Source organism: Canis lupus, chromosome 37 (genome assembly GCF_011100685.1).
Source record: "Canis lupus familiaris isolate Mischka breed German Shepherd chromosome 37, alternate assembly UU_Cfam_GSD_1.0, whole genome shotgun sequence".
NCBI lineage: Eukaryota > Metazoa > Chordata > Mammalia > Carnivora > Canidae > Canis > Canis lupus.
This window is the reverse complement of record NC_049258.1, coordinates 14526552-14670248: the sequence shown is the minus strand read 5'-3', so window position 1 is coordinate 14670248 and position 143697 is coordinate 14526552. Positions and strand designations below refer to the sequence as shown.

Sequence of the window (143697 nt, the reverse complement as noted above, 5' to 3'; positions counted from 1 at the left end):
CAGTATGGATGTGATTGAACTCAACAACATCATCAATCAGCTGGATATAATCAACATCTATAGACGACTTCATCCAACAACAGCAGCAACATTCTCCTCCAGCTCACAGAAAGCATTGACCAAGAGAAACCACATTCTGAGCTATAAAACTACCCTAAACACTTCAAAGAATAGGAATTATGTAGTGTCTACTCTCAGACCACAATGGAATTAAACTGGAAATCAATTACAAAGATAACTGGAAAATTACACACCATGGGGAGATTAAAAAATACACTCCTAGCCTTTCTGTGCTATTCAGAGTGAGGGCTCCACACAGCATTGCTCTGGATTTCCATTATAACATAGAGGGAAACATTCACAAAGTCTGGAGCTTTGCTGTCCTGCAGATACAGGAGGAGGGTGTCCTCAAATTCCTTGCAGAGCAAACCCACTTGAGGCACCTACCACAACTTCCAATTGGAACAGTATCTCTACAACAGGGAAAGTGAGCATCTTCATCAAAAATCTGAAGAGAACTTGAGAGAAGCTTCTGCTGGCAGCTTGTGCCATTGAAAACTCAGCTGATGTCAGAATCCTATCACCCAGGAATACTGGTCAGTGGGCTGTGCTGAAGTTTGCTGCTATCCTGGAGCCGCTCCTATTGCTGGCTGTTTCACTTCTGGAACCTTCACTCACCAGATCCAGGAAGCCTTCTGGGAGCCAGAACTTATGGAGGTTACCGATTCCAGGGCTGAACACCAGCCTCTCACAGAGGTGTCTTTTTTTTTTTTTTTTTTAATATTTATTTATTTATTTTAGAGAAAGTGGAGAGAGAGGGAGGGGCAGAGGGAGAGAGAGAATCCTAAAGCAGATCCCCCACTGAGCACGGAGCTGGCTGAGGGGCCCACTCTCACCACCCTGAGATCACTACCTGAGCAGAAACCAAGAGCCTGACGCTCAACCAACTGCGCCACCCAGGCGCCCAGTCACCGAGGTGTCTTATGTACACCTGTCTACCACTGCTCTGTGGAACTCCTCTGAGCTAAGTAGTGTTGCCACCTCTTACAAACTACAGAGCTCACTCCACAGGTCTGATGTGGTAAATGCTGACCCAGGAAATTCCATGCACATGTGGCGCCACCTCCTGTGAATGCCCATGGGACATCTTGCCTGATCTCTAGTTCTACAGAGATCCTGAAGAGATTGGAAAGGAAGAGCAGGCCTCTGCTGAAAAGGCTGGGACCTAGGAGAAATTTCTGAGTGGAAAGATTGCTCCAGGTCCCGAATTTACTGCTCTTCAACCTAAGGTCACAGATGAGTCTTGAGGTGCCCTCCGTGGCTGGTTAGCAGTTCCCTGCCGAAGACTGGAGGGCTCAGCCTGCCACTGAAGCCTCGTCTGCAGCTCCCACTGCTCTGCCTGGGTCAGAACAGCCACTGAGTGCACTTCATCTGTTCTTCCACAGACTCTTAAACAGAAAATGGAAATAAGGTGGACAGAAAATCAACTTTTTAAATGTAAAACCAAAACCAAAACCCAAACCAAAAACCCCTCATTTCTAAATAGCACATGGGTCAAAGAAGAAATCTCAAGAGAAATTTCAAAATATCTTGAACTAAAGAAAATGAAAACCACAACATACCAAAATTTGTGAGATGTAGTGAGAGCAGAGCTTAGAGAGAAATGTGTATAATTGAATGCATAAATTAGAAAGAAAGATCTAAAATCAGTGATCAAAGTTTCCACCTTAGAAAACTAGAAAAAGTAGAGCAAATTAAATCCAAAGTAAGCTAGAGAAGATAATCATAAGAATTAGATCAGAAATCAATGAATATGGGATCAGGAAATCAGTATAGTTGGAGTCCAAATCCAGGTATAAATGACTTCAAAACTGCCCTACTCTATGTGCAGTATGTTTTTTTTTTTTTTGTTTTTTTTTTTTTGTTTTTTTATGTGCAGTATGTTAAAGATGATTTGAGTCAAGCTCAGGACTAGTGCTCTTTACCAATTTTGAAGGCTGGATGCTTTACTTATACAGCAAAATCCACCACTTGAGCCTCATTAGTGGCATTTCTGCTCTAATGTCTACGTGCCTGTGCACATCTAGAAAATCATGGGGTGCTTCTTGCCAGAAATATGTACGCAGAAGGCAATGAAGAGACTTCTGGGAGAAAATTGATCCTAATGAGGAAAGGAGCGGAGATGATGAGGTTTGTCAAATTACAGAGACTTAGTCCTTCACAAGAGAAGGAACCTGAGGAGGCTGGAAGTACTAGGAGACAGGGCTTTGATAAAAGCCCAAGATTTGGCACATGAGTAGCCCTGGTTTCCTACCATACCCCTAACAGACATAGAGAGGCAGCATTCTCTCCATTCTCTCCACTTGCTGCCTCACACAGACCAGACCTTTCTGCTCCTTGGAGACTGCCTGTTTGTGGGTTACAGAAAGGCTCACATCCTGGCCCAGAATGGCAGTTGTACCTGGAGGAGAGCCTATGCCTAGGGTATGGAGGCAGAGGAGAAACTAGTTGCTGGAGAAAGGTCAGCAGTTCTGAGCCAAAGTGGTAGTTTTCAGAAAAGATAGCCCGGAGTAGGAGAGGGAGACCATGGCTAAAGCCATGTTTAAAGAGGATGTGGAGAAAAGGGAACACTCATACACTGTTGGTGGGAATGTGAACTGGTGCAGCCACTCTGGAAAACTGTGTGGAGGTTCCTCAAACAGTTAAAAATATACCTGCCCTACGACCCAGCAATTGCACTGTTGGGGATTTACCCCAAAGATACAGATGCAGTGAAACGCCGGGACACCTGCACCCCGATGTTTCTAGCAGCAATGGCCACGATAGCCAAACTGTGGAAGGAGCCTCGGTGTCCAACGAAAGATGAATGGATAAAGAAGATGTGGTTTATGTATACATGGAATATTCCTCAGCTGTTAGAAATGACAAATACCCACCATTTGCTTCAACGTGGATGGAACTGGAGGGTATTATGCTGAGTGAAGTAAGTCAGTCGGAGAAGGACAAACATTATATGTTCTCATTCAATTGGGGAATATAAATAATAGTGAAAGGGAATATAAGGGAAGGGGGAAGAAATGTGTGGGAAATATCAGAAAGGGAGACAGAACGTAAAGACTGCTAACTCTGGGAAACGAACTAGGGGTGTTGGAAGGGGAGGAGGGCGGGGGGTGGGAGTGAATGGGTGACGGGCACTGGGGGTTATTCTGTATGTTAGTAAATTGAACACCAATAAAAAAAAAATAAATTAATTAATTAATTAATTAGTTTGGTTGTTAAGCAAATGTCGACACCCTTGGCCACGCCATGAAGTGGAGCTGGGCTTCTGCTCCATTGAGAAAGGGGGCCAGTAAAACCCACAAAAAATACATCCATTACATCACTTATTATTCACAATAATCCCACTCCACTTTGTAGATTTATAAAACGAAATGAGGCTCAAAGAAGATCAAGAACTTGTCAAATTCATACAAAATTTTTAAAATTACATGAAGTCTGTCAGGCTCCCTGCAAGGAGCCTGCTTCTCCCTCTGCCTGTGTCTCTGCTTCTCTCTTTCTCTCTCTCTCTCTCTTTGTCTCTCATGAATAAATAAATAAAATCTTTAAAAAAAAATTACATGAAGTCACATCAGCAACACGGAGAAGTAAGAAGCCCTGGAACCTCCTTTCCCCCAAAACACACTGGTTCATCAATAATTCCCTTCGTGAGAAATCAGAAACAAGTGGAAAGGCTCCCACCCCTTGAGACAATAGAGCCACACTCCTCAAAGCTGGGGGGGAGATTCAGGACACCCTCTTGCCAGGACATTGCCCCCTGTACAGTGCCATATGATCAGAAAGAAACCCCATAACTCCCCGATTTGGCCAACTCTCAAGCCTCCCAAAGACTAGCTTCTGTCTGCCAATCTTGAGGCTCTGACCAGTCCAGCACAATCTAGAGTCCCAGGAGAGAGTAGAGGTGGCATCCTGGGCTGGAAAACATGGTAACTCCTGTCTCAGTCCAATCAGGCTGCTGTCACAGAATGCCATATACTGGCTGGCTTATAAACAACAAAAATGTATTTCTCACAGTTCTGGAAGCTGGGCAGTCCAGATCAAGGTGCTAGCCAATTAGGTGTCTGATGAAGCGCATTTCCTGGTTCTTGGATGGTCATCTTTTCTCCATGTTATCACATCTCAGAGATGGGGCAGAGGAAGTCTCTGGTGCAACTTTTATAAGGGCACTAACGCCATTAATGAGGGTTCAGGCTTTATGATCTAATCACCTCCCAAAGTTCCACCTCCAAGTACCATCTCATTGGGAGTTAGGTTTCAACATATGAATCTGGGGAGGCCACAAGCATTCTGCCTCTGGACCCCAAAGATCCATATCTTTACCAAATGTCAGCCTAAAAATCTAAGTCCGAAGTTTTCTCTAAATACCATCTAAGTCAGCCTGAAGCAAATTCCTCTCCAACTGTGAACCTGTGAGATCAAACATGTTGAATGCTTCCAAAATACAATGGTGAGACTAGCATAGATAGGGTAGACATTCTCATTCAAAAAGGGAGTAATAGGAAAGAAGTAAGGAGTGATGGTTTCCAAGGAAGTTCAAAATCCAAGAGGGCAAACAACATTAAAACTCAAGGCTCAGGGATCCCTGGGTGGCTCAGCGGTTTAGTGCCTGCCTTCAAACAGGGCGTGATCCTGGAGACCCGGGATTAAGTCCCATATCCAGCTTCCTGCATGGAGCCTGCTTCTCCCTCTGCCTGTATCTCTGCCTCTTTCTGTGTGTCTCCCATAAATAAATTAATAAAATCTTAAAAAAAAAAAAAAAACTCAAGGCTCATTGGACACCTGAGCAGCTCAGTGGTTGAGCATCTGCCTTTAGCTCAGGTCATGACCCTGAGATGGAGTCCCACATCAGGCTCCCTGCAGGGAGCCTACTTCTCCTCCCTCCCTCTGTGTCTCTGTCTCTGTCTCTCTCTCTCTTTCTCTCAATGTGTCTCTCATGAATTAATAAATAAAATCTTGACAAAACAAACAAACAAAACACAGGTCTCATGAACAATCTTTGGCTCCATGCTCTACTCACCAGGCCAACTGGGAAGGTGGTCCCACCTTCTGGATCTACTGGAGTGATAGTCATGCCTTATCAGGAAATAAATAAAATAGACACTGGAAAGACAATAAAAAATTAGAATGAAACTAAGGTTGGGGCTTAAAAAAAATTGACCAGCCTTTAGCTAGATTAACCAAGAAAAAGAGAGGACTCAAAGATATAGATGAAACAAGAGACATTGCAACTAATACCACAGAAATACAAAGGATCTTAAGAAGTGACTAGAACAATTATATGTCAACAAAGTGGATAATCTAGGAGAAATGGATAAATTCCTATAAAAATGCAATCAAGATTGAATCACGATAAAATCAAAACCCTGAACAACTAATAACAACTAAGGTGATTGAAGCAATAATCCCTACCCTTCCAATGAAGACAAGCACAAACCAAATAGTTTCACTGCTGAATTCTACCAAATATCTAAAGAAGAATTAAAACCAATCCTTCTTAAACTCCCCCAAAAATTTGAAGAAAAAACACTCCCAAACTCATTTAATGAGGCCAGCATTTAATGGTACCAGCATATGATACCAAAGCAGCCAGTTCTCACTGTGAGAAAAAAAACTAGAGGCCAATATCCTGATGAATATAGATGTAAAAATTCTCAACAAAATGCTACTAAACCAAATTTAACTGCACATTAAAGGAATCCTACACTAGGATCAAGTGGATTTTATCTTTAGGATAAAAGGGCATTTCAACATATGCAAATCAGTTAACATGATACACCATATTAATAAAATGAAGGATAAAAATCATATTACCCTCTCAATAGAGAAAAAAATTCACAAATATTCTACACATTTTCATGATAAAAACTCTTAAAAATTGGGTATGGAATGAACATATTTCAACATAATAAAGGCCATGTATGACAAACCCACAGCTAACATCATACTCAACAGTGAGAGGTTTTCTCAAATATCAGGAACAAGACAAGAGTGCCTACTCTTGCCACTCCTATTCAGCGTAGTACTAGAAGTCCTGTCCAGAGAAATGAGACAAAATAAAAAGATAGATGACAGATAGATAGATAAATCAATGGCATCCAGATCAGAAAGAAAGAAGTAAGATTGTCTCTTTTTGCAGAGGTCTTATATATAAAACCATAAAGATGCCACTGAAAAAAACCATCAGAACTAATCAACAAATTCAGTAAAGTTGCATGATACAAAATCAATGTGCAAAAATTTGATTCTATTTCTATACATTAACGATGAAATACCTGAAAGAAAAATAAACAGCTCCATTTACAATAGAATCAAAAAGAAAAAAATTTTTTAAAAAGAATAAAATAGTTATGAATAAATTTAACCAAAGAGGTGAAAAAGCTATACAATGGAAGCAAGATAGATGGTAGAAGAATTGAGAAAAAAAGCCCAAATCAATGGGAAACATCCCATGTTCATAGATAGAAAGAAATAATATTATTAAAATGTCCATACTACCTAAAATCATTTACAATTTTAATTTATTTTTTAAGATTTTATTTTGTTTTAGGGGCAACTGGGTGGCTTAGTCAGTTAAGCATCCGACTCTTGGTTTCCACACAGGTCATGATCTCAGAGTCATGATATCAAGCCCCAAGTCAGGCTCTGGGCTCAGGGTGGAGTCTCCTTGGGGTTCTCTCTCTCTCCCTCTGCCCTTCCCCCTAGTCACACTCTAAATAAATAGGTTTTTTTTTTTTCTTTTTAAATAGGCTCCACATCAAGCATGGAGCCTAATGTGGGACTTGAACTCATGACCCGGAGATCCAGACCTGAGCTGAAATCAAGAGTCAGATGTTTAACCAGCTGAGCCACCCAAATGCCTCTTTTAGATTTTGTTTTTAAGTAATCTCTGCACCCAACGTAGGGCTTTAACTTACAATCCCAAGATCAAGAATCACATGTTCTACCAAGTGAGCCAGCTAGGCACCCCCAAAATCATCTAAAAATTCAATTAAATCCCTATCAAAATTCCAATGTTGTTTCTTACAGGGTAAGCAATCCTAAAATTCATATGGAACAAAAGACCTTGAAGAGCCAAGGCAATCTTGAGAAAGAACAAACCTGGAGGCATCACGCTGCCTGATTTCAAACTATGCCACAAAGCTGTGATAATCATATGGTACTGGCATAAAAACTGATACATAGACCAATAGAATAAATTCAAGAGCCCTGGAATCAATCCAGGCATATATGGTCAAGTTATAATATTTAACAATGGAGTCAAGAACTGAATGGGGAAAAGACAATCCCTTTCAAGCTTTTTTTTGAAAGATTTTATTATTCATGAAAGATACACAGAAAGAGGCAGAGACATACGCAGAGGGGAGAAGCAGGCTCCATGCAGGAAGCGCAATGTGGGACTCAATCCCAGAACTCTGGGATCATGCCCTGAGCCAAAGGCAGATAGATGCTCAACTGCTGAGCCCAGAAAAAAAAAAAGCTCCTTGACTTTGGTCTTGGATATGACACCAAAAGCACAACCAAGAGAAGCAGAAATAAACAAATGGGACTAACATCAAACTAAAAAGATTCTGCACAGCAAAAGAAACAATCAATAGAATTAAAAGGTAACCTATGGGATGGGAGAAAGTATTTGCAAACCATCACTCTGATAAAGGGTTAATATCCAAAATATATTAGGAACTCCCACAGTTCAATAGCAAAAGAAACAAATAACCTGATTTTAAAATGAGCAAAGGACTTGAATAGACACTTCTCCAAAGAAAGGCATACAAATGGACAACAAGTATATGAAAAGATACCCAACATCAACAAGTATATAAAAAGATGCTCAATCATCACAAATCAAAGCCACATTAAAATATCACCTCACATCTCTCTCAGACTGGCTATTATCAAAATAAAAGAAGATAACAAGTGTTGGCAAGAATTTGGAGAAATTGGAAACCTTGGCTACTGTCAAATGATGTGATCACTATGGTAAAGAGTATGGATGCTCCTCAAAAAATTAAAAATAGAACTACCATATGATCCAGTAATCCCACTTCGTGTTTATATCCAAGAACTGAAATCAAGATCTTTTTTTTTTAAGATTTTATTTCTTTATTCATGAAAGACATACACAGAGAGGCAGAGACATAGGCAGAGGGAGAAGCAGGCTCCTCACAGGGAGCCCAATTTAGGACTCAATCCTGGGACTCCCGGATCATAACCCGAGCTGAAGGCAGATGCTCAACCACTGAGCCACCCAGGCATCCCTGAAGTCAAGATCTTGAAGAGCTACGTGCACCCCCATGTTCACTGCAGCATTATTCACAATAGTCAGATATGGAAACAAGTTAAATGTTCATTGACAGATGAATAGGTAAAGAAATGTGGTATATACATACAAAGAAATTTTTTTTTTAAGATTTTATTTACTTATTCATGAGAGACACAGAGAGGCAGAGACACAGGCAGAGGGTGCCCGATGTGGGACTTGATCCTGGGACCCCCGGGTCACCACCAGAACCAAAGGCAGATGCTCAACTGCTGAACCACCCAGGCGTCATCCCCAAATTTTTTTTTCAGTATTAAAAAAAGAAGGAAAAAAAAAAAAAGAAGACTCATAATATGTAACAGCATGAATGAGCCTGGAGAACATTGTGCCATGTGAAATAATTCTTTTACAGAAGGACAAATACTATAATTCCAATTATATGAGGTATCTAAAACCGTTAAATTTATAGAATCAGAGGGTAGAATGGTAGTTGCTAGGGCTGGGGACAGGCAGGGATGTGAGTTGTTGTTCAATAGAAAAAGTTTAATTTATATAAGGTAAGTTCTGAGATCTGCTGTACAACATAGTGCCTATAGTTAACAATACCGTATTGTGCACTTAAAAGTGGGGTAAATGTCATATCAAATGTTTTGATCACACAAAAAAGGCCTGGGGCATGAGGAAACTTAGAGGTAATGGGTATGTTTGTTACCTTTATTATGGTGCATAGATGTATTCGTATGTCCAAACTCATCAAATTATATATATTAAATATATGCAGTTTTTTGTATATCAATTACACCTCAATAAATCTGTCTCTAAAAAAAATTCAGAGTGGAGCATCTGGGTGGTCAGTGGTTGAGCATCTGCCTTCAGCCCAGGGCGTGATCCTGGAGACCCGGGATCAAGTCCCAAGTCGGGCTCCCTCCGCCTGTGTCTCTCTGCTGCTCTCTTTCTGTGTCTCTCATGAATAAATAACTAAAATCTTTTTTATGTACTACTGAGAAAAAGAATTCTACTTTCTGTGTGCTTTATTTTGCATCAAATTAATGAAAACTTAACATGAATAATACTGAAGACTGGGAAGAATGATAGAAAGAGAAGCATTCTCATATAATGCTAGTGTCAAGCCTTCCTGAAGGGGAATTTCATGGTGTATATAAAACTTAAGGTTGAAGATACCTTTCGATCAAGAAATTCCACTTCTGAGACCTAGGTAAAAGCATTTACACACGCATGCGCTGAGAAATTTATGCTGGTGTTTTTTTTTTTCTAAAACATTGCAATAGGAAAAACTGTAGGGGCTCCTGGTGGCACAGCCAGTTAAGCATCTGACTCTTAGTTTTGGCTCAGGTCCTGATCTCAGGGTCACGATCTCAGGCTCATGAGATGGAGCTCCGCGACAGGCTCCCTGCTCAGTGGAGAGTAGGCTTGCCATTCTCTCTCCCTCTGCTCTCCCTCCTACTTGCTCTCTCCCTCTCAGATAAATAAAAAGTTATTTTTCTTTTTTTAAGATTTTATTTATTTATTTGAGAGAGAGAGAGAAAGCATCGGGGGAGGAGCAGAGGGAGAAGGAGAAGCCGACTCCACTCTGAGCACAGAGCCAGACAAGGGACTTGATCCCACAACCCTAAGACGATGACCTGAGCTGAAATTAAGAGTTGGACACTCAACCTACTGAGCCACCCAGGCGCCCAATAAAAAAAAAAAAAAAAAATCTTAAAAAAAAAACCTGTAAAGTCTCTAAATTATTTCAGTAAGAAAATTGACAACCCCCTCCACCTAAAATTGTGATGTACTCATACCATAGGACACTATCCAACCATTGAAGAGAACCAGGTAAACTCAAGGGTCAGCAAATTTGTTATGTGGCCTGTTTTGTGTAGCCTCTAAGCTAAGAAGGTTTTTCATAGTTTCTAATGATTGTTAAAACAAACAATAATAACAACAAAAAAGAAGTGACAGAGAATACATGTGGCCCATAAAGGCCTAAAATTATTACTATCTGGCCCTTAGATCTTTATGTTCTGACATGGAAAGATTTCCAAGCAAAGTTATAAGCTGCTGTTACCATACACATGTTTTTTTGCTGTTGTTGTTGTTTTTTACCTCAGATATGTGTGTACCTACATGGAGCGATACATGTCCAGGCAAAAGATTAGGCGGACACAAGGTAAACTGGTGTCAGTGGTTTCCTCTGAGAAATAAGGTGGGAACTGAGGTGAACATTCACATTTTATTCTACAAATTTCTGTGTTGTTTTATCTTCTACAAGGTGAATATATTCATGTATTACTTTTATAATTTAAAATAATAAAAAGAGGGGCACTGGATGGCTCCGTCAGTTGAGCGTCTGCCTTCCGCTCGGGTCAAGATCCCAGGGGCCTGGGATCCCAGGGTCCCACGCTCCTGCTGAGCAGGGAGCCTGTCTGCTTCTCCCTCTGCCTCTCCTCTCGCTTGTGTTCTCTTTCTCTCTCTCTCAAATAAGCAAATAAAATCTTTAAAAATAAATAAAATAATAAAAAGATAACAATATCTTGACAAAACATACTAGAGTGCATATAGCAGAGTAGTGCTCAGTATACATTCCAATGTCTTTCTAGTGTGCCCTCCTATATGAGACAATAAAAAGATTAAAGAAAAAAAAATCCCACATTTTCCAAACCCCCTTGCAGCTAAAGCCCTGGATATGATTTAGATGAGTCAAATCAGGTCATGAGGTAAAAGCCCTGCTTTTATTCTTTCTATGTTTCTGTCTTAAAAATGATCACAGGGATCCCTGGGTGGCGCAGCGGTTTGGCGCCTGCCTTTGGCCCAGGGCGCGATCCTGGAGACCCCGGATCGAATCCCACGTCGGGCTCTCGGTGCACGGAGCCTGCTTCTCCCTCTGCCTGTGTCTCTGCCTCTCTCTCTCTGTGTGTGACTATCATTAAAAAAAAAAAAAAAATCACAAAGGGGGCATTTGGGTGGCTCAATCAGTTAAGTGTCCACCTCCTGGTTTTGGTTCAGGTCATGATCTCATCAGGCTCTGTACTCAGGAGGGAGCCTGCTTAAGATTCTCACTCTCCTTCTCTCTCTCCCCCTGCTTGTGTGCCCCTCTCTCTAATAAATGAATAATAAAATCTTAAAAATAAATAAAATAAAATAATAAAATGGTTGCAAACGTATGTGGTTTTTCTCCAGACACATTAACAAAGGTCCCAGCATCCAGGCTCTGCTGTCAAAAAGCAGGATTTAGGGGCACCTGGGTGGCTCAGTGGTTGAGCATCTGCCTTTGGCTTAGGTCATGATCCTGGGGTCCTGGGATCGAGTCCAGTATCAGGTTCCCCACAGGGAGTCTGCTTCTCTCTCTGCCTTGTCTCTGCCTCTCTCTGTGTCTCTCAAGAATAAATAAAATATTTAAAAGAAACCAAAGCCAAACAGGTTTTACTATCACAGGTACGGTGTGGCTCTGAAGCTGGTAGTTGTGGAGACAGGTGTGTATTCAGGATGCCTTCCTGTCTGAAGTAATGATGGTACGACTTCATGGCAATCATTGTGGCAGCTTCCCAGTTTAGTAAATGGCTTCCTGACTAGAACCTGCAGCCACTTCCTCGGTGTCCTGGTTCTACAGTGTGGCTTTGAGATTCCTTTCTAAACATTCAACGTAGAACCTGTTTCTTCAGTCCTCCAAATTGTGACTACTTTTCTACTCAAATCAGCTGGAGTAGATTCTGTGCTCTATCGGTGAACCCCAATCATTACAGCAGCTTTTCTATATCCCATAAAAAAGGGTTCTGAGAGTAAAGAAGGAATTCCAGGGAGGTCACATATGTTCATAACGTCCTCACAGCAACGTATGAGGTAGGATTTCCATTTTAGAGAAAAGAAAACACGCAAAAAGGAAGAAGTTATCGGGTTAAGGTCATATGATTATTAAGTAGCACAATTGGAATTTGATCCCATTACCATCTGAGTACAAAACCCATGCTTTCCATACATACAATAGCATGTAAGTCTCCTTGGCAGTCATGATTCTCAGGCTCACTAGGAGGTGGTGGTGATGCTTGTTGCTGTTATCATGATTGTTTTAAGTACAAATCCGTGCAAGAATAGTAACGGGACAGAGGTTGCATGTAGGTAGCTATATATGATTCATGGTATTTCTCTTCTTAAAGCACACCAATAGTTTTTAGTCTTCTAGGGGTCAGATGCCCAAATGAAACCACAAATTCTTTCTTATTTTATTTATATTTCCTTTTTATTATTTATTTTTTTAAAGATTTTATTTATTCATAAGAGACACAGAGAGAGAGAGAGAGACAGGCAGAGACATAGGTAGAGGGAGAAGCAGGCTCCAGGCTCCATGCAGGGAGCCCAATGCGGGACTCGACCCTGGGATTCCAGGATCACACCCTGAGCCAAGACGCTCAACTGCTGAGCCACCCAGGCATCCCTATATTTCTTTTTTTTATTGTTTAATAATCTCTATGTCCAACGTGGGGCTTGAAGCTCACGACCCCAAGATCAAGAGTTGCATGCTCCATTGACTGAGCCAAGTGCCCCTTAATACAAATCCTTTTTTTGAGAAAAAGTTTGCATCCAGTTTTAGGGAGGTTATGTTCCCACATTAAGAACACAGTCAATAAATGTGATTTCTTTGAGTTTCAGTGAGTTCTAAGATTCTCAGAGCTTGCATGGTCTTAGAGTAGCTCTGCATGAATTTGATTCCTTTAAAGAATTAAGTCCCACTATCTCTTTCTTCTGTGGCACTTGGACTTCCAAGGTTCTACCTAAGTTCAAGTATGATGGAGCTCTAGTCTCCTGTTAATACCTCTCATCCTGCTTTGCTTGGTGGGGAAATATCTCTTCGTGTCGGGTTCATCCTGGATGTATCTTTGTGTATCCACTCAGCCAAATGGGGTAATTTAGAGTACATGGGGGGAAAAATCACAGCTGTCTTAGTATCACGCATCATTCTCCAGGCCACACAAGCCAAAGCAGACCTGATCTAAAAGGATAGTCTCGATTCTACTCTCTCCAATGCTGTGAAAATTCCAGCCCTCCCTCGAATTTCTCCCAAAGGGTACTGCTCAGCTCTGGTGGGTGCCCTCAATGTGTATCCTTGAAGCAAGCCTCCCTATGCCTCCCTCAGCAGTTACATGGGGTGCCAGGGCCTCGGAAGCTACCGTGATGTTGCAGCACCTGATGTCCTCTCTGCTCTCACCTCGTGAGTCACTGTGTCCACCACCTGTTCCAGTGGCACCCGATGAGGAGAAACATCCTTTCGGGTGGGAAGTAACCATAGTTAAAGCCAGTTTAAAGCAGTGACTTCTGCCTTTCAAGGGGCCTTGTCTGTGCCCAGCGCCTATCTAGAGACAAAGGAATGTCTTCTCTGCCTCTTTCTACGCACACAGACACTGGTGGGGGAGAGAGGAAAAGCAAGACTGAGATTTCAACGCACAGCATCTCTAGGTTGCTAAGCTGCGTGTTACCAAGTAGGTGGTGCATTGCTTTAGCGGAGGTATGAATGCGACATCCGCTGCAATAAGAAAGCCTTGAAGAATAAAGAGAGGTTAGGAAATTTAAATTGGTGGCAAGGCAGGAAAATACAGAGAGTGGGTGTCTTGGCTTACATTTTCCCCAAAAGCAGCCCCTGGGGAGGGGCGTAGGTGCAGGCAGATTATTTGGGAGGTGTTGCTAGGAAGCAGGAGAGAAGGCGGGAGTGAAGCGGGAGCCAGTGAAAGACATGCTAATGAGGGCATTGGCGGTGGGCAAGTTTGGCTCAGGCCTGCCAGGGACCCCTGAGGAGCTGTGCAGAGCTGCCCAGAACTGCCCCACTGCAGGACTGGAAAGCTGGGGCACTCAGCTACCTGTGTCTGCCCCTCATCAGTTGGGGGTTGGCACCAGTGCATTAACCCCCCAGCCCTGGGCCTGAGAAGGCCTTGCAGGCGGCGAGGCATTCAGGGCCTGGAGGTGGAGCACGGGGCCTGCTTGGGAACTGGCCACCAGAGTGGACGGTGCCCGGGGAGGGCGAGGGGAGCAAGAGTCAGAGGCAGCCCTGGGTGGGTGGGGGGGACCAGCCCGTGTGACGTCAAAAGAGCAGGCTGCTGGGCCACCTAGGGGCTCAGGGGTTGAGCACCTGCCTTTGACTCAGGGCGTGACCCCGGGGTCCTAGGATGGAGTCCCACATCAGGTTCCCCGCAGGAAGCCTGCCTCTCCCTCTGCCTGTGTCTCTGCCTCTCTGTCTCTCATGAATAAATAAATAAAATCTGGAAGAAAAAAAAAGGGGGGGCAGGTGGCCTCAGATGAGGCTTCAGAGCAGTTTTTTCTCCTGACCCTCCGCGAGTCTTACAGAGGTTAGGAATGGGACAGCTCTTTCCATTTTTCACTTGAAGTCTATATTGCAGCTCCTTCTCCTCCCGGGACTTGGGGGTGCAGCCCAGGGAGGACAACCTGGGGGGCAGACACCCACCACCATCCTCAGAAGCCCCTGTCCTCCAACACTTGCCCGCTCCCTGTCGAACCAAATCAGTGAATGCATTTCTTTCCATGAGGCTCCTAATGCAGAAAGACCAGCCTCCTGGCACAGGTCAGCCCCCTCTCACCCCCAGATGAGGCCACAGCCAGTGGGCATCCAGGATGAACTGCTGAGGAGGGATCCCTGCCACCTGCCTGCACACCTGCCTGCGGCCAGGGCTCAGCCCCCAGCCCGGGGGGGGGGGGGGGGGGGGGGGGGGGGGGAGGTGATGTGGCGGGGGAGGCTACGGCCCCATCCACTGTCAGGGCTCAGAGAGCCCTGCAGCGAGCCAGCAGAGCTGCTTTTCTATCCACTGGAAAATATTTCTAAGACAAAGCCTGGTCCTCCGCAGCATTAGCTAGGATTTTGTGCCACGGGCGACTTAATCACATTCCTGCACAGTGGGCTCCACGGGGGAAAGCTGGCAAGGGTTGCTAAGCTACGGCTGCAGCGCCTGAATGACGGCAGCAAGCATAGGGCAGGTCACAAATTCCAGATCCCGCCTGAAGATGGGGAAGGAGGTCCTAATATTCCATCCCGCTTGGTTCTCAGAGTTTCCAGGCCTGGACTGGGTCAGATTTTCCAATCTTTCCTTTCGTTAATCGTGTTCTCTGAAGGCTTACCAAGTCCTCTCTGGGCTTCCTAAAATTTGGAGCCCCTCGTCCTGCAATTGCTTTCATTGTTGTGAAACGACATGTAAAAACCTTCTGTGAAAGCAGAACAGCGGTGCAGGTACTCAAGGAACAGATACAGCAGTTCCCGGAGTCCCCAAACAAAAGTCAACAATGACCTGTCACCGCTCCTGCCGCAGGAGACACAGGGATTGAGAATGCACCGTGGCCGACTTGCACTCCTCCCTGGTGGAGTTGTCTCCAAGTCTCCCTGAGAAAAACTGCTCTCAGGATCCATTAAGCATCCTTCATATTTCATATATATGAAATATATATTTTTTATATATGAAAAAGTGTCCTGTGGGATACCTGGCTGGCTCAATCCATGCAGCATGCAACTCTTGATCTCAGGGTCATGAGTTCAAATCCCACCTTGGAGACATAGAATTTACTTTAAAAAAGTGTATTCCTAAGTCAGATGGGCTGAGTTCTGCTACAACAACAAATAACCCCAAAATGTCAGTGGCTTGAAACAGGAAAGGTTCAGGGGTACCTGGGTGGGTCAGTGTTTGAGCGTCTGCCTTCTGCTCAAGTTGTGATCCCAGGGTCCTGGGAGTGAATCCCACATTGGGCTCCCTGCAGGGAGCCTGCTGCTCCCTCTGCCTGTGTCTCTGCCTCTCTCTGTGTGTGTCTCTCATGAATAAATAAATAAATAAATAATTTAAATGAATAAATAAATAATCATTAAAAAAAGAAAGATTCAGGGTCGCCTGGGTAGCTCAGTCAGCCCCGCCCCCCAATCTGCCTTTGACTCAAGTCATGATTCCAGGGTCCTGGGATCCAAGCCCACACCCACCTTGGGCTCCCTGCTCAGTGAGGAGCCTGCTTCTCTTTCTCCCTCTGCCCCTCCCCCTCTCATTCATGCGCATGTGCGTGCATGTTTGTGTGTGTGTGTGCATGTCTCCTCTCTTTCTCTCTCTCTTTCTCAAATAAATTCTTTTTAAAAAAAGAGTAAAAGTTCATTCCTCTCTCTCACTACACGTCCACCCTACCTTGGCTGGAAGCTATGCTCCAAGTTTACTTCCTCTGGGACCCAGGGGGCAAGAGCACACACCTTTCTGATTATTACCTGTTTCTGGAAGAAGAAAAGAGAGAGCATGGTATTGTGGACCGAATTATGAAAGAAAGAAATAAAAGAGAGATCCTCTGTTCCTGCTTTTTTTTATTTTAAAGGTTTATTTATTTATTTATGATAGACATAGAGAGAGAGAGAGGCAGAGACACAGGAGGGAGAAGCAGGCTCCATGCAGGAAGCCCGACGTGGGACTCGATCCTGGGACTCCAGGATCGCGCCCTGGGCCAAAGACAGGCGCCAAACCGCTGAGCCACCCAGGGATCCCCTCCTCTGTTCCTTCTTACAGCACTGATTTAAATTAAAAAAAAAAAAAAGGCAGAAAAAAAAAAGGCCGCAAACCAACCTTTCTGAAACCCCACTAGTTACTATTACTCTTACAACCACTATTATCATTTCTATCAGTATCTTTCTAGCTCTTTAAAAATAAATCTCACTACCTCAGCTTTCAAAGCCCTGCCTCATTAATTAAATCCCAAATTATCTGGTCTGGATCTTCTTCTTTTTTTTTTTTTTCTTTTAAAGATTTTATTTATTTATTCATGAGAGACAGAGAGAGAGAGAGACAGGCAGAGAAACAGGCAGAGGGAAAAGCAGGCTCCATGCAGGGAGTCCAATGCAGGACTGGATCCCAGGACCCCAGGATCACAAGCCAAAGGTAGGCATTAAACCGCTGAGCCACCCAGGGATCCCCTGGTCTGGATCTTCTTAAGGTTGCCAATGACTTCCTTATTGCTTAAACCAAAGAACACTTTTCCTATTGTGCCCTACTAGCCACCTCTGAGGCATTCCGCTTGACCTCCCCCTCCTCTTTAAATCTCTTAGTTTAGCATTGGGATGCTGAAGTCTTTTAAATACTCAGGTATCATGAGATTGAAACTGTAAGGACTTCACCATGCACCGAAAACTAGCATAACAATACTTTTCTATTATTGTCCTTTTACTCACTACTAACGTGACATTTTTGATATAACCACCTTTGTCATACCTGATAAAATTAGTAAGGATTCTTTTTACTTATCTAATATCCAGGGCATATTAAAATGTATCTGATTGTCAAAAAAGCAGTCAGGATTCAAATAAGGTCCACACATTTTTTGAGGTTATGATGTCCCTTAAATCTCTTTTATTTTGTAATAGCTTTCCTTACGCCTTTCTTCCTCACACTTACAGATTTGTTGGCAAATCATTTATCCTTTAGAATGTTCCACATTTTGAAAGTGGCTGATTGCTCTCTCATAATATCATTTAAATTTTTCTCCATCCTTTGCATTTCCTGGAAAGCGCTGGTTAGACCTAGAGGTCTATATCTTAGACAAGATTATTCCATAGGTGATGCTGGGCCAACATCTCTACTAACTAACTCTAGACTGCAGCTTATTTTTTAAAAAAAGATTTTATTTATTTATTCATGAGAGAGAGACACACACACAGGCAGAGGTAGAAGCAGGCTCCATGCAGGGAGCCCAATGCAGGACTCGATCCCGGGTCTCCAGGATCACGCCCTGAGCTGAAGGCAGACGCTCAACCACTGAGCCACCCAGGCACCCTCTAGACTGCAATTTAAAGCTTCCTGAAGTTCTTAAATTATATTCCATAAGGATGTGCAGGCAAAATACTGTATTTTAAAGTCTCTTAAAGTACTGTACCTTTTTTTCTCTGTGTGGCTGTGTTACCAATTTGATATATAGTTAAGTTCATTAGTTTTAATTTTCTTTCAATTTTCTTTTAGTCAACTCTATGCCCAATGTGAACTCACCACCCCAAGATCAAGAGTCGCATGCCCTGTCAACTGAGTCAGCAGGCACCCCAATTTGTTTTAAATTTTTAAGGATTGTCCTTAAAGGAAACCAGAATATGTCACCCCAATATACGCCATGTGGACATATTGAGTAATTTGGATTAAAGGCATTTAAGAGGGGCAGCCTGGGTGGCTCAGTGGTTTAGCGCTGCCTTCAGCCGGTGGCCTGATCCTGGAGACCTGGGGTCGAGTCCCGCGTTGGGCTCCCTGCATGGAGCCTGCTTCTCCCTCTGCCTGTATCTCTGCCTCTCTCTCTGTGTCTCTCATGAATACATAAATAAAATCTTAAAAAAAAAAAAGGCATTTAAGAAAGAGCCCGTACAAGAAAACATTCTGACCCTCCTAATGTTCTCCTGAAAGCAGATCTATCTCTCATGTGAAAGATGCCCTTCCTGTGCCAGGAGAAGGGAAGACTTTTTTTTTTTTTTTTAAGATTTTATTTATGTATTCATGAGAGACACAGAGAGAGAGCCAGAGACACAGGCAGAGGGAGAAGCAGGCTCCATGCAGGGAGCCCGTCGTGGGGCTCCATCCCAGGTCTCCAGGATCGTGCTGAAGGCAGGCGCTAAACCACTGAGACACCCAGGCTGCCCAAGGGAAGACATTCTTACCAGAAACAGGGAATTTGGGGCCAAGTGATCTGTACAAACAAATCTTGTTAAACTAACTCTTATCTTCCTTGTTTATTCTTCACCATTTCCCACCCTTAGCCCAAACCCTTTGTCTTGCCAGTTTCTCACAAACGTCTACTCTTGTGGTCTAAAAGATATAAAAATCTCTTGCTCTGGCCACATCCAGTCTTCATTCCCTTGTGAAGGCTTCCATGTAAGTGTAAAAACTTATTAAATTTTATACTTTGTCTTGCTAATCTTTCAGGATTATGTCCGTTTAATTCTTGGACCCAGCTAGAGAGCCAAAGAGGATAGAGAATTTTTCCTCCTTTAATATTCTTTTCATTTGATTCAATTCCATTCATTATCAAAAACAAATATAGTCATTAACAGAGATTCTTTGCTCAAACTTTAGTCAAACTCCAAAACTTCTCTTAGGCCCATCTGTGTGCTTCCTTATAAAATCTGGTATTAGCAAGAACCCTGCTAAGTCAGCCTAGTGAGAGTCCCTCATTCTTCATGGGAAGGATCCAAACCACTATTTGTCTAATATATCCCATAATTTACCCTTTGGATGGTGAGTCAGGCTGGGTAGACCATATTAAGGAATTGAGAGGTAGACTTAGGAATGACCAAGCAGCAGCTATCTTGGTGTTTCCAAAGTCCATCTAAGTGAATTAAACATCGCCTTTTTCCTATCCAATTCTTTCTTTCTTTCTTTCTTTCTTTCTTTCTTTCTTTCTTTCTTTCTTTCTTTCTTTCTTTCTTTCTTTCATTTTTAAGATTTTGTTTTTTGGGGGGATACCTGGGCGACTCAGCAGTTGAGTGTCTGCTTTCAATTCAGGGCGTGATCCTGGAGTCCTGGGATCAAGTCCTGCATCTGGCTCCCTGCATGGAGCCTGCTTCTCCCTCTGCCCGTGTCTCTGCCTCTCTCTCTTTCTGTGTCTTTCATGAATAAACATTTTATTTTATTTATTTTATTTTATATTTTAATTTTTTTAAATTTAATTTAATTTTATTTATTCATGAGAGACACAGAGAGAGAGGCAGAGACACAGGCAGAGGGAGAAGCAGGCTCCAAGCAGGGAGCCTGATGTGGGACTCGATCTCAGGACCCCAGGATCACAACCTAAGCCAAAGGCAGATGTTCAACTGCTGAGCCACCCAGGTGCCTTATCGAATTCTTTCTGAGACTAAAGTTGTTCTTTGGGCCTTGCAAATCTCTTTATAACTTCCCTAGGAGTCATCCCAAAGAAGTTCTCTCCTTTAAGGAGGGTGAATAATCCCAGCAAGGGTCTAGAGCCTTGAAATGGGACCTAGGGCCGTAGTCTCAAGGCTTGGAAACTGCACGGGTTTCTCAAATGGTTGGAGAAGAGTTTGTTAGTTTCACATATATATTAGCTATTTATCATGGTGGAGAATTCTCCTAAGTTGCCTGACCAGGATTCTTGCTAAAACTGGCTTCTACAAAGAAGAATTCTTATTGAGGAGAAGGTTCAGGGAAGCCTGAGTAAAGTTTGGTCAAGCAAAGAACCTTTGTCAATATACACACATATACATACTTATACACATACCTTGTCTTACTCAAAACTTAACACACCCTGATGCATTTCTGGGCCCTTTTTTTTAAATTTTTTATTTATTTATTTACGATAGACACACACGCACAGAGAGAGAGAGAGAGAGAGAGAGAGAGGGGCAGACAGAGACACAGGCAGAGAGAGAAGCAGGCTCCATGCACCGGCAGCCCGATGTGAGATTCGATCCCGGGTCTCCAGGATCGTGCCCTGAGCCAAAGGCAGGTGCCAAACTGCTGCGCCACCCAGGGATCCCCCTGGGCCCATTTTTTTTAAGATTTTATTTATTCATGAAAGACGCAGAGAGAGAGGCAGAAATAATCAGAGGGGGAATCATGCTCTTTCTAGGGGGAAAGCCTGATGCAGGATTTGAACCCAGGACCCCGGGATCATGCCCTGAGCCAAAGGCAGATGCTCAACCACAGAGCCACCCAGGCATCCCTGGACCCATCTTTTTGTAGTCGAATCTATCTTGCTGAACACTCTGTCAGTATATAGAAATACCCTTTTCACCTGCAGAAGACTCCATTGTGCAGAAGTAGCATCATCTCTTTGCTTTAGGTGTGTCCCGTTATTTAGATATACCTATATGCATAGCATTGAGTTAGCTTCTAAAATGTCACCAAATGATTTATAGTTTTAGAATGTGGTTACCAATTCTACGCTATGTATGTATGACCTTTCTATGAATGACTGCCATAGAAAATGTTTCCTTCCACTTCAATTAGGTCATAGTTTGGATAAGCAAGGCAGAGTGCTGGGAAAGCAGTCATCTTATCCTCTATGTGTTTTGCACATCATCTTGGACACTGTGGCTGCGCAATAAGATGCCTTAGGACCCTGCCAAGAATTCTCGGAGCAACCTCTCTCCAAAGTCCAGCGAGACTAAACTTAAGATGAGATAAATATACATTGTCTGGGAGTTGTCTCTGACGTTTTATTGCTCTTTGACAGCTTAACTAAAAACAAGTTAATGTTAAAATAGCTTGGGCCGATACAAAAATGCTCCCCAGCACATGAATTATGAGCTCACTCAGAGCTCTTGGTAGTGATACCCACCTGAAGGCCTCAAAGTCACCCATTTAGCCACATTGACTGCCACAGGTTCAGGTGTAGGTCCCTGTGTGTGTTTCCACCCCTCAAAACTCCACACAGAGCTGCTGAGTTTATTCCGATTCTGTGTTGTGAGTTATAGTTGTAAAACCAGCAACTAGGAGTAGAGAATCAGGAAATGATGAGCTGAGCCATCAAGACTGGGCACAGCTGCACTCTTCCAAATATACATCCTACCTGACATAATCAGTTTAGAACTTAGAGATAGGGTATAATTATATGATTTCCCTCATATCCCACAAAAAACATCAGGAGATTACGAGTTTTTGCCTGGCCCTCTCCGTAAATAGAGATTATTTCTTTTGTGCTTCCAGTCTTTTTTTTTTTTTTTTTTTTTTTTTTTTTTTTTTTAATTTTTATTTATTTATGATAGTCACACAGAGAGAGAGAGACAGAGACATAGGCAGAGGGAGAAGCAGGCTCCATGCACCGGGAGCCTGATGTGGGATTCGATCCCGGGTCTCCAGGATCGCGCCCTGGGCCAAAGGCAGGCGCCAAACCGCTGCGCCACCCAGGGATCCCTGTGCTTCCAGTCTTATGAGGAAAATCCACTGACTCTCCTTAAAGTCTTGACTTCTCAATCACTTTTGAGCTGAGATCCTCCTGAATAATGAATTCATCAGTCAACGAGTTTAGGAAAATAATAATAATATAGAATGTCAACTGATGAGCTATAAAATTGATCATCCTTGGTTTCTATTCCAAGGACAAAGCACAATTTTTGTCTAGTTTTCTTTCATGATAGCCCTGTAGTGTCAGCTCCTATAAGCCAAATAATCACTACATGCCAGGGACTATATTAGATAAGTCAGTTTATGTGCTTTTTTACAACAACACTGTGAGGTAGAATCTCAGTGAGTTAGGTGTTTTGTTTGTTTCACAAACAAACTTACCCCGGTTACCTTATTTAATGAGACTTTGTTATAATTACCTTGAATGACGAAGGTGTCATCATTTTTCAAGGAGTCTAATACGGTGTGGTATATGTGAGTCACAATTTGGTTTCATAACATATAACAACAAACTCAAAGTAATAGTGGCCTAAAATTCATTAAAGGCTTAGATCTCTTAAGAAACAGTGAGTTTGGGGGTAGAATGTTTTCGGCTTCACTTTAGCGCCTCAAGAATTTCAAGGCTGAGATCTCCAGGATTTTAGAGTTTTTCTAGCTTCTCCCCTGCACTTCTCATTCCTTTATAGTTCCAAAAAGCTGCAGAAGCTTCAGTCATCTTTTGACCTTCCAAGGCATACCTCCAAAGCAGAGCCAGCTTTCCTTGAAACCCCAGCCAACGTTTTTCCACATAAATCGTAGTGGCCATTCTCAGTTTCAGTGGAAGCTGTGAAACGTAGTGTTTTATCTGGATACGTTGCTGTCCTAAATAAAACTGTGGTTCTGATGATGAGAAAAAAGGAAGGAATGGATTTTGAGGAGGCAGTCATCGTCACTGCTACAAAGAGAATAGGTGGTAATAGCACCTCATCAACAGATAATAGAACTGGAAAGTACCTTGAGCAATTCAGGACAAGTAATACTGACACAAAGATTTATGGAGACCTCACTCTTTTTTTTTTTTTTTTTTTTTTGGAGACCTCACTCTTTATGTGCTTTACATTTACTGTCTTATGGAAACCTCACAACAACACTATGATGTAGGTAATGCCATTATCATTCTCCAGATAAGAAAACCAGGACTTGGAGAATTTCAGAAACTTGCCTAAAGCCAATCAGTCAGTGGGAAAGCAGCCAGAGCTAGAATCCAGGTTCCCCTAAAGCCCAGCTACTGCAGTCAGTATGTGGTGGTTTCCCCTCTTGACCTGAACCAAGTGACTAATCACAAAATCCAGAATCTCTGTTCTAGGAGCAGAGACCACTCTCAGAAAACATGTGGCCAACACCCCTCTCAGGACACTTTATCTCAAAGTGCAACGTTACTTAACCAATCTGACCCTGCTTTTACTGCCAGCGAATTATTTCATCAACCCTGCTTCCCTATCGTTTGGCCCATAGGTGCCCTGCTCTTTGCATTCATCACCCTTATGTGTATTGGTACCATAATGACTTGGGGGAAGTTTTCCAGGTAAGTTTCCAAGTGTGACATTTACTGCAACACTTTGATAACTGAAATGACAGGAAAGAAAATAAAATATTAACTATGCTCTTTAAAATGCCATAAATTTGTATTCATTGGCGAGTGTTCCTGGACTCTAACTGAAGCTATAAACTTGCAACTCTGTTGCTAACTGACTCTGGAGGATGCAGGAGAAGCTTTCATTTTTCCACCTAATATGCTTATAATTCAACAAAATTTCTTCTCACTTTGCTTCCTGGACCTCATAAAATTTAAATGGAAATATTAAATGGTTTAATAACTGGGCAACACCAAATAGCATGCTTGGCGTGACTTAGCATTTTTAAAATACGGAGTCTCATTATATTAAATGTGTCTCATTATTGTAATTATGCTGCTACAAATGTAGTGGATAACACATCACATCATTATTTAATTTTATGGAAAAGCTTTCTAAGTTATTTGTTGACAGAAAAAAGTACCAGATTCTGTTTCTATTTGTTTAAATTGCAGCCTGTGTTAGGGTTTTTTTCCCCCTGTGCTAGGGTTTTATATTTCACTTCAGTATTTCATAAAGTGTGCTTATCTTTGGGATCCAGACTGATGGTGCTTTGAGGGAATTGCTTTGAAGACAGCATCACAACTCTTGTGTTCTAGGACGGCAATAAAATTGTCACTTTTAAAATGCTTTAAAGAACATCTGTGATATTATGCAGTCATTAAAAATATGTTCTGGGGGGCCCATGGGTGGCTCAGTGCATTAAGCACTGACTCTTGACCTCAGCTCAGGTCTTGGTCTCAGGGTGTTGAGTTCAAGCCCTGTATTGAGGGTAGGGATCACTTACAAGAATTAATTAATTAATTAATTAATTAATGTATAGAAATATGCTAAAATATCATGAATTTGGTTCTCTAAATTGTGGCTATTGAGATTATTTTATTTTATTTTATTTATTTTTTTTTTTTTAATTTTCTTTTATTTATTTTTGATAGTCACACAGAGAGAGAGAGAGAGAGAGGCAGAGACACAGGCAGAGGGAGAAGCAGGCTCCATGCACCGGGAGCCCGACGTGGGACTCGATCCCTGGTCTCCAGGATCGCGCCCTGGTCCAAAGGCAGGCGCTAAACCGCTGCGCCACCCAGGGATCCCTATTTTATTTTATTTTTTGAGATGATTTTAATTATCATTTTGTGCTCTGTTCTATTTTCTGAAAATTCTATGATAAGCTTGCTACTGTTTAAAAAGATTTATTTATTTATTTGAGAGAGAGAAAGCATGCACACAGGGAGGGGGGTTGGGGGGAGACAGAAGGAGAGGGAAAGAGAAAAGGAAAGAAGCAGACTCCTAGCTGAGCACAGAGCCTGCCAGCCACCAGCTGTGGGGATCCAATTCATGACCCTGAGATCATGACCAAAGCCGAAATCTAGAGTCAGACACTCAACCAACTGAGCCACCCAGGCTCCCCAGCATTCTACTTTTTTAATTTAAAAAAGTTAATTAGGGATCCCTGGGTGGCGCAGCGGTTTAGCGCCTGCCTTTGGCCCAGGGCGTGATCCTGGAGACCCAGGATCGAATCCCACGTCGGGCTCCCGGTGCATGGAGCCTGCTTCTCCCTCTGCCTATGTCTCTGCCTCTCTCTCTCTCTGTGTGACTATCATAAATAAATAAAAATTAAAAAAATAAATAAATAAAATAAAAATAAAAAAGTTAATTAGTTTGGTAGTTACTTTGAATGGGCAGGTGGAAGATGATTTTGGGGTGACATTGACTACAGAGCAATAAAGCCTAAAAAAAGCAGCTGATACCTCATTTCATGGACAGTTTCAGTCCAAGGATACCAAGCATCCTCAAAGACTGTGGTAAAAATAATGGCCTGGACTCCTTTCTGGCCTCTCTAGGAATTTTACCTGGACCTCCACCTCTCCCAGCAAATCAGGTTGTTCCTGGCAGGACCTGCTCACATTGTTCTTTCTATGCACATTATTGTTGACGTTGGCTCCCCTGCTCCTCACTCTGCCTTTCTTCATGCTGGAGACTTAGCCTGAGGTTCCTTCTCTGCCTAATCTGTCCATTGAAATGTTTTTTCGAAAAAATCTTTTTAAAGTAATCTCTACACCCTATGTAGGGTTTGAAATCATGACCCCAAGGTCAAGAGTTGTATGCTTTACCGACTGAGCCAGCCAGGCACCTCTTTTTGAAATGTCTTTTAAAAATTCAGTATGATGGGATGCCTGGGTGGCTCAGCAGTTAAGCGTCTGCCTTTGGCTCAGGGTGTGATCCCGGAGTCCTGGGATTGAGTCCCACATCGGGCTCCCTGCATGGAGCCTGTTTCTCCTTCTGCCTGTGTCTCTGCCTCTCTCCCTGTGCCTCTCATGAATAGATAAATAAAATCTTTAAAATAAATAAATAAAATCTTATAAAACAATAAAAATAAAAATTCAGTATGAAACCAGGAGTTCTTCTCTAATGGGTATAGAGTTGCACATTTGGAAGATTTAAAAGTTATTTTCCACTACTGGGTATTTAACCAAAGAAAATGAAAACACAAATTTGGAAAGATACACCCACCCCTTTGCTTATTGCTGCATTACTTATAATAGCCAAGATATGGGAGCAACCCAAGTGTCCATCGATAAGGAAGATGTGGTACATATATACAATGGAAAATTACTCAGCCATAAAAAAGAATGGATGTGATCTTCATCATTTGTAACTACATGGATGGACCTGAGGTTATTATGCTCAGTGAAATAACTCAGACAGAGAAAGAAAAATTCCATCTGATCTCACTTACATGTGGAATCTAAAAAACAAAACAAATGAACAAACAAAAGCAGAAACAGACCCATAAATATGGGGAGAACTGATGGTTGCCAGAGGGGAGGGAGTTGAGAAGATGGTCAGGAAGGGGTGAAGGGGAGTGGGAGGTAGAGGCCATGCCATAATTCCAGTTATGGAATGAGTGAGTCATGGGGATGAAAGAGACAGCATAGGGAATATAGTCAATGGGACTGTCATAGTGTTGCATAGTGACAGTTGGGAGCTACACTGGAGCTGAGCAGAGCATATGCAGACTTGTTGAATCACTATAGAATAACCCCAGTGATTCTGAACACATCTTGCTGAGTCTGTGAGGTTATTGAAATTTATGCCACCCCCAAATACGCCACTTTGGCCTACGGATTATTTTGGCCTAAAGGCAATTAAGAAACAGCAGACCTAAAAAAATCTTCTTCTGCCTCAAAGCAGGGCCCAAATTCCCTTTGTAAAGGTCGCCAACTTCTCATTTATAAAGGTTATCACCCCGTCGTGGAGCAGGAGGAGGAGAATGCCTCTTATCACTAGTGATGGTACTGACTTGAGTGTGTCTCAGTCCCTTCAGGCTGCTGTAAGAAAATATCACAGCCTGCACAGTGTACAAACAATGGAAATTTATTGCTCACAGCTCTGGGGGCTGGGATGTCCAAGGTAGGTGCTGACATGGTCGTGTTCTGGTGAGTGCCCTCTTCCTGGCTCGCAGCTGGCACTTTCTCCCTGTGTCCTCATGCAGTGGAAGGAGCAAGGGGGCTCTCTGAAGCTCTCTTATAAGACCACTAATCCCATTCATGAGGGCCCCACCTCATAACCCAATAACCTCTCAAAGGCCCCCCTCTGCTAATACTAATGCTTTGGGGGGTGAGGACTTAACAGGTGAGTCTTGGCAGGGACACAAACATCCAGACCCCAGCACTTAATGAACGCCCTATCTACCATATATTTCCCAGTCGGCTGCCCCCAATTTATCACCCCTAGAAGCCCACCTCCACCTCTTGTTTTGTCCATCACTTCTCAACAATGTAACACCCTTTGTTAAAGATTTTATTTATTTATTTATTTATTTATTTATTTATTTATTTATTTATTTATTTATGAGAGAGCAGCAGAGTGAGCAAGCATGAGCAGGAGGGAGGGGCAGAGGGAAGGGGAGAAGCAGACTACCTGCTGAGCAGGGAGCCCAAAGCAAGACTTGATTCCAAGACTCTGGGGTCATGACCTGAGCCAAAGGCAGATGCTTAACTGACTGAGTCACCCAGACACCCGTAACACCCTTTGTTAAAATGGTATAGAAGTTCCCAGGCCTGATTACTTTTTCTTTTTTTCTTTTTTTAAAGATTTTCTTTTTCTTTTTCTTTTTTTTTTTTTTAAGATTTTATTTATGTATTTGAGAGAGAGTGAGCGAGAGCAAGACAGCACAAGCAGGGAGGGGGGAGGGCAGAGGGAGAGGAAGAAGCAGACTCTTCACTGAGTGGGGAGCCTGATGCTGGGCTTGATCTCAGGACTCTAGCTAGGATTGTGACCTGAGCTGAAGGCAGACACCCGAATGACTGAGCCACCCAGGTGCTCCTAAGATTTCCTTTCTTTATTTTAGAGAGAGATAGAGAGAGAGCACAGAGGGAGAAGGAAAGAGAGAAACCCAAGCGGAGTCTGAGCCAAGTGCAGAACCCAACACAGGGCTTAATCCCAGGACCCTGAGATCATGACTTGAGCCGAAATCAAGAGTTGGCTGCTTAACCAACAGAGCCACGGGGGTGCCCCTGCTTCTTTCTATAGCTAACTAACAGTTTGACTCTACACCCTTGGTTGCAGTCTGGTATAATAATATTTTATGCAAATAATTGTCCAATAACAAGGCTCAGGATGTGCTACCTCTAAATACGGCACCTTGACATATTGAATATTTTAATCATAAAGAGATTTCAGAAAGAGAATGTGCAGGAAGAAGCTTCTGACCTTCTCCTGAAGCTGTCCTAAACCCCTCATGTGAGAGATGCCCTCCCTACTACACCTGAGGAAAGGAGCATCCTTATGTCCATGAGGAATTTGAACAAACAGGCCTGGCTATTCCCCCAGTTTATACACTTAGCTCATACCCTTCTTTGCCCTATACATTTTTTCACAAATTTTCATTCTTCACCAAACCTGGCATAAAACACTCTTCAGGGACACCTGCGTGGCTCAGCGGTTGAGCATCTGCCTTCAGCATAGGCCGAGATCCTGGAGTCTTGGGATTGAGTCCCACATCAGGCTCCCTGCATGGGGGCCTGCTTCTCTCTCTGTCTCTGTCTCTCTCTCTCTCTCTGTGTCTCTCATGAATAAATAAATAAAATCTTTAAAAACAAATCAAAAAACACTTCAGGTCTTTGTTTCCTTATGAAAGCTTCCATGTCATATAAAACTTATATTAAATAAATCTGTATGTTTTTCTCTTGTTAATCTGTCTTTTCTTACAAGGGCTCCACCTAAAGGGATAGGAGAAAAAGATACTTTTCCTCTCCTACGGCAATTAATAATTGAATTTTATTTATTTATTTTTAAAGATTTTATTTATTTATTCATGGGAGAGACACAGAGAGAGGCAGAGACACAGGCAGAGGGAGAAGCAGGCTCCATGCAGGGAGCCCGATGAGGGACTCAATCCCAGGACTCTGGGATCACATCCCCAGCCAAAGGCAGATGCTCAACCATGGAGCCACCTGGGCATCCCAATAATTGAATTTTAATGAAACTAATCTGTCTACAGAAGGTACAATTAAATCACGTCATTGCTGTAATGCTTTTTACTTCTTGAATCAGTCTTTTAAAAATTGTTTTAAAACGATGTTTCTAATGTTTTATTTATTTTTAAGGTTTTATTTTTAAGTAATCTCTCTGCCCAATGTGGGGCTCAAACTTGTAACTCTGACATCAAGAGTCACATGCTCTGGGCAGCCTGGTGGCTCAGCGGTTTAGCGCCGCCTTCAGCCCACCCAGGGCGTGATCCTGGAGTCCCAGGATGGAGTCTCGTGTCAGGCTCCCTGCATGGAAGCTGCTTCTTCCTCTGCCTGTGCCTCTGCCTCTCTCTGTCTCTCATGAATTAATAAATAAAATGTTAAAAAAAAAAAAAAAGGGTCACATGCTCCAGGGACTGAGCCAGCCAGATGCCCCTTAAAACAATTTTTAAAAATGATTTTCAAGGGGTTCCTGGGTGGCTCAATTGGTTAAAAAAGAAAAATGATCTTTTTTTAAGATTATATTTATTTATTTGAAAGAGTGAATGAGAGAGAGAGAGAGAGAGCATGAGGGGCAGGGAGGGAGAGAGAGAAGCAGACTCCCCCACATGAGGCTCATCCCAGGATCCTGGGATCATGACCTGAACCCAAAAGCAGATGCTTAACTGAGTCACCCAAGCACCCCTAAAAAAAAGATTTTCAGTTTTATAAATATTACCCAAATTCAGTAAAAAAAAAAGTTTGTGAACTAAAATATACATTTGCCAAATAAAATATAGCTCACCTTGCAGCTCTCTTTTTGTCTTAGTGTTTCACATTTTAAATATAGTGAAAAACTCCAAGTCGTACCATGGAATGAAGAAATTGAAATGATTTAAGTTCCATTTCTACATTTTTACCTTGTACTTTTGCTGCGTTTCAAATCTATAGTTTAGATATAAGCATTTGTAGTATCACAGTGGGGAAATACGAACTACCAATGATTTGGAACCATTACCAACTTAATCTCAAAAGAAAGCAGAACCGAGTTCACACATGGCACTGGGGCGTCTCTCTAATAAGGAGTTTTTTCAATTAACTTCCATGTAAACGACATTGTCTATTAAAAAATAAGTAACAAAATTAATTTCATGTTTCATGTAAAACACCTTGTAAAATAGTATGTATGTGTATATACTTATAATCATATAATATTTTATATATATATATATAAAATTAAAACTCATAGTTTTCAAAGCTACTGTTTAGACCTTAAGCCAACAAAAGACTTTTTGAGGGGAGGAGTATTTCATCACTGACCTTGTTTAGAATTGCTGGCACATGGTGATCGCACAGAAAAGCAGAAGGGCTTTAATTGGTTTTATTATTGTTTTTAAATTCCCTACAGACAGTGCACTCCTTTATTGCCTGCACCTGGGCAGATGGCGCCCCAATGCACCTCCTTTGGCATACCGCTGTTCCATAGTTAAGATGGTTAAAGTTGGTTTTGTTAATTTAATCATATGTTGATAATGCATTCAGGTTTTACCAGGGAAATGCAGAGGATTCATTTTTTATTAAAAAAAAGAACAACCAAAAAAAAAAAAAAAAAAAAAGAACAACCCAAAATTTCTCATATAATAAAAATGACTGCCCAATGACTTCTCTTTGTGTACTCAGTGTTCTTAAATTGAAGAAATTCAACAGGAAAAGAATTAGAAAGAAGCACCAGGGTTGAAAGGGCAAATTCCTGGAAGGTCAGACGGACTATTGTCCCTGAGTCAGGAGGGCAGAGGAGAAGGGGATGGACCTGGAGGCAATACCCTGCCAAAAGTGAGCTGACGGTCCTGGGAGCAGCCACTACTCAACTGTATCCTTTTGGGACCCAGGCCCTATTGTTACCCAGATCTGTCCATTTTTTTTCATGAGGAGATGATAATAAGGATGGCTATGTAAGATCTCCTGATTTTTAAATGATGGAAATTAATTCAAACTCTAGAAAACACTGTGCAGCGCAAACAAAACACGTCTCCAGCTGCAGTACGCCCCTAGGCTACCAATTTCCTAATGAAAAATGCAAATAGTGATTGAACCAGTTACAGAAGTCGAGAAAATAGGCTTTATTCTCTGATCCTTTTCCTTTCCCAAAATGTGACATTTTAGAAAAATACAGATGTACTTACATCATACCCATAATCAGCAGTTTAACGAGAAAAGTAGCATAATTAGAGTAGATAGTTGGGAGTGGCCTGAATTCCCAGAGCAGTCCTTTCTCTTGAATGAGGACCAACGATGGTGTCACCCAGATGCCTGTTGACTAAGTGATATACAGCAGATTTATTTAACCACTGGCAAACCACATTTCTTTTTCCAGGGCAATAAGCTAAAAGGTTATTTACTTCCCTTGGTTACAGAAAGAGGAAATAACTTCTTCCAAGAATAGGGTGGCTGCGACCAGTTCAGCCAGAGAAATTATTAACCATGAAGATGACAGAGAGCGCAGAGCCCCTGAGCGTGGGCCCCCTGGCCTCCCAGCAGCCGAGGGCACAGGTACCTTTGGGGAGGTGTTGGCTCTGCCCTCCAAAAGCTCTCCAGGCCCCCCCCAAACATCTGAGATTTGTACTTAAGAAAACCAGTCTAAATCTGTCTATGGAGATCTCATTTGATGTGGCATTTGCCATATTAAAGGAGAAGGTTTATTCAAATTAGCGATAACAATAGAAGCCCTTCGCCACATTTCCACGGGTAATTAGAGCTTTGTGTATTTTAATTAAAAAGATGTATAGCTAAATCCTCTAACAGACTTCCTGAGCATCATCAAGGCTCTGTTCCGGCAGGGGCCATACAGAATTAAAAGCAAGAATTTGGAGAAGGGCTTTGTCCTCAATGGCCTTTCACAATTGTCTGCTTCAAGTGGCCTGCAAGCTGCCCTGTCCGGCCAGGTTAGCCCAGCTCCTCCGTGTGACCTCCCAGGGCCGCGGTCTGCGCCTGTGCCTCCGTTCAGTGTCTAGGAAAAGCTTTGCATGGTTCCGGCCTCACTGTTCAACCCAATAAAGGCCCCAGAGTTTAATCTCTTCCACTGAAGAGACAGGCCTCAGAAGGGCACTTACACAAAGAGTCGTCTCCCTGTATGACAAGAGGGGAAAAAAAGAAAAGAAAAGAAGTGAAGTTCTCCCATTGTTCACAAATCAGCTTCTTTTTTTTTTTTTATTTTTTTAATCAGCTTCTTTAATAAGAAAATGTCTGCTTGTTTATTACCTCTTTCCCAGGGTTCTAGGCTGAATTCTTCCTTTCCTTTTTTTTCTTTTAAATAAAAAAGATTCGAGATGGTCATTAACGAAAAAAATCAATGTGACCTGGCTGTATTTTCCCAATAAACTATTTCTGAAAGTTCTATCATCAGAGAATCTGGGTGTTTGGGGCAAGTAAGCTATTTTAACAACAAACAAGAAAGGAAAAGAATAATGATCTTGATCATATCAACAGACAGGAGGCCAAGCTGCTGACCCCAATTTTTTTTCTGGTGAGGTTGTTGGGGGAAGAGGTGATGACCATCTTAAAATTGCCCAATCCATTCTATTAGAGCTTCACTAGATTAATGCAAAGGTTTTCCTTTAAAATGCCATCTCTTCCAAAGAATGATTCTCTAACTGAGAATGCAAATGGTGAAATTGCAACCATCAGTGAAGAAAAGCTACTCTTGGAAAGAAACATGCCGTTACCCAAAACAATATGATAGAAGCACTGTACAGGGTAGCGGGGGGAGGGGGGGGGGGTGGGGGAGGGGGGGGGGGGGGGGGGGTGGGGGGGGTGGGGGGGGGTTGGCGGGAGGGTGCTCAGTGGTTTAGCAACATCTTTAGCCCAGGGCCTGATCCTGGAGACCCGGGATCAAGTCCCATGTCAGGCTCCCTGCATAGAGCCTGCTTCTCCCTCTGCCCGTTTCTCCCTCTGCCCGTGTCTCTGCCTCTCTCTCAGGAATAAATAAAAATAAAATCTTTTAAAGAAAAAAAAGAAGCACTGTACATCTCCTCCCCTGGGTCCAGTTGGCCCTATAGGCCTGCTTAGGCACACATGCCTCTCCCAAGGGAACCCTTGAAGTCCTAGCCCCAAAAGACCTCAGAAAATTTGCAATGATTTAGAAAGTGATGGAACTGGGATGCCTAGTGGCTCATTGTTTGAGCATCTGCTTTCTGCTCAGGGCATGATCCTTGAGTCTGGGGATCAAGTCCCACATCAGGCTTGCTGCAGGGAACTTGCTTCTCCCTCTGCCTGTGTCTCTGCCTCTCTCTCTGTCTCTCATGAATAAATAAATAAAATCTTTAAAAATAAATAAAGAAAGAAATAAAATCTTAGAAGAAGAAAAAAGAAAGTGGTGGAACTATCCTAAAATCCTCTTATCTGGCAGATAGGAGGATTTTATCTGCCTTTTCCTCCCATTCACTCAATTCTGGAAACATCTCTTCTCATAGAGAGACAGATAGTCTAATGGTTAAGTCTTTCTCTCTCTCTCTCTCTTTTTAAAGATTTATTTATTTATTCATGAGAGACACAGACTGAGAGAGAAAGAGGCAGAGACACAGGCAGAGGGAAAAGCAGGCTCCATGCAGGGAGCCCGACGTGGGACTGGATCCTGAGTCTTCAGGATCACACCCTGGCTGAAGGCGGCGCTTAACCGCTGAGCCACCAGGGCTGCCCAAACTACTCTTGCTTAGTACCTAGTAAATGCTTGCTATCATTTCTCCCTTCTTCTTCTTTCCCTCTCCTTTGCTACTCAGTGCTTCCTGCTCAACTGCCAAAAAATAGAGTCAAAACTATATGGAGCAACCAGAACTTTCCGGAAATTCGCCCAAAAATGTCTTTTTGTGGATGAAATTGTGCTTTGGTGTGATTATAGGAGGTTACAGATGACTGTGAGCAAATATTAATATTGCTGATACAAAGGAGTGGGAACTGGTGCCTAGATACGAGTCTCCAGCAGAGAGCTCGGGCCACGACCTCCTCCTCCTCCTACCATATATATGCTCAGATCATACTGAAAAGAAATATGCAAAGATTATTAATTGTGGTTATTTTCTGTGGAATCTAGGGATGGGGGCAAGTGTGAGAGAGTGTATGTCCTTATGGGGCTGAGGGATATTTGTGTTTTTGTTTAGGTTTTTATTTATTTATTCATGAGAGAACAGAGAGAGGCAGAGACACAGGCAGAGAGAGAAGCAGGTTCCCCACGGGAAGCCAGATGCAGGACTCGATCCTGGGACCTTGGGGTCACAACCTGAGCCAAAGGCAGATGCTCAACCACTCAGCCACCCAGGCACTCGGGATATTTGTATTTTGGAAAGACTTGGACACACGACCCCCAGACCCCCAGGGTTAATGTGATATGCTCCCACCCCACCTCACCCCCCCACACAAGAATTATTACTACTTTAGATTTTCTAGACTTGGTCTTGTAGGGGAGGAAAAAAAATTTTCCCTCTACCTTTCACTGTTCTTGGCTAGGATTTCTTCCTGCTAAAAAGCAACAACAACAAAAGATTAGCAGGAGGAGGGAAAAAAAAAACCCTATTTTAGTTATGTACAGATAGGAGCCCCACTTGAGTATGAGACTCAAAAAACCCCAGAAGATTGAGGATTACATACCATCCAGAGCTAAGGAAAGGGATGGGGTCTGGGGCCCAAAGCAGGGGAAGGCCATTCACCGGAAGGCAATTCACAGGAAGGTGAGAAGAGGAAATGTTTGGTAAACAAAGGCTGCCTTGCCCAGCAGATAAATCTCTCAGGTGAAAAGTCATCTCTGGCAGTAGCTCTTCCTGCTACAGGCCGCCTTTCTAATGTAAATTTCTTTCATAAATATAGATTTCCCTTACAAAAGGGTAACCTGTATTCTGTTTTCAGAGCTTCTTCAGTGTCTGCAGTGTCTTAAAAATAATCAGCTCAAAATAATCCTTATGCCAAAGAGGCGTATTTTGGGGTGGCGTTTTCTGCTACCTTTCAGTCAAATAGAAAAATCGGGGCAGCCCTGGTGGCTCAGCGGTTTAGCGCCACCTTCAGCCCAGGCCCTGATCCTGGAGACCCAGGATCGAGTCCCACGTCAGGCTCCCTCTCTCTCTGTGTCTCTCATTAATAAATTAATAAAATCTTAAAAAAAGAAAGAAAGAAAGAAAGAAAAGTCGTGTGCCTCTCTAGGAGTTCACCTAACAATGGTCAATTAGCTGGCCTAACGATGTTTTATGACTTAATAATGTTCAATGTCCAATATCACATGATAGAGCTGATGTTTAGAGCTTACAAAAAAAAAAAAAAAAAAAAAAAGCAAGTGAGCTCTGCAGGGGAAGCTAACCACGTCCAGGCTTGCCTACCTTCAGCCTCCGAGTCTCTCATGCTCTGAATTTCTGAATTCTGAGCCCTGCCTCAGAGAACACAGATGTGCTCACATCTGCCGAGACCACAGACGGAGAGGAGGGATAAAGAGAATGAAATAAAAAGCAACCCCTTAAGTTCCCCAGATCCTAAAGAGTTCTCTCGCAACCTACCTAGGCAAAGAAATAAAAACTCAGACACCTAATTAACGTGTGATCGCAATTCTTCACCCTCAGAAGCACACGGAAACCCATTAAGTAAAATCCCTCTCTCCTAACGAGCCCTACAGAGTTGGCCGTGCAACTGAAGAGCTCTCCTTTGACATTCCAAGGTTCTTTTCATTCCCTCGTTGGAAAGAAATTTAACTTGACTTTTCATAAGCAAAAGCCCCCCAAACAAAGGAAGGATTGGTGCCTCCCTCATCACTTTTCAGCCTGCGGCACTGCAGCCAATAGCAGGGATCCCCTATTCAAGCAACAAACCTCAGTTACCCACACATGCACGCCGAGCAAAAAGAATTAATTTGGGCAGTATGTTCACTGCTTCCTTTTCTCCTGGAATACGTGATGAATTTTTATGGAGGGTGGTGGAGGAAGGGAAGGACCACATTCAAATGAAACCCAACATCCCTCTCCTACAGTGTCATTTCGAAGGCCAGATAAAAGCCAAATGAGGAGGCTGGGAACGAGTGCACGACGTAGCCGTTCTGCAAACCACCCTCCGTTCCCTTCTGGAGCCGGGAGGTCACACCCAGGCATCAGAATAGCTTCTCTCCTCAAAGTAAATTAACTGGTAAGTGCCTTCTTGTTTGTTTTCCTCCGACTGACACACTCGCAGCTGACCTGATGAGGATTTTCTGCAGATGATTTATTTACAAAACAGTATTTTGACTAACCACCAGCTGGCAAACAAGAAAAAGGACTCCTGATCGCTTAGGAAAAGCCCTACAAGCCGATTCGTTTCTGTTCCCTGGCCCAGGGCTTCGGGAAGGTCCTAACCCGGTTTGCTCGGGCTGCCGATGAAAACAGAAAGGGGGGACCAGGAGGAGGTTGCTGGGCTAAGGGGGTGGGGGGAGGGCCCAAACAACTTTCAGTAATTCCCTCTGCTTTTACCTAGGAAATTACAGCTCATAAATGCGGATTTTAAGTAGTTGTGACTCAGAAATAATCAAACATCATTTGTGGAAAGGCCACTTAGGGAAAACTAGTAGGAGGAAATGGTGCTCTCAGATGAAAATTGATTTTGCCCTCCTTAGATGACAAGGTAGGGAAAAAGTTCTAAATGGAGCTATAATGTGGTTTGGTTGGTTTTTTTTTTTTCCCTCTCTTTTAAAGATGAATAGCTCGTGGTTTGTCAAAGCAAACATTTCTTTGTTGTTGCTGCATTTTTGAAATCTCATAATCAATTGCCTGTGAGAATAATTGGTACCTAGGCTCTCCTAATGAAGGACAAATGGCTAAATGCGGGGAAATCGCTGGCAGAAAAGGTTCAGCGAACTTGATTGTTCTTGGGGGAGGCAGAGAGCTGTGAGCCCCAATGGCTTTCTGTCTAATAGCTGATCCTTCCCTCTAAGTGAAAGCTAATGAAAACCAAATGAAAAGTTGATAACTTTCATCAGCAATTATTCTTTCAAATTGGCCTTTTTCACTTAAAACCAACTCATTCGTCCAAGCTTCTACAAACTTGTTGCTTAATGGATCCGCCACTATTTTTTGGTTTGTTTTTGAGGGGTTGCGGGGGAGGGAGGGGGAGAAAAAAAGGGCCAAGGGGCCTTCCTCTGGGTCTCCAATTCTAGTTCAGGTCATTCCTCTGACTGAATGAATGCTCATCACGTTTGCACATCTTCCAGACACTAAATGCTAAATGCTTTGTCAGTTTTTTTCACTGCCTTTTTTATGATTTCACCTGAGACCTCAGGCATTTAATTTATAACAGAATGTCACATATTTTCTGTGTGACTTTACCACTAATTGTCATCTGTCTGAGACAGATATTTAAGTCACATTCCCTTTGTGAAGGCCACAGCAGTCAGAGATGCCCCCATGGAAGTAATTTTAAAAGGAGAAAAGCTTTATGCTCAATTTTTTCCCCAAATTATTTATAATTTTTTAAAAATCAGAAGCAATCAAATATCCAATGGTAGGAGGCTAGTGAAGGAGCTTCTTAGGTAGCATCTCAATGAAATATTTTGCAGTCATTGGAATATTATATTTTGGAGGATTATGTAACATCACGGATGAGTGCTTATAATATTAACAATGATTATAATTAGCAAAAAAGTAAATGCAGTTGAGAAAACTGAAGAAAATGCAAAAAAAAAAAACTGAAATAGTTGTGTTAAGCCAAAAGTGAGTTTATGATGTGCTGATGGTGAGCTGATGGTATGTTAGGGAAAGAAAAACTTCCCTCTATCCTCTTAGGTTCAGTCCTGAAGGTCTGCAAATTAAACTGACTAGAGACAGATTAGTAAGCAAAAACATCAAATTTAGTCACATATTTTTATGAACCTTTATAGGGAGTTCAGAGAAAAATGTGACTCAAAGAGATGGTTAGAATTTGAGGTTTATATATCATCTTCATAAAAGAAGGGGAAAAGAAGAAAGGACATTTATGGGAAAACAAATGACTTTTTTTTAAGATTTTATTTATTTGTTCATGAGAGACACACAGAGAGGCAGAGACATAGGCAGAGGGAGAAGCAGGCTCCTCACAGGGAACCCATTACAGGCCTCTATCCTAAGACCCCGGGATCAACTACCAGAGCCAAAGGTAGATGCTCAACCACGGAGCCACCCAGGTGCCCTGAAAACAAATGACTTTTTGAGAAGATAAATGGGCTCTTAAAAGAATAGATGCGACTGTGTCTGTTTGGTGTGGTGTGAAGACTTCTCACCTCTGGTGAAGAGTCAGTCTTCCCTGATTGCTCTCCAGGAGGGGCTTTATGACAATTGCATTATTTGGGGGCCTCAAATGCCTTCTGCTCAAAATAATTTTTATGCCACACTGGTGTATGCTAGACCCTTTATGTGACATATCTTCTTTTTCCCCTAAACTTTCTCTAATAATCTATTACTTTCATCATTTAAAACTTCATCATATTGAAAATTCCTATTTTTTTCTTCAGTCTTCAATTTTCATAAAAACCACAAAATTTAAATCCTTTGATTTCATGGGGGCTCTTTAGGTCTAATTCACCTGGTTTCTTTGGTGACATTAACTTTGGAAAAGGTTTCTGCCTCATAAAACTTCTAATGAAAGTAGTGAAAGCCAAGAGTACAATAAAAACGGATAGCATAAAACTTGATAGAAAAAAACATAACTCGTTAAAAGAAGATTGCTAACAGCATTCTCTTAAATCAGACAATGTCCAAATACGCTTCAAATCTATTATTGCACTAAGTCTTCACACTTGATATTTTGATTTTTTAAATTTCATTTAAATTCAATTAATTAACATTTAATGTATTATTGGCTTCAGAGGTAGAGGTCCGTGATTCATCAGTCTTATATAATACTCAGTGCTCATTACATCACGTGTTCTTTTTATTTATTTATTTATTTATTTTAAGATTCTATTTACTTATTCATAGAGGCAGAGAGAGAGAGAGGCCGAGACACAGGCGGAGGGAGAAGCAGGCTCCCGACGTGGGACTCGATCCCAGGCCTCCAGGATCACGCCCCGGGCTGCAGGCGGCGCTAAACCACTGCGCCACTGGGGCTGCCCCCATGTGCTCTCTTTAATGTTCATCACCCACTTACAGTGTCACCCTACTCCCTTACCCTCTAGGGAATATTTTTATTTTGCTGTCACTCCAGAGCTCCAATACCAACTCTCCTTTTAGCTTGTTTCATTGCTTGAGGCAAAACAAACTCTGGACCTCAGTTTCCTTTTCTTCAAAATAAACCAGATAGGCTAGGTTTTCTTCCAATACTACAATCCACCTCCCTCCCCCCACTTTTTTTTTTTTTTTTAGAGTAAGCTCTGCACCCAACATGGAGCTTGAACTCACAACAGTGAGATCAAGACCTGAGCTGAGATCAAGAGTCAGATACTTAACTGACTGAGCCACCCAAACACCCTGTATTCCTTCCTCCCTTCTTAAACCTCTGGTTAAGGCATTGCTCAATGTGACATATTTACTGGATACCTAGCACATATGGTAGGTAGCTAATAAATACTAGTTGATGGGACTCCTGGGTGGCTCAGCGGTTAAGCATCTGTCTTTTTGGCTCAGGGCATGATTCTGAGGTCCTGGGATCCAGTCCCACATCAGGCTCCCTGCATGGCACCTGCTTCTCCCTCTCTCTGCCCTCTCTCTCTCTTATGAATAAATAAATAAAATTTTAAAAAATTACTAGTTGAGACAACTCTTTCATTCAGACTATTTTTTCATATTCTTCAATTATTATAGTATGTTTTCATTATTCCATTGATACTCCAATAAGATGAAAAATGTTCTTCGCTGTTAAAGACAACAGTGTTGGTTGGAACAAAGTATACATGACTCAGGCACAAACATTTTGTTAGAAATCATGCAGTTGTCCTTTCAGCCAAAGTAATATATTGGTCAGATGATTAATTAGAAGGTGGAGGCCAGATGTTAAATAGGGCCTGACTTTGCCTGTGGAAGAGTTTCTTTCCATGAAGGGAACTAACCAAGGGGAGCGCCAACTATCTGATCTTGGCCTCATTGGCCCTTGCTCATTGTTAAAACAATCATCAACTAGCCCGTGGGAACTTGAGTATATGAAATACTGCATAGGGCAGCTCTCTGCAGGACGTGTGCAAGTAAAGACTTGTGATAAAAGAATTCACCAAATCAAATAAATAAGGTGTGTTAGGACTTTTTGGATGGTTTAAATATTCTTTTTGTTTAAATATTCTCAGTTTCACCTTCGTGGGGAAGATGGAAGTCGGGGGGACACCTATCTGGCTCAGCTTGTAGAGCATGAAACTCTTTGTTTTTTTAATTTTTAAAAAGATTTTATTTGTTTGTTTATTTATTTATTTATTTATTTAAGAGAGAGACAGCGCATGCACAAGAGTTGGGAGGGGAAGGACAGAGGGAGATGGGGGGGGAGGGGAGCGGAACATGCAGACTCAACGCTGAACATGTTGCCAAGATCTTAATTTCAAAGTTGTAAGTTTGAGCCCCACATTGGTTATAGAGATTACTTTAAAGAAATAAAAATCTTAAGAAAAAGATGAGGTTTGGAAATTTTGTTTATTTATTTGGAAGTCTATTATTTTTCATTTTGTTGGGGGGAAAGGAGTTATTTTTTTAATCATTCACTAAGAGAAGCTGCCTGTACATGTCCTATTCAGTCAAGCAGATACCGACAGGACCCTCGGCTCCAGTGGTAGAAGAGGACACAAGAATTTTAAAGGAAGATCCCTCCCCTCTGAAAGCTTAAAGATGTGCTGCCTTGGGGACAGAATGAAATTATTAAACTAAAAAGGTTTGTTTGTTATGTTTTCAGTAATCTGTATGTTCAATGGGGCTTGAACTCACAACCCTGAGATCAAGAGGCATACTCTCTGCTGACTGAGGCAGCCAGGTGCACTAAACTAAAAAGGTTTAGAAGTTTGGAGCGCCTACAGAGGTGGGGCTTACGAAAGGGAAGGGAGGATGTGAACAGGAGTATGCAAGTTAACACTCATGGAGGAAGTGAGACAGTGGGAGAGGTGGGTACCCATGTACCATCATAAGCCAAAGTGAGATGACAAGATTTGGACCTGACTAACTGATGGGTTGACCCACCAGAAGTCCTCCTCAGCCTGGGGAGTTTGTAGAATAACTTGTTGGGAGGGAGGAGCACAGACCTTGGACCCCCAAGAGGAGAAAGGGCATGGAGCTGCATGCAAGTTTTTCTTGCATGCAAGAAAAACAAAGAGCTGTTTTGGGATTTCCTCTACGAAAAAAAAAATATCCATGAAAGAGAATTCTCCATTCCACTTCATCCTGAACCTCTACCCAGCCTTGACTGGGCAAATAGCCCGGTGTCCTGGCAGCGCACGATGGGAGTTGTGATGCCCAGGGGTCCAAACTTGTACACAAACACATATAATTCACCTCCTGGAGGCCCCGGAAATACTTTTTGGTGAACTCTTCTCAAGTGTGATGTACGTATTGGACAAACACAGTACATGTTACATCTGCCAATGGAGACACCCCAATGAACCCTGAATTAAAACTAAATACTACCCCATTTGCGCCCACTGTCAACTGGGGAAATTTTCAGGTTACCATAGATATATATTTATATAATACTTAATGTTTTTCAGTGCTCTTTTCAGCAGTACTGCTGACTACTATCCTTAGGAATCCACATCTAACTCAATTCTGCGTTGAAGGTGTTCTCACTTAAGTCCTGAAAACCTGTATTACCAGTGTGGCTGAGCTGTATGAAGTATTTCAGAGTTTAACCATTCCAGTAATACAGACGGTCTCAAAGTCAGACTAACCCAACTAGGACCAGGAAATTCCCAAGCAGACTTTGTTTGGTGTGTACTTTTTATTTTTTTAATTAAAAAAATATTTTATTTATTTCTTTTCTTTTTAAAGATTTTATTTATTTATTCATGAGGGACACAAAGAGAGAGAGAGAGAGGCAGAGACACAGGCAGAGGGAGAAGCAGGCTCCAAGCTGGGAGCCTGATGCGGTACTCAATCCCGGGTCTCCAGGATCACACCCTGGGCCAAAGGCAGCACTAAACCGCTGAGCCACCCAGGCTGCCCCTTATTTATTTCTTTATTTGACAGAGAGAGAGAGAGAGAGAGAGCATGAGAGGGAGGGGAAGAAGCAGACTCCCTGCTCAGTGGGGAGCCCAACATAGGGCTCGATCCTGGGTCTCTGGGCTCATGACCTGAGCCAAAGGCAGGTGCTTAACTGACTGTGCTACCCCGGGACCTCTATACTTTAATTTTTATTTCTTTAAGATTTTATTTTTTTAAGTCCTCCCTACACCCAATATGGGGCTTGGATTCACAGTGCCTGAGATCAAGAGTCACACACTCTGCTGACTGGGGCACCCAGGTGCTCCTGGAGCGTACTTTTTACTTTTTCTTTAAAGATTTTTTTTTTTTTTAATTTATGATAGTCACAGAGAGAGAGAGAGAGAGAGAGAGAGAAAGAGAGGCAGAGACACAGGCAGAGGGAGAAGCAGGCTTCATGCACCGGGAGCCCGATGTGGGATTCGATCCTGGGTCTCCAGGATCGCGCCCTAGGCCAAAGGCAGGCGCCAAACCGCTGCGCCACCTAGGGATCCCTCTTTAAAGATTTTTATTTATTTATTCATGAGAGACATAGAGAGGTGGAGAAGCAGGCTCCAGGCAGGGAACCCGATGCAGGACTTGATCCTGGGACTCCAGGGTCACGCCCTGAGCCAAAGGCAGGCTCTCAACCACTGAACCACCCAGGCATCCCTGGAGTGTACTTTTTAAACTGAAGTTGGAAGTAGAGTAGGAAGTGGATTCAGGCCCATCAGTGGGTTAGGCAGACATTTTAGAACATGAAAAACAGGAGGCCCTGTGGGTATTACTGTCAAAAAGGCAATCTCATGATTAGAAATTTCCGAGTGAGATGAATGAAGCCAAGAAAGTAACTCATTTCATAAAGTTTAACACACAAAGAATTCAATGAGGAGAGGTCAGAGCGTTCCCTCAGGCGTCAGGCAAACAGATTTTACTCTTGCTTAAAATGGCTTCCAGGGTTACTCTCTGAAGCTCTCATTTCTTTTTATGCTCCCCCCCCCCCAAAAAAAAAGAGTTATTAAAGAACTGTCTACGGTCAACCAGTCATCTAGTATAATAACTGAATCAGTTGAGTTTAATTTTGCCATTTCAAATGTTTTGCATAGCTGCGTGTGACAGACCTCGCTATCAACAAGAAGGGATCATCACAAACACATGTGATGTAATCATTGCAAAAGTGTTTGAGGAACACTTGGGGTACGTCAGGGCTTGGGATAAAGGCAGAGTTGCTATTTAAAAGGGAGGACTTCATGGAAAGCCAAGTGTAATAAATGTTTGGGGTTGAATTTTCACTAAGTCTGCACTGTCCCTAATGGCATGAAAAATGATTTGGAGATAGAGTTGGATCCCTGGAGCTAGAACAAAGTGCTCATAGATATGACATCCTTAATCTTTCATAAAACCTTCTCTATGACGGTTTAGAATGATAAACTTCGTTTGAGTAGAAAAAACATGTGGTAACGGAGTATCCTGCTTAATTTTATAGTTAAGGGTTGACATCGATTTTTTAAAAATTAGGTTATACCCTATTAAAAGCGCTGTTATTTGACTTGATCATTTTTGACCTAACAAAATGGAAGTTTCCTATGCTTTAAGAAAAAATATGGATTACTAATTTAATAAAAAAACAGTAAGATATTTATATGTAAGTACTTGTTTTGTTATATAAATATTTGTGTGTTTTACTTATATATGATACAGTTTATTATATTTAACATTAAAACCATAGTAAACATACTATAGTTTTGATGACTAAGAAAGAACTTTCTCCTTCATTCACTAAACTTTTATTGAGCACATATTATATATTTTCTGCCCTCTGCTCTGTACTTGAGACATAGAATGAGTAAAGCATAATCCTTGCCCTTGAGGCCCTCACACTTTAGTAACAGAGGTAAACACGTCCATGGATAATTACTAAAGAAAGGTGTGTACAAGGGTTAAGAAGGAAGTCTCTGAAGCCAGACAGACCCAGAAGTGGTCTGTTTTTGACTCTTTAAGATTTTTTTTATTTGGGATGCTGGGTGGCCCAGTGGTTGGGTAGCTGCCTTCGGCTCAGGTCATGATCCCAGAATCCCGGGATCGGGTCCCGCATCAGGATCCTCAGCATCCTCACAGGAACCTGCTTCTCCCTCTGTCCTGTGTGTGTGTCTCATGAATAAGTAAATAAATCTTTTAAAAAATGTATTTATTTATTCATGATAGACACACAGAGAGAGGCAGAGACATAGGCAGAGGGAGAAGCAGGCTCCCTCAGAATTCGATCCCAGGACCCCAGGATCATGACGTGAGCCAAAGAAGACAGACGCTCAACCGCTGAGCCACCCAGGTGCCCCAGACCCAGAAGTCTTGTTTGAGTTTCAGCACGATTGCTAAATACCCAACCTTTCTTTGCCTCCTGGAAATAATAATAGTACCTCGCAGGGTTGTTGTGAGAATTAAATGTGAAAATGCACGTAAAATTCCTTAGTATTGTGTTGTACTTAACAAGGATGTGGGAAATGTTAGGTATTGCTGTAATGTGTTAAATGCTATTATATAATTAGGCATGCCTGGGATTTCTTCCTTTTGCATGTGGTTAAGTGAACTGGTTTTAATTATGAGTAATACATGATTAGACAACCATGATGGTAAAGAGTGAACCAGTTTGCTCTTGGTAAGATTTTAGAGGAAAATTTCATCACCTTTTCCTGGAAGTAAGACCCATTGTCAACCAAAAGTCCTGTCTAATTAAGTGGTTGAATAGATTTAACACATCCCTCAGAAGTGAGGCTAGCTTTCCTAAGTACTTGACATTCTTTTAACACCTATAACAAAAAAAGAGGAACTGAACACGGGAACTAATGAATTTGATGATAATCAAGAACTTAAATTCTTGCCTCAAACTCACCTTTACCTTCTCAGATAAAAATTATTGTTAGTTATTGTTGAGATGCCACGAGCATAAATACCTTCTATCAAAAACCACTAAGTTGGGTAGCGGGTGGCTCAGCAGTTTAGGGCTGCCTTCGGCCTAGTGTGTGATCCTGAGACCCGGGATCAAATCCTGCATTGGGCTCCCTGCATGGGCCTGCTTCTCCCTCTGCCTCTCTCTTTCTCTCTGTGTCTCTCATGAGTAAATAAATAAAATCTTAAAAAAAAAAAAAAAAAAAAAAACTACTGTTGTCTTTCTGCCAGTTAGTAAATATTATCAAGCTCCCCTACTTGCCAGGCACTGTGCTAGGCTCTGAGGATATAAAGGCAAGCAAAAATACAGCCTGCTCAAGGAGAGACATTTATCAAGTAAGTATTCAAATATATAACTAAAAATTATAAGTAAAGCATAGAGAGCGATGACCCTGATTGAGACTGGGGAACAGGCTGGTGGTGGTCAGAGTAGAGCTTATTTAGGAGAGTAACATCAGGGGAGCCTGCTTCTCCCTCTGCCTGTGTCTCTGCCTCTCTCTGTGTGTCTCTCATGAATAAATAAATAAAATCTTTAAATAAATAAATAAATAAATAAATAAATAAAAATTTAAAAAGAATATTCACATTCATTTATTTCAGCCTCAAATAAACAAAAGCCTGATTTTTAAAAACTAGATCTATTTTTTGCCATATTCAATGGAGTCTGCTCACATCCCTGCGTATTCTTTAGTAATTTCTTAAAGAAAGACCATTTCTTCCATTTTATATTTTCCTCAAGCAATCAGTAAATAACTTATTCATCAAACTTGAGAGAATGCCCCAAAAGAATTTCTTTGGAAAAGCTGGTTTTCTTCTTGCTGAGCCAGACAATTACTGTGTTTTCTAGCCAGTTGGATTATAGCAAGTCAGTGAGATCACAGCAAGAAGCCCAGCTATGTTGTACCCGTCTTCATCACAAGAAATGAACTCATCTACACGAATCATTTGGTGCAAAATAAATAAATTCCTTTAGTAGAACATTATCACAGGATCAGAATGTCCTACTTTGGAAAAGAAGGAATGAGCACAATGTAGCTTTACAGTAACAGCAGGAAACCATTATTTTGTTGCTCACAGTGGTATGTTTCAGCCCATGTTTTCTTAGAATGAAACATAAATCCAAAATGTTAGCTAAACTAATCACAAATAATATCAAGTGAGCTCTGATTATAGCCAGTGATCATTACATTAGCTGGAAACCCAGGAATTTGCTACCTTTCAACAAAGTCATGTTAGTAATGTGAATTATTTCATAATACACCCTAATAAGAAGATTAAAGTAAGATGGTAATAATAATATCTCACAATTCTTGAGCTCTTTCCCTAAGCCAGGCACTTTGAGAGACACATATATATGTTGGACAATTCTTTTTTTTTAAGTGAACATAACTTCAAGATTATATTGTCTTCATAATGAAACAAAATAGGACATGTAGAACTAGATCACTTGGCCCCTTCTCTTCTTTTCAAAATGCTTGCTTCTCTTAATAGCCAGTATTCTCTTGAATCCGCAGTTGGGATCAACACCTTCAAGCCTCAGCACAATCTTCTTTGTAGTTTTAGCTTTTTCCCGGAAAATGGGTCCACCCCCCATAGCCACTCTACTTCCTGTCATAATGCTGCTTTCCCTGGGCATGCAGAGAATCCTTGCCCTTCTTGTCATGTGTCACTTTGTGGGGTTGGTGCTTGCCACATTTCTTTCAGAAAATCTGGTGGGTTTTAGGAATGGTCACCATGTTTGTGAGAGCTCTAAGTGGAAAATATCTTGTACAATTCTTAAAACAACCCAGTAGATGGTTTATTGATGGGCTTTCTCCCCAGATGGCAGATGAAGAAACTGAAGTTGACTGTAATAAAAAAAAATGATGTGATACATATGACCACTGTCTTTGATCTGCCATTATAGGGGAAGAAAAAAAGTATATTTTCCTCTTCCTCTTCTCTGAGCTGAGGCCCCTGTAACAAAAGACAGATTATTAAGGGAAAAGCATACAGATTATTTATTTATTTATTTATTTATTTTTTGCATACAGATTTTTTGTTTTTTGTTTTTTTTTTGTTTTGTTTGTTTGTTTTTATGATAGTCACAGAGAGAGAGAGAGAGTCAGAGACACAGGCAGAGGGAGAAGCAGGCTCCACGCACCGGGAGCCCGACGTGGGATTCGATCCCGGGTCTCCAGGATCGCGCCCTGGGCCAAAGGCAGGCGCCAAACTGCTGCGCCACCCAGGGATCCCGCATACAGATTTTTTAAATGGAAGTTTCACATGACATGGAGACTTCATAAGGAAATAACCCAAGGAAACAGTTACACCTGAGTGTTTTTATACTTTGGCCAAAAATAGAGCCTCATGGAAAATGTGCTGGGACAAAGGTTTATGAGCTGAGAGTAGTACAGTGGGGGAAACATAGCAAGGCTTGTTTGTTCAGATTCTTCTGAGTTCCTCCTTCCTCAGAGGTAAAGATGCCCTTCCCTCAGGGTATGTGGAAGGCATGCACGTCTCACGTGATTCTCACAGGACCTGCTTCCAGGAGACCTTCCTGAACCCTGGAAACACACTCCTTCAGCATCAACTATTCAATATACCCAGGTGCCCTATTTTGGGGTAGCATGTCCTGTACTTCAATCCACCATAGATACAGCCACAGTCCCAGCTTTGGACCACAGAAGGAGCAGCAGCTGCCTTCTTGGACGCCTTTCAGAAAGTGGCTGACATGGTGACCAACACAGGAGGGGGCGTCTGGGTGGCTCAGTGGTTGAGTGTCTGCCTTTGGCTCAGGTCATGATCCTGGGTCCTGGGATCAAGTCCCACATTGGGCTCCTCACAGGGAGCCTGCTTCTTCCTTTGCCTCTGTCTGTGCCTCTCTCTGTGTGTCTCTCATGAATAAATAAATAAAATCTTTAAAAAAAATCAGTATCTATGGTAGATTGAGAAAAAATGTGAAATAGTACATACAAATAAGGCAATGGGAAGAGGGATCAGGAGGCAGGGAAAAAAATGGTAATAGTAGCAGATGACTGTATCAGACATGGAACTTCTCTTGACCACCTCATTTCATGCCCACAGCGACCTGGTCGAATAGGTACTCTTCTTATCCTTCTTTTACAGATGGAGAAATTGAGGCTCGGAGCCTTTGACTAACCTCGGCAAGGCCTCACAGGGAGGTAGTAAGTGGAACTGTGATTCCAAACCAGGGTCTGCTTGACCCCAGGGGCCTCGCTCATCACTACCATAAAACACAGCCCCGGGACACCCGTGTGGCTCAGTGGCTGAGCATCTGCCTTCAGCCCAGGGCCTGATCCTAGTCCCACGTTGGGATCTAGTCCCACGTCGGGCTCCCTGCATGGGGCCTGCTTCTCCCTCTGCCTGTGTCTCTGCCTCTCTCTCTCTCTGTGTGTCTCTCATGAATAAATAAATAAAATCTTAAAACAAAACAAAACAAAAAACACGGCCCAGGACTGCTCGTGGTTGCTGGTGGATTTCGTGGAAGCACCTGGTGAGGACAGGCGGCAGGAGAGAGGGCAGTTTAAGAACAGAAGAGACAGGGTGACAGCGAGAGAAGACAGACATGGAAAACTGGAAAGGGGACGTAGAACTACAACTACGTAAGCACCTGGACGTATTTAGGCCTCCCAAGGAAGAGTGGGCAGCAGGGCAGAGACAGAGACCAAGCTGGAGCGTTGCTGGGCCCGGGACTTCTCTCCACCCGGGTGACCCGACATGTGTCCTCGGCTGAGGAGGGGGTTCTGGGTCCTGGAACTGCAGCACTGATGAGGCAAGAGGGCCCGGCACACCAGTTACCTGGAGTGGAGAGGCTGGAGCTCAGGCTTGGCTCCCCTCCTCGGTTGGAGCAGCTGCAGCAGCACTGAAAGTGTCCTGGGTCTGACTGCAAAAAAAAAAAAAGGAAAACCAGAAGGAGAGGAGAGGAGAGCTGCACATCTCTGAGTACCGTATCTGTTCATCTTGCTTATTGGTCTCCCGATTCCAACAGTCCTATTAGGGATCCCACTGCTAACACATAGTCTTCAAGAGGACAGGTGGGGGTGCAGGGAAGAGAGTCTGGAAACCCTAAAGAAAGAATTTGCCTCCGCCATGCCAAACTTGGGGTGCTATCAGAATTCTCTCCCCTGAAGCCCTTCCCTACTGATCTGGAATTCCACTTAGCTCTCCTTCCCTCTGAGGGAGTACTTCCCCAACTTGATGTTCAGTTCCATCATGATCCTAGGAGTGGGAGGTAAATTTAGGTTTAGAAATTGAATGGACCAGAAAGAAACTTCATATACATCTTTTTTTTTTTTTTTTTTTTTTTAAGATTCTACTTATTTCTTCATGAGTGACACACACAGAGAGAGGTAGAGACACAGAGGGAGAAGCAGGCTCCATGCAGGGAGCCCGATGTGGGACTTGATCCCAGGACCCCAGGATCATGACCTGAGCCTAAGGCAGATGCTCAACCACCACCCAGGCGTCCCACTTCATATACATTTTTAAAAAATCTTACCTCACTCCCATCCTCCTGTCCCTCTTCATTGTCCTCCCACAGTCAGATCAACACTCTTGGATTTAAGATCTATTAAAAGATCATTTTTTAAAAGATTTTTCTTTTTTTTTTTTTTTTTTATTTTTTATTTTTTTTTTATTTTATTTTATTTATTTATGATAGGCACACAGTGAGAGAGAGAGAGAGGCAGAGACACAGGCAGAGGGAGAAGCAGGCTCCATGCACCGGGAGCCCGACGTGGGATTCGATCCTGGGTCTCCAGGATCGCACCCTGGGCCAAAGGCAGGCGCCAAACCGCTGCGCCACCCAGGGATCCCCAGATTTTTCTTTTTTTTAAAAAAGATTTTATTTATTTATTTGAGAGAGAGAGTGGAAGATCGAGCACAAGTGCTGGGGAGGGGCAGAGGGAGAGGGGGAAGCAATCAGGGAGCCCCACATGGGTCTTGTAAAGTTGCTCCCGCCCACGGTGATAAGAAAAGAGGCTACAAGGCAAGTGGATCCGAGAGATGAACCTTATTGCAAGCACCCTCGGGTGAGGTTCCACGACTCACGGGGGGGCGGGGGGAGTGTGAGTCGTGGAAGTCGTGGAAGTCGCGCTGGGAGGGAGTTGGCAGGGTCCTTCTATGGGGTTGAGGCAGGACATAGGCTTGTGTCCATATTAGGTAAGGTATGGAGGTCGTGGGGTGGGAGAAGCCCCTGAGGGACAGTTCCCAATTGGGAAGTTCCTGGGTGGAAAACTTCAGTTTCCTGGTGGTGACCTGGAGGCCGCAGTGAAGGTGGCGGGGAGGTCCGCCATCTTGGAGAGGGTTGGCGGGGAGGTCCGCCATCTTGGAGCCCCCGTTTCCCCGCCGCCCGTCATTCCGACCTCTTTATATTTATATTGGTGTCAGGGGGCGTCGACTCTGGCTACTTCCTGCTGGCAGTGGGACGTCGTAGAGGCCATCGGATGTGGGCAGGCGGGAATAGGGCTGTAGGAGGAGTTGGTTGCCTGATACCCTGGTTATTTCTTGCAGGCGCTCCCTAAGCAACGTGTAAGGCAGGGAGCGATTGAGATTAACAGGAGGAGTATACAGAGGGGCGCTGCGAGGGGGAGGAGCCAAGTTACCCAGGCTTGGGGACTGAAGCCCCAGATGGAGTCATCTTGGTGTCTCGCCCGGATCCGGTCTTTGAGTTCTTTGACCTTAGAGGTGACTATGCCGAAGTGGTTGACGAAGTAGCAGCACTCTTCGTTTAAGTAAAGGCATGTTCCCCCTTTTTCGGGGTGAGGAGATCTAGGGCGCGTCGGTTTTGTAGGGTGACGGCGGCTAAGCTGGTGATCTGAGTCTGTAAGGCGGTGAGTCTGTTATTCGTTCCATGTCCTCATTGAGTGCCTGGGAAAGCTTATAATAGAAGTTAATGGAGGTTCCCAGCCCTGCCGCCCCAGTTGCCACACCGATAGTTAGTCCTGCCCCTATTAAGAAGGGAAGGCAGCTGGGAGGTAGGGGACAGTTGAGATAAGAGTTGTTCAGATGAGTAGATGCTGGTGGTAGGAGACAGAAGGATGAGAGTACAATCCAAGGAATCATTGGCAGTTAGGCAGCAATAGATCCCTTTTGGCCAGGAGAAGACGATTCCCGAGGGGGCAGGGGAGAGTGGAGGTGTCTTTCCCTGATAGTAGGACCTGTGCATAGAGGTATAGGCCGAGAAATAGCGTGAGGGAGCTGAGCCCCTCACGCAGTCACATGACTCTGCCTAGATCTGGGGACTCCTGAGGAGTACGAGAAGGAGCCCTAACCAAGCAGAGTTTGGTGGGGCCCACCATCCGGGAGGCCCACTTACTGTCAGAGGGGGCCCGTTTAAGGTTGTTGATGTGCACCCACGGCTGGTGGCCCAGTAGCTTTGCCGCAGTTGGGGTGGTGAGGATGACAGTATGGGGCCCAGTCTACTGCGTCTGTAAGGGACCAGGGTTGCGACTCCTGAGGAGAACCTGGCCCCCCCGGGAGCAGTTTCTGGGAAGGAGTCTCATCATCTTCAGGGTTGTTCCGGGCTGGGGTGACTGAGTCAGCATGAGCTCTCAGGAGAGCCCAGAGCAGAGTGAGGTAAGGCAGATAGGAGAGAAGGGGTGGAGGAACAGCAGGGAGATTGTGATCTATGAGGAAGGGAGGACCCTAGAGGAGTTCAAACGGGCTTAGTCCTGAGGGTCCATGGGGGGGCCGCCCTCAGCCTAGTGAGGGCAAGAGGTAAGAGGGTAGGCCAAGAAAGACAGGTTTCCAAGGTAAGTTTGGTGAGTTGGGCTTTAGGTAGGTCGTTGGCCTTTTCTACTTTACCCGAGGACAGAGGATGGTAAGGGATGTGCAATCTCCAGGAGATGTTGAGACTTTTAGCCACTTGCTGGGTTATGCTGGATATGAAGGCAGGTCCGTTGTCTGACTTGAGGGTTCAGGGCAGTCTGAAACGGGGAATGACGTGTTCAATAAGGATTGCAGCCACCACGTCCGCCATATCGCGGGCAGTGGGATAGGCCTCTATCCAACCTGTGAACGTGTCAACCAGGGTTAGTAGGTAGCGGAGGTTTTTATGACGGGGCATGTTGGTGAAGTCCAGCTGCCAGTCTTCTCCCGGCTGGTGGCCTCGCAATTGGTGGTTAGGTTCTGGCCTGTGGATCCCATCTTGTGCACTGACAGCCGAACAGACAGTGCATGTCCTGTGAACGGTTTCAATGACCTTGGACAGAGAAGGGTGGTAGAAGAGAGGTTGTAAGAATTGAAACAACGCCTTGGGGCCGATATGGAGCGACTGGTGAATTTCTGTGACCAGGGTGTGAGCCAGGTTTTCAGGTATGGCAGTGCAGTTCTGCATGTGGATCCACCCTTTGTTCCCTAGTTTGCCCCCCAACGTTTGGAGTGCTAGCGTCTCTTCCTCGGTGTAACAAGGTTGATGTGCAGTGTTGAGGAAGAGTACAGGGGCAGGAGTGGCGCTAAGGGCCATCTGCCTGGCCACCATATCAGCTTTATTGTTGCCTAGGGAGACCGAGTCAAGGGTAGTTTGGTGTCCCCGGCAGTGGACGATGGCGACCTCGGTGGGTAGGCGTAGGGCCTCGAGGAGCCTGGCAATGAGCGGCCCATTTACGATAGGGATACCTTTGGTAGTCAGGAATCCCCTTTCTTGCCAAATAACTGAATGAGTGTGGGATATGAGGTAAGCATATTTGGAGTCAGTGTAAATGGTGACTCGTTGTCCCTTGGACAGGTGGAGTGCCCGGGTTAGGGCTATCGGCTCCACCTTCTGGGAAGTAGTCCCAAGAGGAAGGGGGGCTGCTTCAACAACTGCCTCAGAGGTAACTACGGCATAGGCGGCGTGGCGTAGGCCATCTGAGGTCAGAAGGGAGCTGCCATCCACAAACAGGATGTGATCAGGGTTAGCCGGAGGTTGGTCAGAGAGTCCAGGGTAAGAGGGGGTAAAGTCCTCCAGAAGTTGAAGGCAAGAGTGAGAAGGGTCAGGGGTAGGTAAGGGTGCAGGCAGTAAAGTCGCAGGGTTTTAGCGGGGGGAGACAGACAGAGATATCTGAGGGTTTTCGACAAATAACAAATGGAATAACTCACCCGGGAGGGAGTCATCTGGGCCAGAGACCGATGGCCAAGGAGGTCCGTGAGTCGGTGGGGGGAGTAGACTGTAAGAGGCTGTCCTAAGGTCAGTTTTAGGACCTCCTTAGTGAGGGAGGCCACGGCAGCCAGCGCCCTGAGACAGGGTTGTCAACCCCGGGTGGTGGGGTCTGTTTGGACAGGTAGGCTACTGCCCTGTATGTAGGCCCGGTGGGCTGGGCTAGAAGGCCGGTGGCCGACTCAGATCGTTCATCTGTGAAGAGATGGAACGGTTTAGCATGGTCTGGGAGAGCCAGAACTGGTTCCTTAATGAGGCAGTCTCAGAGCCTCGAAAATCCATGCTGGATTGAGGCAGGATCAGTTAAGGGACCCTGAGGGGTTTCCTTGGCTGCTTGATATAAAGGCCGGGCCAGGATAGATAAGTTTGGAATCCAGTGTCTAAAAAACCCCACGAGTCCTAGGAAGGAGAGTATCCCATCTGCACTCTGAGGGGAGTTCTTGGAGGAGGTGAATACGGTCCCCAGTAAGGGATTTAGAGGTAGGGGTCAGAGTGATCCCTAGATATGTGACTGATGGGGTACATAGCTGGGCCTTAGACGGGTTGACTCTATACCCCCTAGCTCCCAGGAAGTTTAGTAGGGTAGAGGTATCTTCCTGGGAGGTGAGGAGGGAAGGGCTACAGAGAAGCAGGTCATCTACATACTGTAGCAGGGTACTGGCCTCCAGGAGACATTCCTGGAGGTCAGCTGCCAGGGCCTGGCCGAAAATGTGGGGGCTGTCACAACACCCTTGCGGTAGGACTGTCCAGGTAAGTTGTCCAGAAACATGGGTGTCTGGGTCTTCCCAGGTAAAAGCAAACAGGAAATAGGAGTCAGGATGCAGGGGAATAGTAAAGAATGCATCCTTTAGGTCGAGAACTGTGAAATGAGGGGTGCCGGGAGGGATGTGAGACAGTAGGGTATAGGGGTTGGGGACGACGGGGTGGAGTGGGACAACAGCTTCATTAATGAGCTGTAGGTCCTGTACCAGCCGATAAACCCCTGATGGCTTTCGTACAGGCAGGATTGGGGTATTGCAGGGGGAGTTGATAGGAATGAGAAGTCCCTGCTGCTTTAGGTGGTCTATTATAAGTTTGAGACCCCTACGATGGGTAAAGGAGATGGGGAACTGAGCCCTAGAAGAGTATGTGGAGTTATTCTTTAACCGGATATGAACAGGACTGTGGTGGGAGGTGCCGGTGGGTTTGGATGTATCCCAAACTTGGGGATTAACGGTGGGCAGATTTGTAGGGATGGGAGTTGGAGGAGAGGGGAGGAGTGGCAGTAGAAGACACTCCGAAGCTGAAGGAGAAGGAGAGAGACGGATGGTGGCCCGCAGTTTTTGGAGGATATCCCTTCCCAAGAGAGGCACTGGGCAGGTGGGGAGTTGGCAGGGTCCTTCTATGGGGTTGAGGCAGGACATAGGCTTGTGTCCATATTAGGTAAGGTATGGAGGTCGTGGGGTGGGAGAAACCCCTGAGGGACAGTTCCCAATTGGGAAGTTCCTGGGTGGAAAACTTCAGTTTCCTGGTGGTGACCTGGAGGCCGCAGTGAAGGTGGCGGGGAGGTCCGCCATCTTGGAGCCCCCGTTTCCCCGCCAGCCCGTCAGGTCTCAATGCCAGGACCCTGAAATCATAATCTAGCAGAAGTCACATGCTTAAACAACTGAGCCACCCAGGTGCCCCAAGATAATTTTTTAAACAAACGAATCATGACTCATGTATGAATATAAAATTAACATGTCTCAAAGGTTTTATTTAACTCATTAGTGAATGATAGAATCAGTAAGCTGTTACCACTGGTTAAAAGGAGAATTCAAGGGGTGCCAGGTGGCTCTAGTTGAGTGTCTGCCTTTGGCTCAGGTGGTGATCCCGGGGTCCCAGGATCAAGTCCCACATCAGGCTCCCCAAAGGGAGCCTGCTTCTCCCTCTGCCTGTGTCTCTGCCTCTCTCTCTCTCTCTCTCTCTCTCCCTCTCACTGTATCCCATGAATAAATAAATAAAATATTTTTTTAAAAGAGAGAATTAAAAATCATACGTATAGGGGATCCCTGGGTGGCTTGGTGGTTTAGTGCCTGCCATTGGCTCAGGGCGTGATCCTGGAGTCCCGGGATCAAGTCCCACATCGGGCTCCCTGCATGGAGCCTGCTTCTCCCTCTGCCTCTCTCTCTCTCTCTCTCTCATGAATAAATAAATAAAATCTTTAAAAAAAATCATACATATATAGGCCATCAGGAATGTTGAAATGAGTTTATAAACAGTTGCAAAATTGGCAAAACTGGTTAGTACTTCACAGGCAATAATCTATTGCATTCCACTAGACACAGTTCATATTGCTATGGACAAAGATCATTTGTGTTAGTATAAGTTGTCAACAATGTGTGCAACTGTGAAATATTCATGCAGTAACAGTCAGAGAACCTGAAAAGACACACCAGGATACTCAGAATCTGTCTTCCCATTTCAGTATCCTTCACAATTTTTCCTGACAGGCCCTAAATACTGAAAAAATTATGATCTCCTTTATCATAGATAATTCAACATAAAAATATATGTATATATACTAAACCAAACTCATAAATTAATGAAAGTAAAATAGGTCTTTTTTCCCCCCCAGAATTTTCTTATTGCAAAATTATACACTAATCCATGGAAGTTAAACCTTTTAATGTTTTACTGCCTTTGCTTTGCTGGCATACTAATTTAGTCTGCTTTTGGCCACACTGGTGATATCTTTAGTCAAGTTCTTTTATAGGCGAATAGGCTGAGTATTTTCTAATGAAATAGATCAAAGAAAAAAGAAAGGAAGAAATATTATGTAGTACTGTCACTGTAAATGGGTAAAATATCTGAAATAAAACCCAACCATAGGGGGGCTTGGCTGGCTCAGAAGAATAGGCGACTCTTGATCTTGGGGTTGTGAGTTCAAGCCCCATGCTGGGAGTAGCAAAGACTTAAAAATTTTTTAAAAATCTTAAAAGAACCACAACAACCCTAAGTAATATTTTTCAGGACACCTACATATCACAAATCCTATCTTACACTATACTTCTGTAGTAAGACTACTGTAGTGATTTTAATTCTCATGTTCCACTTAAGTGTGTCAAGAGGTTGAGGGGTATGTGTGTGTATTTTTTTGAGCAGTATGATAGGATGTCACCTTGAAAACACTTGAGATATTTGCTGCGTCCGTTAGTTAAAAGAATCATTTTTTTTTAATTATTCAAGGTAAAAAACTAATTACAAATTTAAACAAACTGTTTTAAATACTATTTGCCTAGGGAGCAAGCAGCTTTTCCAGATTTGAAAATGAGAAGGTGGGGATTGGATAGGGGGATAAAGATAAAAAATTGGAGGCTCGTGGTTATACTTTGCTCCATTTGCTCTAACCCTGAGCTGGGAGTAGAAATAGTAAGGACAGTATATAGTCCAGCAGACTATGAAGGGTGCCCGGAGACAACAGCAGCCATGCGTCCCTGGATGACACTTGCCAGCTGGGACTGTTAGCCACTAGCACCATCAGCAAGCCCCAGTGGTTTGCCAGGAGGACTTGAGCATGGGAAGGCTGTTGTTTTGTGGTTAACACTTCCACCCAGCTCCATGTGGCAAACATCCAAATTAGACAAAACTGATGGCCAGGCTACTGCTATTCCACATCTGTTTGGGTTCCTCTTGATTCTCGCTCCAAGCCATGATTTCTACATTCTGACTCCTGGCTGATCTGGTTCCTGCAGCTTTATTTGTTTTTGGTCTTACTGAGTGAGTGTCGGTGCTTGGCCAATAAATAAGCTATAGTCCCTGACGCCTGGCTTCCTATCGCTGGCTGGCTTCATTCCTCTGCATGTGGTAGGACAGCGGTTCTCCGGGAGTCAAGTCTGCTCTACCCTGTGCGGTGAGTCCTCCCTTCCAAGGTCCCCAGCAGCAGCAGCAGCAGCAGCAGCAGTGGAGGCTGCACGTCCTTCAAGGTCACTCTCTACTTCGTGCCCTGACGGGCTTGCTTTCTCAAGGCTCTGCTGCTCCCTCCAGGAGCCCAGCAGCACTACCTCAAAGTATTGCTTGACTCAGGTTTATCCAGATAAACTATTTCATTGCTGAAATAATTCCAGAATTCTGATGCTCCCAACGTGCAATAAGAAAGAGAAAGGAAGCAAAAAAGAGTAAAGCCAAATTTCATTTTGACCATAATGACAGGAGTTGATGTTTAGTAGGTAAAATTATTGACGTATAGCAATGTCTATATTTATTGAAGATCTTCCTCACTTGTTCTTTCAACAGGTGTTTCTTGGGCATATGCAATGTTCTGGGAATTGTTCTAGCAACTAAGGATATAGCAGAGAATTTTAAAAAGACAAAGTTTTGGTACTCAGCTTACATCTAATGGAGTTTCTTAGAGAGAGGAGGTAAATAATTAATGATTTAAAGAGTTCTGCTTTAGAGAGCGGAGAACTTTCAGGGTCTAATTGGTATGCTAATACGTGTTCTCTCACTTAATCGCAGATAAAGTACCCATTTAATTTGTGACCCCTACCTGAAATCAGGGCACAGTGCTCCAAAAGATAAAGTCCCGCAAGCCTTGAAGAGTTGAGATATATAGCAAATACCCTGGCTTGTATTTTTTTTCAACTTTTTATTTTTATTTTTTAAAGATTTTATTTATTTATTCATGATAGACAAAGAGAGAGAGAGAGAGGCAGAGACACAGGCAGAGGGAGAAGCAGGCTCCATGTAGGGAGCCAGACGTGGGACCCAATCCTGGGTCTCCAGGATCAGGCCCTGGGCCAGAGGCAGGCGCTAAACTGCTGAGCCACCCAGGGATCTCCTTTTTCAACTTTTTATTATGAAGAATTTCAAACATTCAGAAAAGTTGAAATAATATTGCAGAGAATAATTACATACTTATAATCTAGATCGATTACTAACATTTTGCCATATCTGGTTGACCTGTAATTATTTATATATTTTCAACTTATTATTTGAAGATGATCTCATTGCAAAAGAGTTACAAGAAAAATTCAAAGAATCCTCTCAAATCACTTTTACCTCTATTCACCAACTGTTAAAATTTTGTTCCATTTGCATTTATATTCTGTCTCTGTATGTGTGTATGTAGTTTTTCTGAATCATTTGAGAGGAAGTTACATACCTCATGCTCCCTTGTCCTTGTATATTTTAGTGTCTATTTCCTAAGAGCAAGGACATACTTCTACATAATTGCTGCATACTTAATAATCTAAGGAAATTTTAAGTCGATGCAATACTTTTAGCCAATCTCTAATCCACATTCCAGTTCTGTCAATTGATTCAATAATGTTCTTTTTTGCCTTTTATTTTTCTCTAGTATAGGATGCAGCCCAACATCATATATTACATTTAGTTGTCATGTGTCTTTAGTCTGTTTTAATATGGAACATTCCCATGGCCTTTCTTTTTTTTTTTTTTTTCCTTTTTTTTTTTTTTCCCATGGCCTTTCTTTGTCTTTGATGACATTGGCAGTTTTAAAGAAAACAGAACTTAAAGAAAAGTTCCTCATTTAGAGGTTATCTGATACCCATCTCATGTCACAGGTTGAGTTCTTCTAGAAGAAAACTCAGAGACAGTTTATTTATTAAATATTTTATTTATTCATGAGAGACACAGAAAGAGGGGCAGAGACACAATCAGAGGGAGAAGCAGGTTCCCTGTGGGGAGCCCCAGGCAGGAGTCGATCCCGGATCCCGGGATCATACCCTGAGCCAAAGGCAGGTGCTCAACTGCTGAGCCACCCAGGCGTCCCTAAAAAAAAAAAAAAAAAAAGATAAATGCAAAAAAATCAACATCTAATTAATCGTCACAGATTACATTTTTTTGGCCTTTTTAATTTTTATTTTTTAAGAAAGCTCTAGGGGCACCTGGGTGGTTCAGTCTGTTAAGCATTTGCCTTCCGCTCAGGTCATGATCTCAGGGTCCTGGGATTGAGCCTTGAGTCAGGCTTCTTGCTCAGTGGGGAGACTGCTTCTCCATCTCTCTCTCCGCCCCTCCCCTCTACTCCTGCTCTTGCTTGTGCTCTCTCTCCCAAATAAATAGATAAAATCTTTAAAAAAGAAAAAAAAAAGAAAAGAAAGCTCTACACATAATGTGGGTCTTGAACTCATGACCCCAGATCAAGGGTTGCATGTTCTACCCACAGCCAGTCAGGTGTCCCTCTTCTCTCTTTTAATCTGGAACTACCCTTTAAAAAAAATTATTTAAAAAAAAGATTTTTATTTATTCATTCTTGAGAGACACACAGAGAGAGGCAGAGACATAGACAGAGGGAGAAGCAGACTCCCTGTGGAGAGGCTGATGCCCGACTCAATCCCAGGACCCTGAGATCACAACCTAAGCCAAAGACAAATGTTCAACCCCTGAGCCACCCAGGTGCCCTTGGAATTACCCTTCTATGCGTTTTTCCTTGACAAAGACTAAACAGAACAGGTCTGATGTTGTGAAGAACCTTCCTATTTTTCAGTGTTTTTCAAATTTGAGTCTTGTGACTTTGATATCACAAGAACTGAAGAAAATATGATTTGCTTTTAATTCGATGATTTTAAGTATTAATATAGATAAAACAATTTTCAAAGATGTGGACTATCTTTGCTAGAATAGTCATTGAAGGCCTGCTTTTATATTCATTATTAATAAAGGAGAGTCATAGAAAAGTAAAGAGATAAAATGATTTATGACACCAAATTTATTACACATTTATAAAATCAAGTTAACTCAGTATTTGTGCATGTGTGAGTGTATATACATAGCCAGATAATACTTAACCTTCATATTTTCTTCCCTAGCAAAGAATGAAACAAAAAGCTGCTTTGTGGTTTGTTTGTTTGTTTTTTTTTCTGTAATTTTCTAGTGAAAACAGGAAATGAAAGAATCATATTATCTTGTCCCATCATATTATGTTGTACCCTAATCATATTATATGATATTGTTACTAAAGCTTCTTTAGTCCTTTAAATGTAGCACTCATTATAAGCAGCTCTAATCCTCTTAAAATATTATGACTCATTCATTATAACAAATTAAGGAAGACATGAGACACAAAGATCTTTTCAGATTATTTCCAGACAAGCTTCTTTAACTAATGTCCTTCAATTGAGCTAGTTATAAATTTTCTGATGGAAAATAATTATTTCTGCTATGTATTAGTCAAATACTTTCAAAATTTGTCAGTGGCCACTGCTTTGACAAGGGACAAGAGTACCTTCCTCTTTCTCCTTCTTTTCCCCATCCCTTCTCTATCCTTTTTTCCTTTCCTTTATTGAAAGAATTTACTGCTAAAACTATTTTATAGTATGCATTTTCCACCCAAACCAAGATATGGCCTGTAAACATTAAAGGAAGTGGGAAAATCAGGACGCTTGGGTGGCTCAGAGGTTGAGCATCCACCTTGGGCTCAGGGTGTAATCCCCGAGTTCCAGGATTGAGTCCCACGTCGGGCTTCCTATGTGGAGCCTGCTTTTCCATCTGCCTGTGTCTCTCTCAATAAAACTTAAAAAAAAAAAAGGAAGGAAAATCATTAACATAAAAGTTACAATTTTATTTTTTTTAAAAGATTTTATTTATTCATGAGAGACACAGAAAGAGAGGTAGAGACAGAGGCAGAGGGAGAAGCAGGTTCCATACAGGGAGCCCGACATGGGACTTGATCCTAGAACTCCAGGATTATGACCTGAGCTGAAGGCAGATGCTTAACTGTTGAGCCACCCAGGCATCCCAAAGTTACAAATTTATGTGAGATAAATATTAAGCTAAAGATTTAGTCTTATGTGGAGGATAAAATACAGTAGAGAATTGGTCAGTTTTGCCTATTCGAAGCCAATATGCTTTTTGATTCAGCCCCATTCCCTGGATATTTATTGTGTTCAATCCCTGTACTGGATCCTTGAATCACAAATTTGATTGATTGATTCATTGATTGATTGATCGGCTCACTCACTTATTGATTCATTCACTTTTATAGTCTCTACAACTAAAGCAAGTTTATGAAGGAGAAGAAGGTGGTGGAAAGAATATACATGTTTCCATAGCTTTTAACTGGTAAGTGGGCTATATTAGTATACTTAAACTTAATAAGCCTAATTTTTAACCTTTTTTTAAGATTTGTTTATTTATTTTAGAGAGAGAGAGCACAAGCAGGAGAGGTAGAGGAAGATAGGGAATCTCAAGCAGATTCTGAGCTGAGCACAGAGCCCAATTCAGGGTTTGATCTCATGGCCATGAGATCATGACATGAGCTGAAACCAAGAGTCGATCCTTAACCTAGGCCCCTTTAAGCCTAAGTTTTTAAAGAACACCATGCTATTTGGCAACACTACGTGGTTGCCAAATGCACAAAAAATGCCTATTCAAACTCCCCATCAAAGTGACATAAGCAAAACTAACAGAGTAGGGACCTCAGAAAACTCTGTCCTCCACAAAGCAACAAGAAACTGGCAAAATGGTCTGAGTCAACTTTTTCAGAACTCTGATATTTATCCAAAGGCTTGCAACAATCTGGGAGTGTTCATTAAAAACAAACAAAAATGGCTCAACTCAGGAGCGCCTGAGTGGCTCAGTCAATTAAGCATCTGCTTTTGACTCAGGTCATGGTCTCAGGGTCCTGGGATTGAGCCCCAAGTCAGGTTCCCTGCTCAGTCTGCTTCCCCCTCTCCTCCTACCCCCTTGTTCCCCAACCCCACGCTAGTTCTCTCTCTCTCAAAATAAATAAATTAAATCTTTTTAAAAAAAGGCTCAATCTCAGTAAAAGAAATGAGCTGTGTGGCATTTGTAACTTAACCCTGTCTTATCCTGCTTTGCAGTATTATTGAAAACTAACAACCCGCATTCTCAGTGAAGACCAGCAGCCTGGTAGCAAATGAAAGGAACAGAATGTAGTTGTGGGACTCCTTAAAAGCTTCCTTCCCAGAGAATTATGTGACCTGTCTGGTGGCTCCCTGGAAAGCCTCACTTGCAAGACTATCTATAGTTGACCTAAGTCAGCTCACCTACAGTGAAAAGCTTTTTCCCCATAGCATTTGTCAAAAATAATAACAGGCAGTTACTTAGCTTTGCAGCTGCCTGAGGAGATGGATTCCAGTTGAAAGAAAGCATTAGACTAACTAAAAGCTTTATTTTTTAAAAAAAGATTTATTTATTCATTTATTTAGGAGAGCAAGAGAGGGCGTAAAGGGAGAGGTAAAGGGGGAGGGAGATGGGGAAAGCAGACTCCCCGCTGAGCAGAGAGCCTGACATGGGGCTCAATCCCAGGACCCTGACACCATGACCTGAGCCAAAACCAAGAGTCAGACTCTTAGCCAAACGAACCACCCAGGCGCCTGTAACCAAAAGCTTTAAAAGAAAGACTGAGAAAGGACACACATAGAGAGGCTTTGAAAAGCTCTGACTTCTACCTGACAATCAAGAAGATGACATTTAAGTCTAGAGCTGTGCTCATGCCCAGGGTCCTGGGCATTGCCAGGAAAGCCATGCAAAGGCCCTAAGCTTTCCCTTTGGATGACCTTGAGGGTTCTGCAAGCAGAAAATGAAGGCTAAGGCAGAGTTGAAAATGTGCCCCCAACGTGCATATAGTGCCCCTCATCGAAAACAAGATTTATTGGTTCCAGGCATTTAAGGAAATTTCCAGATCTTATATTATACCTTCAGAGCTTTGCATGATGGTAACAACAAAGGAAAGGTTGCATGAGCCATGGCACAGCCTACAGCTTTGATGTTTCTCTGCATTCCTGATCCCTCCATTTCAGTGCAGGCCACTAAGAATTTTCCTTACTTTCCTTCCAGCTCAGCCATACATTTAAGAAGATGATTTTTTATGTTTAGTCCAGTGTTTTTAGAGGTTTTGTAGTGAAATGTGTTTCAAGAATACGTAGAGTACCATATTGCCAGAAACATAACTCCACTCCACTTTTGAGCTCTCAGGGAGGCTCTACATACACTGTCATTTCACATTTGAATATGTATCCTAAGTCGCAGGGAGTCCTATAGACTGTGTTGGTGGAGAATCCCACTTGTCTTTTTCTGCTATTCCGCCTCAGAGCCCGGCTGGAAGCAGCTTCTATTTTCTTTCCTACATGAGGAGCTCCAGGAACTCAGACATCTCTCTTTCCCTCAGGAGCTGACTCTGCCCGCTTCTCTTGTTCATCTCTCCAACTGCCATATTCTTTACTCCACAAACATTTATTTTTACCTTTTACCTTTTTACCTAAGTCTCTTACTGTTAGTCACTAGAGGAGTGTAGTAGATAACAGCAACGTGATCAGTATGAAAAATTTCATAGTTTTACAAAAGGTCTTAGAATCATGGTCCTGGTTTCCTTCTAGAGTGAGTTTTTGGCTTCCAATTTTATCCTCTTAAAGAGTTGTTCCATATTTGGGGAAGACCAAAGGGATCCTGTTTCCAAACATGACCCTTCTTCCTAGATTGAAGACAGAGTGGCCTGTGAATGCTATCAGGGCAAAACAATAGGTGTCCCTGTCTTCTCAGGAAGATATTGGGTACCTCTGAGAATCGCCAGATTGAATGGTCCTCAAGTCACTCATCCTCTGTCCTGATCAGGAATATTATGGACGTTATTTTATTATCCTATTTTTTGATGATCAAAACACCCACATACAAACTAGTTTGATTGTGGTCATATTTTTAACCACCTGATTAGCACAAGGCTTTATTCCCTCCTGCCATGCTGATTTGATAATACGTTAGACTATTTGTCTCTGTCCTTTATTTTTTAGCCTTTCTTTACTATTTTCCATCTCACTGTCTATGCTACATTTTAGGTACCCCCTTCAGATATAGCTTCTAGTTTACATTCTCCCTTTGACTGAGTCTAAGCTACAATTTTATGCATCCAATAAAATAAATTTCAGTATTAACTTTGTAATTTCTAGAAGTTCTGCATGATTCTTCATAAAACTTTCTTGGCCCAAAGTAGATACTCTGCCTAAAAGCCTAGTAATTATTAGTGCTTCTGTCTTAGGTATAAAGGGACTTTTTTTTCTACCTCCACCACTCCATATTCAGGTATTTATAAGTATTCTACTAACTCTTTTTTTTTTCTCACGTGTAAAATGAAGGGACTAGATTAAATTCTCTCTGACATTTAATTTCACTTTAAGAGACTATGGATTCTATGATCCTTAAAGATTTATTTATTTATTTTAGAGAGAGAGCGCGCACGCATGCTCCTGTGTGAGCCGGGGGGGGGGGGGCAGAGGGAGGGAGAAAGAGAATCTCAAGCAGACTCCCCCTGAGCACAGAGCCCAGTGCAGGGCTCATTCCCACGACGACCATGAGACTGTGTATGACCTGAGCCAAAATCAAAATAAAAAGTCTGGCACTTAACCGGCTGAGCCACTCAGGTGCCCCAATAATTCTATGATCTTTGGCCACACTAACTTCACCTTCTTTCAGAGAGATTAAAAAATAGAAATTGGTTTGTAAGGAAAGAAGTCCCCTTCCCCAGCTGGCAATGGCAAGTTGAAAAAGATGAAAACAAATAGAAATGGCTGCTATATCTTTGGGGGTGAAAATGAGGCATAGGAAAATTGTTTCCCTTCATGGTACATTACTTGCCATACATTTATCCTTCATGGCACCCCATCCCTCCACAGACACCTAGTGAAGGCAGCCCTACATATATACATTGATGGGTAGGAGATTATGGCCAAGCCATAGACAGGACTGTACATCCTGACCAATGGATAGGAGAGCCATCAAACTGTATCAGGTGTAACATTATAATTTCAGGGTTGGCAATACTTTAGACATTATCAAGCCTGGTCACACTTAATTCCCGGTTTCTGGGATGCCTGGATGGCTCAGTGGCCGAGTGTCTGCCTTTGGCTCAGGATATGATCCTGTGGTCCCGGGATCGAGTCCCATGTTGGACTCCCTGCATGGAGCCTGCTTCTCCCTCTGCCTGTGTCTCTGCCTCTCTCTGTGTCTCTAATGAATAAATAAATAAAATCTTAAAAAAAAAAATTCCTGGTTTCCTCCTACAAGACCCTCAATTTGTGTCTGCCTCATTAAACACCTCCAAGTATGGGAACCGTGCCATCATCTGACACAGCTTTGCATTAGAATGAAAGCTCCCTGGGTTCTATTCACCACTATTCACTACTGTTTCTTCAGGGCCTAGAACACATAGTAGATGCTCAATAAATATTTTCTAAAATGTTTTTTGATAAATATTTTTTTAATGCATAAATGCCAATTTTTAACAACTATAATCTTTGGAAAGTTTTGCCTTATGCTGAGCTAAGATGTCTTTTTCTCATATCCTTAGTTTTTTCCTCTGGTCAGATAAAAGTTCCCTCATCTGCATACCAGACCTTGAACCATTTGAAAAAAGTTATCCTGCCCTCAGGCACCTGGCTGACTCAATCGGAAGAGCCTGTGATTCTTGATCTCAGGGTCACGAGTTTGAGCCCCATTACAAAAAAAAAAGAGAGAAAGAATGAAAGAGGAAAAGAAAGTTATCCTGTTCTTTCTTTTTTAAAATAAATAGCTTCCACCAATTCATTTAGCATTCGTCACATGATATAGTTTTAAGCTTTCTCTCTGTCCTGTTCTTTCTTTTCTGGACATGCTCAAGTTTATCATTGTTTCTCTGAGACTGTAATTCTCAGAAAACAATATAATACCTCCATGTGCAACCTGACCAGTTCAAGCGGAATTGGACAAACACTCCCTTAATTCTATTAAAACACCTCTAGGGCAAATTCACCTTTTTTCCCCTCTTTTTCAAGTAGTCACATCCCTTTGTTGACTCACCTAGAGCTTATGGTCAAGGAAAAGTCTTACATTGGTGCAGAAAGTTAGCATGCCCACATGTCAGAACAGGTTGCCACAGGACATTAATCACAGTGCCTTTGGTGAATGGTACACATGGTGGAAATGTGAGTGGAGGTGGTTCATTGGGACACTGCCCAAGTGGACCACATCCATTCCCTTCTCTTGGATGATAAAAAGACACTGAATAAGCCATTAGCCCATCTCCTTTTTTTTTTATAGATTTTTAAAAAAAAATTTTTTAAGATTGTATTTATTCATAGAGATGCAGAGAGAGAGAGAGGCAGAGACACAGGCAGAGGGAGAAGCAGGCTCCATGCAGAGAGCCTGACGTGGGACTCGATCCTGGGACTCCAGGATCATGCCCTGAGCTGCACGCGGTGCTAAACCGCTGCACCACCGGGGCTGCCCTAGCCCATCTCCTGTATCTTTGATGTAGGCATACCAAATCCGTCTTGGGAAAAAAAATTAGGGCCTGTAATTGCTGCCTAAGCGCATTACCAGCTAGGCCTGTCAGAAGATGATTTGTTTTGTATAGTAACTGGTATAAAGTTCAAAGCAGGTGTTGCTTAACAAGTAAATTCTGAAATGAGAGAAGACAGGTAATTTCTAATGAACATTCTGGATACTACCTTGAAGTCTTATTTTCCAGGTCAGTATGGTGGAATTAGATTTTGTTAGAAGTAGTAGGAAGGCTGTTCTGAATATCTCTTTTTGGAACCTGCAAAACTTGTTGATTATCTTGAATGCGAGCAACACTAAGGTGTCTCAGGCATTCTAGGGTTACTATTAATATGATTCTGCATGGTAGTTTTAAAGATGAACTTAGAATTGCCATGGTTTTTCTGCTTTTAGTAACTTTCTGTAATTGGACTTTAGGCTTAAAATGGTTTATCTAACTTTGCCTTGTTAGAGGAAATCTATGATGAGCAGAAAAGATACAGGAACCTCGTCTAAAAGTAGAATTTAAGTTTTTTTACTGTATCAAGTGGCTCGTTACCGGGTTCCTTCCAAATTCCTTGCCAGGAAATAAACTGCTTATATTACGTTTCTCTGAAGATATATTATGGGGTTTATATAGGTGCCAAGACATTTTTCTGATTTGAGTACCTGGTGAAGCACTTGGCTTTTGAGTCATCCAAAGTACTGAGACAATAGGAGTAGTGCAGATATATGCATATGTCTATTCTTTCTCCTGAACCATTGTACTTAATGACCCTCACAAGATCCCTTTTCTTTTCCTCAAGTACCTGACCTCTGTTTCTGGGACAAGGTGAGTCCTATCAAAGATGAAAGAAATATATTAAATACATGCAAATTATTTTATTATTTTATTTTACTGTGTCCAGAACCAACTTACAAAATAGTATAGTGATGAGACCTCAGAAGTGGTTCTTCCCTTTCATTTCTACCACTGTGAACAATACGTAAATGGAAAAGATGCCTATTATAAAATGAACTAAGGATAAAAGAAAGCCCTTAAAATATAGTCCTATGTTTTACTACTGAACCAGGATCTGATATTCCTCCCTTCCCTCCTTTCTCTTTTCTTTCTTTCATTTTTTTCTTTCTTTCTTAGTCAAGGAAAGAAGAGGGGAAAATATAAATGCTCTCTCTCCTTACCTTCTAGTTATACAAACTTAAAAGTGAAGAACTAGTTAGGAAGTAGAGATTCTATTTCTCCGGTGTGGCGTTCTACAGCCGCTTTGAGCACCACTGCATGTTTATAACCTTTTCTCACAGATGTTACATTTTATGAAATCTGACTCATTCGGGTGGTACTAGTATCTTTAGTACTAGAATTCCCTGAGGGCTGGACTATTACACAAGTTTGCTTCACTCAAAACCTGAAATATTTGAATAGAATATTTCCCGGAAAAAAAAGAGGCAACAAGAATTTGCCATAATTAAATAAATCAGAGAGCAGTGATTTCAAATTCCTTTTTTTTTTTTTTTTTTCTGGGAAGAATGAAAGAGGGACAATATTCTTGTTTGGGGAGGTTTCACTTTTATTTGCAGAATGTTTCTAATTTATGTGAGCTTTTCGTTTTGGACCTTGGTCTATAATTTTGTTTCAATGTGCAAAAAAACATTTACTAGAAGACATTTTTTGAATGCCCACTCTGTGCAAAACACCAGATTTGGTGCTTCTTGGAAGCATGGAGAATAGTAAAAGAGCTAGAAGACAATGTCCTGCCATCTTTGCATTTCTCATAAAAATTAAAGTTAAATATCACCTGTATTTTCCAAATGAGACCTCTGGGGTCCCAAGTGAGGTGACTCATCCAGAGCTCTGCAGCTAGTAACATATAGAACTAAGACTTAAGACCATCTCTCCTTAGTTCCAATGCTTTTTTTAAAAAAAGATTTTGTTAAAAAAAAAAAAAAAGATTTTGTTTATTTATTCATGAGAGACACAGAGAGAGAGGCAGAGACAGAGGCAGAGGGAGAAGCAGGCTCCATGCAGGGAACCCGACACAGGACTCGATCCCGGGACTCCAGGATCATGCCCTGAGCTGAAAGCGATGCCCAACCGCTGAGCCACCCAGGTGTCCCAGTTCTAATGCTTTCTCAACACATTCAACACCAAGACTACTTGGTACCTGTGGACTTAAATGGGGTCAAGTGTTATGGCAAGGCCAACACTAGGATGAAGCAATTGACACAACATTCTAACAAGTACCAAAAATGCCATTAATCACAATGAATGCAAACATCTGCTGAACAAAAAAATCGAAATTTGAAGTGAAGTCAGAATCCAGCCCAGCTCTTATATGACCCTGCCTCACTTACCTTACCCTAATCTTGGCCCTACATCATGCAACTGAACTCTTGGGTAGACTAAGGAGACAAAGAATAAGGAAATACTCCCATGGCTGGGATAGTAGTAAATTATTACTATAATTGTAAGTCGTAACAGAATCCTTAAATGTTTATTTAGAGTCAGATGTCCAGATGTTTGGAGATAGATCATAAACTATCCACAGTGGTATATTAAGGCAAAATGGCTCACATTTATTTTAATAAGAAACAGACTGAGGGGCACCTGGCTGGCTCAACTGGTAGAGCGTGTGGCTCTTGATCTTGGGGTCATGAGTTTGAGCCCCACATTGGGTGTAGAGGTTACTTAAAAATAAAATCTTTAAAAAATAAAAAATAAAGGGGCTCTTTGGTGGCTCTGTCAGTTAAGTGCCTCTTTTTTTTATTTTTAAGATTTTATTTTATTATTTATTCATGAGAGATACAGAGAGAAGGAGGCTCCATGCAAGGATGCGGGACTCAATCCTGGGACTCCAGGATCACGCCCTGGGCTGAAGGCAGTTGCTAAACCACTGAGCCACCCAGGGATCCCCAAGTGTCTGACTCTTGAGGTTGGCTTAGGTTGCGATCTCAGGTTATGAGATCTAGCCCCAGCTCAAGTCCAGCTTTGCAGTCAGCATAGAATCTGCTTGAGATTCTCACCTCTCCTTATCCCTCCACGCACTCATGCTCACTCTCAAATAAATAAAATCTCTTTAAAAAGAAAACATAAAAACAAAGAAACAGAAGTGCATGGGGGAAAACTTGAGATGTGACAGTGGGTCATGGTAACCTCTGGGGAACACTGTTTCCATATGAACCTGCTTCCTTTCAAAGGCTTGGACAAAATGGAGCCTCACAGTGAGGTTTGGAGGGCTTTGATCAGAAGTAGAAACTGGGTTAAAATTTTTCTTCCCCTTTTTTTGATTTTCTTCTCTCTCATCCATGTTTTATGCCTGAAGTGGTAAGCTAGGACATGGATAGGTACCATTTGAAAGTGCCCTTGCCGTTAGGAAGCCAAGAAGTAATTCCAGTGAATCCAAGAGGAAAGGAGAAGCCAGGTAAATTCAGTCCTCCAGGTTCATATGTGGTCCAGTTCACTTTGCCTGCCATGCAGCAGTGAAGAATTATGCACTTGCCTGAATGTTCTCAGAAATCCAGCTGCCATGGAACTACATGGGAGTTGGTTTAGGTTCCTGGTCAGTTTAGTTCTTCACTTTTCCACATCTTACAGGGACTTTAATAGCAGGGTCAGAATCAGCCCCAGGAACAGAATAGGTTCTGGGTAAATGGGGGCCTATGACACAGGATTAATATGCATCTGTGATGGGAGCTCAGAGTACAACTTGTGCTCATAGGCTGGTCCACTGGGCCTAGAGGTGGGGGTGGCAGGTGGTGAGTGGTGAGAGGAGTCTAAGAAAGAACCCAAACTACTTTCTTACGTCATTCTCGGCTCCCTTCTATCTAGTAATCCTCGTTTGTAGGGAAGAGTGTGTCATTTTTTGTTTCCTTTTGTTTTTTCATGTAGCCACAGGTACAGCTCTAGGAAAGGAAAGCAGACTTATTCTCCAAAGTCAGTGTCATTCTCAGAATCTCTACTGCTTGAGAAAGGATCCTTGTGCCTTGGGTGCCTAAAGGTTAAGAATATGTGCATTCAGACATTTGGATAAGAATTCTAACCATGCCAGCTTGCCAGCTGAATGGTTTTTCCAAGTTCTGCAATTGTTTTCGTCTTTGGTTTCCTAATCAACAGATAGAAAAATAAGGGCTCAAAAAAAAATCTCAAAAACAGTTTTCATAGATTCTTGCTCTTAAAAGATGAAGACCCCCTTCTTTGCCCAACCATCAGCGCCTTCTGGACTTCTCCCCACCCCGCAGCCATGCCGGCTGTGCCTGAACCCCCTCGGTGCTCACTCAGTGAGGAATGCATCTGTTTGCTCCATTTGTTGGCTGGTAGGTTTTTAACATTCTCCGTTAGATTCTTGTTTCTACTAAGCCAAAATTCTTGTTTCTACTAAGCCAAAATTTTCCTGGCTGTTATGCCAACATTTTTTGCCCTAGTTCCAACATGGGAAACATAGAGAATAAATGTCTCAGTTTTTCCTCATCTCCAAGTATCCGAAGACAGCTATCAGACTCCATCAGTTTTCCTTTCTCAATGGTTTCCTTCAAACACTCCAAAAAAGACATAACTTCAAGTACCCTCAGTCTCCTGAGTTGTTCCTTTTACACAGCTTTCACTTTCCAGTGGTCTTCTCAAAATCTGTTTTGCTGACCTCAACAAACTACCTCTAATACAGATTGACCATGACAAAGCAGAGCTGAGGCTGCCAGCTTTGTTTTCATTACCATCGAATAATTTTAAATGTTCCTGACAAATGGCTCTAAACCATCAAAATAATGGTTTTGGCACCCAACTGCTTGATAATGATCGACTGGCAAGACTTTCAACTTATGCTTTATTTTATCTTCTGTGACTACATTTTATCCCACACCCCCTCCTATGTCCTCCGGGGGGGGAAGAAAGGTAAAAAATATTGTCAGGCGTAATCTTACATGAATGGGAGGAAGTTCTAGAATTGTTGCCCTTCCCTCCACCCCCTACATATTTACTGCTGTGTTGAAAAAACAGTTTTGCAACCAAAACAAGTTTCCCTTCCACCTCTTTGACCAAGTTCACTTGCTACTTCTCTGAATGATAAATGGTACTGTTTTGTGAAGTGGCTACAACTTCAGTGTATTCTGGAAGTCCTCTGACTTTTGTTCTTTGTCCTTTAGGGGAATAGCCTTCTCTCTCCTTTTTTTTTTTTTTTTAAGATTTATTTATTTTAGAAAGAGCGAGAATGAGAGTATGTGACTGGGGGGAGGGGCAGAGGGAGAGAATCTCAAGCAGACTCCTGGCTCCCAGCCTGAAGAAGGCTCCATCTTCCCACCCTTGAGATCGTGGCCTGGGCGGAAACTGAGTCTGCTGCTTAACCAACTGAGCCAACCAGGCACCTCAGGTATCACTCTCCTTAACAAAGGAAGTATCTTAATATAAATTAAAATAAGAATCCAATGGCTGCCCATTCAGTTTCCACCCTAAACCAGGTATTCCCCTTAGAAATGTCATTGACATTATGTGATTGAGAAGCAAAACGTCAGGGTGCCTGAGTGGCTTGGTGGTTGAGCATTTGCCTTCTGCTCAGGTTGTGATCCCAGGGTGCTGGGATCGAGTCCCGCATCAGGGTCCCTGCATGGAGCCTGCTTCTCCTTTTGCTGTGCCTCTGCCTTTCTGTGTCTCTCTTGAATAAATAAATAAAATCTTAAAAAAAAAAAAAAAAGGGAGAGAGAAGCAAAACATCTTCATTGCCAAATAATGATGAATTAGAAAACAGGTATGTTATGGAGGCTGCATAGACTTAACGCTGTGTGCCCTTGACTTTTCTGAATTTAAGCCATGGGTGCTATGGTATGTATTTATGAGAAGTCATGTAATCTGTGGGGTACCCTATTGTGACTCCTGCTTCCAAAATCAGTTCTTCAGGAGACATAACCCTGCCAGAAGACATTAAAAAGGATTAAAGTTTTAGTGTCAACCATTTATACGAATGAAACTATCCAAAACATAAATTGGGAAAATTTGGGTCTCCAGCAGCTGTCTAGTCATATGCCCTACAGAAATAAAGTTACACAAGTCCTGTGTCATCGATGTTTTCAAGTTCAGTACCCACATTCTTTCTCCTAAAAAATTACTTGAAAAATCCCTTTTCAAGGAAATACTCATTTGGGGATTTCTCTTTGCTATGACCAAGGCTTTGAAACATTATATCATTGATGGTGGTGATTCTCCCAGCTTCTGGATAAAACTTGGAAAGAAGTGAGATAAAGACCTAGACTATGTTGGGGTGCCTGGCTGGCTCAGTTGGTAGAGCATGTGAGTCTTGATCTCGACTCTTGATCACGAAGTCATGAATCCAATCCCCATGTTGAGCATAGAGCTTACAATTAAAAAGAAAAAGAAAAAAGAAAAAAAAAAGATGTAGGCTGTATCCTTATTCAAAAGTAAATAAGTAGCATATTTAAGTTTTAAGTAGCATATGTAGAAGAGAGAAGTAGGGGCACCTGGGTGGCTCAGTCAGTTAATTATCTGCCCTCAGCTCAGGTCAAAATCTCAGAGCCCTGGAATTGAGTCCTGAGTCTGGCTCCCTGCTCAGCAGGGAGTCTGCTTCTCCCTCTGCCCCTCCCCCTGCTCTCTCTCTCTCTCTCAGATAAATAAATAAACTCTTACCAAAAAAAGAGAGAGAGAGAAGAGGAATATAATGCTCTACGGTGTTCCATCTTTTCACTATTCTTGGCCAGATATAGAAATAATAATGGCATCTGAGGGCTAGACACAGGGAGCGCCCAATGCAAACACCTTCAAAAGGCAGGCATCTAGCAATGTGTGAACTCCATACAGACTGAATATATTTTTAAAAGATTTTATTTATTTGAGAGAGAAAGAGCACACACAAGGAGTGGGGAGAGGCAGAGGCAGAGGAGAAGCAGACTCCCTGCTGAGCAGGGAGCCAGATGTGAAGAATGTGGGGCTCAGGCTCCCAGGACCCTGAGATCATGCCATAGCCAAAGGCAGACACTTAACTGACTCAGCCCCTCAGGCGCCCAAAACAAAACAAGTTTTTATTTATTTACTTATACTTCTAAAAGTTTTATTTATTTAAGTAATCTCTATACCCATCATGGGGCTTGAACCTCATGATCCTGAGACCAAGGACCACTTACTCCTCTGACCGAGCCAGCCAGGTGCCCCCAAAACAAGTTTTTGTTTTATTTATTAAAAATTTTTTTTTTGAGAAAGAGAGGAAGAGGGAGAGGGAGATCTTAAGCAGGCCCCCTGAGATCATGACCTGAGCTGAAATCAAGAGTTGGATGCTTAACCAACTGAGCCATGCAGGCACCACCCCCCAAACAAGTTTTTAAATCTCTGCTTAAAATTTTCTCACACTTAGTATGCCTGGGCGGCCAGCGGTTTAGTGCCTGCTTTTGGCTCAGGTTGTGATCCCGGGGTCCGGGGATCGAGTCCCATATTGGGCTCCCTGTGGGGAGCCTGCTTCTCCCTCTGCCTATGTCTCTGCTTCTATCTGTGTCTCTGCCTCTCTCTCTCTCTCTCTCTCTCTGTCTCTCTGTCTCTCTGTGTCTCTCATGAATAAATAAAATCTTAAAAAAAAAATCTCACATTTCTCATGAAGTAACACACAAACAAGTCCTCCTCTATTACTACACACCCCCATTGTGTACTGCATTTAGTCCTGAACTGGTAATAATCAATAGCTACAATTATTGAGCATGCTTTATGTAACCAGGTGCTAAGCCAACTGCTTTTAGGGATTCCCTTACGTGATCATTGCAGCAACCCCATGAATTAGTGCCGTTAATATACTCATTTTTTCAAAAAAAAGATTATTTATTTATTTATGAGAGACACAGAGAGAGAGGCAGAAACATAGGCAGAGGGAGAAGTAGGCTCCCTGAGGGGAGCCCGACATGGGACTTGATCACGGGACCCCAGGATCATGCCCTGAGCCAAAGGCAGACGCTCAACTGCTGAGCTACCCAGGTGTCCCTTAATATACCCATTTAACAAGTGAGGAAGCTGAGGTTTGAGGTGGTGGGTGATTTATCTAAGATTCCACAGCAAGGAAGGGGTGGCCGGGGTGGCCTGGGATCTGAAGATAGGCGTTGTGGTTCCAGAGCCCATAGACCACTTTATTGCTGGATATTTCAGTTATGCCTGTGTGTCCATTAGCTTAAAGTCTTGCAAAGAAATTAAGCCTGAAGGTTTTTCCCTGACCCAAGGTTAATCATTCACTGTTTTCTCCCAGCAATCCACAGAGCCATACAGATTGTACAAATCCAGACATTAACTTCTGAGCGGAACATTGAAGCAACTGAAACGTAAGTAGGTGTTGACTTTGCAAATAGGTGCTGTGTCCTCTACAACTGTCTGAGTGAAGCCTAGGGGTGAGACTTCCAGTCAGCCCGCAGGTGCTTTTTATAAAAAAAACCTTGATCCCAACAAAGTGAAAATAGGTATCATTTCATTTCTACTTGATTCAATTGCTTTTTTTTTCCACATAAAGGAAGAACTTTCTTTCAACCCCACTGCCTTTAAAAGTGAATAAAACATTTGTATGTCTAAAATTAGTTAGCTTTTCCATCTGAGGTTGATTTTAAAGACAACTCAATAAAAAAGTTATTGTGAAGGTTGTACACAGTTTAGCTAAACTTCCTGAAAGCTTCTATTTATCTCCTAAATGAATGTCTATCAAAGATGTCTCCCTCATCTTTGTTCTCACTCTCATGCCGAAGGCCCTGCCATCTTTGACTTCAATTATGGCAATATTCACCCACACTGCTGCCAGATGATCTTTACAAAAACAAAGGTTCAGTGGTGTCACTCCCTGCTACAAACATTTGTATTTGCTCCCAAATGGCAATGGAATAAAAATCCAAATACTTAAACATGACATTCAGGCACTTCATTACCAGAACACTTCCCTTTTTTTGTCGTCTCTTTGAGCTAAACCAAATACTTTCATCTTCCTTGTATGCCAAGGACTGTTGTTATTTATCTTAATGTCTGACATTAAGTAATAAATGATATAGGAACCACAGATAGGCAAGATGCTTTTCTATTAATGGATATGTGAGGCCAGAGCTTGGGATAGGAGAAGAATGTGATGATCACTGTTCTATCACCTTCCAAACAGCAGGAGCCAGTTGCTAGAGCACTGACACAACCCAACCTTTACTTCCAGTGTAAGCCTCCTTGCTTCCCTTGACCGAATCAACAGAGTATCTTTATAAAACATCGCTGGACTTCATCCTCTTCCAAGTAGACATTATTCATCCAAAGAGCAGCAAAATATTCCGCTGGTGTCAAACATCTTGAGTACAATCTGGGGTGTGGTATAGAGTTTATATTTTATAGCTAGTGGAAAATACTGAGCAATGCCTCCAAATAACAACCCCCCAACCCCACCCCCACATTCTTTTCAAAATATCTCTCTTTCCTAAGAAGACAGCCCTTGAAAAATAGAGTTTGCTGGGTCGCAGATCTGTGGTTTTCACCAGAGTTTCTCTGTCCTGTCCATCTATTCTTTCTACCCCTTCCTGTCATTCATTCAGGAGCAAAATACATGTTCCCTCGAGGTTTCCACAGGAGGCACCTTCAGCTCTTGAGTTCTTTTTCTAGCGGGGTTTATGGGGAGGTCTACATAGGTGGTCCTCATAGATAATGGATCAGCAACATCAAATCCTTCTCTCTGTTCCAAGTTGATTAGAGATTAGATTTTCTCAAGACTCTGTTAGGTGTACATTTTTGCAATGGTCCATGAAAATCCGTCTAACTATCACTATGGAGCTAAATTAAACCCTTTTGTATTCGCCAAATGTTCTGCCAGAAGGAATCTTTGTGTTTTGTCAAGGTAGATAAACAAAATGTTTCCCTCTATAGCCAAACCACATTTAAAAGTTTAAAAGTTTAAAGCCACATTTAAAAGTTTAATGATACACATTTCTACCAGATGTCCTTCCCCCAAAATCATCTGGGTTTTACAGACTATTTATCACTACACTTTCTGCCAGGACTCTTGCAGTGAAATCTGTTTATTCAGAAAAGAGTTTAGGCTTTGCTATCTATTAAATCTGAAGAGATCAGAAACCAATTTATTTAATTTTTAAAAATAGTTCTGTGCTCCAGGACTAGACATTTGCCACTTGAGTATCTGGGTAAATGTAACCTAGGAATGTGATAACTTGGGTCCTCTCAGAATCCAAATCCCTGCGGTAAACAAGCCTCTTCACATTCTTTGGAAACCAAGCCATGGGCTTCGGGATGGTCCTCTGACCTTTGCTCCACAGCGAGCATTTTTCACGCATTTCTGACAGACTTGGGTGAACTTGCATATGTTCACACACACAGTGCAACCTGGCGCTTACTTAAGTGGCTACTCAAAAGCTGTTATGGTCACGTATATCTTTGCTAGTCTTTATCTTAGTCAGAATAATTTATTTGCCTTTCGGCAGCACATATGGTCTAAGGCAAATACAGTAGCTCTTTCCTCTCTTCAGTCAAGTCTAAAAGTCTCATCCTGGCATTGTTATTGTGCTCTTCGAAGCATTTCCAAATTGAGAAAGCTGTATGAGGTCTCAGTGGAAAGTCACTGCCAGCCAACGTGGTTTGACTCTGTCTGTTTAATAAATGACAGTGTTTCCTTTAAGCCTGGGTTTAAAGACTTAATTTGCTTGCTATTCATCTCCACTTCTGGTGACTGCCCCGCAAGGCTCATTTTCCATTGCCCAGATGTTTCTCCAGTTTCACCACTGCGTCTGATTCCCATCCTTCCCTCACTTCTCAACAGCCATATGTGTATGTGTATATATGCACGTGGATGTGCGTGTGTATCCACATGATTAAACTGAGGACACATTTTCTCATGTTTTCGTTCTGTATCTCCTTTTACCCTTTAAACAAATAAGTTTAACATGACACAATTGATGATACAGCAGAATATCAATTGTTAAAAGTTTAAAAAGTCATCTCTAGGGGTGCCTGCATGGCTCAGTCGGTTGAGCATCCAACTCGTGATTTTGGCTTGGGTCACAGTCTTATTGGTCGTGAGATCGAGCCCCATGTCAGGCTCCACACTCAGCATGGGAGTCTGCTTGTCCCTCTCCCTTTCCTTTCCCTTGTCCCAACTCATCATTGGTCTGCTGTATTAATTGGCAGAAAGTTAAAGTAAGGGTCTCAGGGGAGGCCTTGAGTAGCATTAAGTCATGGTTGCTTCCCTGGGACCAAGGGGCAAATCATTTGCAGAGGCCAATTCAGAGTTCCTATTTCTATTTTAACGTACAGTTTCCTCCTTCACTGTTAAAAGCTCAAAGTTTTCAAGAGTTGGCCTGCTCCAGAGGTCACAGATTTGTAGATGGGCTGAATGTGGTCCGCAGCTGTTTTGTTCTGAAATAGTAATTTAGAAGCTGGAAGCTTTTCACATTAGTAATATAGATATCCAGCCATTCTTCAAAAACTCTGGCAACACTAAGTCCTTATTTCCCACATGAAAACAATTGGCTAGGACCGAGTAGCTGCTGTCCATTGAAAGCGAGTTTGCTGCTCTTTGGTTCCCTCAAATCCCATTGTCTCCCCAACCTGAACAACTGCACCTATTATGGTCACCTGCCCCTGGGACATTTAAATTTGAAATAGAGGGCAGAGGATGTTTATTTTTCGCGGCTTAGGCCCGGCCCAGGAGAGCACGAGATGGCAGAGGATGTTTAACCTCTAATATAGGTCTACTATTGTCATAATTCAAGATCTGCCCCTCATTTCTTTATAAAGTACGAGTCTTATCAGCTCAGCTTATCATAGTCAATTGCAAAACTCCCTCATATTCGATCTCCATGGTTGAAAAGGGTGTTCCTTAAATGACTCTTGCTGAGGTAGAGAGATCCCCATTACAAGGTCAGCTTCTTTCTTTTTTCTGTTGTCCTTAAGGGAAGGTCCTCACTTTCTCTCTCTCCAGAAGTCATCTCCTTTGGTAGGACTAACTCCTTCCTCAAGGTTTCTTACAGCATCTCTTCACAGCACATGAGCACTGCCAGATCTCTACTACAGTGCTTAGGGGGAAGGCCCAGAAAAACTAAGGTAGTTAGGATACAGGTCCTGCTGCTTTAACAAGAGCTTAAAAAGAATAGCAGGGCAAATATGTTCTCACTTAGTAATCCAGAAGGAGGAAGTCCAGAGAGGTAGGGCAGCTGTGCTCCACGAGGTCATCTGAAGACCCAAGCTTCTTCTATCTTATGAAAACATGTGTTTTTCTCATCTACATGGTACAAGACAGCACATCACTGCATCTATATTCTAGCCAATGACACAAGGGATAGGAGAGGGCCTTAGACTCTGATACAGGAGGCCCCAAAGCCTGAGGGTCATTTTCTACTCTTCTCTTTCACATCTGATCCACTATCGATTCTATCTTCAATATATAAATTAGAATACAGTCCATTCCGGGACACCTGGGTGGCTCAGTGGTTGAGCATCTGCCTTTGGCTCAGGGCATGATCCTCGGATCTGAGATCGAGCCCCACATCGGGCTCCTTGCAAGGGAGTCAGCTTCTCCCTCTGCGTATGTCTCTGTCTCTTTGTGTCTCTCATGAATGGATAAATAAAATCTTTTTTTATTTTTTTAAAGATTTTATTTATTTATTCATGAGAGAGAGAGAGAGAGGCAGAGACGGGGCAGAGGGAGAAGCAGGGTCCATGCTGGGAGCCTGATGTGGGACTCGATCTAGGGTCTCCAGGATTATGCCCTGGGCTAAAGGCAGAGCTAAACTGCTGAGCCACCGGGCTGCCCTAAAATCTTTTTTTTTTTAAAAGAATTCAGTCCATTCCTTTTTTATTTAAAGATTTATTGATTTATTTGAGAGAGAACGTGCATGTGAGTGGGTGGGGGGGAGAGGGAGAGAATCTCCAGCAGACTCCATGCTTAGCACAGAGCCCAACCAAGGGGTCAATCCCATGACTCTGAGATCACAACCTGAGTCGGAATCAAGAGGCAGATGATGCTCAACTGCATGAGCCACCCAGGTGCCCCAAATTCATTGCTTTCTCATTACTTTCGCTACCACTCTGATCCAAGCCACCCTCACTTCTGGCTGGGATTATTCCAATAATCTAATTGGTCTTTCTGCTTCTATACTTGCTTGCCCCACTGTCACTGCCATTACCACCACCACCACTACCCAAAACAGTCCATTCTCAACATAGAAAGAGGGATTCATTCCATAATAGAAACAGACTACTTTTCTCCTCTGCTCAGAATCCTTCAGTGGCAGCCCATTTCCCTTAGAGTAAAAGCCAGAGTCCTTCAATGGTCTATAAATGTGTAAAAAGCCAGAGTCCTACAATGGCCTCCCACACATATCCTTGTTGCTTCTTTTCTTCTACTCTTCCCCTTGTTCACTTTGCTCACCCTATTCTACTGCCTATTCATACTGGCATCCTTTTACTATTTCTGGAATATGTTAGAAGCAGTCTGCCATAAGGCAGTGGCTGTTCCTCTGCCCAGAAGATTCTTGCCTATAATATCCATCTAACTAATTCCCTTACCTCCCTGAGGCTTTGTGGTTGCCATCTTCTCAATGAGTCTTCTGTCCACCTTACTGAGAATCAGAATCACCTCTCCTTTTCCCTTTATTCTGTTCTCTCCTGCCCCCAGTTTCTCCTTAGCACTTCCCATCTTTCAACACACTATGTAATTTGCTTTTTTATGTTTTTTTTTAATTTTTTTTATTTTTACTGTCTCCTCTTGCTAGAATCTAAAATCTAAGAGGGAAGAAATAATTCTCTCATTTAGTGAAGAAGCACAATTAAGAATAGTGCCTGAGAAATGTAGGCACTTGCTAAGTAAGTGTTGAATGAATGATTATAATTTGGAAATGGTGGTTACCAGTTCTGGATTAAATTGTGCCCCCCTCAGAAGGATATGTTGAAATCTTAACTCCCAGTATTTCACAATGTGGTCTTTTTTGGAATTAGGGTTTTTACAGAGGTCATCAAGTTTAAAAAAGATCATGAGGGTGGGTTGTAATCCAGTATAACTCATGTCCTTATAGAAGGGGGAAATTTGGACACAAAGACAGACACCATGCGGTGATGAAGGCGGAGATTAGGGTGACACAGGTACAAGCCAAGAAAGGCCAAAGTTTGCTAGCAAATCACCAGAAGTGAGGGAAGAGGCATGGGACAGGTTCTCCCTCACAGACCTCCCTCAGAAGGAAACCACTCTCCCTACTGACTTCAGACTTCTAGCCTCCAGACTATGAGACAATAAATTTCTGTTGTTTAAAAATTTTAATCTTAGAGCACTTTGTCATGTCAGCTCTATAAAACTAATATAGTTGGTCTCTAGATATGTAGGTAGATGTGAGATCTAGAAACTTGCTTAGATCCGCAGGTGCCTATAAACTGTAAAGCAACATATAAACAAGGTATAATAATTAAACAAGAATATGTCCTTTAGGGTTAACTGTGTCTGTCCAGGGACTTAGGGGTTGCTGAATTCTACCTCACTTCTCTTTTCTCCATCCTACCCATATCCCTTACCATCGCCACCACACAGAAACATCTGCTTTAAGTCACAGGGGAATTCTTAGGTTATATTTCCTGTGAAGATTTCAGCTGGGCAGCATTCAGCAACTCTTGAAGATAGTTCTCCAAGCTTGAACTAACTGGACCTTCTGTCTAATCAACTCATCTGCTTTCTGGAAGATTGGGGACCTCTCTGATACAGAGTTTTCTGTTTGAAGGGATTCTGAAACGGACGAGCTAGGTCACTCATCTCTTGAGGACTCGTCTTCCCCACCCTAACCAAGAGAACTGGGAAAAGAGGTGGTTGGTTTCCTTCAGGACGCCCTGTGATCATTTTGGCCCAGCAGGGGCAGTAATGGCATTAGAAGGGGGAGGCTTCTGACTTTTGGTGAAGAAATGCTTGTAGTGGGATTAGGGGTCTTCCACTGGCTCTCTGTATTTAAGAATGAGGTTCTTTCTACTTTATTGCTTAAGGTTTTGTAAGGTGATTTTAACTGCCACTGGGCCATTTGGCTTCAGCATTCCTAATAGCCTGAAAGGTCATAGGAACCAAGAAGTAAGGGTGTCCCAGTAGATAGGCAGAAAATGGAGACAGGGAATTAAACACTGGGCTAGAAAAGATATGACATTGGGGAGCGTCAGCCACCAAGAGCAGTGGGCAGAGTAAGGTCCCAGACCTGCAAGAAAAGGTCAGAAAGACGGGAGTCAGGGCGCCTGGGTGGTTCAGTGGGTTAAGCATCTGCCTTTGGCTCAGGTCATGATTCCCAGGTCCTGGGATCGAGCCCCACAATGGGCTCCTTGCTCAGTGGGGATCCCACTTATCCCTCTGTCTGCCACCCCCCTTGCTTGTGCTCACTTTCTCTCTGTCAAATAAATAAATAAATAAATAAAATCTTGGAAGGAAGGGAGGGAAAGGGGGGAAGGGAGGGAAGGGAGGGGCCAATTCTTGCTCACTGAATAGGATACATGAAGGAAAACACTTGGTGTCAAGAAAAAAGCCAAGATCGGGGATGGAACTGTGGGTCAAGGTCAGAGAGATTCTGGCAGTGACAGTGACTTAGGGGTGAACTCACAAACTATTACATTTCGTTCTGAACAGGATTTGTAGCAGGGCCAATCATTTATTTAGCCCATGTGATATGTTGCGACTTGTTCTAGGCACCTAGAACAAGGTGATTCAGAGATGACAGCCATTGTTCTCAAGGAGTTAAGAGTTTGATAGGACAGAAATGAAAGATAAATGAATGACAATTTTGTGTATTAAGTACAGTAAGGGTATAATATCATACAATGTCACAGTAGCTAAGAACTCAGGCTCTCGGTCCAACAAGTTTGAGTTGAAATCCTAACTCTTCAGTTAGAGGTTGTGTTATCCTGAACAAGTCACTAAGCTTCTGCAAACTTCAGTGACCTTTCTTGTAAATGGGAATAATAATAGTACTACTTACCTACTTCATTTTTTTAAAGCATTTTTATTTATTCATTCTTGAGAGACACAGAAAAAGAGGCAGAGACACAGGCAGAGGGAGAAGCAGGCTCCCCATGGTGAGCCTGATGCGGGACTCAATCCCAGGACCCTGAGATCACGACCTGAGCCAAAGGCTGTTGCTCAACCACTGAGCCACCTAGGCATCCCTACTTTATAAGATTTTTGTAAGGATCAAATTAGACCATTTATGCCTGGCACCAAGATAATTCTCAATAACATTGGCTATTATTTATAATAATAGTATAATTATCTGGGAGAAGGTATTGTCAGGAAATATTTCCAGGAAAAGGTGGCATTTAAGCTGAATATTGAAAAATAAAGAGAAGGTGACTGGGCCTGGGATTGGGAGGATGCTAATGAATTGCTTTTATTTTGTAATTATGTCCTGCCAGATTCCTCAAACAATTTGAGATAGGATGATGAATTCAATGTTAATAGAACAGAATATGAGCTGTCTCTGAGCAACATTAGATATTTTGACCTCTTCATTCTAACCCTACTAAAATCCCATATCTTATGTTTGCCCCAGTAATTATTGTAGCTCCATGAAATGAATACAATTATTAATCTCCTTTCTTCTTCATTTTGAATACTAACAAACAGAAATAACACAAAATAAAATTGATGTAGTTAAAATTGTACCTAGTAAATTTGTTTTGATTGTAAAAATGACTTTTACCTCTTCTTAACCCAGAAAAACTGGTCTTGATAGGAGGAAAAAAAAGGCCACAAAAGAAAACTTAACTTTGGGTGAAATTATAATAGATAATTGGGCATGGGCAAGAATAAAATAAAACTGATTAATAGATCACATTTTGTTGTGAATGTAGAAGATAATCTGAATTAATTCGAAACAAAGGAATTTCAGTAAAATAAAAATTTAAATAAAGCTTAGTGGCATTCTATAGAAAATTGATACCAAAATTAAAAGGTCATAATCAATTTTACTCCAAAAGATACTTTTTTTGGTTAAAAAGCCTTCCATACTTATGTAATTCTTATGAACATATTTGCATTCATAAATATAGAATCACACCAAACCATTCATGGGTACAAAATAGTGTGTCAAAATCTCCAGTACTTGCCTGTGACATCTGGATGGGTGGATTGATGAAGCAGTGGGAACTCTCATCTAGAGCTCAGGAAGTCACGGTATAACTGACTTTGAAAGGCTTTGAATCATCACCACCTAAGTATTCACCTGTTTTCTTTTGTATCTTCCATAAAATAATAATGCAGAGTCAGAGCCTACTAAATGCCTATTGAATCTTAGATTTTCTCTAGTCAGGTCTTTAGCATTACAGATAGTGGAATTGTACCTGTAGAGTCAATCGGTTTAATTCAGCACTTACTGAATACTTTGCAAAAATGAGCTCTCCTGGATTTGAGAGTAATGAGAGCAAAACTGAGGTACACCAAGATGTGGATGCCTAGAATATAATAAAAAACCTTACCAAAAATTATACTATTTACATCCAGTACATCAGATGAAGTATTTTTATCCACATGTGTTTTATTCACCAAATGTTTCCTCTTCTTTTAAAAGTTGTTTTCTTTCTTTTTAAATTTGCTTCTATAGATATCTCATTCTTCACTTGACAAGTCATGGAAGATCTAGAGGAAAGATTATTTGAAGAGTTCGAGAACTATTCCTATACTCTGGAATATTACTCCTCGGAGTCTGATTTGGAGGAGAAAGGCCACGTGGGAGCAGTTCATTGGGTCTCCCTGGTGTTATACTGTTTAGCATTTATTCTGGGCATTCCAGGAAATGCCATTGTCATTTGGTTCACGGGGTTCAAGTGGAAGAAGACGGTCACCACTCTCTGGTTCCTCAATCTGGCTATTGCAGATTTCATTTTTCTTCTCTTCCTACCTCTGTACATCTCCTATGTGGCCATGAATTTCCACTGGCCCTTTGGCATCTGGCTGTGCAAGGCCAATTCCTTTATTGCCCAGTTGAACATGTTTGCTAGTGTGTTTTTCCTTACAGTGATCAGCCTGGACCGCTATATCCACTTGATCCATCCTGTCGTATCTCATCGACACCGAACCCTGAAGAACTCCCTGATTGTTATTATATTCATTTGGTTTTTGGCCTCTCTAATGGGTGGTCCTGCGCTATACTTCCGGGACACTCTGGAGTTCGATAACCACACTCTTTGTTATAACAATTTCCATGAGCATGATCCTGACCTTACCTTGATGAGGCACCATGTTCTGACCTGGGTGAAATTTATTGTTGGGTACCTCTTCCCCTTGCTAGCAATGAGCATTTGCTACTTGTGTCTCATCTTCAAGGTGAGGAAGCGAAGCATCCTGGTCTCCAGTAAGCATTTCTGGACCATCCTAGCTGTGGTCATGGCCTTTTTGATTTGCTGGACTCCTTATCACCTGTTTAACATTTGGGAGCTCACAATCCACCACAATAGCCATTTCCACCAGGTGCTTCAGGCCGGCATCCCCCTCTCCACTGGCTTGGCATTCCTTAATAGTTGTTTGAACCCCATTCTTTATGTCCTAATTAGTAAGAAGTTCCAAACTCGCTTCCGGGCCTCAGTTGCTGAAATACTAAAGCACACACTGTGGGAGGTCAGCTGTTCTGGCACAGTGAGTGAACAGCTCAGGAACTCTGAGACCAAGAACCTGTGTCTCCTGGAAACAGCTCAGTGAATTATTATTCTTCCACAAATCAGTATAAGGTTTTTGTGTGGGTTCCCTGACAAATGCTTTCAGGTTATTTGGTTCCAAGGGACAGTACCAACAATCTCTGTTTGTTAATCAGTTTAGTGACATTACATTTTTGTGTGGGTATAGAACTTAGGAAAGATCTTCATTTGTTCGCCTGCAAATTATCTATCACTCTTGCTAATTACACCATTGTGGATTAGTCCCTACTGTTGACGCAATATCAGCTATTATTTTTTTAATCTTAATGACTTTGAAGTCTTAAATCTTAATGCTAAATATATGATTAATTCATTTCAAGAATGTTAACATACGTGCCAAAGCTCACTTTAATTTTGCACTAGTAACCTATTAGATATATTTTTAAAATGCAACATGTACTTAATTTCTTTATTTCATGAAATCTATGTATATACATTTATAAATTAAAGTAATAGTTGGTTATGGTAGTTTAAAACATTGTGAATTATTAATGAACTATTAATGCTTAATGAAGTGTCCCAGAATCTAGTTGCTTAGAATGACAATGCATTATTATAATATTTCACAATTCTGAGTCAGAAATTCAAACAAGGCACAGAAGGGAGGTTCATCTCTCTGCTTCATAAGGTCTGAAGCATCAGCTGGACTGGGATGACCCAAACGGCTTGGGTTTTGGAACAGCTTGTCTCCTCTGCCTTACTATCCCTTCTCTTTTTTTTTCTTCACACAGCTCTTCCAGTATGGCAGCTCAGGGTAGCCAGACTTCTTATATGGCAGTTTAAGTCTCTAGGAGACCAAAGTGGACATTTTTAGTACTCTTAAGGCCTATGCCTGCCCCTGACACAGTATAACATCCACTGTACTCTCTTGGTCAAAGCGGTCACGGGCCAGCTCAGGTTCAAGGGGAGGTGACGTAGACCCCAGCAATGGAGCCAATGGAGATATGCTCCTATCTTTAATCCTTCATGATATCATTATAAATACTGTTTTTGGAAAATTCTGGGTACGTGCAAGTATGTATAAGATTGCTGTAAACATAAAACACTGACATCTAGATAGTAGATAGGCCAGCCCAATCTCAGAATGATTTCAGAAAAAGAAAGCATGTATGGCATTGATATATTTCTATCTTCTATTCCTATAACTATATTGATGTAGACACCAGTACAAGACCAATAAAGTATACTTTTAAGTCAGTAACCTCTTCATAGTGCAGGTCTGTTGCATTTTAGACTGTAGTGGTATTTTGACTTCTATTCATTTATTCCTTTTTTTTTTTAAGATTTTATTTATTTATTCATGAGAGACACACACAGAGAGAGAGGCAGAGACACAGGCAGAGGGAGAAGTAGGCTCCATGCAGGGAGCCCGACATGGGACTCGATCCCGGGCTGAAGGTGGCGCTAAACCGCTGAGCCACCTGGGCTGCTCATATTCATTTATTCCTTTAGCAAATAGACGAGTGTCTAAGGGGTATACAGATGCATACGGCACTTAATGGTTTAGAAAGTCTAGAGATTAAACCTGCATAAAAACAATGCTAAAATGAGATGGACAGTAGTCAGTGCCATAAGAAAGCCAAGGAAAGTGTAGATTGTTCGGAGAGAAGAGATAACCCCCGGTACAGAAGGGAAGAAACATTGGGGTTTCTTGCTTTTGGGGTTTCCTAAAATCCTGTTCCTGTCCCTTGTCTCTGCTGGTACCTTTATCTTTTATGACTACAGACTCTGCTACTCACTGTAATTTTAAAAAACATTTAATTTTCCATAATTTGTTGATTTTAATTTTGAAAGTTGGGAGGGGAGCTGTGTTATTTCTTGAGTCAGTATCCTTTTTTCTTTCATCTTTCAGCTTTTGGAAATGATAATCTTGGATCACTTATGTCTATGTTCTTTACTGGTAGCCCATGCAAAAATCAGATCTAGTTTTGGAAGTTATTCCCCCCAAATATGTGGCATAACACAGCATATCCCAAACTTATGTAATTCCCAAATTTCTTGATTTGTGCCATACCAGTATGGAGGGAATTCATGACGAGAAAGGCTCATTGTGAGTGTCTGTCCCCTCTAACATTGGGGTTTCAAATATTCCACTCTGGGTTCCTCGTCACCTTCAAGGGACAAGCCCTGATTTCCCAGGATCAGGAGAAAAGCTGGAGGATTGAAGACAAAGAGAATTCCTCAGGCTCATCCTTAGTTTCAGCAAATGGAGAGATTGTCAAGGCTGTGGGAGAAAGTGGAAGGCCGAGGAGCAGGAAGGGGATTAAGCAACCAAGGGCAGAAGAAAACGATGGAGGAGGTGGTGTTACCACCTAGTAAGCAGGAGCTTACCAAGGGCCTATGAAAATATTTGAGATCTTTAAAAAAATGATTGGCTCTAGAATACAAAAAAGGGAAACTTTAAAAGTCAAAATTAGTAAGTACTTCATTACACATCTATAAAATATACCTTTATGTCAATTAGTCAAATGAAATATTACATAATTATATAAAAACTTATATTTAAGATGGGCTTTCAGTATGTATTAATGTTTGATATGAGGAGTGGAATCTCCAAAAAAAAAATGCTTTACAGACGGTTTACAAAGGTCTTAGAGAACTTGAATTCATTTGAGAATCTAAGGAAAGGGGGATCCCTGGGTGGCGCAGCGGTTTAGCGCCTGCCTTTGGCCCAGGGCGCGATTCTGGAGACCCAGGATTGAATCCCACGTCAGGCTCCCGGTGCATGGAGCCTGCTTCTCCCTCTGCCTATGTCTCTGCCTCTCTCTCTCTCTCTCACTGTGTGCCTATCATAAATAAATAAAATTAAAAAAAAAAATCTAAGGAAAGTTACAAGTCCTTTCCCTACAAATATGTTTTTTTTTAAAGCAGTTTCTATGCCCAAAAGTGGAGTTCAAACTCACAACCCCAAGATCAAGACGTGAGTTGCATGTGATGCGACTCCTCTCTAGAAACATGCTTTTTTTTTTTAAGCATGCTTTAAATAAAATATCAGAGAGTCCTTAGACCTTGGGCTAAAATCCCTAGTTTCAGTGGTTTTTAAAATAGTTGATAGTGGGGATGTAATAGAAATCTGCTACTGAAAAGTAGCAACCAGTACAAGTACTTATGGGCAGAGACAGGAGTTAATGTTTAATTCTCAGTTTGAGGGAAGATCCAAAGAGTAGCATTGGACCTAGGACTGGGGACTCTTAAGTCTCCACCCTTGGCAGTTGGAATCTGGTGAGTGGGGCTTTCCAGGGGTCTTATGATTAAGAGCAGGATGAATGAGTATAAGGACAGAGGCTAGAGGACAGGTCAGGCATTGGAGCAATTAGGAAAGGAAGTGAGGGAGCTCAGTGCCCGGCTGGCAGGAGAGCAAAGAATCCCAGGCTCTCAGGGACTGGGGCACAGACATGATGAGATAGACCTGCATCTTCAATGGAAAGCAGCTCTTTAAAGAGGGCAAGTTCCAGATGTTAGATGTCTCAGGACATCTGAGTTTGAATTAAGGCTCCAACACATCATAGGGCTCTGCCATTTGCTAAATTGGGCAGCCCGGGTCGCTCAGCGGCTTAGCGCCACCTTCAGCCCAGGGTCTGATCCTGGAAACCCGGGATCGAGTCCCGGGTCGGGCTCCTTGCAAGGAGCCTGCGTCTCCCTCTGTCTTTGTCTCTGTCTCTGTCTCTCTCTCCCCGTGTCTCTAATATATAAATAAAATCTTAAAAAAAAAAAAAAAAACAGGGCTCTGCCATTGGCTAAATAAATTCAATTTTCTAGACCTGTCTCTCCCATTTGCAAGGATAAGAATAGTAGGACCTGCTACATGGGGCTGTTGTAGAAATTAAATGAGGCGATGTGGTAAAGCACTTAGAGGAGTACTTAGCTTTCGAAATAACTTGATCAATATTAGCTGGTATTCATCCGTGAAATTCTTGGCATCTTCTGACCTAGTAAATGTTAAATCCTCTCCTCTTGGATGAATGCAAAATTTCATAGGAACAATAAGGGAACTACACAGCGAACTTTAAAACGAGATAGTAGGGCAGCCTGGGTGGCTCAGTGGTTTGGTGCCACCTTCAGCCCAGGACGTGATCCTGGAGACCCGGGATCGAGTCCCACATCGGGGTCCCTGCATGGAGCCTGCTTCTCCCTCTGCCTGTGTCTCTGTTTCTCTCTCTATATATATTTCTCATGAATAAATAAAATCTTTTTTTTTTTTAATAAATAAAATCTTAAAAAAAAAAAAAAAAAAGGTCGCCTGGGTGGCTCAGCGGTTAAGTGCCTGCCTTTGTTCCAGGGTGTGATCCTGGAGACCCGGGATCATGTCCCACATCAGGCTCCCTGCATGGAGCCTGCTTCTCTCTCTGCTTGTGTCTCTGCCTCTCTGTCTCTATAAGTGCTATCCAAGAATATGTGCCTGGAGGTTGCAAAGGGCAAGAAGCAGAATAAAATATTTCTTGGAAGATGTATTTGAAGTGCATCTCGAAGAATGACTACAATTTAACAAGTGCAGATGAGGAAATAAGGGCAAATGTACAGACAAACACAGATTATGAACAGAAATGTAGTGAAAAAAAAGAAAAAGAAAGGTCCCATTTTCTAGGATGGAGTGAGGATAGAAGATTCACAAGTTGGTGTCTGGCTTGAATAGTAATCCCTAGTTCTTCAGTATTCTTACATATAACAGTTCTTTTGGGAATGAATTTAAGAAGTCCATTACATTTCCTTTGGTTTTTACTTTATTAAAAGCTATGCAGGCCAATGGCATTCTGAACAACAGATGCTCATTTGGGGCATTTCTTAAATGCAACTATTATCATCCATACAGGGCATGTAATGAATGTGTTTATCTGTCTCAATTTCCATTTTAAATTTACCCTTAGGTGACTCTATCTTCTCACTCTCACTAATTGAGGGTATGAAGCAAGGGTTACATCGATGAAATAGGATTAAATCGTCTAAAAGCACGGATGAAGAAGTTTCTTCATTCAATTGCCAACACATTACCTGGCCAAGGACGTGGGTTTCAGTTCCTCTCTCACTAGGTGAATCATCGGGCAAGTCATCTTTCAGAGTTTAGATTCCTCATCTATAAATGGTGATAACAGTGTCTGCTTTATTTATCTCATAGCTTATAATGGGGTTCAAAATGGACAGTGTGGGGGTACCTGGGTGGCTCAGTGTTTGAGCGTCTGCCTTTGGCTCAGGTCATGATCCCGGGGTCCCAGGACTGAGTTCCTCATCGGGCTCCCCATAGGGAGCCTGCTTCTCCCTCTGCCTATGTCTCTGCTCCTCTCTCTGTGTCTCTCACGAATAAATAAATGAAATCTTAACAACAACAACAACAAAAGGACTGTGTATGAGGCATGTATTTTTTTTTTTCTTCTAAGGACAATAATTGCCATTGCCAAATTGTACTTGTTTGGGTGAAAAAAAAAAATACACATAGATCCCAAAACATGAATGCAACTCCTTTTGTATTTGTCTTTGTCCATAAGCTTATCTCTTCATAATAGGGAAAAAACTCCAACATTTTTCAATATTGCTATAGTCTGTCACTTTTTAATTATATTGTTTATAAAATATTTCATGGAGTACATATGCCATAATTTAGCAGTTTCCATTCATGTTAGGATTCTAACAGTCCTTTTATTTGCATGCTTCCATCCACACCACCTCCAGGTCAGAGCTGTCTGCCTTTGTCATTCTCTGGCTCTGAAACCTTCAAGGCTGTCCCCCACCTCCCACACTGCCTTCACAGAAGGAGCCGGCCTGGGTGTGCAACCTGGCCCCACCCTATCTAATCCCAAACAGACACTGCAAAATCCAGCACAATACATCTAATTGCCTCATAAATGTCTCTTTGTCTATTCTTATTCCTGCCTTTTAAATCCCCTCCTGAAATACTGTTTTTTTTATTTAAACAAATCACTGATCGAGGTCCATCCAGCTCAATTCCCAGCTTCTCCAAAATTTTTTTTCTTCAATTCTAGCCTTCCCTAACGCTCTGCACTTTTGGATTACTTGCTTAATCACAAAATGACTAATTTTTAACAATTTTATGTGTGTTTGAGCCACCACCCTATTGTAATTTTCTTGACTCTTTTGTATTTTTATAGCATCTAACATAGTGACACTGAATGAATCATTTTTAATTCCCACACTGTTCCCAGCCTTGTGTTATGGATGCCAAATATGAAAAATAACTGCAGTCTGAGGGACTGTAATCACTTATGAGGCATACAAAAAAAAGGTGGCCTTTTATCTTTTCTTAATACTCCAAAGCCCAACACAAACCAAAAAATCTTTCTCTATGTCTACCTAGGCTTTCTGAGCCCATTGGTTCGAAAACAAGTTATTCAGTATACATGCAAATGTGAGCATTGCTTAGAACAGCAGAAAACCAAAAGGCAATCTGAAGCTCCAATAAATAGAATGGTTAAATAAGATATGAGATAATGGATTATGTAATTGTTAGAAAATGAGAACGCTTTATAAGTACTGACATGGAATATTCAAGATATAATTTCTAAGACATCCAAGTCTGTTTTTCATGGACAAAATAAAAGGTACAAAACAGTTTTCATTGTATGCTACAATTACTCCATCCATGATCTCACACTAGTTGGGAAAGACCTAAGAATCTATTGACGTTGGTTGCTTTTATATAGGGAAACAGGAGGCCTAGGGTAGGGAGGGCAGAGACTTCACTGTTTAACTTCTTGCTTTGAACTGTGTTACTGTATTATCTATTTTTTAATATAAAATTAAAAGAAAAAAAATGAAATTAAAAGGTATCACCAAATATATTTATGTGAGGCTGTGGGGTCAAGATTTTTAAAGTCACATGCTTCATTTATCATTTTAAGATTTACAAGACAGCTGTGGTTTGAAACGTCCACTCTAAATTTTTTTTACTCCTTTTACTTTTAACCGTATTTTTAATCATTAGTTTTTATCATTTTGTTAATACTTCTTCCAGCTGTTTAGTGCCCAATCCCTTTAACATGATGATTGTGTATGATTTGGGGCTACTATTCGCTGGTTGCTACCTCTCCATCTTTCCATGGCAACATTTCCAGAATCCTTAGGCTCTGGTTCTACAGAAAGTGAAGTGCTGCCCTCTGCTGGCTCACATGACACTGACAACTGGAAATTTTCTCATGACGTTGTAAACACTGCTTAGTGAAGATGAACGCTGTCATCGGTACCTACTATAGGTACCTACGTATTTCTTCCTTCAAAATCGGTGTACTGATTAAATATATTTCTTTAGAATCTAAACAATTTCCCATATTTAGGGTTGTCTCCCAAATAAAGAAAATCAGATTGAGAGGAAAAGAATAGCACTGCCTGGTTTGGCTAGGAAAATTCTGATCTCAAACAAATCATTTAATCTCTGGTCTACAGATTAATCTGAGAACACAAAATAAGACTTTTAGAAGTCATTAATTCCCGAGGTGCCTGAGTGGCTCAATGAGTTAAGCCTCCAACCTTCATTTTGGCTTAGATCTTGATCTAGGGTCTTGAGTTGAAGACTTTTCATTGCATTCCACACTTTGGTGTGGAGACTACTTAAAAACAAAAGCTGCCTTCACCTACTTACCTGCAACACTCCTTTTTTATTGAAGACCCTTTACTCCAGTAGGTTCTGATATCCAAATACAAGTAAAATGTCCCACTCAGTCCTCACCTCCACACAAGCCAGGCTTATGAACCACAGCTTTGGAATCAATTACCTGTACAACCTCCTTCCCATGACACAGTGCTACTGAAAAATCATTATCAAAAACACAAAACAAGCTCTCCATCAGGGCACTCGAGTGGCTCAATTGGTTAAGCAAATGCCTTTGGCTCAGTCATTACAGGGTCCTGGGATCAAGGCCCATGTGGGGCTCCTTGCTCAATGGGGAGTCTGTTTCTCCCTCTGCCCCTCCCCACTGCTTGTGCTCTCTCAAAAAAATTTAGGAGTGCCTCAGAGCACCTGGGTAGCTAGTTGAGCATCTTCCTTTGGCTAAGGTTATGATCCCAGGGTTCTGGAATAGAATCCTACATCAGGCTCCCCATAGGGAGCCTGCTTCTCCCTCCGCCTGTCTCTGCCTGTCATGAATAAATAAAATCTTAAAAAAATTAGGGGCACCTGGATGGCTCAGTTAAGCATCTGCCTTTGGCTCAGTGACAACCCTGGAGTCCTGGGATGGAGTCCCACAACAGGCTCCCTACTCAGCAGGGTCTGCTTCTCCCTCAGCCGCTCCCCCTGCTTACGTGTGTGTTTTTTTTAAAAGATTTTTATTTATTCTTGAGAGACACAGAGAGAGGCAGACATAGGCAGAAGGAGAAGCAGGCTCCATGCAGGGAGCCTGATGTGGGACTTGATCCTGGGACTCCAGGATTACGCCCTGTGGGCTGAAGGCAGGCACTTAACCGCTGAGCCACCCAAGCATCCCTGCTTGTACTTCATCAAATAAAACCTTTAGAAAAAAAAAAAAAATTGGGAGACACCTGGGTGGCTCAGTCAGTTGGGCATCTGCCTTTGGCTCAGGTCATGATCCTAGAGTCCTGGGATCAGGCCCATCATTGGGCCTTCTGCTCAGTGGTAAGCCTCTTCCTCCTTGTGCTCTGATAAAAAATCTTAAAACAGATTTCTCCCTTTACAGTAAACACGGCATGATGTTTAATTTTCAAAATTTGCCTTGACAAATGGTTAATTTTTAACAAACTTTGGGAATCCTTCCTTTACTTCCCTCCTTTGGGCTTTGGTGTCCATTAGTGAGGTCACACACCCCGTTCCATACCTATTGCGGCTCTCAAGTAGGATTTTTATTTTTTTAAAGACTTTTATTCATGAGAGACGGAGAGAGGCAGAGGGAAAAGCAGGCTCCATGCAGGGATCCCCACGTGGGACTCCATCCTGGGTCTCCAGGATTACAACCTGGGCTGGAGACGGCGCTAAACCGCTGAGCCACCCGGGCTGCCCTCAAGTAGGATTTTTAATTGTGTGGTTTTTCGGTATGGAGAAACACTCAACTTGAAGATCCTAGATAACTACAAATTACTTCAGTCATTGGGCCATCTAACTATTTCCAGCCAACGAAGGACATTCACTGTGGCCAGTAGTGTCTTACACATTTTACATGTATAGACCCATTTTTCATCATTAAGGTACTCCCTAATATTCCCATCAAGGAAAACCAGCCCAGATTACTCCTTGCAAAAAGCCCAAGGTCTGAACCATTGCAAACCTACAGGACTAAAAATCTAGTTGAAATTCTGAATCCACAGTTTCTACAAGTGAAGTTTATCTAATTTCTATTTAAAACAAATATGAGGGCAGCCCGGGTGGCTCAGCAGTTCAGCGCCGCTTTCAGCTCAGGGTGTGATCCTGGAGACCCAGGATGGAGTCCAGCGTCGGGCTCCCTGCATGGAGCCTGCTTCTTCCTCTGCCTGTGTCTCTCATGAATAAATAAAATCTTAAAAAAATAAAACAAATGGGAAATTTGCAATACTATGGTAAAAGCAATATTCCTGTACACTGGGCAGCCCAGGGCGTGATCCTGGAGACCCTGGATCAAGTCCCACGTCAGGCTCTCTGCATGGTGCCTGCTTCTCCCTCTGCCTGTGTCTCTGCATCTCGATGAATAAAAAATCTTTAAAAAAAAATTCCTGTACACGGACAGCAGAAAACATACGAAGATGGAGTCCATTTCTATTTATCAATTCATAAAATCTCAACAACTATATGAATTCATAGTATTTAGAAAGATATTTGTCCTCCCTTTTGGGCTAAATACAAAAATGCTAATCCAAATTTATATTTTTTGTGAATTGAATTGAATTTCTTCCTTCAAAATGGAATATAAAAACTACCCTATGTAAGAGTCAAGAGCCAAGGGTTGTCTTTTAAGCTTTTATTTAAGGACAATGATCTACGATGTAATTTTAGATCTTATTAAAAGCAGCCACGTCCATGGACTGCACATAGTCCTCAAAAGCAGTGATCCGCTCCTCCAGCATATCTGTTCCAACTTTATCATCTTCCACTACACACTGTATTTGAAGTTTTTTAATTCCATATCCCACTGGAACTAGTTTAGCTGAAAAGAACATTAAGAAAAATCTTAGTTAGCAAAGCCCTATTGATTGGCAAACATTTTAACTGTGCAGCTTCCAGATGTCACTTTCAAAAAGCAAAGATTGAACTCACAAGAGCCCCAGACCAAGCCATCTGCCTGAATGCTTCGGACGCACTCCTCTAATTTTGCCATATCTGTCTCATCGTCCCAAGGTTTCACATCTAGTAATATGGAAGACTTGGCAACAAGTGCAGGTTCTAAAAAAAAAAAAAGGTAAAAAGGTACAACCAACGTTATTCAGACACCCAGTGATGTTTTTTCACTTTAGTTGAAGACACCCTTAAAATCTTAATGTTTCTTAATGGATCATCTCAAACAAAACTACAGAATACAACTTATGTTTGTTACTCATATGCCCACTTTCCGTTGTGCTAAGAAAGAGGTGTTTAATTGCATAACAGTTTCTTTCCCACAGAGGAATGCCACAACTGCTACTGTAAGAACAGCTGCAGACCAGTAGCTGTGGAAGTTTTATGAAAAACTACGTATACAGATTTTTAAATACTGAACTAGTCAATGACGTGGAGGCAATTACTTTGGGAATCAAGCTTCAAAAGATTACTCAATTATGAAATGAAATTAAAGCAGCACAAATTTTAAAAAAATGACCTACTTTTGGCTTTCTTTGACTCATACTGTGCAAGGCGTTCCTCTCTTAGCCTCTTCGCTTCTTCACTTTCCTATAAAGAAAAATAGAGTATGTTTCACAAAGACAGTTGTTCCTCAGCTTTAAGCTAGTGAATCCATCACAACAAAGACCAGTTTTATCAGAAAAAGCAAATCCATCAGGAGCTCAGCCGAAAGATGGTGATTTGATTTTATTCATCATATAACCAGTGAGAATTTTTATAAGTCAAGTCATGAAGTGGGTGAAACCAGAATTCAAATCCAGGCAATTTCACCACAGAGCCTATGATTAAGCTCATCGATCTACACACCAACTTATGCCATACCTCCTCGTCATCAGATCCGAAGAGATCAATATCATCATCGTCTTTACTATCTGTAGCTCCACTTCCTGTGGTGTCTTCCACATTAGCAGGGCCATACTTGCCCAAAGCTTTCTTCACTCCTGGAAGGCTTGGGGAAAAAAAAAACAAAACTTATAAGTTCAACCACCACTACGCTGGTAAACTCTCAGACAGTACACGAGAACTTGTTTCCATCACTATCCAAAGAGCCCTTAGGTACTAAGAATTTGCCCGTAAACACTCCCAGGTAAATACTGTTGTGTGTTTAACTCCTCACCCAACAAACATTAGCAGCATGTGAGACATTACGTTCGATACTCACTATGATTTACTCTTTCAGTATGAGTATTTCTGTTTGAGATTAAGTATGCTCAGTTCCATTCTTAGTGAACTGGAGTCCACTTCCCCAAACTTCCACCCTTGTTGGCAGTTTCAGAAGAATGGCCAAGGACTGAATCAATGAGCCACCCCTCTCACCCCGGACGCGGGCCCCCCAGGTCAGGGTCCGGGCACAGTGTCAGGGCAGTGTGGGGAAAAGTTGAATTGCTGTGGTCCAGGTTCTACGTGTTCTGTGAAAAAATGCAGGACTTCAGTCTCTCGGCCTTCTCAAGTCACAGAGCTAGTTCAGCTTACATCACCCCAACAAAACTCACGTAGCCTGGGTCCAATTTTGTCACGTGAAAGATCCTGACCTGAAGCTTAGGAAGCCTCCTGTCCTTCAGGTAAACACACAGGTCACTTTACCTGGCCTTTTCCTTCTCGTAAGACTTGATGTGATTGTACCAACGCAGGGCATGATACAAGTCGGCAGGCGGGGGGCCGGAGACTGCTTCAAACACTGCCACATCCGCTTGTGACGGCACGTACCTGCGGGGAGGCAAGTCACACACGCCCTGAGGGGAGGGGCCAAGCGCCACGGCCACCAAGCTGAGCGCTGGGAGCTGGCCCATTTGCCACTGGGCAACCTAAGGTGATTTATTCTCGACGCTAAACTCAAGATCGGGGGCCATGTGTCTGGTTTTCCGCCCTCTCCCGAGGAATCCCTGCCACGTCGTGGACCTCAGAGCTCGCATCTCTGACGGAGACCTACGGGCTTACGTCCACGGGCCGAGCGAAGACGCGGAAAAGGTGGCTGAATCCAGTCAACGCAAAGAAGGCGCCCTTGGAAGCCCTCGGCCCCCAGCTGCGCCCGAGGCCGCGCCACGTGGCCGGCCCAGCCCGGCTCCAGCCCGGGCCCGTCCTCACCCCTCGATGTAGCTCTTGTCCGCTAGGTAGTCGTTGAGCACCTGGAGGCCGGCGGGGCTTTTCAGGTCTCCGAAACCCATAGCGTCGGCGGCTCCAAGAACCGGGCGGCAGCGAAGGAAGAGAAGAGGGGAGGCACCCGGCGCCCAGCGCTAAGAGGGGGGAGAGGAAAAAAGGGCCGCAAAAGGCCGGAAAACGCCTTATATAGAGACGGAGGCGTTTCCTTCTGCCGCACGGGGTCAAAGGTTAAGGGTCAACGTCCTCTAACAGCCTCATTCCTCCACGTAAAACTCGGAAGCTCCGCATTGAACGGCGCACAAATTATCCAGCGGCCTTTCTTTGTGTTTAGAAATAAGCTAATAAAAAGAGTATTCCTTAAACTAGTACCTCCGCGGCTCCGGCACACTACAGGAACCGCCCCTCGAAGCGCCGGAGGTGACCGAAGACGCTCGGCCTCAGGCGCCCGACCACTTCCGGCGGAACTGCGGTTCCCAACCGTCTCTCCCGCCTCCCGCCTCCCGCCTCCGCCCCGCCCCCCGGTCCGGCTGCCGGAAATTGCCGAACTCGCGCTAAGCGGGAAATTCTCGAATCTGAGGTTTCTGGTCCCTCCTGGCTTCCCGTTCTCCAGGGCCGGCGGGCGAGGTTTGCCGAGGACGCCATGTTGAATAAGCAATCGGGCCTCTGAGGGGGCTGGGAAGGTGCGGCGGTTCTGCAGAGCGGCTTTGGCGGCTCCGCCGAGAAGGTGAGGTCGTGGTTGCGGGAGAAGGCTGAGGTGGCCCTTGCCACAGGAGTGGACTTCTTGACGAGACGGTTTCTTGTAGGCCAGGCGACTCCTCCTCCTCTTGCCCTTGACTGGGCGCCGCGTCCCAGCCCGCCTCCTCCGGGACCCCCGGGGCCGGCAGGTGAGCGCCGTTGGCCGCGGTCTCCGGTCTCTTGGGGCGGAAGGCAGGTGGGGAGCCTGGGGGCCCTGGGACCGCGGGCGCGGAGGCAGGCGTGGGAGTGACCTTCCTTCTGCAAGGGAGACGCAGGACGTTCCCGGGAGAGGACTCTGTCAAGTGACTTAGGCCTCAAGGCAGCGGTTTCCCAAGTTAACACACATAATCCAGACGTTGGCCGGCGTTGCCTTAGCAGCCGTCCATGCGTCTGGGGATTTTTGTTGTTGTTGTGTTTTCATTTTTGTCCATTGAGTTATTTTTTTATTCCTTTCCCTGGTGGGTTAAACTGAGGAAAATGGTATTTAAAACCTTTGCCCAAGGTCGCACTGCAGATGACCTAGCTACGTTGTTCAGCCGTGTGGGGCTCTAACATGTACCGTAAGAGCGTGGATTAGGCCCGGCTGTGCTCCAGAATGATTGGAGAGCATTGAAAATGTGAACTGTTTCTGATGAATAAACATCCAAGTTGTTTCGTTAGGGAACGTTCTCTCCCCCACCCCCACCCCCCCCACCCCGCCCAATGGCATGGTGCAGGGTGTTATAAGGCTGTCAGAGGCCTGCGCTTTTTCAGGAAAATTTCTGGCAGAGATTTGAGATATAACTCCTATAGCAGACAGTTATTTTACGTCTGTTATAAATTAGAAATGAGTCCACGAAGAAGAATAAAATGGATGATATGCCTGGGGAGTAGGTTAGGAAATTTAAGATGGGCTGATGAAGGAAAGTTTTGGAAAACTGTCATCTATTGGGGTAATGCACTCTTCCGTTTGATGCTGGATTTTCAAGAGACAACCTAATTCTGGTTGATTTCCTAACTAAAGTGGGCAATACCTTTTTCCTGTATTGGAGACAAAATAATAAAGTGTTTACATTGTTGTATGAAATGTTGATTGTTGATTTTCAGTTTGTCATTACTCTGATTCAGCAAACTCAGATTTACCTTTATATCATCGACAGAATTTAGTAAGGCGGATGGTACTCATTTTGGAACTTGGTGGTAAGATTATTTGATGGTATTTTTACAAGGGCTAGGTCTTCAGAAAAGGGAAATGACCAAATTGCACCATTTCTTTTCAAGGAGCTTACGCTTTAGTAGGTACTAAAATTGGTTACTAATCTATAATTTAGTAGGTGGAATAATAAAGCTATATGCACAATGTGGGCTGTACACAAAGGGGGAGTACCAAGGAAGAGGACTTTGATCTTCAGTGGCTAGTACTGTCTGAATTGAATTCAGATTTAGTTGACATTTATTGCACTCCTACTAATAACACAGCCTAGGAATTTTTTTTTTTTCTTATCTATAGGTGAGGAAGCAGAAACTCTGATTTACCAAAAAAATTACTCAGTAGTGGGTGTTAGAATTCATGTGTACAAATTCAGTATTACAAGTTCTGAATTAATGAATTTTATGAATTAACTAAAGTGAATTAATGAAGCTTTTAATTATACCTTTTCTATAATAGGTATGTGAAACTTCATGCTTAAAAGTTAGATATAGGTACTATCTTCTACTCTTTTGACCTTTGAAAGTCATGTTGATAAATTATTAGAATTTCCATTTTTAGAAGGTTCAAGTGAAAAATTATAATTTAGTTGCTTAGCCCATTTGATCAAGTGAGTGGACAAAAGAAGTTCAGTACTTAGCCCTTATGATCCCTTATGATCAAGTGAATGTATAAAAACTCTAAATGTTCAGATAACTTTGCTTTCTGCTTATGTATATCTTTAATTGGTGTTACATAATTCGCTCCAATTTCTTCTAGTAATTCAACAAACTTTTATTATGGGAGACCATCCTATGCTTTGTAGGATGTTTTGCAGCACCCTGGCCTCTACCCTCTAGATGCTATAGTATCTTTCCCCTAGTTGTGACCATAGTGGGTCCCACTGTTGCCAGATGTTCCCTGGGAAACAAAACTGTCCCTGGTTTGAGAACCACTGTTTTAGAGCTTACTGTGTACCAGCCTTGGAAATAGGCACTGAAGACAGAAATATTCAAGAAGTCCATAATAGGGTAGAACAGACATATAATTGCAAATCTATAAGATAAATGTATTAAGCACAGAAAATGGCACTCCAGACATTTAAAAGGCTGGTATTTGTGAGCCAGCTCAGAATCTCAAGAGCAGTTAGTGGATAGCTGCTTAGAGCACAGAATGCTAGGATGAGTATTGGTAGGAAATGAAGGCAGAAAGGTAGGTATTATTTTACATGGTATTAGTCGTAAGCTCACTGTAATTCTTAGAATTTATCTTACTATAGAGTAGTGTTTTACATTTGATCATTTGTTGATAGTTAAAGAAAACAACACAAAACTGTCATTTACATAGATTTATATACTAGTTGCTCCTTCATAGCTCCTTAACATTGTACAAGTCAGTTAATCTCTCTGGAACTGAATATTCTCATCTCTAGAATTTGAGGGAAAACATAAGGACCTGTGAATGTTCAATGAAATGAGGTGTGAGAAGTGTTTAAAACTTAGGAGTTATTACCAAAAAGTTTGTAATTAGGGTTTTATTTTTTCCTATGATAATAAAACTCTTCTTCATTTTATTCTTAGCAATATGTTAAGGATACCTCTAAGAAGGGCCTTAGTAGGCCTTTCTAAGTCTCCTAAAGGATGTGGTGAGTATTTTATTTTTATTTGCATTTATAGTTACTGTCTTTGTAAATTGATTGGTTTATCGGAATGTTTCTTGAAAGGACCTAAACTCTAACTTGTTTTAAGTAAAATAGAAACAAATGGTCTTAGTTGAATAGAATTTTTTTTTTTTTAAGATTTATGTATTTTATTATTTTTTTTTTTAGATTTATGTATTTTAGAGAGAGAGCATACAAGCAGGGGGAGGGGCAGAAGGAGAGACTCTCTCAAGCAGACTCCCTCACAGAGCAGGGAGCGTGATGGAGGGCTTGATCTCACAACCCTGAGATCATGACCAGAGCCAAAATCAAGAGTAGGCTGCTTAACTGACTGAGCTACCCAGGCACCGCTAGAGTAATTTTTAAAATAGAACTAAACAGTTTATAGAAGGTGTCATGGAATAGAAAGTAGTAGAAACTGCGTATCAGTGCCAGAATGGAAAAAGCAGTCCTGCTGCTTTTGAAAAGTGGTATTCCCTTGAACATATTTTTAGTAGTATTAAAAGTTTCAACTTAAACTACCACTAAAAGTGGATAGCCATATTCTATCTGGTATTCAGGACTGGAAAAGTTTTGTCTAATTCAGTATTTTACAGGTTTACTATTTTAGGCTTGTAGATTATAGAATTAATCCATTATCTTCTGCTATAATAAATTTAACTGTTAATTTATTTCTCATGTCAATACTTTTGATGGTCAGTTCGAACAACTGCTACAACAGCAAGCAACTTAATTGAAGTATTTGTTGATGGTCAGTCTGTCATGGTGGAACCAGGAACTACTGTCCTCCAAGTAGGCATATGTTCTTATTCTTTATTTTTGCGTATGTTCTGGTTTTTAAAAGAATACCAGTTTATTTCTTTTAGGCTGTTTACATCTAAAGTTTTTAAGATCCTTGATAAATGCTCATAATACAATTATAGATAGAAAAATTATGTGAAATTTTTATAATTATATAAAATCTACCTGAAAATAAGTTGGATTTCAAATCTTGGCGTTTCAAAAAAAATAAAAAATAAAAAAATAAAAGCTTGGCATTTCAAAGTGAGCTATCATTTATCTGTTTCTGACTTTCATAGTGAATTATAAGTTATTTTGTTGTTCAGTTCTACCTTCCAAGTAAATACCTATTAGAAATTTGAAGTTACCAAAAATAAATTATAAGTTAATATAGGTAAGTTTTGGGAAAAGGTAATCTTTGTTGTGAACCTGCTTGATGCTTTTCACTTTATGTAACTTCGCAGTTTTTAGTAATATTTCTAGGAATGTGTCCTACAAAGCAGGTAAATGGAGGGTAGTCTGTTCTTTTCTTTTTTTTCCCTCCAGGTTTTATTTATTTATTTGAGAGAGAGCGCATGCACAAGCCAGGAGAAGAGGGAGAGGGAGAAGCCAATTCCCCGCTGAGCAGGGAGCCCACTGTGGGGCTCCATCCCAGGACTCTGGGATCATGACCTGAGCTGAAGGCAGATGCTTAACCAACTGAGCCACCCAGGCACCCCAAGGATAGTTTGTCCTTAAATTCATGCCCTGAATATGTAATTTATCCAGATTCCTTCAGAACTAACAATTGGTCATGGAGAAGTGATGTTTCATTCTATCTGTAAATTGTCAAAAGCTAAAATGCTCTTATTCATGTTAGCAGTCACTTCTAGACTGTCTGCCAGGCACAGAGACATGTAAGCAATAAGCACATATGTTCAGGGTCTGGTGGAGAGTATTTTTGCCAGGTAGAGGAGGTGATAGAGATGTTAGGGGTATCTCAGGTGATCACTGAAGAGATTTTAAAGGATAAGTGTTTGTCTTTGGACAAAGAAGCTTCAAATAGTTTGGTATCTTTGGAACATAAGTTGTATGTAGAAGATGAGATAACAGGAAATCAAATTACTCTGATAGATCCAGTCATGAAAGAAGATATATGTCATGCTAAAGAGCTTATAGTTTGACCCATCAATAGGTATCATGGCAGTTAAGTAGTAGTATAGTGACTGTAGAGGATGTTGGTTTGGAGAATAACAAGATTGGTGTGAGGGACAAAGGAGTATCTTGCGCTAGTAGAGCAGAAAATGAAAGGCCTAAAATAGTAACAGTGGGAATGAAAATGAGAGGATAGATCGAGGGAGAGTGAGATGTAGACAGACAGACCTTTAGAAACAACGAGGACCAGGGGGATTTTTGTGGTTTCAGGCTTTGTTAGCTTTTTTGGGGATATATCATGGGAGACAGAAATAGGTTGAATTTTAACTGTCTACACATATGCATGCCTATTTAAGTCTAAAGCTTGGAGAAGTGGTTAGAGCTCAAATAAGGGGTTAGATATAATCATCATCTGCAATGTGAGCTAGTATGAAGGTTAGGAAAGATCTTGCTTCTTACTTACTATACACTCTGTATCTAGCACACAGCAAGACTCCATACATTTGCTAAGTAGTTAAAACATTGGAAATTGAGGAAGTTGCTTTAGAGCCAGGGCTAAAGATGGAAGAACTAACCCCAGGGGAAATTTGAATAGGCTTCGAGAAGGAGGAGTGATAATTAGGAGGGCTGGACTAATCCCCCATACTAGACATATGTGAACTGAGAAGAGCTTCAACCACAGTGGAAATAGGAGTCCTCAGGTAGGGTATATGGAGCCAAATATAGAAGCAGATCATAGCCAGCTAGACAGTGTGAGATGGAATCTAATCCAAAGGAGGAAAGCGAAGCAAAGAGGAAGGCCAAGTATGAAGCCAACCACTGGGAGTTTGAAGGGATGTCTTTGTTGACAGTGGTTCAGAGTGGAAATAGTCAAACCTTCAGCACAATCTGAGAGGTTGGTTCATTCAGTTTCTTCCGCATAAGGTTTGTGGAAGAGGCAGCTTCAGAGCAAACGGGTAGGAGAAATCAAGACCAAAGAAGGAAAAAAAAAAAAAAAAAAGACCAAAGAAGGAGGGAAATCTCTTCAGGGACGAAGAATGGATGAAGCTATAAATATTTATAAACAGGAGTAATAAAGTAGGTGGGGATGACCTTTTCTTTTTTCCTTTTGTGTTTTAGACAAGGATGAGGTCAGGTTATTCTAATGCAAAAAATTTTTTCTTTGTCTTCTAGGCTTGTGAGAAGGTTGGCATGCAGATTCCTCGATTCTGTTATCATGAAAGATTGTCTATTGCTGGAAACTGCAGGATGTGCCTGGTTGAAATTGAGAAAGCTCCTAAGGTACTTGATACCTAAAATTCCATACCATGCAGTAGAAGGTAGAAAACCTTAAATCTTGCAGCAAACTTTATTTAGAACCAGTGTTGTAGTGGAGAAACCTAACCCCATTTAATTGTATCTATAAATTTATTTTTTGTTTGTATGCAATTGCGTCTGTTCATTTCAAAGCTGAAAATGCATTGATGAAAGTGCTTTATAAATGCAAGCACTGTATAACTAACAGATTTAGAAATTAAAGGTGATTTCTTATAGCTCCAGTATTTCCAAATGGCTATGTGACACACAGCTAAGATGCAGAGTTGCCAAGCAGCACATTGAAAGTGCCATTCCATTTTCACTAGAGAAAGGGATTGCAGTGAAGAGGTTCACTTTCAGTTTAATTTCATTTTGTCTCATACAGTTCTAATTTAGTACCTGCTAATAAAAACATTTATTTTTTAAGATTGTATTTATTTATTCATGGAGACACAGAAAGAGAGAGGCAGAGACACAGGCAGAGAGATAAGCAGGCTCCATGCAGGGAGCCTGATGTGGGACTCCATCCTGGTACTCCAGGATCACACCCTGAGCCCAAGGCAGACACACTTAACTGCTGAGCCATCCAGGAGTCCTGAGAATAGAATTTAGAAGTATGATGTCTTATTTTTTTCTAAGTGAAATATAAAGTGTCAGATTATCATATTGTGAATATGAAAACTGAAAAATAGAGTCTTCAACAGTACTGTTCTTTGCTTCTTTTCAAATGTAAGATTTAATGTTTTTATATATTGGGTAGCTTATAATTATAAGTAAATATAAGTACTTAAAGGTTTTTTTTTTTATTGAAATTCCAGGTTGTAGCTGCTTGTGCCATGCCAGTAATGAAAGGTTGGAATATCCTAACAAACTCAGAGAAATCTAAGAAAGCCAGGTACTTTAATGTTACTTAGCATAGTAACTTTTCCTATAGTGGAAAATTGCTCATTTCAGAATTTAGACCTCCTATAGATGAAAAATTCAGTAAAAAGCTCTGAAAAAGTTGGCAGGTTGGGCTCATAGGAGCATTGGAAATAAGTACACAGTAAGGAGGTTAAGCCAGGTGTTCATGCTTTTGAGCCTAGAATGGAATTAGCACTAACAGCTCTTATTTAGTAACTTTTTCAACTTGTGATGAATAATGAATCTGGGGCTTATTGAACTGAGATTATTTCAGTAACATATTACTATATTGTATAGGCACTGATTATATTTCTTTTTGCTGTGCATTTGCTTTTATTTTGAATTAATGTGAATGATTTCTGAAGACCATTCAGCAACTTTGGGTAATTTTGTATTGTTAACAGTCATAATTTTCTATGTTCTGTAATGATATTTTATTCCTAGACTTATATAAACATTTTTTTAGATTGTGTCTAATACTAGAATGATGGTTGCATTGGCATTTCTGATAATAAATGCAAGTTTAATACTATATGAAAGGATGATACAATATCATTTTACATATTAAAATTTTCCATACAGAGAAGGTGTGATGGAGTTCTTATTAGCAAATCACCCACTGGACTGTCCTATTTGTGACCAGGGAGGTGAATGTGATCTGCAGGTATGTCGTCTAACTTCATAAATCTTTTTTGGTTGTCTCCGGTTTTGATTTCACTAGCAGCATTAGATTAATTCTCTCAATCTACTTAAGGACCAATCCATGATGTTTGGAAGTGATAGGAGCCGATTTTTAGAGGGAAAACGTGCTGTGGAGGACAAAAACATTGGACCATTGGTAAAGACCATTATGACTAGATGTATACAGTGTACTCGCTGCATCAGGTAATGATTTTCCTTCTGTCTTCTGGAATATCATTCACATACTTAATATTCACAAATTTGATGGAATAACAACAATAGAAAAAATGGCAACATTTTTTGGTGGGAGAAGAGGCATGTTTTTAATGTTTCCTGCATAAGTAAATAAAATGAATTGATCGCTTTCAATAAATATCAATTTGCATTGAATTTACAAATCAAAAGCTGTAAGCATTCACTCTGATAACTTGTTGAGCTATATACGTGATTTGTGCAATTTTCTGTGTGTTACACTGCAATTAACTAACATACAAACATTTATTGAACTCTCTTTTATTCAAGGACTGTTTACCTTTGAAAATATAGTTGTGTGTTTTTAGTGTTTTGAAAATCATTATCTCTTTGTGATCATAGATAGGAAAGGAGGTAATTTTGCTGGATTTGACCATTTGACAGTACATTTTTACCTTGCAGGTTTGCAAGTGAGATTGCAGGAGTAGATGATTTGGGAACAACAGGCAGAGGAAATGATATGCAGGTTGGCACGTACATTGAAAAGATGTTCATGTCTGAACTGTCTGGCAATATCATTGACATCTGCCCTGTAGGTGCCCTGACCTCTAAGCCCTATGCTTTTACTGCCCGCCCTTGGGAAACAAGGTATTCATTGTTGATTTTTTGATAATTTGTTTTTTGTCCTTTAATTGACCATTGTTCAAAAAAATTTAAGATTCATGTCCTTCCTATATTCTGATTGTTTTGGTCTGCTAAGTTTTTATGTATTTAAGTACAATCCTCTTACTGGAAGGTAAGTAGATAGATTAAAGGACAGGGTGAACCTGTGTAAATCAATTATAGTTTTCTTGGAAATTAATTCCCAAGTACTTAACCACACAATTATTTTATTCACTTGATCTTTCAAAGAGTAAAATGAGCTTGATTTTTAAAAGATAGTCTCCTCATTGTATGTTTTCAACCATGTGCAGATATATTTTAGTCAGTTCCTATTATCAGACATTTAGTTTGTTTCTGTATAGTTGTAAATCTGTGGTAAAAATTGTTATCGTGGTGCCAGGTAGCTCAGTCAGTTTAGCATCCAACTCTTAGGTTTGGCTCAAGGTTTGTGAGACCAAGCCCCACATCCGGCTCTGTGCTCAGCACAGAGTGCTTCAAATTTTCTCCCTCTCCTAGCTTTCTCTCTCTCTGTCTCACTCTCCCCTCCCCCCACCCCATCTCAAATAAATGAATAAAATCTTTAAAAAAAATTGTTAAAAATTTTCTTACATATCTCTGCTTTATTTTATTTTTTTTATTTGACAGAGAGTGAGCGCACAAGCAGGGAGAGTGGCAGGCAGAGGGAGAGGGAGAAGCAGGCTCCCTGCAAAACAAGGAGCTCAATAAGGGGCTCCATCCCTGGACCCTGATCCTAGGAGCCTGGGATGATGACCTGAGCCAAAGGCAGACGCTTAACTGACTGAGCCACCCAGGAGTCCCTATATCTCTGATTCTTCTTACTAAACTGAGAAGTGGAGTAGGTAGTTGCAATGAGTTTGAATATTTTTAAGGTCCTAGAAATATATCATTAAATTACCCTCCTGTTTTTAAACTTCCACTGGAGTATATGAGAATATCTTAGAATTCTAGGTTTTTAACCACGTATTTATGTATATTAAAGGATTATGGGGATGGGGCACAGTATGTACCTGAGATTTTTTTTTTTAAGATTTTATTTATTTATTCATGAGAATACACAGAGAGGAGAGAGAGAGAGAGGCAGAGACACAGGCAGAGGGAGAAGCAGGCTCCATGCAGGGAGCCCGACGTGGGACTCCATCCAGGGTCTCCAGGATCAGGCCCTGGCCTGAAGGTGGCGCTCAACTGCTGAGCCACCTGAGCTACCCGTAGCTGAGATGTTTAAGTAGAGATTTTTCTCTTTTTCTTTTAAGACCCCCATAATGCAAGCAGAAAAGAACTTCCATCTCTATAGCTTACCCTAGCCTGATAGAACCTGTTCAAGGTGGGAGGGAAGGGGATGAGAACAGGCCCCAAGCCACACTACCACTGATTTCCACCCTTCTTACTGAAGTTCAATAGTTTTGCCTTGCATAAAAGCTTCTCATGGTGGCGTATGCCTTTGGTAACTTCCAAAGTGCTGAATTGGTTGTTTTTGTTAATTTAGTTTTAAATTAACAAAAGTTTTAGTTTTAGTTTTGCTTTTTTGTAGGAAGATTTGCCAGGCTTTTTAATCAGTTATACCAGAAATCTTACCCTCTTGTTACTTATTTTGATAGTCATATTTCCCAGATTTGGCCATTTGGAACCCTTACCATTGGCTTTTGTTTTTTTTGTTTGTTTGTTTTTTGTTTTTACGATTTTATTTATTTATTCATGAGAGACACAGAGAGAGAAAGAGAGAGAGGCAGAGACGCAAGCAGAGGGAGAAGCAGGCTCCATGTAGGGAGCCCGACATGGGACTCGATCCCAGGTCTCCAGGATCACACCCTGGGCTGAAGGCAGGCACTAAACCATTGAGCCACCCAGGGACCCCCACCATTGGCTTTTGTATCAGAGAACAGTCTCTAAAGCTTTATTTGTTTTTTTAAAATTTTATTTATTTATAAGAGAGAGAACATGAGTGTGCACAAGTGATTGCAGGGAGAAGCAGAGGGAGAGCAGACTCTGCACACACTATCCTGAGATCATGACCTGAGTCAAAATCAGCAGTCAGACACCCAACCAACCGAGCCACCCAGAAGACCCTAAACCTTTTTTTTTACAGTAGAAATTTGTGTGAGGTAGTCAAAGATGAGGATATTTTTTTAATTGCAATTTCTCTGGGTCCCATTATTTTTAGAAATTCAAAAAAGCAAGTCATTGTAAAAATTTTTTTTTTGATAAGTCAGGTGACAGAAGCTTTGTTCTTATTGCCAAAATCAGCATACTAAATCTATGTGTTTATTTTCTCAGAAAGACGGAATCCATTGATGTCATGGATGCGGTTGGAAGTAATATTGTGGTAAGCACAAGAACAGGAGAGGTGATGAGGATTTTGCCAAGAATGCATGAGGACATCAATGAAGAGTGGATCTCTGATAAAACCAGGTATATGCTGCATTGTTTTCCTTAACTTTTGTGATTGATTTAAAGTGTATTTTATGGTAATTTTCACTATAAAATGCTGTTTTAATAATTGCAAATTAGTTAATAAATGTAGACTACTGAAATCTGGACTGTTTATAAGGAGAATTGGACAAAACTGACATTCATATTGCAGGCTTTCATATTAACTTTGACAAATACCATTTTTCCTCCCAGATGGAAAAATTGAAATGGGTTAAGATATTTAATCTGTTCCAGTTTGTTCATTGGAAAAAGGCACTCGAGTTTGCACATCATAATTTTGATAAAACATCGCGATATTCAAATTTTTTAAATAAAAATGATTTGGCTTCTTCAGCTATCAAATTTTTTTGTGTTGTGATCTTAAGATTATTCAGGTAGCTGAATACAAATCACTTTTTAGATGTTTTAGTTTTAGATGATCAAAAAATATTCTTTAAAAAACTTGGGAGTAATTATTTGTGTCCAAATATTTGTCAGTTTATTTGACATTTTAACAGGTATTATATTTAAATAATATTTTTTTAGACTTTAAGTTTGAAAACTATAAGTTGCCTCTTCAGCAGAATTCCACAAATGGTGTAATTTCTGTTATCTAGATTTGCTTATGATGGGCTAAAACGTCAAAGACTTACTGAGCCGATGGTCAGAAACGAAAAGGGGCTTTTAACCTATACCACCTGGGAGGATGCACTCTCTCGTGTAGCTGGAATGGTAAAAAATTGAAATACAGAGTATATATTATTTGTGATTTTCAAGGAATATCTTTGTAGCAAAGAGGGGGATATGTGTCTCTTCACTTCTTTCCTCTTATCAAGATTGCCTTCCATTTAATAAACATTTATTTTTATGTCTGAACCATATGCCAGACAGACATCATGCTAGAAATAGGGATGTAGAGACCACTAACACATGGTCCCCTTCTTCCCACAATCTTGTAGTAGGGAAAGATGCATAGTCAAATATCATGTGCTACTATGGGGAATCGTGCAGGAAGTGATGTCTGAGAGAGCATTGAGAGGGGTGCCTAACCAGGCTAGCATGTCAGAGATGTCTTTCTACATAAGGTGACTCAGACAAAGTCTAAGAATGAATGCAAACTTGTCAGCAAAAATGTAGGGAATGGTTTCTTTCTTTCTTTTTTTTTTTTTTAAAGATTTTATTTATTTATTTATTCATGAGAGACACACAGAGAGAGGCAGAGGGAGAAGCAGGTCCTATGCAGGGAGCCCAACGTGGGACTCCATCCTGGGTCTCCGGGATCACACCCCGGGCTGAAGGCGGCGCTAAACCGCTGAGCCACCCGGGCTGCCCAGGAATGGCTTTCTAGTCACAGAAAGGCAGTGTACACAAAGGGCTTGAGGGAATGGTAGATACTTCGGAACAAGCTTTAACTGTAATTCACAGTCTTCATCCTCCAAACCTCATCATGAGGCCCATTTGTTCCTAATTTAAAACAAATATCTTTCCTCCAAGCTGGTGGTATTATTAGTCTTGGCCTCACATAGACCTTTGCTTCTCACTTTAGGTTAATAGTCAGTCAAAAGTTCATTGCTTTTTTTAATACCTTAAAATGACTGTTGTTTTGTTTTCTGAAGAGTGGTCTTTGCTGAATGGAAGTTTTTTGGTGATACTCTTTTCATCTGTTTCTAGTTGCAGAGTTTTCAAGGCAAGGATGTAGCAGCAATTGCAGGTGGCTTGGTGGATGCTGAAGCCCTAGTAGCTCTTAAAGATTTGCTTAATAGAGTGGACTCTGACACTTTGTGCACAGAAGAGGTCTTCCCCACTGCAGGAGCTGGGTGAGAACTATGAAGCTAGCATGTAGGCTTGCTTTGTTGTTGTTGTGGTTGTTGTTATACAAGTTGTGTATAAATCAATACATCTGGGATGCCTGGGTGGCTCAGGATGTGATCCCTGTCTGGGGATGGAGTCCTACATTGGGCTCCCTGCGAGGAGCCTGTTTTTCCCTTCTCCCTCTATCTCTCTGCCACTCGGTGTGTCTGGAATGAATGAATGAATGAATGAATGAATGAATGAATGAATTTAAAAAATCAATATATCTGGTGCGCCTGGCTGGCTCAGTTGGTAGAGTGGGTGACTCTTAATCTTGGGTTTCTAAGTTCAAGCCCATGTTGGTAGTAGAGTTTACTTAAAAAAATAAATAAGTACATCTGTGGCATCAATAAATGATATGTGACAGCTTGGATTTTCCATCATACCCACCAGAGTCTTTTCATGTAGAGACCAAAGTCAAGCCAGGAACGATTAGTAATTAATAACTGGAGTAATTAATAACTGAAGTAATCCAGTTATTAGTAAGTATCTGAATTGTGCCTGGGTGGCTCAGTCCGTTAACCATCCAACTCTTGATTTTGGCTCAGGTCATGATCTCAGGGTCCTGGGATTGAGCCCCAAGTATGCCCACCATCTGCTTGTCTCCCTCTGCCCCTTCCCCTGCTTGCATGCGCATGCTGTCTCAAATAAACCTTTTTTTTTTTTTTTTTTTAAGATTTTATTTATTTATTCATGATAGACATGGCGGGGGGGTGGGCTGCGCAGAGACACAGGCAGAGGGAGAAGCAGGCTCTATGCGGGTAGCCCAACGCGGGACTCAATCCCGGGACTCCAGGATCACACCCTGGGCCAAAGATAGGCACTAAACCGCACTGCCCTCAAGTAAATCTTTTTTTAAAAAGTATCTGAAACTTTGATGTAATTTAGAAATACTTCATAATAATGTATTGTCTGGGAATACCATGGGTTTGTTGACATGAGAATATTGCATGGATTGGTATTGTGTATTAGTTTTGAAGTAAACCTGTATTTTTATTTATTTCTAGCACAGATTTGCGTTCCAATTATCTTCTTAATACTACAATTGCTGGTGTGGAAGAGGCAGATGTTGTCCTTCTGGTTGGTACAAATCCACGTTTTGAGGCACCACTATTTAATGCTAGAATTCGAAAGAGGTTAGTAATAATATTCAGGGATTTAAAAATGTTTATATAATAACTTGGCTTACATCCGAAAAGTTACTCTTTTAGTTAATTCCTAATAGTGTTCATGGGAATAAGACTCCAAAAGATAATTGGAGTGCAGCTTCTAACAGATCTGTTCCCTCCCTCTCCTCCTGCCAAACTTATTACTTTGTCTTCTTATTTTGAAGTAATTCAAGATGCACCAATTTTTCTATAATTTCTTTTATAATGATTTTCTTCCTGTCTAGGGTCCAGTCTCCGGTAACACATTGCAGTTAGTGTCATGACTCTTCAGTTTTCTTTTTTGACATTTTTTTTGTAGAGCACAGGCAATTGTTTTGTAGAATATCTCCATCTTTTCATATCTTAGAGACTCATGAATAGGTTGGCATAATTTATTGTTTATACTGTGACACTATTGAGAGTGAAAGGGGCAATTTTTTTTTTTTAAGATTTTTATTTATTTAATCATGAGAGACACAGAGAGAGAGAGGCAGAGGGAGAAGCAGGCTCCATGCAGGACTCGATCCCAGAGCCCCAGGGTCTTGCCAAAGGCAAGACGCTGAGCCACCCAGGTGTCCCAAGGGGGAATTGTTAATACTGCAGGATACAGATAAAAACCAACACTATCTCAGAGAAACAGAATATATGGTCACCACATTTGTAACTAGTTTTAAAAGAGCTAGATCCATACTTCCCAAAGAGAATAAATATGAGTGATGTAGTTTATATTCATTAACTATATTTAAATTACCTTAATGGATAATTAGATAATTGACTCTGCTGTGTAAATGTAGCAAAATAAAAATTACATAATATTTATTCTAAAATGAAAGTTTTGGTAGCTCGATTAGGGTTAGCATTTTATTTTTTAAGATTTTATTTACTTATTCATGAGAGACAGAGAGAGAGATGCAGAGACAAGCCGAGGGAGAAGCGGACTCCCCACAAGGAGCCCGATGTGGGACTGAACCCCGGGATCACGCCCTGTGCCAAAGGCAGATGCTCAACTGCCAAGCCACCCAGGCGTCCCAAGGGTTCGCATTCTTACACAGCAAATTCACTGACTTGGTGTGGATTTTTACAACACTATTATTTTGAAAGGTACACAGTAATTCTGTTTATTAAGGCTAAATGTTCTGTGACTGTTTTGTGCTTTTAACATTTGTAACATAAATAGATGTAGCCCCTAGCATTGATGAGACTGGTGACTATGCTAATTTAGTAATTTAGCTCTAAAAATTTTGTTGTTTTTATTTCAGCTGGCTTCACAATGACTTAAAAGTGGCCCTTATTGGCAGCCCAGTGGACCTCACTTACAGATATGACCATCTGGGAGATTCTCCCAAAATTCTTCAAGACATTGCTTTTGGTAGCCATCCATTCAATGAGGTACTCTTGAGTTACACATATCTACTTTTGTTGAGTTTTAAGTATTATTATTTTTAAAAGTTACTGTTTTTGTCATGATATGTGATTACAGCTCAAAATTAGAGCAATATAGAAAAGAAAATGGAAAAAACATTACCCCACATCCCACCAATCCAAACAAGTATTGATGAAACATCATAATCATCTATTCGTGTATAGAGCAAGATGGATGAATAGATAGACAAAAATAAGATCATAATATACTAGGTATTTTTATATACCAGAGTTTAGGTTTACTTGAAATTATCAGAAAAGAAATTGAAGTAAGGGGCGCCCAGGTGGCTCGGTTGGTTGTCTTTGACTCTTGATCCCAGATCAGGTCATGATCTCAGGGTCATGAGTTCATGTTCCTCCAAGCTGAAGTGAAACTGAAACTTTGAAGTTAAAGGAAATCTTTCTTTACTGTGAGAGTTACTCTTTTTTTTTTTTAATTTTTTATAAGATTTTATTTATTTATTCACGAGAGACACAGAGAGAAAGAGAGAGAATGAGAGAGGCAGAGACATAGGCAGAGGGAGAAGCAGGCTCCATGCAGGGAGCCCGACATGGGACTTGATCCCAGGTCGCCAGGATCGGGCCCTAGGCTGAAGGCGGCGCTAAACCGCTGAGCCACCCGGGCTGCCCTGTGAGAGTTATTCTTAAATTTCACCAGTCCTTTTAATGACTTTTTCATTACCGAGTATTTTATTTATGTTCATTTCATTGTTTGGTATTTATAGGTTTTTATTTACTTTTCCAAGAGGGGCTCGTAAGTACACTATTCTTTGAGTTCTTGCTTGAGAATGTCTTTTTTATTCCTGAAGAAAGCTTTGGTAGAATACAAAGTCCCTAGGGTCACACTTTTTTCTTCTGTGAACTTTATCTTATTTACTTATTTATTGGAAGATTTTATTTATTTATTCATGAGAGAGAGACACAGAGAGAGAGAGAGAGAGAGAGAGCAAGAGTAGAGACCTAGGCAGAGGGAGAAGCAGGCTCCCTGCTGGGAGCCCGATGTGGGGCTTGACCCCAGGACCCTGGGATCACGGCCAGGGCCAAAGGCAGATGCTCACCCACTGAGCCACCCGGGGGTGCCCCTTCTCTCTGAACTTTATAGATCTTGCCTTTTGTTACTGTGGAGAAGCCTGATGTCAGTCATATTTTCTTCCAACCCTGTCCTAATTTTGTTTTTACTATCTATATAATTTGTTTTGAACCCTTATACTGGGTTCTTTAGCTTTGAAATTTAATAATTTCAGAATATGTTTAATGGTGGTTCTCTGTCACTTTTTAATGGAACATGGCAGACCTTTCATTGTGAAAATTTGAGGGTTTTTTTATTTTAGTATTTGTGTATGGGTGATGGAATGCTGATTATTAAAATATGTAAGAGGTTTCTGTTTTTCATATAACAGTTCTAGAGGGTAGGCAGTTGGACAATGTCCAAGGATGTCCTCAAGGAAGGACAGTCCTTCCTGATTTACTGCCTCAGTGCCTTTGCTTATTCATGTGTGTTTGAGTGAGCTTCTCCTCATGGTTCTGAGATGGTGTAGCCTTAGATGTAATCAAGTGGTACAAAGCAGTTAAGCCCTATTTCTTTGTGGTTTTTTTTTTTTTTTTTTAAGATTTTATTTATTTATTCATGATAGTCACACAGAGAGAGACAGAGAGGCAGAGACACAGGCAGAGGGAGAAGCAGGCTCCATGCTGGGAGCCCGACGTGGGATTCGATCCCAGGTCTCCAGGATCGCGCCCCGGGCCAAAGGCAGGTGCCAAACCGCTGCGCCACCCAGGGATCTATTTCTTTGTTTTTGAATAGGAAAACCATTATGATTGCAGTGATCAAAAATATTTAAAAATACTTATTGAAAAGTATCCTTCTTGGGGCACCTGAGCAGCATAGTTGGTTAAGCAGCTGCCTGTGGTTCTGGTCATGATCCCAAGGTCAGGGATTGAGCCCCATGTCGGGCCCTCTGAGCCTGCTTCTCCCTCCCCTCTGCCTGGTGCTCTTCAATCTCAATCTCTCTCTCTGTGTCAAATAAATAAAATCTTAAAAAACAAGAAATAACAATAAAAAACTAACAGCAATATTGGATCCTCTCTTGTATCTTTTCTGTCATTTTTCTTTGTTCTTTTTCAGTTTGTTTCGTATGATTTCCTGTAACCTGCCTTTCTTGTCCCTGTATTTAAGGTCATATTTTATTTTGTTTTTTATTGTTTCTGGAATGGTGTACATTTCTCGTTTCTTTTCCAGTTCCTTTTTTTTTTTTAAGTGAGGAGTATGTTTTTCATTTTCTCTAAGGCTATTGAAAACTATTTCTCTGAACTATTCACATTTTCTTGGGAAATTCCCAAGGAGGACGTTTATTCTCCTCTGTAGTATGTAGGCATAATTCTCATGCTGATTCTTTGATTTGGGCCAGTTAATTCAGTGAGGGTGGATAGGAGAGTGAGCTCTGTAGTGTTTAGCTTTACTGTTAAGGTTTCCGTTTTCCGTCCTCCACTAAATCCACAAAGTTTTTCTTTGCTTTTGGGATGTATTATTCCCCTCAGGTTTTGGCAGTCAGGAAGTTACTGTAGTTTAAAGCAGAACCTTTAGGTATTCTGTGTTGTAGTTCAGTGTTCATTGCTTTCCCTACATCTTCTTCCTTGTCTAGAGCATGGTGAGCCGATAGAAGACTGTATACATGATATACTGGAGTGTGAATCTCTGTTGGGACATTGCCCAGTTTTTCTGGAACATACTCATAAATCTGACCAAAGGATATCTGGGAAATGCTTTAATTCCCAGTACTTACTTTTAGAAAATTTATTTTATCTAGTAACTCATTTCACAGTAGCATTAGCGAGATATTTTTGGTTAAATCTTGTTGTATATATATGTCTGTATGTTGACTAGTAAAAATCAAAGACATTCCACATTAAAACTGAAACTTGGGACAACATAGTGTAGATACAAATTAAAAAAATTTTTTTTTAATCGAAGTTTTTTTTTTTTAAATAGGTATTAAATGAAGCTAAAAAACCAATGGTGGTTTTAGGCAGTTCTGCACTCCAAAGAAATGATGGGGCAGCAATTCTTGCAGCTGTTTCCAGCATTGCTCAAAAGATTCGGATGAGTAGTGGTGTTACTGGTGATTGGAAAGTTATGAATATCCTTCATAGGTATGTTGAGTAATTGTTGTACATACTGTAAGATTCAAGTAATTTTGTGTACGTGTTTTACTGTTATACTGTCATATTTAGATTTACAAACATTTTTAGCAATGTCTCAGTAGCAGATGCGAAAGAGATAATTTTATTTTCCTTGTGAGAAGAACCCAAGATAATAAATAGTATTTAAAATATTTGAGGGGTATCTGGGTGGTTCAGTTGGTTAAGCATCTGCCTTTGGTTTAGGTTGTAATCCCGGGGCCTGAGATCAAGCCCCATGTTGGGCTCTCTGGTCAGCAGGGAATCTGCTTCTCCCTCTGCCCCGCCCCCCCGCTCACGTGCAGGTGCGTGTACACGTGCATCCTCTCTCTCTCTCAAATAAATATAATCTTTAAAAAAGTATTTGAAATAGCAATGCTGAGAAAATCTTGAAAATATGTATATTAGTATACCTTAATTCAAAAATTGCAACAAGCCCTCTGGCTTTGATTAAATCATAAAAATGTAGGCTAACTTGAGAATTCATTGTAAGGGAAGTCTTTTTCTGACTTTATTAATAATAAACATTTGGAACACCTGGGTGGCTTGGTTGGATTAACATCTGACTCTTTTGGGTCAGGTTATAATCTCAGGGGTCGTGAGATGAAGTTCTGAGTTGCACTCTGCTTGAGATCTTCCCCCCACCACCCTGCTGCCCCTCACCACTTGTCAAAAATACATAGTAATACACATGTATTTTAGGAAGTTGGAAAGAGAAAAAAGAATGTGAAAGTGGAAATTATTCTCCTACAGATTATAGATAATTACTATTGCTACTTCCTTCTGGTTCTCTTTTTCCTGTGTAAATATTCTTTAGTTATATAGTTGAAATCATGCTCTGTAAACAGTTTTGTGTTCTGATTTTGATTAGTTTTCATTACCAGATAAAATTTCTTCCTGTAATTGAAAATTTCTTGCAAATGTAAACTTTAATGGCTGTTCATTTATTTTTAAGATTTTATTTATTCATTCATGAGAGAGAGAGGCAGAGACACAGGCAGAGGGAGAAGCAGGCTCCCCATAAGGAGCCCAATGCAGCACTCCATCCTAGACCTCGGGATCACGCCCTGAGTCAAAGGCAAATGTTCAGTCGCTGCCCAGGTATCCCTAATGGCTATTTAATATCATGAATATGTATAATATCTTAGCCACTTCATTTTTTGTTAACATGTAGATCGATGCTAGGTTTTAAACTATAAATAATGCAGTGATACACATATACCTATGAACTTTAGATTATTTTCTTACAGTGGATTTCTAAAAGGAGCTCTTAGGGCAAAAGGATAAACATTTTTTTTTAATATTTTATTTAAATTCGGGATCCCTGGGTGGCGCAGCGGTTTAGCACCTGCTTTTGGCCCAGGGCACAATCCTGGAGACCCGGGATCGAGTCCCATGTCGGGCTCCCAGTGCATGGAGCCTGCTTCTCCCTCTGCGTATGTCTCTGCCTCTCTCTCTCTCTCTCTCTCTCTCTCTCTCTCTCTGTGACTATCATAAATAAGTAAAAATTTAAAAAATATATTTTTTTTATTTAAATTCATTTTGCCAACATGTTACACCCAGTGCTCATCCCATCAAGTGCCCTCCTTAATGCCTATCACCCAGTTATCCCATCCCCCACCCACTTGTAACCCTTTGTTTCCAGAGTTAGGAGTCTCTCATGGTTTATCTTCCTCTCTAATTTTTCCCCATTTAGGGAAAATGAGGAGTTTCCCTCCTTTTCCTTTTAGTTCCTCTCACTATTTATTATATTCCACATAAGAGTGAAACCAAATGATCATTGTCTTTCTCTGATTGACTTCTTTTACTCAGCATTATACCTTCCAGTTCCATTTACATCGAAGCAAGTGGTAGGTATTCATTCTTTCTGATGGCTGAGTAATATTCTATTGTATCTTCTTTAGGATAAACATTTCTTTTTTTTAAGATTTTATTTATTTATTCATGAGAGACACAGAAAGAGAAGCAATGACACAGGCGGAGGGGAGAGAAGCAGGCTTCATGCAAGGAGCCTAGTGTGGGACTTGATCTCGTGATCTGGGATCAGGCCTGAGCCAAAGGCAGACGCTCAACCGCTGAGCCACCCAGGAGTCCCTACGATAAGCATTTCTGAGGCTCTTAATGCATATTTCCAATTTGTTTTAGAAATGTAACAGTTTTACCTTAATAGATGAAGTTTCCCATTTTGCATAATCCTTTCTACTTTAAGTATTATTTTTCAAATTTGTTTGAGGATTGAGGCTAAAAGCTTTTAAACATGATAGGCAAATTTTTCAAATTTAAAGTGAATATACATTCTTAAGCATTAATTTCATAGTTTTATTTCTTTTTTTTTTTTTTTTTAAGGTTTTACTTATTCACGAGAGACAGAGGCAGAGAAATAGAAGGAGAAGCAGGCTCCACCCACAGGGAGCCTGATGTGGGACTGAATCCCAGGACCCCAGGATCATGACCCGAGCCAAAGGCAGACGCTCAACCACTGAGCCACCCAGGCGCCCCATTCTCTTTGGTTTAGTTTGGCATTGTAGATCATCATGTAAACATTTTTTAAAACTTTGTATTTTCAGCGTGCTTGGGTGACTCAGTCAGTTAAGTGTCTGCCTTTGGCTCAGTTCATAATCCCAGGGCCCTCAGATTGAGCCCAGTGTCTGGCTCTCTGCTCAGCAGCGGTCTGCTTCTCTCTCTCTCTCTCACTCTCTCTCTCTCTCTCTCTGAAATAAATCTTAAAAAAAAAAAAAAAAACCTTAATATTTTTTAGATAGAGTTTATTTGTATTAATTACTTCTGGATCCTTTCTAGCCACAATTTTTACTTATTTTTAGTTCACTTTTGCATCTGTGACTTTTATTTATGCAGTTCTGTTTTTCTGAATGAGTACCAAAATTAGTAACTTTTTTTTTTTAAAGATTTTATTTATTTATTCATGGGAGAGAGAGGCAGAGATACAGGCAGAGGGAGAAGCAGGCTCCATGCAGGGAGCCTGACATGGGACTCGATCCGGGACTCCAGGATCATGTCCTGAGCCAAAGGCAGGCGCCAAACCGCAGAGCCACCCAGGGATCCCCAAAATTAGTAACTTTTAAAAAAAATTCCCAGATGTCTAACATTGTATTTCTGGTTCCTTCTCACAAATGACTACTTGGGTATAAAGACGACAGTCTTTTTTCCTTTAATACTAAGTATTTTTTTCACCTTTTCTTTCATGTAATGTTTTATTTTTTTTTTTATTTTTTATTTTTTTTAATTTTTATTTATTTATGATAGTCACAGAGAGAGAAAGAGAGAGAGGCAGAGACACAGGCAGAGGGAGAAGCAGGCTCCATGCACCGGGAGCCCGACGTGGGATTCGATCCCGGGTCTCCAGGATCGCGCCCTGGGCCAAAGGCAGGCGCCCAACCGCTGCGCCACCCAGGGATCCCTCATGTAATGTTTTAGAAGGGATCTAATGTAACCTCAGTTTTGTCACTGAGAATGACTGGACTTTGTAGATGTAAGTGTGTTAGTCTGCTCACCCTTTCGGTTCCTTATTTTTGATGTTAAAAAAAAATTCTAGGGCAGCCCAAGTGGCTCAGCGATTTAGCGCTGCCTTCGGCCCAGGGCGTGATCCTGAGTCCCGGGATTGGGTCCCACGTCGGGCACCATGCATGGAGCCTGCTTCTCCCTCTGCCTGTGTCTCTGCTTCTTTCTCTCTCTGCCTGCCTCTTATGAATAAATAAATAGAATCTTTAAAAAAATTAAAAATAAAAAAATTCTACCAGTATATAAGTAGGTGACACTCAGATGTGTCATTACCTGTGCCTGGGAATATCATAGCTACTCCCCATCATCAAATTGAAATAGTTTAATTTTGCTTTTGAGCTCAGAAAAAGGTTATTGGTTTACTTTTACTTAGTTAATGGATCTCATGCAGAAGCTTTTGTTATGCATTGATGGCCTTCAGACTTTTGGCTCTTTTCTCTCATAATTTTTCTCATTCTTTGCATTTATAGAAAATTTCTTAACTTTTTTTCCATCATTTTGTGAGTTTTCATTCTGGAGAGCACTATAATTTTTATTAATCTTGTTTTTCATTTTTTTTTAAAGATTTTATAAGATTTCCTTTTTATGAAAGTTTATTAGGGCACATCTTTTTTTTTTTTTTTTTAAGATTTTATTTACTCATTTACTTGAGAGAGAGCACACATGAGAAGAGAGAGAAGCAGAGAGAGCAGATAAGTAGACTCCTCACTGAGCGTGTAGTTCCACTCAGGGCTCCCATCCTACAACCCCGAGACCATTACCTGAGCCAAAACTGAGAGTCGGATGCTCAACCAGCTGAGCCCCAGGTGCCCCAGGATGTATCTTCTGTTGTAAAGACAAACTTAAGCTTACTCAGTTTGCTTTCCAGGATGAGGTGGACTCTCATAAGTTAATGTGAGTCTCTGTCCACATCTTTGAAAGAGATATATCAAGACTTACACTGAGGGAAATTAAGGAAAAACTATTAGGGGCAGAGGGATTAGTTTTGAAATAGGGAAGTATGAGTCCTCCAACTTTGTTTACTTTTATGATAGGTTTGGCTATTCCATATGCTTGTCAGTTTCTATAAAGTATTCGGCTATGATTTTTTATAAGGATTGCACTGAATTTGTAAGGTCAGCTGGGGAGTATTGCCATCTTAACAGTATTGAGTCCTCTAATCCATGAACATGTCTTTAATTTCTTTCAACATTGTTTTTTTTTTTTAAGATTTTATTTATTCATGAGAGACACATAAAGAGAGAGAGGCAGAGACACAGAGGGAGAAGCAGGCCCTATGCAGGGAGCCTGACGCGGTACTCGATCCCGGGTCCCCAGGATCACACCCTGGTCCAAAGGCGGCGCTAAACCGCTGAGCCACCCAGGCTGCCCTCAACGTTGTTTTGTAGTTTTCATTACATAAATCTTACATTTATTGTTAAGTTTTTTAAGAGCATTTTATGCTTTTGATGTTATCCAATCAGAGTTTGACAGAGTAGTAGCAACTAATAGGAGTTGGTTTGAGCTGCCCTCCTCCCCTAACAAATAGGTAAAACAACAACTTGCTTTATATACAGTAAGGTCCTCAGAATGGCCATTTCTAGAAAGAAAGTTAGCGATAACAAACTAGATCACATTCCCAGTTGTTCAGAGTATAGTTATTCCAGACCTCTTTTTTAAAGGATTATTTTCTGCTTATAAGATTTTATCGTTTTCTCCAAGTTACAGTTTTATGACTGATGTTTGAATTTCTCCCTTTTCGGTTTTCAAAATCATCTTGACTTTTTTCTGGTGTTTTTGGCTTATTGTGTGCTTTATATCTTGTCATATTGAGTAAGAATCAATTTAGGACAATTTCAATTGGCATAAAGTTTCCAGAATTATTTTATTAACTAGTATCTCATAAAGTTGGGTGCCTGAGTGGCTCAGTTGTTTCGTATCTGACTCTTAATTTTAGCTCAGGTCATGATCTCAGGGTCATGAGATGAGCCCTGTATCAGGCTCTGTGCTGGGCATGGAACCTGCTTAGGATTCTTCCTCTCCCTGTCCCTCTGCTGTTTCTGCTGCATTTCCCTCCCCTTAAAAAATAAAATAAAATAGGGATCCCTGGGAGGCTCAGTGGTTTGGCGCCTGCCTTTGGCCCAGGGCGCGATCCTGGAGTCCCAGGATCCAGTCCTGCGTCGGGCTCCCGGCACGGAGCCTGCTTCTCCCTCTGCTTGTGTCTCTGCCCCCCCCCCCCACCTCTCTATCATGAATAAATAAATCTTTTAAAACAAATAAATAAAATAAAATAGAATAGAATAAAATAAAATATATCTCATGGAGACAGTGTTCTAAGCATCTTGTTTCTTTGTTTGCTGTTCTTAAAACAGTAAAATATTGCTATTTCTGGTTTTGACATCTATTTTATAATGGGTTAAGAAGATGAGGGAAAGCCTTTGTCAGCATTGAATAGAAAAACGATTAAGTATCATTTCAAAAATCACTAATTTTTTGTAATGATAACACTGCAGGTATGCTAAAAATCTGTAATTGTTTTACAGGATTGCAAGCCAAGTAGCTGCTTTGGACCTTGGCTATAAACCCGGGGTGGAAGCAATTCGTAAGAACCCTCCCAAAGTGCTATTTCTCCTGGGAGCAGATGGAGGTTGTATCACTCGACAGGATTTGCCAAAGGATTGTTTCATTATTTATCAAGGTAAGTAACATCTGTGACACAGAAACAGAAGAGAATCCAATGTTGTGTAGATTAGAAACTGTATGACAATATATTTAGTGGATTGAATATTTTCCATTCAAGAATTTTAGACACATACCCCCCAATATTTTTTTAAATGCAGATTATAGGTTTTATAAGTTATGTAATTGATACTGTTATTAAGAATTTATTACCTGGTCAGGCACCTGGGTGGTTTAGTCAGTTAAGCATCTGCCTTCCACTCAGGTCATAATCCCAGAGTCCTGACATCAAGCCCTGCACTGGGCTTCCTGCTCAGGGAAGAGCTTGCTTCTCCCTGTCCCCATTCATTCGTTTTCTCTCTCTCTCTCAAATAAATAAAATCTTAATAAAAAAAAGAATTACTACCTAATGATACTTAATAATAAAGAATTAGAAGAAATCTAAATGCCTCAGCAACAAGAATGGTTAAATTATGGTTTGTTTATATAATCAAGTATTATATAACATTAAATTTCAGCTTTTCAAAGAATATTTAGCATTATTATGTAAGCAGGAAAGCATTTTTACATAAATATTTAAAAATTTAAAAAATCGTGAGTGCTGAGTTATAGGGCATTTAATGAAGTATATTTGACAGTACTTTGTTTTATTTTTTTTTTTATTTTATTTATTCATGAGAGACACAGAGGCAGAGACATAGGCAGAGGGATAAGCAGGCTCCCCATGGGGAGGATGTGGGACTTGATCCTGGACACCAGAATCATGACCTGAGCTAAAGGCAGATACTCAACCATAGAGCCACAGAGGTGCCCCAGTACTTTGTTTTGTGTTTGACTCATTTTCTTGAACAATCAAGTTTCCCTGGAACAAATGGAGTTCAGAGTATTCTTGGATATTTTACAGAAAAAAAGTATTATATAATTCTCCATTTCATTTCACACAAACACCATAAATTTATAATAGGCTTTTTATTGCCATGGCACATAAGGAGCGTTATATAATACTCTGTATCTTTAGTTTGACAAAGCAAAATGTATAAATTATATCCAGTTCCTAGTCCTATCCAGAAATAATCATTGATGATGGCTTTAGAAATGTATGCTTCATGGGCAGTCTGGGTGGCTCAGCGGTTTAGCGCTGCCTTCAGCGCAGGGCCTGATCCTGGAGACCCGGAATCAAGTCCCACGTCAGGCTCCCTGCATGGAGCCTGCTTCTCCCTCTGCCTGTGTCTCTGCCTCTCTCTCTCTCTCTCTCTGTCTCTCACATAAATAAATAAATTAAATCTTTAAAAAAAAGAAAAATGTATGCTTCATATATTTTTCTATGTATATGTGGAAATGTATACAAATGAGATGAGACTTCATATATTGTTTTATAACTTTCTTTCATTTAACTCCAGATTTTTTTCCTTCTAATAGTTTTTGTTAAACTATTAAAATTCTCATTATACTATTTCAGTCATATTGTTTTCTATAATATCCCGTTTATATTCTTTTCAGTATTATCACTGTCATTCCTGTTCTACATTTTTTGTTCCTTTACCATTTCAGTCTATTTAATCAAATTTCACTAACAGCTGAGTATTTCTACTTTGTAATCATCAAAAGAAATAATATACCTAGTCGCCCATGATTATATATGATATTCTACATATTGCTGTATTTACAAAAAATCGTCTGAGAAGATACATAGCAAATTTTTATCAGTAATTTTCTTTGGGAAGGAAGTTGAATTGTGGGTAAAGTGGCCTTTTTTCCCAAAAAAAAAAAAAAAACTTTTTTTTTTTTTTTTTTTTAAGATTTTATTTATTTATTCATGAGAGACACTGAGAGAGGCAGAGACATAGAAGGAGAAGCAGGCTTCTTGCAGGGAGCTCGATGCAGGACTCGATCCCTGGACCAGGATCATACCCTGAGCTGAAGGCAGACATTCAACCACTGAGCCACCTAGGCATCCCCCAAAACTTTTGTATTGTTTTATATATTGTAATTTTGTAAACACTTCTTTTTTTTTTTTAAGATTTATTTATTTATTTATTCATGATAGATACAGAGAGAGAGAGAGGCAGAGGGAGAAGCAGGCTCCATGCCGGGAGCCCAATGTGGGACTCGATCCCAGGACTCCAGGATCACACCCTGGGCCAAAGGCAGGCGCCAAACCACTGAGCCACCCAGGGATCCCCTTGTAAACACTTCTGTAATACTTAATGGATTTATCTTTATTCTTTTTAAGGATTTTATTTATTTGAGAGAGAAAGCTAGAGAGTGCACGAGCAGGGGGAGGGGCAGAAGCAGAGGAAGAAGGAGACTCCCTGCTGAGCAGGGAGCCTAATGTGGGAATCAGATCTCAGGACCCTGGGATCATGACCTAAGCTGAAGGCAGAGGCTTAACCCGACTAAGCTACCCAGGAGCCCTCTTAATGGGATTTTAAAAGGATCTTTCCTATGTTCATGTATAATACCTAATCAATTTTTTGCCAAAATATGGCTTGCCACTTTCCATCTTTTCACAGGACATCATGGTGACGTTGGTGCTCCTATAGCTGATGTTATTCTCCCAGGCGCTGCTTATACGGAGAAATCTGCTACCTATGTCAATACTGAGGGCCGAGCTCAGCAGACTAAAGTAGCAGTGACACCTCCTGGCTTGGCAAGAGAAGACTGGAAAATTCTAAGAGCCCTCTCTGAGGTATTCTTAGTGATGCTGCTAATAGGATGTTTCACTTGTTAGCTTGTCAAAATGATTTTCAGAGTCAAGAGGATGCAAATCTGATGTGCAGAGATGATTGAATAATCTCCGTAGGACAAATGTATTCAGAAAATGGGTGTTTGATATTGATGTTTTTATCTTTTGGCTTGTTTTGCCTAAAAATACTTAACTCTTTATCTAACTCTTTTTATTATAAAGAGAAAGCATAGATTTAAAATAATGCACAATTGTCTGTAAACTTTGTATATGATCAATATCAGGTTAGCAAAAGCATTCAAGTTTAGCATAGCATTATCTCTTTTTTTTTTTTTAAGATTTTATGTATTTATTCATGAGAGAGACAGAGAGAGGTGGAGACATAGGCAGAGGGAGAAGCATGCTCCCTGTGGGAAGCCTGATGTGGGACTTGATCCCAGAACCCTGGGATCACTCCCTGAGCAGAAGGCAGATGCTCAACCACTGAGCCACTCAGGTGTCCTGCATTATCTCTTTAATCATTTATTTCATACTTAGTCTAATTTCTAAAGAGAAATTACTATGTACTGATAGCTGTTTATGAATTAGAATTTTTGACATTTGTGTTCTCCACTTAACCACTTAATGTACATGCTAATGGACACTGATAGAATTTTCACTACTACAACATTTCACTATAGTGTCAATTACGTATTATTTGAATTTTTTAAGTACTAAAGCTCTGTGTCAATTCTGGGAACCTGATAATTATAGATTGCAGGTATGACCCTTCCATATGATACTTTGGATCAAGTAAGGCACAGATTGGAAGAAGTCTCTCCTAATCTTGTCCGATATGATGATGTGGAAGGAGCCAATTATTTCCAGCAAGCAAATGAGCTCTCCAAGGTAAAAACTTGCCTGTATGTAGTTTTCATACTAGTAAATCCTAGGATGTTAGTTTTCAGTTCTGTCATTGATCTCATAATCCCTTTTTTTGCAGCTAGTGAACCAGCAACTTCTTGCTGATCCACTTGTTCCACCTCAGCTAACAATAAAAGACTTCTACATGACAGGTATGCATTTGTTAGCATGATTGCCAAATATGAAAGGCGGGAAGGAATGAGATCACCTAATTTAGCATTACAGTTCCAACCTGTTAATGAGAATATTTGATATTTTTATTTAACCTTTGAAAATTTTGAAACATCAGAAGTAATGTTCATTTTCTTTTTTTTTTAATGTTCATTTTCTGATTTTATTCTAATTTCCTTTATTTCTGAAATGTAAGCAGATTTTTTTTTTTAAAGATTTGTATTTATTTTTGAGAGACACAGAAAGAGAGACAGAGACACAGGCAGAGGGAGGAGAAGCAGACTCCATGCAGGGAGTCTGATGTGGGACTCAATCCTGATCCCAGGAATCCAGGATCACGCCCTGAGCTGAAGGGAGATGCCCAACCGCTGAGCCACCCAGACGTCCCTAAGCAGATTTTAAATATAAAATTTACTGTTGTGTGTAAAATCATCATATAGCAATTTAGGGAGATATTTTTGTAAGTGACAACTCTGAAAGTTTTTCTGAGAATTACATTAGAAACACAAAACACTTAAATGTGAAGTATGTTAGAGTGCTTCTGATGGACATTGTTAGGGATGTTTTTAAGGAATGTGGACTTACTGAAACTTGTTTACTGAATATCTTACCTTTGATATAATATAACACTTGATATTGCATCTGTGTTATGAAGTAGTTGAGGATTTTAAATTTTCTATCTAAAAGCAGATATATATATTTTTTAAAATTTAAGATTATTTTTAATTGGGTTTTTTAGTTATAAAAGTTATGTTTGGGGGATCCCTGGGTGGCACAGCGGTTTGGCTTCTGCCTTTGGCCCAGGGCGCGATTCTGGAGACCCGGGATCGAATCCCAAGTCGGGTTCCCTGCTTCTCCCTCTGCCTATGTCTCTGCCTCTCTCTCTCTCTCTCTGTGTGACTATCATAAATTAAAAATAAAAATAAAAATAAAAAAATAAAATAAAAGTTATGTTTGTTGTAGAATGTGTACCTAAGCCCAAAGAGCAAAGAACAGTTACTATGATCTCACTATCTAGAAATTACTTTTATTTTTTTGACATCTTGTCAATCATATAGGGATATACAAATATTTATTTAAACAAAAAATATGATTATTCATTTACCAGCGGGGAGGGGTTGACAGTTTTATTGAAATACGATTCACAGGCAGCCCGGGGGGCTCAGTGGTTTAGTGGTGCCTTCAGCCCAGGGCCTAATCCTGGAGTCCCAGGATCGAGTCCCATGTCGGGCTCCCTGCATGGAGCCTGCTTCTCCCCCTGCCTATGTCTCTGCCTCTCTCTCTCTCTCTCTCTCTCTCTTTGTGTGTCTCTCATGGATAAATAAAATCCAAAAAATAATAATAATAAATAAATAAATAAATAGATAAAATCCTTTTTTAAAAAATTAAAAGAAAAGAAATACGATTCACATACCATAAAATTCACTGGATTCAGTGGATTTTAGTACACATACTATTTTATAAACTTTTTTCAGTGACAGTATTGTGTACATATTTGTCCTGTCTAGCACTTCTCTATAGTATTTATAATGGTTACATACTGGCATATTATATGGCTGTATGTGATTATTTAATCATTCCTAGGAGTACTTATTAAAAACATTTAGCTTATTTTCTGAATTTGTTTCTCTCACATATTTTTACATAGAATTTTTTAAGATGACATTTTAGGCCTCCAGCCATTTTATGGTTGTTGTTTTTTTTTTGTTTTTTTTTTTTAATTCATGAGAGACAGAGAGGCAGAGCAGGCAGAGCAGGCAGAGAGAGAAGCAGGCTCCTCTCAAAGAGCCCGATATGGGACTCGGATTCCGGGACTCTGGGACCATGCCCTGAGCCAAAGGCAGTCAACCACTGAACCACCCATGTGTCCCTATTTACATAGAATTTTATAGTCTTTTTTTGTTGTTGTTCCTAAATGTGTGCAACAAAGTTTTACTATGTGCTTTTAAAAAAAATCATGTTATCAAAATGCAAATTTTTTAATATCTTTCAGACTCCATTAGCAGAGCCTCACAGACAATGGCTAAATGTGTCAAAGCTGTCACAGAGGGTGCCCAGGCAATAGAGGAACCATCCATATGCTGAAACTTCTATTAGGAACCCCATTTTGTTACAAATAATTAATGGACAGTTATGTTGGAGTGATCTCCTACAGGTTTTATCTCTTTAAAAAATAATCTGAATAATGTAATATTTAAGGTTGTACCTTGCTTATTTGAAAATGATGCTGCAATTATCAGTGAACTTTGAGGTTTCAAAGACATTTATGTATTTTGTGTAAACGTTGTTAAATAGTTCAATAAACATGTATACAGATGCTCTTTCACATAAAAATATTGGCAATTTTTGTGACACAGAATTCTTAAAATGTGGGTTTTTGTTCATTTTCATTGATCATTTATGTTTGTAAAATGGATGAAATAAAAAGAACTTCCATTAGGACTCACTGTTTTCTAGTGCTAAAGTGAAGATTTGAGCATTCTGTCAAGCTGGGTAAATAGAATATGTATAATATTATCATATATCAGATATGTATCTTGGACAACTATAATAATCATAATAATGATAGGTAATGATTATTCAGCTTTTTCTCTGTGCTAAGCACTCTGGTTTTACATGTATTATCTTGTTTTGTCCTTGCTGCAGCTCTGTGAGGTAGTGTTATCTCATTTTACAGATGAAGAAACTGAAGTTTAGGGATATTTGGTAGCTTGCCTAAGGTCACAGCAAAATTCAAGGACTGGAGCCTAGTTCTTTCTGACTCCAAAGCCTATTGTTCTTACCTGCTACACATAATTCCCTCCCATTAATACAGATATTATAGGTTGTTACTTCTAAGAATTAGCATTGAGAAGCTTATTGGATAGCACATTTTTCTGTTTTCTCTGATTCTGTTCATATGTCATGGTGATTTATGTGACATTTTTCTTTGTGTAAGAGATTATACACACATGCACCACTGGAGTGAGGGAGTTAAGGGATATAATTTAGGTCTTTGTTGATGTTCCATATTCATTATATAACACCATCTGCGGTTTTAAGTCAACTAAATTATTCCAATAATAGAAGACAAAACTAACAGCTTTCATAATTTTCAGTTGTCAAAACAAAAAGGAGGTAAAACTTTTATAATTAATTAATCTAGAAGATAATTTAAAGCCACATAAAATTTTTTTCAAAATCTATGGTCAGAATCCGTTTGCTCTGTAATCCTTATTCCTACTTTCACTAAAGACAGCCCAATTATAGGATGCAGTATTCCTGATACAACAATAAAGGTTTTTCAAATAACACTACGACATTAATACTTTATCTTCAAAAACTGTACAAAATTTGTCACTTGTAACTTTTTTCCCAAACTTTATTTTTTCTTTAGCGATACATTATGAAGTGTATCTTGCTTAAAGTATTTAAAATGATAAGTTGCCTGAAATTGTACAAATTCTTCCTGAAAGTCTGAATTCAATACAAACCTTTTGCACCCTATATTTTCTTTACTCTTTAATACTGTAGCTGATCTCTAGGGGGCAGATGCTGCCAATTTCATATTTTACATAGTACTTTTCAGTGCATGTGTGTAGACTTCATAGGCTTGTTGCTGAAGGAATATTGTGTTCACATGGAGAAGAGGTAATGTATGACCAAGAGGGTCCACAATCCTTGGGTTGCCATCTAGGCAACATGTGAACTTGTAATCCTATAAAGAATACCTTGTCTGGGGTAAGTAGTGCTCAATAAAATTGGCTGTTTTTTATGTAAAGTAAACATGCAGGTCTGTCTAATGGGCACCTATTAATCACGTAATGCTAAATATTAAGGTTATTGTGAACATAAACGTTAAAGGTAGTTGCTAGGGGAAAAAAGTTTTTTTGTAGAAGAGCCCCCAGATAGAAGAAAAATACATATAGGGGAGAATAACTTGACTGATGGAATTATGATTCTAAGTAATGAAAGAGGTCTGCAAGGGCTTACGGGCCAGGTCCCTTTGGATGAAGAAGGCAGTCTGGAAATAGCCTCTCATTTAAGGAGGACCTTCTAGATATGTATCACTAAAGCATTAAGTATATTATGTCTAGTTTTCACAAAAACCCTGCAAACAATAGGTATTGAGACCCAAGAAATAGCAAATAACTTGCCTAAAGCTACAGAGTTAGAGACTAAAGGCAAGGGAGTTTGACTTATTGTCCCATATTGCCTCAAATGTAAACCTCATGGACAGCTATGAAAATTGAATAGATGTACAAGAAAGATCTTAAAGCCTAAGCTCTATACAAAATGCTTCCCAAATTTATTGTGAATTGTATTATAACAAACTAATAAAAAGTATGATGCCTTCTTAATACCCAGCATATAGTTGTTTATTATTGTTTGTTGTGGAGTTGTTTAAACATCACCTCCTGTCTGGTCAGACAGATCTAGTTCATCTTTGGAAAAGTTACTAAGAAAAAATTTTTAATTATTTCCTCATTTGTAAAATGGGGATAAAAATCGAATAATTTTATTTACCTCTACCTAGTAATGTTATTATGAGGATCAGGTCAGAAAACCTATGGAAATCCTAGCTTACTTCCTGACATACAGTAAGTGTTCAATGTGCTTAATAACTGAAGACCATCATTATAGGAAAACGTGTATTCAAAATTTTGCTCACAGTTTCAGGAGGTTGCCGCTAGCCCTCCATGGGAGTTTTGTTGTTGTTTTTTAACTAAGCACTGGGGCAGCCCAGGTGGCTCAGCGGGTTAGCGCCGCCTTCAGCCCAGGGCCTGATCCTGGAGACCAGGGATTGAGTACCACGTTGGGCTCCCTGCATGGAGCCTGCTTCTCCCTCTGTGTGTGTCTCTGCACCTCTCTCTCTCTCTCTCATAAATAAATAAATAAAAATCTTAAAAAAAAAAAAAAAAGTAAAACTAAGCTCTGTACCCAACATGGGGCTCAAACTCACAAAACAGTAAAAGTCACTCTACTGACTGAACCAGTCAGATGCCCCATGGGAGTTTTTGATCCTAAAATTAATTAAAAGTCCCCATTCTAAATGAATGAAGTGAAAAACTCAAACTATTGGTTGTAGGGAAAGGCATCCCAAGTATAATCTCCATCTTTTGTTTTTCTAAAGAAATGCATTCCAGGGAATTAAATGACTTATCCAAGGTCAACCTGACCAAAACACCAAAGCTGTGAAAATTTATTATGCAGAAGTCTGCTTTTTTAAAAAAATTTATTTTATTTATTCATGAGAGAGAGAGTCAGAGACACAGGCAGAGGGAGAAGCAGGCTTCATACAGGGAGCCCGACGTGGGACTCAATCCCCGGTCTCCAGGATCAGGCCCTGGGCTGAAGGCCGCGCTAAACCACTGAGCCACCCGGGCTGCCCAAGTCTGCTTTTTTTGATGGAACTTTCAGTAGTTGTAGATTTACCAAGTCTGTTGGGTTCTAATCCTTTAAAGAGATTACTTTTTTTTTTTTTAAGATTTGATTTATTTGACAGCAAGAGAGAGAGCACAGCAGAGGGCAGAGGGAGAAGCAGATGCTGCACTGAGCAGGGAGTCTGATGCGGTTCTTGATCCAAGGACCCTGGGATCATGACCTGAGCTGAAGGCAGACGCTTAGCCAATTGAGCCACCCAAGTGCCCCAAAAGAGATTTTTTTTTTTCAAATAAATTTATTTAAAAGAGATTATTTCTAAGAGCAAAACCATAAAAACAGGGCTATCAGAAGAGGGAAGATTATTTGCTAGTGGTAGAAAGGGTACTGAAAGAGGGTTAAAGCTACTGATATGTACAAAGGGTGGCCGGCCAGTAGATTCTTTTGCCGACATAAACTTTTGATCAGTATAAAATGTCAGACTTCTGTTACTCAAGTCACCCTACCACTATTCAATACCTAAGAAGAACTAAAGCAGCTTAAAGAAGTGGTAAGAGGTGTGTTTTAAAATGTTAGCGTGTCATGACTTCTGTTCAGATTTCACTAGTAATACTGCAAATCCCTAGTTAGCAAAGGTCTGGTATGGTTGTGAAAATGAGGGCTCAAGCAGAGATTCTGGTATGCAGGAGTAGGACAAGCTATTTTTTAGGACATTTTGTGAGGCTAGTCCTATATTACTAGCATGGCTAGACCTCATGTTTGTGATTGACTCAGTGTTCAGAAACAGTGGGCATAAAAATAATCTGATAAAGATCTATTGGAACAAAAAATTGTTTATAGATGTATATATGGCCACAGTTTAATAATGATGAAGATAGCTGGTAACTCCCTAACAATTTTAATGACCAATATTTTAAAGAAGCAATTGCATAGTACTTTAATTAATTTGCTTATTTAGGGATGCCTGGGTGGCTCAGCGGTTAAGCGCCTGCCTTTGGCTCAGGGCATGATCGTGGGGTCCCGGGATCGAGTCCCACGTCAGGCTCCCTGCATGGAGCCTGCTTCTGTCTCTGCCTCTCTCTCTCTGTGTGTGTCTCTCATAAATAAATAAAATCTTTAAAAAAAAAATTTGCTTATTGAATTCAACCCAAGAGGGGCACCTGGGTTACTCATTCAGGTAAGCTTTTGCCATTGGCCCAGGTCATGATCCCAGAGTCCTAGGATCAAGCGCCACATCAGGCATCAGTGAGGAGTCTGGTTCTCCTCTCTCTGCCCCTCACCCTTGTGCTCCCTCTCTCTCAAATAAATAAAATCTTTAAAATAATTTGGCCCAAGAGACAGTAACAAAACTATGATTAGACTTAAGGTCTAGATTTTTTTTTTTTTTTTTTGGTAAGGTCTAGATTTTAATAGAACAAGGATCTTGGAACCAAATACCTTTTCCTTGAAGTGTTTGTAGATTTTACAATGGAAAATTCTAAAAATATTTGATATCTTAATATTTTTAAAACAACTTACACTGAAAAACGTGGTACTGAAAAATATGGTGAAGATTGCTTTAGGACTAGTGATTAGTTTCTTGAATTTTGAATTGGCATGTAAAGAAATCACAAGATGAATAACAATTTCCTTCTTAGAAGCATATAATTTGGGGTCTGAAAAGGACTGTAGAAAGAAATCTAGTTTATTTTTTTAAGTAGGCTCCACACTCAGTAGTATGGAGCTCAACTTGGAGCTTGAACTTGCCACCCTGAGATCAAGATCTGAACTGAGATCAAGAGCCAGATGCTCAACTGACTGAGCCACCCCAGTGCCCCAAGAAAAATCTAGTATTACACATGCATTTTGTAATTGTGGAAATGGAAGCCAGAGAGAATTAGGGGCTGGTTTTTTGGTTTGAACCACCTCTTCTGACTCCTAGTTCAGGGGCATCTCAAAGCCTTAAAGTCAACTCCAATTTATTAAACGTTTGCAGAGTATTGTGTGCCAAATCCAATGCTAAGAGAAATGCACTTTAGTTGGTGTCCTCAGGAAGCTAACAGTGTAGTAAAAGATCTGTAAACATCAATAAAAGTCATGTCAGGACATTTGACTACAGGTATGTACATAAAACAGTGGTGGCCACAGCTAAACCTAACAAAATTTTAAAATTTACTAATACCCAGTGTTAGCCATTACCTAGGGAAACAGATACACTCAGTCACTGTACAATAATCATCAAAATGTTTTTATATTTTAAAAGATTTTTTAATTTTTTTCAATTTTTTAAAAGATTTTATTTATTTATTCATGAGAGACAGAGAGAGAGAAAGAGAGAGGCAGAGACACAGGCAGAGGGAGAAGCAGGCTCCATGCAGGGAGCCTGATATGGATGGGACTTGATCCCAGGACTCCAGGATCATACCCTGGGCTGAAGGGGGTGCTAAACCGCTGAGCCACCCAGGGATCCCTGATTTTTAAATTTTTTAAAAAGATTTTATTTATTTGAAAGAGAACATGTGTACGCATGAACTCGGGGAGAGGCAGAGAGAGACAAGCAGACTCCCTGCTGAGCCAGGAGCCTGATGCGGGCAATCCCAGGACCCTGAGATCATGACCTGAGCTAAAGGCAGATGCTTAACTGACTGAGCCACCCAGGCTCCCCTAAAACAAAAAAATGTCTATTAATGGAGGACATAAAATATTATTGGTACAATCATAAAATATACAAATGTTAGAATGATTTAGATCTCCACTTGCTGATATGGAAAGAGCTCCAAGATACATAAAGAACATTAAGATGCAAACAAAAACAAAAACAAACCCAAAAACCATTAAGATGCAATAATATGTATCTTAATATATAGATGTAAATATATAGATGTTAATATATGTATATATAAATATATATATTTACTTATGTGTGAAATGTATTTCAGCAGACACCTCTGGGTAGTTTCTCTATAATGAGGATAAAGAAAAGGATTTTACATCTCTACCATTGGAACATTTGAGTTTTTACAGCAAAAATATTTTGCTTTTATTATTGTTTTGTAGATTTTATTTATTTGAGAAAAGGAGAGAGTATGAGTAGGATTTGGGGCAAAGAGAGAAGCACACTCCCTGCCGAGCTGGGAGCCCCACACGCGGCTCCATCCTAGGACCCTGGGATCGTGACCCAAGACAAAGGCAGACGCTTAACCAACTGAGCCACCCAGATGCCCTTGCTTTTATAATTTGTAAACACATAGCTTAGCTGAAGAATACGGGGCAAAACAAAACATGTAAACTGATGAAAACTAAAAATAGGAGACCAAATTGTGTGCGTGTTAGGTGTGGTAGGCAGCTTCTAAGATGGCCCCAGTGATCTCTGCCTCCTGGGATCCATGCCCTTCTGTAATCCCCTCCGTGAGTGTGGGCTGGACTTAAACGGACTCACTTGTACTCATCTGGGATGTCCCGGCTGAGTTTTTATTTTTATTTTTAAATTTTTTTTAAAAGATTTTATTTATTTATTCTTGAGAGACAGAGAGGCAGAGACACAAGCAGAGGGAGGAGCAGGCCCCATGCAGGGAGCCGGTCGTGGGACTCCATCCCGGGACTCCAGGATCGGGCCCTGGGCTGCAGGCGGCGCTATACCGCTGAGCCCCCCGCCCCCGCTGAGTGTTTGAAAGTGGCTTCCATGTTGGGCGTTGTCTGGTTCTCTCCCTCGGGTCACCGCCTGCCATGTTGTGGGGATGCATAAGCAGCCTGTGGAAAGGACCTTGTGGTGAGGACGAGCACTACCTTCCAGCAACCACCGGAGTGAGCTGATGCTTTGGCCCCAAACTGGGTTGAGATGACCCCTACCTCTACACTTCTGGATCCCTGACCCCCGGAAACTGAGATATTAAATGTCTGTTGTCTTTAGCCATTAGGTTTTTGGCTATTTTGTCATGTAATAATAGACAAGCAGTCTGCTGTAGTCCTGACCTAGTGAAAGCAGACGGCAGGACGGCCTACATCCGACGGCTGATCCATGGGGGCGTACAGAGGCCTGACCTTCTAGACCCCCTGACCGGGTCAACTCCGAAGGGCTGGCTCAGCTCCGAAGCTCTGCGGGGAGCGCTGGGACCTGGGACCGTCACTGGGCCCGGCCTGCACTACGGCCTGCACTTCGGCTCCGCTTCGCTCTGCCCAGTCCTGCTTTCTTTCACTCCCTTACAGTGCTGACCTCCAGGGAACTCATTAATACAGTTGTGTACACTAAACTGTCCCAGAGTCCGCCACCTGAGGCATCCGTGACAGCCGCCCGGAGTATCCCGGATCCCAGATAGCTGCTCCAATTATCAGTCTCAGCCGGCAAGGCGCGGGTGAGAGGCACGAATGGGGGACAAGCCGCTAGCATTGTATTGACGTGACTTGGACACTGCATCGTTTCTAGTCCAGTATCATAGGTAAGACAGCCACATTCACCCGCCAGAGAGGAGGCTGGGAAATGGGACTTCTAGGTGTGTAGCCACCTACCCAACTAAAACATTGTAAGAGAATTGTTCTAGTTATTCTCTGCTGTGTAACAAACTACCCCAAAATTTAATGGTGTGAAACAACAACCATCTTATTACGCTCATGAGATAATCCCATGAGTGCAGAATACAGAAAGGGCACAGCGGAGATGGGGGCGACTCCCTGTTCTGTAAGGCTGGAGCCTCAGCTGGATGCTGGAAGGCCAGGGGTTGACTCAGCGGCGGGCCGGAGCGGCTCGAGTGGGGACACCCAGCTCCCAGACAGCATCTCCGCTCACAAGCTTGGCTCCTGGGCCGGAATGGTTGAAAGACGGATCCAGAGGGGACGGTCTTCCAGAGCATCTACCTGTGGTCTATTCAGCAGGACAGTCCCAGGATAATTGTACTGGTAGGGCTTGCTCGGGGCTCAGAGAGCAAGACCAAGGAGGAAGCCGCAAGGTGTTTTAGGACAACCTTGGAAGTTACACAGCGTCACTTCCACTGTCCTTTATTGGCCAAGCCAGTCTCAGAGCCCGCCCAGATTCAAGGGGAGGAAGCATGGGGGGACACTGCATGGGGGGAGTGTCAAAGAATTTAAAACCACCGCAAGGGTAGAGATTGGGGGACAATCAGTTCCTGCGAAAGGCCCTATATCTGTACCACAGCAATGAAGAGGGAGACACAGAGGAAAAAAGAGAGACCACTAACAACTACAAAAGTCTCTTTTCTTTTTTTTTTTTTTTTTTAATTTATGATAGTCACAGAGAGAGAGAGAGAGAGAGAGAGAGGCAGAGACACAGGCAGAGGGAGAAGCAGGCTCCATGCACCGGGAGCCCGATGTGGGATTCGATCCCGGGTCTCCAGGATCGCGCCCTGGGCCAAAGGCAGGCGCCAAACCACTGCGCCACCCAGGGATCCCAAAAGTCTCTTTTCTTTTTAAATTATTTTTTAATTATTATTATTTAGAGAGGGGGAGTGAGGGAGAGGGAGAGGAAGAGAATGTGGGGTAGCAGGAGAGGGAGAGAGAGAGAAAAAAAATATATATATATTTTTAATTTTTCCCCTTTTAGAAAGAGAGATGGGTGGGAGGGAGAGGGAGAGAGAATCCCAAGCAGCCTCCACAGCCAGCACGGAGTCTGACACGAGGCTCCATCTCACAACCCTGAGATCACAACCTGAGCTGAAATCAAGAGGCAGAAGCTTAACCGGCTGAGTCACCCAGGTGCCCCAAACGAAGTTTCTATAACATACCAATTAATCTGTAGCTATTTTCTAATTACCACATCCACAACTCCCCTGCTTTGTATCCAGTATAGAGTGGCTAAGTCCCCTATCATATAGAGGATAGAGTTGAGGCCCTTTCCTTGGGCTCAAATTTTTTAAGCTTTCAAATATAACTCAAGGACCTTCGCATAGGGAACTGAAATGTTTTTTTGTTTGTTTGCTTGTTTTTGTGGGATGAAAGCTATTTATAGGAGGAAATGAGTCTTTGTTAGGGTGTTTACAGATTCTCCAGCCTGGGTTGCTATACAGTGGGTAACTGTTGGGTCCAAACAAAGTAGTGTTCCTCAAGTAACATATTTACCATCACAGTTTGAGTACCATAGTGGGACCCAAACTAGTTCTCTAGAGTCTTCCATTCATTTCCATTTTACAGGATTTACCATATTATTCAGCAGGATAAGTAACCTCCCTGCCAAACAATGTACTGAACATTATTAATATATAATTCTTTTTCTGAATTAAAAAAAAGTTTTTTAATCACAAGGGAAAAACTAGGACAGGAACTAGGCCTATTGAGATCTTTACTCTTCCAAGACTTTAGGATTTTCCTCATGTTCTTACGAGTAGGGTGACCTTGCCCCATTGCTCTAGAACAGAAGCATCTACTTTGCTGTTGGGCAGTCCTGGGATAATGGTGGAAATCTAAACGGAGCAGTAAAGCATGACTCAATTTCATTAATCTCAATTTCTCCTGTCAAGAAGAATAAAGGCCACAATTTTTTTTTTTTTTTTGCTTGTTTCTTTCTTTTCTTTCCTTTTTTTTTAGGATTTTATTTATTCATGAGAGACACAGAAACAAGGACCTGTTTCTATTTCTTTTTTAAGACTAGGAGCAACCTGGTCTTGATCCGAGGTGCAATATTACGTGGATAAAGTTAAATAATAGGATAATACATGCCTTCCTGTAGCTCCACAAACCCCAAACAATTCCCATAAAGCATGAAGTGGACATGGATTGTTTGCTTAGTAGCAGGAACTAAACAGCCACATCGCTGCGTGGGATTGGGCTTGTTTTGTACCTGCAAACCCGGAGGGAATGAGGAGGGAAGGGTAGTGTACCCCTGGGCAGCAGTTTGTTACAAGGAGATGCCATGTGGTCCTTACTCCTTTCACTCTATCTCTAGTGCTCTACCCAATATTTCCCTCTCATATCATCCCACTCAGACATGAGGTACATTTTCTACCGGTTCAGATTTATCATTGTCCTCCCATGTACTCTGCACCTCTTCTTCACCGTGACTCAATATACAAAATGTGTTGCAGTTTGGTAAAACCAGAATGATTTATCATCCAAAACTGGACTATGAGGACAAATAACTTGTAAGGGAATAGCTTTAGGAACCTGTGGTGCACTATATAAATTAATCAATGGCCAGAAAAGAGATACCTAATCAATTTTAATAATATATTTGAGTCTTGAAAATCTACATTTTTTTTAAGATTTATTTATTTTTATTTTTTTTATTTTTTTTAAGATTTATTTATTTGACAGAGAGAGAGAGAGAACACAAGCAGGGGGAATGGCAGAGGTGGGGTGAGAGGGAGAAGCAAGCAGGCTCCCCGCTAAGCAGGGAGCCCAATATGGGACTCGATCCCAGGACTCTGGGATCATGACCTGGGCTGAAGGTAGACGTTTAACTGACTGAGGCACTCAAGTACCCTGAGAATCCACATCTCATTCCACTGTGAACTTTTTTTAAATTTTTATTTATTTATGATAGTCACAGAGAGAGAGAGAGAGAGAGAGGCAGAGACACAGGCAGAGGGAGAAGCAGGCTCCATGCACCAGGAGCCCGACGTGGGATTCGATCCCGGGTCTCCAGGATCGCGCCCTGGGCCAAAAGGCAGGCGCCAAACCACTGCGCCACCCAGGGATCCCCACTGTGAACTTTTCGATTGGGATTGATTCTTCCATTCATGTTTTATGGTTTAATTCATTAAGTCCTTGTACAAGAAAAGCACTTTTAAGAAGGAAAATGAAAAAGTAAATTAAAAATTAAAAAAAAAATTTTTAATTAAAAAAAAGAAGGAAAATGAAAAACACCCTAAGTGGGTGGGAAACCATTCTGTTAGGTGAACCACCAAAGAGATTATTAGGGGCTTCTATGCTTTTAACAGCTTCCTGCTAATATTCGTAGTAGCTTGACAAATAAGGCTACTAGGCAAGGGCTGTGCCGATTCAGTTTTATTCCCTGGGTGGCACCCAACATGCTCTGTTTTTAAAAATTATTATTATTTTTTTACAATTTTATTTATTTGAGAGAGAGAGTGCGAGTGAGAGAGTGAGAGAGCACAGTGAGGGGAGGAGAAGAAGCAGACTCCCCGCTGAACAGGTAGCCTGACTCGGGGCTCCATCCCAGGACCCCAAGATCATGACCTGAGCTGAAGGCAGATGCCTGACCAACTGACCACCCAGGTGCCCTCCAACACGCTCTATACATTTGAACATCTTGATGTTAACTCAAGTTATTATGCCCAATCCTCAAGGTTGAGTAGAACAAGTCAACTGCTCACCCCTGGGAATAATAGGTACTTTTCCCCAGGCACAAAGCTATATGATTAGGGCACTGGGCAAGATTTTCCTGAATTGGCCCATCTGCCCAGAAGAGGTCATTCCTTTCCCCGTGTGAGCACCTTGCTCCCAGAGAGCTCTGTAGACTCACCCACTGACTCAGCATGATTGCAAACAATAAATGGTTGAGAAATTATTGTCCCTGCTAAGAGTTTCTGATGCAGTAAAGCACATGGATGCAGTCAGTGACCAAAAAGATACCAGATCTCAATTTCTGATAGGGCCCATGGTTCTTTCCCTGAACGCATTCACAAAGCATAGACATCACAAGTGTTGGCTACCCTTTTCTCTCCTCACACTCCTGCTGCTCCAAAATCTTTCGTCTTCCTTCCCCAAAACTCCCAAATAGTTTTTCTACCAGAGTTCAAAGAATTTGCTCCTTGTTCTTCAATATATATGCACCAAGTTTAGCCAAGTTAAGTTTAGCCAGATTTTTTTCTTGGGCATCGGAAGGAGGGAGACTGAATTGGCAGAGGTTATACTTTCTGGTTAAGTAGAGTACACAGTGCACACCTTTTCAAACAGTTGCCTAACGTTCCACTGTGTACCTCTACCAAAATTTATCCCAATTCTCTATCAGTAACAACTAAAATGTATTGAGCATATGCTGCGGCTTAGGCATGGTTCTAACTATCACAGCCCAGTGACAAATTCTGTTCTTAGCTCCACTTTACAGATGGGTAGACCAAAAGCACGGTGGGGTAATTTGTCCATGATCACACAGCTAGTAAGCTGTGGAGCTGGGACTGGAATCCAAGCAATTCTTAGCCACTATGCTCTATGCTTCCCTATCAATGGGGTAGATGCTCCAGATTTTTTAAGTTACAGATCATGAGGTAATGAATATCCTTGTACATAAATATTTGCATACTTTTCTAAGTATATCAGTAAGGACAAATTCCTTGAAATGACATTACGGGGTCAAAGAGCAGCACATTTTTCTTTGAACAGAAAATATTTCTCCTCCAAACTTATCATTTGTTTTGGGGAGGCAGCATTTTATCAGAGGCAACAAGCCACTCTTTCACTATATTTAGAATTTTAGTAGCAAAAATACTAGAAAGTCATCCTAGTACTTAAGCTGAGGGAGTATTAACTAGGTGGTCCTTTCCTCATATCCTTTGTTATTATTTTTTTAATATATATATTTTAAAGATTCTATTTATTTATTCATGAGAGACAGAGAGAGAGAGAGAGAGGCAGAGACACAGGCAGAGGGAGAAGCAGGCTCCATGCAGAGAGTCTGACGTGGAACTCGATCCCGGGTCTCCAGGATCACGTCCTGGGCCAAAGGCAGGCGCTGAACCGCTGAGCCACCCAGGCTGCCCCCTTTCTGTTATTTGATTAGGGAGTGCAGACAGATAAACTGAAAGCCAAGCCAAGGAGCCTGGACTAGGGCCTGGGTCATGGTAGTTCAGGGATTGAATTAAATGACTAGGTCTTTGACTTTTTTTTTTTAATCTGTAAAATGGGGATTTTAAGTACTACCTACTTTATATCCCACCTTTGATGTAAAGACATAGCTATGAATGTATATGTTTAAACGTGATCACTAAGAACGCTTGTAATGGAGGGATACCCATCTGGAACCAGGGAAAGAAGTGTGGAGCCAAATAGGGAACTGAGATCTGGTATCTTTTTGATCACTAAATGTGTACATGTGCTTTACTCATACATGTGCATCAGAAACCCTGGGAGAGACAATAATTTCTCAGCCACTTCGTGTGTGTCACCATCTGTGTCTTAGTATACTTCCAGCAGCTAGGCTCAATATAAACATTTTATAAATACATTAATGAACAAAGTTTGCAAGGCTGCTCCTTTAGTTTTCCAAAGCTAAGACTAATATCCTCTCTCAAAAAAATAATTTTTAGCACTTTGTTTTTCCCCGAAATAATGAGTATCTTATGTCTTCTTTAGAGAACTATGTTCATAACATGGCTTAAGGTCTTAAAATTTGATCTTGGGTAACTAATAAACAAATCACCCAGAAGAGAACCTGAAGTTATCTAGTTTGTCAAATGTTGAGTAACTGCCTTTCTATAAATTTGGAAAATACAGAAATGTAGAAAAACAATCCATTTATTGATTAGTAACCATTACACCGTATAATTTATTGGGCCTAGGGGATCCCTGGGTGGCTCAGCGGTTTAGCGCCACCTCCCGCCCAGGGTGTGATCCTAGAGTCCTGGGATCGGGTCCTGCGTTGGGCGGCCTGCTTCTGTCTCTGCCTGTGTCTCTGCCTCTCTCTGTGTGTGTGTCTCTCATGAATAAATAAATAAGATCTTAAAAAAAATCTAAATTCAATCTATTTCCCACTTTCCAACATATATATTTTTCTTTTCTCTGTTTTTTTTTTTTTTTTTAAGATTTTATTTATTTATTCATGAGAAAGACACAGGCAGAGGGAGAAGCAAGCTCCCTGTGGCGAGCCGGATGCAGGACTCGATTCCAGGACTCCGGGATCATGCCCTGAGGCAGACGTTCAACCACTGAGCAACCAAGGCATCCCTCTTTTTCTTTCTTTCTTTCTTTTTCCTTTTCTTTTTCTTTTTTCTTTATAATCTCCACACCCAAATGGGGCTCGAATTCAGGACCCTGAGATGAAGAGTCACATGCTCTTCTGACTGAGCCAGTCAGGTACCCCTAGAATTATATATAGATTTAAACTTGGTTGGGAAATATCTATGAATTTCAACATGAAAATATTTTAGTCTTGAGTGTTCTGGGACAGAAAAACTACATATTTTTATGAATGACATTTATGCATACTCAAATATAGAAATTAAATAAACATGTAAAACATTCTGATCAGGTGTGAATAGAATATATTTTTAAGAATCTATCACTAGGCAGCCAAATTTTATTTACTGAAGAGTTTCCTTTCAGGATTTTGCCAGGAACTGGAAAAATAATATTGTTTTAGTCTGTTTGGGTTGCTATAACAAAATACCGCAGACTGGATAGCTTATAAACAGATTTATTTTTCACAGTTCCAGAGCCTGGAAGTTCCACCATTAGGGTGCCAGCATGGTCAGGTTCTGGTGAAGGCCCTTTCCAGGTTGCAGACGGCCACCTCTTGCTCTGCCTCACAGGATAGAAGGGAGTAGGGAGCTTCTGAGGTCTCTTTCGTAAAAGCACTAGTCCCATTCATGAAAGCCCCATCCTCATAACATAAGCACCT

General features: G+C 41.4%; 3 protein-coding genes, 1 long non-coding RNA gene, 2 other non-coding genes and 1 pseudogene across 28 annotated transcripts in view; 2 read left to right on the top strand and 5 right to left on the bottom strand.

Moving 5' to 3' along the window:
• Positions 1–36165: 36165 nt before the first annotated feature.
• On the top strand, positions 36166–86514 carry GPR1 (G protein-coupled receptor 1). 20 transcript variants are annotated; one of them, XM_038585527.1, is made up of 5 exons: positions 36166–36385; positions 61398–61474; positions 67471–67496; positions 74887–74959; positions 84224–86514. In XM_038585527.1, exon 5 carries the CDS (start codon positions 84250–84252, stop codon positions 85315–85317), a length of 1068 nt encoding a protein of 355 aa, XP_038441455.1. In that variant the 5' UTR covers positions 36166–36385; positions 61398–61474; positions 67471–67496; positions 74887–74959; positions 84224–84249; the 3' UTR covers positions 85318–86514. The 20 variants fall into 20 exon arrangements, with proteins under 20 accessions (XP_038441455.1, XP_038441460.1, XP_038441443.1 ...); XM_038585515.1 differs by lacking the exon at positions 67471–67496 and adding an exon at positions 40920–41053 and having other exon boundaries at positions 36167–36385; XM_038585511.1 differs by lacking the exons at positions 36166–36385; positions 67471–67496 and adding exons at positions 50409–50457; positions 54085–54184.
• Positions 45949–52292, bottom strand: LOC111094347 (annotated as a pseudogene).
• An 8674-nt stretch (positions 86515–95188) lies between the features above and the next one.
• On the bottom strand, positions 95189–98156 carry EEF1B2 (eukaryotic translation elongation factor 1 beta 2). The gene is made up of 7 exons (XM_038585510.1): positions 98029–98156; positions 97645–97793; positions 97144–97266; positions 96382–96508; positions 96042–96108; positions 95500–95625; positions 95189–95389 (listed from the first exon to the last, which is right to left on the bottom strand). Exons 2-7 carry the CDS (start codon positions 97722–97724, stop codon positions 95235–95237), a joined length of 678 nt encoding a protein of 225 aa, XP_038441438.1. The 5' UTR covers positions 97725–97793; positions 98029–98156; the 3' UTR covers positions 95189–95234.
• Positions 95764–95896, bottom strand: LOC119867995. The gene has a single exon (XR_005385486.1). It is a non-coding gene; the product is annotated as a small nucleolar RNA SNORA41 (small nucleolar RNA).
• Positions 96188–96265, bottom strand: LOC119867993. Its single transcript, XR_005385485.1, has one exon. It is a non-coding gene; the product is annotated as a small nucleolar RNA SNORD51 (small nucleolar RNA).
• Positions 98157–98214: 58 nt separating the features above from the next.
• Positions 98215–131175, top strand: NDUFS1 (NADH:ubiquinone oxidoreductase core subunit S1). Of its 3 annotated transcripts, XM_038585508.1 has the most exons (20): positions 98215–98383; positions 98463–98543; positions 101143–101207; positions 101923–102014; positions 104310–104417; positions 105251–105327; positions 105918–105999; positions 106090–106220; positions 106671–106856; positions 109164–109298; positions 109916–110030; positions 110970–111115; positions 112157–112285; positions 113557–113686; positions 116709–116869; positions 122938–123092; positions 125587–125762; positions 126513–126647; positions 126742–126814; positions 128827–131175. In XM_038585508.1, the coding sequence occupies exons 3-20, from the start codon at positions 101147–101149 to the stop codon at positions 128916–128918; spliced, it is 2184 nt and encodes a 727-aa protein (XP_038441436.1). In that variant the 5' UTR covers positions 98215–98383; positions 98463–98543; positions 101143–101146; the 3' UTR covers positions 128919–131175. The 3 variants fall into 3 exon arrangements, with proteins under 3 accessions (XP_038441436.1, XP_038441434.1, XP_038441437.1); XM_038585506.1 differs by lacking the exon at positions 98463–98543 and having other exon boundaries at positions 98216–98383; XM_038585509.1 differs by lacking the exons at positions 98463–98543; positions 101923–102014 and having other exon boundaries at positions 98216–98383.
• A 3622-nt stretch (positions 131176–134797) lies between these two features.
• Positions 134798–143697, bottom strand: part of LOC111094430 — a 30335-nt gene continuing 21435 nt past the window's right edge. Inside the window, exon 3 of one of the 2 annotated variants that reach the window (XR_005385277.1) lies at positions 134798–135923. This is a non-coding gene — a long non-coding RNA (uncharacterized LOC111094430). The remainder of the gene's footprint in view (positions 135924–143697) is intronic. The other variant, XR_005385278.1, reaches the window with a different exon arrangement.

What these genes read in the sequence shown, in the direction of transcription:
- GPR1 (XM_038585532.1), top strand. Translation starts at nt 84,250, where the DNA reads ATGGAAGATCTAGAGGAAAGATTATTTGAAGAGTTCGAGAACTATTCC.
- EEF1B2 (XM_038585510.1), bottom strand. Translation starts at nt 97,724, where the DNA reads ATGGGTTTCGGAGACCTGAAAAGCCCCGCCGGCCTCCAGGTGCTCAAC. An exon ending in TCGGATCTGATGACGAGGAG is followed by an intron (nt 96,109 to 96,381) that starts GTATGGCATAAG and finishes TTTTCTTTATAG; the next exon opens with GAAAGTGAAGAAGCGAAGAG. An exon ending in TGGCTTGGTCTGGGGCTCTT is followed by an intron (nt 95,390 to 95,499) that starts GTGAGTTCAATC and finishes TGTTCTTTTCAG; the next exon opens with CTAAACTAGTTCCAGTGGGA.
- NDUFS1 (XM_038585508.1), top strand. Translation starts at nt 101,147, where the DNA reads ATGTTAAGGATACCTCTAAGAAGGGCCTTAGTAGGCCTTTCTAAGTCT. An exon ending in CAGGAACTACTGTCCTCCAA is followed by an intron (nt 102,015 to 104,309) that starts GTAGGCATATGT and finishes TTTGTCTTCTAG; the next exon opens with GCTTGTGAGAAGGTTGGCAT. An exon ending in AAAAGACTTCTACATGACAG is followed by an intron (nt 126,815 to 128,826) that starts GTATGCATTTGT and finishes AATATCTTTCAG; the next exon opens with ACTCCATTAGCAGAGCCTCA.